The sequence below is a fragment of the Haemaphysalis longicornis genome, unplaced genomic scaffold, assembly GCF_048455015.1.
Source record: "Haemaphysalis longicornis isolate Haplotype H1 unplaced genomic scaffold, Haemaphysalis longicornis Haplotype H1 scaffold_6, whole genome shotgun sequence".
Lineage (NCBI taxonomy): Eukaryota > Metazoa > Arthropoda > Arachnida > Ixodida > Ixodidae > Haemaphysalis > Haemaphysalis longicornis.
Genome location: NW_027526407.1, coordinates 211,779,169 through 211,923,347, shown reverse-complemented (window position 1 = coordinate 211,923,347; position 144,179 = coordinate 211,779,169). Strand labels below are relative to the sequence as shown.

General features: G+C 48.8%; 2 protein-coding genes and 1 pseudogene across 3 annotated transcripts; 2 read left to right on the top strand and 1 right to left on the bottom strand.

The window, feature by feature from the left end:
* Nucleotides 1–29,873: 29,873 nt before the first annotated feature.
* LOC144143469 (uncharacterized) lies at nt 29,874–31,079 on the bottom strand. Its single transcript, XM_077675215.1, has one exon. It carries the CDS (start codon nt 31,077–31,079, stop codon nt 29,874–29,876), a length of 1,206 nt encoding a protein of 401 aa, XP_077531341.1.
* Nucleotides 31,080–52,790: 21,711 nt separating this feature from the next.
* Nucleotides 52,791–106,068, top strand: LOC144141347 (acetylcholinesterase-like). 2 transcript variants are annotated; one of them, XM_077672946.1, is made up of 5 exons: nt 52,791–52,995; nt 67,212–67,351; nt 89,321–89,589; nt 95,227–96,440; nt 105,604–106,068. In XM_077672946.1, exons 2-5 carry the CDS (start codon nt 67,240–67,242, stop codon nt 105,743–105,745), a joined length of 1,737 nt encoding a protein of 578 aa, XP_077529072.1. In that variant the 5' UTR covers nt 52,791–52,995; nt 67,212–67,239; the 3' UTR covers nt 105,746–106,068. The 2 variants fall into 2 exon arrangements, with proteins under 2 accessions (XP_077529072.1, XP_077529073.1); XM_077672947.1 differs by lacking the exon at nt 67,212–67,351 and having other exon boundaries at nt 52,795–52,995.
* Nucleotides 106,069–126,959: 20,891 nt separating this feature from the next.
* LOC144143468 (Y-box-binding protein 3 pseudogene) lies at nt 126,960–127,561 on the top strand (annotated as a pseudogene).
* Nucleotides 127,562–144,179: the final 16,618 nt, after the last annotated feature.

The following is a 144,179-nucleotide window of genomic DNA, read 5'->3' as shown; positions in this document are numbered from 1 at the left end:
CTCGCGTCACTGAGCACGTGATTGCGCCGAAGCACCAAGTCACCCACCTCGTAGCGAACATCGCGGTGCGAACGGTCGTACTGCGCTTTCTGCTGCGCTCTAGCGGTGGAGAGATTGTGACGGGCGTTGAGCAGGGCCTCCGTCAACCTGGCGCGCAGCTTTGTCGCGTACTCAGCGGGTGCTGAGGAAACGACCGGCGCTCCGCTGCGGTCCGCTAGGATGCGGTCCATCGGATTCAGCAGTTCCCTCCCCAGGTTGAGCGAAACGGGCGCGTACCCAGTCGAGCGGTTCACCGTGGTACGCAAGGCGAACCCAAGCTCAGAGACGTGAGCATCCCACTCACTGTGTTCCTCTGCGAACGCCACGAGCATGTGCTTGACGTTGCGATTGACCCTCTCCGTGGGATTCGACTGGACATGATAAGTGGTCGTCTTCCTGTGCTTAATTCCGAGTGCAGCACAGGAGTCTACGAACACTTTCGCAGTGAAGTAGGACGCATTGTCCGTTATCAGCTGCTCGGGAAAACCAAACCTGGTAAACACCTCCATTAGTTTCCCCATTATCACCTGTGCCGTCAGCTTCCTAAGGGGGAAAAGTTCAACCCACTTGCTGAAGTGATCCGTGACGACCAGCAAGAATTTGTTCCTGCTTGGCGTAATGGGGTAGGACCCCATTATGTTACATGCCACGATTTGCCAGGGCGTCTTGCTACCGATTCGCTGCATGAGTCCGGGTGCTCGACCGCCCCGGGGCTTCACGCTTTGGCACACATGACATGTACGGGCGTAACGGATCGCGACCCGTTTCATGCCAATCCAGGTAGCAAAGCGGCACAACTTGAGTTATGTCTTGGGGCCGCTCGCGTGACCAGCGATGCACGTGTCGTGAAAGTAGCGCAGCAGCGCTCCTTGCAACGTCCTCGGGATTACCCCCTTGAACGACTCGCTTGTGTCGCTCTCTGATGGAATGTACCTCAGCAGGACGCCGTCTGAATCCAGCAGATAGGAATCTAACGCGCCTACAGCATTACTGGCTGTATCACAGCGCTCCGCACTGACAGCAATACCAGCTGCCCCCTTGTGCGCGGCGGCCAGGCCACCCGGCTCCCGGAGCCCGTCGAACACCTTTCGACAAAAAGAATCCCTCTGCTGAGCTTCTAACAGCTCCCTTCTGCTTTACGCGATACCAACGGGACTTACGAAATCTTCGTGGTTAACGCTGTCGCCTGGAATCGACAGAGAGTTCGCCTTCCTTTCATCGCCTACGGCACGAAGTTCGTTACCGCTCTCGGCCTGGCTGCTTGGTGACCAGTGGTCATCCTTTTCTATTAAAGGTTGTCTCTCTCTCTGGTTTCGCTGAGCGGGCGTGTGTGCCCGCCTCGCTTTGAATGGGCGCTCGCGAAAGAGCGTCAGCCACGACGTTGTTCTTGCCCTTTCGGTAGCGCACGGTGAAGTCATAACGCTGCAACAACAAAGGTCACTTGGCTCGTTCAGGCGCCGCAGCCAAGTGAGCACCATGTGATCCGTTTTGATCACAAACGGCACTCCGTCGACATAATATTCGAACTACCGCAGTGCTAAAACCATCGCAAGACACTCTTTCTCTGTCACCGAATAGTTCCTCTCTGCCGGCGTTAACGAATGACTTGCGAACGCCACGGGACGAAGCGCACCCTCGTGTCCCTGAAGCAAAACTGCTCTCAAGCCCAAGTCGCATGCATCCGTTCGTATTACGAACTCCCTGTTTAAGTCAGGCAGCTGTAGCTCGGCCGTGTCCGCGAGCACTCTGACGAGTTTGCGAAGTGCAGACTCCTGCTCCGGACCCCAACTCCAAGGTTGCGGGATCAGGGTGCTGCGAAAATTATGCGGCGTTGCGCGTAAACGCAGCCAACGCTGTACTAACAATCGCTAATCTGCACTTTTGTTTCCCGGCCCGGAAGCGCAGACAGCGCTCCTCACGGCGAAAGAAGGTACGGAAGCCGAGGCGACGGGCACAGCGACAAGAGAAACAGCCATCGCACCATGGATGAAAGAATACTCAGGAGAGGCCCCTAGCTCCCCAATGCATTGCAAAAAGTGTGGAGAAAGTCACGTGATTTTTCTTGAGCCCATGGACAATGTTGCCTGTTTGGCGCCTGTTTGGTGCCTGCATGTTTATCAAGGTTCCATAGTTATAAGTACCCACACAACACAATTTGCTTGAAAATCTCTTCACGACCCCTTTAAATTGGTGCGTTTGTTTTCTATGGGAAACATCAATCGAGAAGATGAGAGGAGCAGGACAGTTGTCAAATTTGAAGGCTAATGCCGGGCATCAATGCGTCTTGGCCCGATGTGCAATCACGGTACAAACAAGCGTTTACCTACATCTTCGCCGGCCACGCTTCCTTCGTCTACTCCTGTGGCCACGGGAATCCCTGCGGCGAACCTGATGGACAAAGCAGTGCAGGTTTCATTTTCGACAGATCGAGAATTTTGCATTACTTTATCGCGCGCATCAAATAATTTTTAAGTTAGGTGTTACCCGGACCATGAAGACAAAATACAAGTATGGCTGATTAAAACGACTGCTTTTCCCAATGCAGTTATAGCAACTTCATCCCTAACTTCGAAGAAATAACGCAGACATTAAAAAAAGCACACACATGAAGGAGTGGTGAGTACCCAGCCACATTTTCGCGTTTTTTTTAATATGACGTCGCAGTATATTTTTATGCTTTATGCCCGGATGTTTTATGCCCGGGTACACGAATATCTGACCGGCGTCATATCCGTCACGGAAATGACGTCGCCAGAAAAATAAAAACTCCCACCTCCCCTCGCGGGAACCCATTTCTAGATGCGACGCATAGGCGGAGCGGCGAAGGGACCGCGTTTTATAGCGCGCACAACGTTGAGGGGACTGCGTAAGCCGGTCCCAGTCGATGACGACGTTGGCGTACTTGTAAAGCGGCGTGGACTCTAGGTGTTTGAGCCAAGCGGGGATGTTGCTTCGGCGGAGAACGGCACACTGGTTATATGCGCAGCGCGCCCGAAGGATAGGAAACCGCAGAAGAGAGAGTACTGCACATGCGGCGGCCCCAGCGCGTCTGCCGCGGCTATGACGCAACGTGCCGCGGCTATGACACAACACAATCCAACACAACCCACTTTAATCCAATCCAATCCAAATCCAATCAAATTCAATCCAATCCAATCCAAGCCAAGCCAGTCCAATCCAAGCCAATTAAATCGAATCCAATCCAATGCCCCTCGCGAGAGAGTGTTCGCTATCGGAGAGGAGAGGGGGTGAGCGGCGGAGAGCGCAGCTGGCGCGGCGAGGAGAATGGGGGAGGGGCGGACAACGCCGACGAAGACGCCGGAGGGTCAAGGTGAGTGAATGAGATGCTCTGCATCTAATAAGGTTTTGTGCCTGCCATAAAAGCAGAGCTTGTGCTAAACGACGAGTGTAAGATGACACGTCATCACCCAGCTACAAAGTGTATACCGCTATCAATCATCCTCCATCATCATCAATCAATCAATCAATCAAAGTTTTTATTGTACTGTACATCAATACATCTGCATGGAAATATACAGGTGGGACCCCAGAACCCAAGAATGGGTTGTAAAAGGGGTCCCTACGATAAATGAGGGGATCACAGTCTGTTTGAGCATTTTTTAAACAAAATACATTCTCCTGGTTTGGACAGCCGCTACAAAGGCTTGCAACGGAATCAGGTATATAACAACACGAAAAATGTACAATCAAAAAACAGGAGAACGGTCATTGGCAAATGAAAAAAAAAGAAGAGTTTCGGGGAAAAGAAGAAAGAAAAAAAAAGAGGAAAGTTCATAATGTGAAAATAAAGATAAAAGCTGTTGTAAAAAACAAAACTCTGGTTATATAAACACAACTACAAGTCCGTACGTCAGTCAAATAACATAAACACTTGTGCTTTTAGTTGTTTTTTATACACATAGAACGATAGTGTGGAGGTGACGCTGTGTGGGAGTTTGTTCCATAAGTGTGGAGCCATATACGAAAAGGAAAATAATCCATAGTTACTTCTAATCTCGGGTATTGCTAATGTGGTTGAGCATGTGGTTCGAAGGGAATATGTAGTGGTGCGGTGAGTAATTCTAATCGAAGGACAGCTTATGATATTGTGAATTATCCTATACAGAAGCAACAGGGCATAATATCTAATACAGGTGTGTAAGGGCATTATATTGAGCATTTGATATGCAAATTTAACAGATTCTTGTCTATGCATGAAAAGTATTGCGCGGAGAGCTGTGTTTTGGGCGGTTACAATAGGCACAAGAGTGGTGCGATATGTTAATCCGTAGACACTGACAGCGTATGTAATGTGCGAATGTAGTAAGCTGTGGTACAGTATAATCAGTTTTAAGAGGTAAGACATGACGTAGTTTACGGAGCATTGGAATTTTTTTGTAAATCTTGCAATTTCTTCAACATGCTTGTGCCATAAAAGTTGATTGTCTAAATATACACCTAAGAACTTTGTGTGTTTCACATTTTCTAGAGTAACATTGTCAAGCTGTACGACTGCAATATTTGTTAGAGGGGTGTTTTTTGCTGAAAAGACAATATAGTTACTCTTTGTTACATTCGCAACAAGCTGGTTGCGCTTTAATCATTGGGACAAATTTGATAGGACTGCATTAGCTTTTTTATAGAGGTCTGCTTGTTTTCTGGCTGTCAGGAAAATGTTAGTGTCATCAGCATATATTGTTCTGCCAAATATGCAGGCAGACCATTGATGTAACATAGGAAAAGAAAAGGTCCTAGAATTGACCCCTGTGGCACGCCATTATTTGTGGTTAGTCTTTGTGATGAAGCATCGTTGACGACGACATATTCGTCGCGGTTTAACAGATAGCTTTTGATAAGTTCGAGAGGTGTTCCACGTATGCCATATTTTTCTAACTTTGTTAATAATACTTTGTGGTTTATCACGTCAAACGCTTTCGTTAAATCTATGAACACGCCCATTGTAAGTAACTTGTTTTCAATACTTCGCTTGGTGTTTTCAACTATATTAAGTAGAGCCAGCTCTGTCGACTTTCCTTTCAAGTAACCGTACTGCTCTTGCGCATATAGTCCGTTTGATATAAAGAAGTTATCTAAACGAGACAGCATCGCTTTCTCGGCAACTTTCGACAGTGGTGATAAGATTGATATTGGTCGATAGTTTTCTGGTTTTGTTCGGATTCCCTTTTTGTATATTGGCACAATTTTTGATATTTTAAGCCTTGTTGGAAATTTACCCGTGGTGAACATGTCGTTAATAATATGCGCTAAAGGTTCTTTTACATGGATTGCGCACGTTTTCAGCGGATTAATGCGCCGCAGAGCGCGCTCGCTCTTGGTGCACCAATTTATGTATTTATTTATGATTTATTTCTTTATTTGTTCTGTAGTGGGGTTTATTCAGAGAGCCAGGGAACCGAGAGGATCAAGCACGGAGGCCGAAGAAGCTCGAGCAGCCGATGACGCGGGCGAAGCGAGAACTGAACTCGATCGCGCTGGGCATGCTGCGCGCATGACACGTGGGGCTTGTCCGTGGGGATTGGCCTGGTTCAGCTTGGATTCCGGCTTGAGCTCGAATCCCGTGACCTTGACCTCTCTTCGTCGTAGTTATTTTTTTATGTAGTTATTTATTTGTTTACATTTACACTCAAGGCCAGAGGCAATAAACCGGGCAGTGGATACAAGGATGCAAATAATTTCTCATGTGAGTGCAGGCTTGTTTGAGTCCTGGTAGGGGTGTGCGAGTATCGAATTTTTCGAATACGAAGCGAATACGAATATCTTGCTTCGAATATCGAATCGAATATCGAATAATTAACAGGGACGTGGCTTTCGAAATCAACTTTTTGATTTTCTGAGAATGTTGATAAAAATTAGCAGTGCAACTGGAAATGCTTCTGTGATAACACCATAAAAATTTCAATGTAATATTTTAAGAACTTGGCTATTTATCAAATTTTCTTTCTGTTCAGCTTGTACTTAACTTGAGTGGCCTACAAAACATAATATAAAAATTGTTCAAAGTGCGTTGCACTCCAAAATGAATGGGCGTGGACAGCCGTAGAATTTTTTGTTATAACTCTTTTTTTTAGTTTTCAGTTTTTTAGAAGTGAATGTACAGCAGGCATATAGACCATGAACGACAAGTTCTATAAAGTTCACAAAAAGTAAACCAGAAAAACCAAGAGTGTTACGACCTCAACTGTTTATCAAGAAACTTAACGCAAACAACGGAATCAAAAATAGACCTAGCGGTCATGAAGAAATCACTGGAACAAGAGACGTAGGCGGCAAAAAAAAAAAAAAAAAAAACTTTTGAGAAACCGTTTGTGCGTGGTTATTTTTCTGCCATTCGTGCGTTTGTGAATAAACGAAGATAAAATAGGCGGCCAGGACCGGAAAGAGGATTGCTCGGCCGATCTACGGCCGATCCGCAAGGGTGCACCATTGCGGAGATACAGCGCTCTGAAAATTGCCGTTTTTTTTTTCGCCCTTTTAAGCTGACATTTTGTCACCGCAGCTGCACAAGTATTTTTTATCCCACTCGGCGACGGTTTTCGGCGGAAGCACTTCGCAAACGCACAGGATAGAATACATAGAAGCCGAATATGTGGCTTTCAAAAAACGGATTTTTGGTCGTTTCTTTCGAAGTTAAAAGCCGCGTCCTCCCCTCAACAATCCAAATATTAGATAATAGCCAAATATTCGAATACATTGTTTTCGAAGCGAATACGAATATAACATATTTATTATTCGCGTAATATTCGAAATTTTTGAATATTCGCACAACCCTTATTTCGGGGTGTGCAATATTAGCTAGTGCGGCACGAAAAAGTTGTGGGTCGAGAACTGTGGCTGTTGGTCCGCATACGTGGTTCAAGCTTTTCTCATACTTAATCGCGCCAGGCAAACGCTTCACAAACACATGTTAACTATCGAGGAATATCTTTGTACGAATAACGTCTTCTATTATTCGTTTTTTTGACGAGTAATAAGAGAATTGAACGCAATAGATGATTCCTTGATAACACAGCCGACATTCGAGAAGCTTTGTGAGCGCTTTGTGAACACTTGTTTACGTGAACGAGTGTGTGACCCGTTCTTGTAGGTACCGGGACTGTATTATTTCCCAAATGTTATCTCTTTTGTACATTTAATTCTCTACCTGTTTCTGTGCTCATCTGTTACTATTAGTTTCTTGTACTCGATAAGTCAACGGATTGTGATCGCTCTCTCTGTCATGGGGGCATCTTAGTTCCCATGTTCTGTACGTGATTGTTACGATTCCCTTCTATGTTGCTATTGATTGAAACGACACGGCATTACAGGCGTGCCCCTCCTGCAATAATCCCTTCTGGGATTGACAGTATTATGAAATAAATAAATAAATAAATAAATAAATAAATAAATAAATAAATAAATAAATAAATAAATAAATAAATAAATAAATAAATTATTTTTAAGTTCGCGGGATGAAAGTCAGCTCCTCTTCTGCAGTGTGTATCACAACTGTGTGGAAATGTGGAAATGTACATTGCTGGAGGCATGAGTTCAGTGCCAAATGAGAACTGTGGCTGAGTATTTTTTTCTGAAATTGGATTAGGGAGAAGATTGGGAACGGGCTGCAAGGGAAGGAAGGTGCAATGGGTTTTTCACGAACGTTATGGTAGCGCCCGGTTAAACAGGCGGAGTTACTCTGTACTAATTACAAGGACCTAATAAAGTTATCAATACTAAAATCACAGATGGAAGAGGGGTATTATATAGTACTACGCACTAATGTTTTATGTGACGTTAGTTTACGTACGTAGGGACGGAAGGGAAATTACGGCGAAGATACTCTCTGTTCTGGTGGGTCTGCTGATAGCCGCGTTAATTAGCACTGGCCAGGTGAGACAGGAAGTAATATGTGAGCTCCGAGATAGCGGTAAGAAGTTATCGACACGAGAGAAATCAGAGAGTAGGTAACAGGACTTGATACGGAGCGAGAATTGAGCATTGCGTTACTTTTCGTATTGTTCACGTGCATTAGCCATGTGTTACACCCGTTTTAAATTGCTGTCATGTCACGCCACAGCATGTCACAGTCACTATATCATTACCTCACGAAATAGTAGACAGTCACTCGCACATGAGAACCACACTAAGGACAGTCGTTAATATATATTTAGAATAAAAATGAAACTAAAATTGAACCCTGAGGGACACCGTAATAATATAGGAGAGTTGTAATAAAGGAGAGTTGAAATTATTAGAAGTAGCAAACTCCGTTCGGTGCAAAGAAAGTGAACTAGCCACGTTAAAAGATCGTGGCTAAGATTTATATTTGCTTAATTCAAGAACTAATAGCTTCTGTGATACCTTTTCAAACGCTCTCGACAGATCAATAAAAATACAATCTGCCCACGGTAAAGGACAAGGATAATCTAAAGTTTAGAAACCAGGAAAAAAACTTGGTTTCCAAGGAGAGGGATCTACGGGAGCCTTGATCGGTGCTGGTAAAAAAAGAGCTCTATCCAAGGAATTTTGCAATGTCTGTGTAAAGAATGTGCTCCAGGATTTTACAAGGAATTTTAGTTAGAGGATCAAACAGAAGTTCAATGGGGAATTTTTGCTACCTGCTTATGAATGGGAACCGTCCTCCCGACCTTCCAGTATTCAAAAATAGTGCTGGTTACAATAGATTGCTGAAAAATCTCTGGCAAAACAAAATACCATTACAATTTAGCACTTTTTAAAAAGTTGAGTCATTGTCCCGAACTTTGAAATAACCCTCTACTTCAATAAAATTAAATAATTGTCTAACATTCAGGTGAGCATATTATTGGATCTATTCGCAGGTATTGATAAGGTTGCGTGTTTGGAATCACAATGTATGCGCAGAAATGGCAAGATTACTACAAAAAGATCATATAAAAGCACTTCAAACAATCTATGAGATGTAATTGAGCCACAATTATCGAGTAGGATAATTCAATCACTGGTGTTGGGGTTGATGACGCGCCAGAACTTTTTCAGATCGTTTGGAAGCAGGTTAGGTAAAGTGTTTTTTCGCTTCTTTAACCTTTTACACATCAGCAAAGTTAGCCGCCTTGTAAGCACCCCATTTGGCGTCAGAACAAGAATGTTTTGCTGCATGATATAGGCGCTTCTCCTTGTTCGAGAAGCGCTTTGTGGTGTACCACGGGGCTTGCGAATACAGCGGCATAAGTAGCAATGGGACGCATCTGTTGATGAAATCGTGCACTTCAACTTTAAACATATGCACCAGTAAGCTTCTGTTGTACGGCTGTTAAAATCCTGAAGGAAAATGTCGGAGGAACTTTGGAGTTTCTTCTTAATTGTTTCAAAGTTGGCTCTTGTAATTGCGAATATGTTTAGTTCTTTTTTCGGTTTGTATTAAAGAATGAGTATATCAAAACTAAAAAAGAACTCGCCGATCAAGAATGGAAGCAGGATATAACCGTGAAATGTCGGGGTGGAAATGAATACTACGTATTTACTTTTTTTTTGTCAAAAATATGATGCAAAGTTAGGGGTGCGATCATTACGCGAGGTAAGTTTTTCGGGAAACCGTTTCAGCGCAGAAAACGCAAGTTTCAAGTCAGAATGTTTACGATAAGTATAATAAACATAATAAACATAACAAATCAAAACGTAATAAAAACTTCACTGACCACCGAATGAAACCGAGTAATGCAAAATGCAGTGTTTTCATTACGGAACACGCCTGACTTGGGGAATTACGAAACGCGCCAGAAGGGGTTTGCTGTGAGTTGAGAACAGGTCACAGTGTGGGACATCAAGACACGGCGGCCGACACAGCAAGCCGAGCGCGTTTTTTTTTATATGTTTTGTGAGTATATTATGTGCATTTAGTGAGAGTTTCTTTCGCAACAACAATGAACGCACGCTTGCCGATATCGCTAATATCATCACGTCCGCGGCAATAACGTAGCCATGTCCTCTCTGAAAGAGGAGGAAACTAACGCAAGCACGACCATCGTCGCCTAGGTTTGGCACATATACGACATATAGCTGCGGCAAGTTGAGGGTGCGATCATTGCGCGGGAAGTACAAAAAGTCATATTTTGACGACGAACTTCAGGGGTGCGATCATTATGCGAGTAAATACGGTAAATCGAGAACATTATCGTTCGCTATCCGTGTTGGATCGGTAACTAGCTGAGAAAGCGAAAATATCAAGAACAGGTTAAGACATTCCATGCTCTTGGATAAAAATGGTATAACTGTTGGTCGAAGAACAAAAATCGCTCATTAGGAAACTCGTTGTCCTAGAGTGCCGCGTGGCAACAGTGTTTAGCAGCTTATGTAGTTCGACAACAAAATTAGGTGGGTGGTTGAAGTGGGTGATAACACACCCGCACAACAATTTTTTGGTGTCCAAGTTCTAAGTATGCCCATACAGTGTTGACTTCAGTGCGTAAGTTATTCGCATAAGGTATGATGGATTTGTTTGTGGCTAGAACAACACCATCGCCTTGTCGCAGAGTTCAGTCCCAGCAGTAAATGGTAAACCATATATGGACTGTTTCTGTTCAGCGTCAGGCGCCTTGGAATTATGGCAGCCCTGAACGTGTCAACTAAGGAGTTAAATGAATGTCGTTTACCTCGCTTATTAGCACCACTTCTAACATTTCTAACTAGTGCCGTCACGAGTGAAAACGCACCACGTCCTTTCGCGTTCCCCTATGTGGTCGTAAATTTCGAGCTTTGGCCGGGCTTGCGGTTTCGGGAGGTATATCAGATTCACGTACTCCAGGAAAAGCGCGCGGATTCTGTTGTGGTTTTATGGTGCGAATCGTTTACGTAGCATTTTTTTACCAACAGATGTCGCACATAAAATTCTGTAGCATATGGTAAGTTTTTGGAGAAATCTTTTCCTGGCTTTCGTGTTTCCTGGCGAGCACCCGGTGAGTAGACTTCTGTTATGCTGATTTTGCTTTTTTTTTTTCCCATTGTGAACGCAGTGCTCACATCTTTTACTACGAACCGCAATAAATTAAATATGACAAGGCGGCATTTCGAAGGGGAAAAAAAGACGCCACGGTGCGCCCGCTCTATTTCATTCCGCTCTGAAAACACAGTAACACCGCTCCTGAAAACACAGTAACTGCCTTTTTTTTCAGTCTGATCCCATGTTTCGCACTCCATATGCCATACAGTACGACGCTGTTTTGTCTACACCTGTCGTTAAGGTCTCTTAGTTGAAGCATTACTGCATCGTTCTGAGTTATAAAGCGCTCAGCACTGTTCTCTACAATTTCAAGTTCTAGTTGCATTATTACAAGGTCATTGTTTGCAGTTTCATGGCATTCAAGTCGAGCAAGTATAGTTTTGTTTATATGGTAATCGGACTATTGTATCGATTTAATGTCGTTGCTAAGCTGCGTGGTGCGCTCCTCAATGGTTTGTAGCAGTTTAAGTGGCTTGCCAGTGTGGTCGGCTTCCGTTTGCGTACTCTGGGAGTGTCCTACGGGACTTGTTTCGAAATCATCATAACAGAGGAGCAAAAAATTTGGTAGACGATTACGGCACTCCCTAATGCGAAAGCTGTCCGCTCGGGGAAGTGCAGTCTTTTGGGCGACGCTGAAAGCCTGCTGGGTCTCAGGAAGTGATCGCCGCATCAGCAAACGCACGACGGCGCGCGATATGCTCTGGCAACGAGAGACCACGGCGCTGCGAAGCTACTCGCCACGGGCGCTTGTGGGTTGCGCACTCAAAAAGCATGCCATAAAACTCGCAAGCAATAATTACTTGCGAGTGCTGACATGGCAAGCAATTACGGTAAGCACGTGTGGGAATAGCAGCAAAAATAGGAATAGATTGCCGCAGTTTTTGAAAAAAGGGGGAGCGTCTACAAACCCGAGGAGCGTAGAAAAGAAGCGGGTAACCCATACTTCCACGAAGGCAGCTCCCATGCGCTGACCTATATCTGTGCCAGGGGTACTACAGAAACCTTTCTCCTCACCTAGTACGACAACGGTATCGCGTTCCAAATCAAAGGCGTCCTTCTATTTTTGTCATTCCTGTGAGTTAAGAAAATCCAGATCCCATTGTCCTAATTACGACGCGTACATGTTCAACTCGGCGACGTCTATATGTGTTTCCTTCATGTACAGAGGTCAAAACTGTTAACAACAACGCGCGAACGCGTGGCTTTCGATACGTGCAGCGCAGCTTGCTGATAGCCACCGGCGTGACGAGCGAGATTAGGGCACTGCGCTCTGGCGGCTTGGCATGGGAAAGCTATTGCCGATGCTTCCATGTTTTGGTGGGCAAGGTTCGATCCCAAAAGTCCCTCGCCACGACCGCCGCCAACGCCTATATCAAACATTACCTGACGCTGATTACCAGCGCAGTCTCGTTTTCGCCTTTGGTATGGTTCTCACATTCCCCCTTTTTTTATATTCGAACCATACAAAAAGGATGCAACAGGGCTGCACTGGTTATCAGCGTCAGATAATGTTTGATATAGGCTTTGGCGGCGGTCGTGGCGAGGTACTTTCGGGGTCGAACCTTGCCCACCAAAACACGGAAGCATCGGCAATAGCTTTCCCATGCCAAGCCGCCAGAGCGCCGTCACCTAATCTCGCTCTATCAGCAGGCTTCGCTGCACGTATCGAAAGCCACGCGTTCGCGCGTTGTTGTTAACAGGTTTGACCTGTGTACGTGAGTGTGCGCAGACCCGGGGAACTGTTTTGCATTTTAAATGCAGAGCATTTCTTTAACTCACATGTAGCCTCCGCCGTCCGTCCGCAACAGCTCTGCGTGCAGGTGCGCCCTCTCCCCCTCTCCTCCTCTCCCGCATCACGCTACCCTCCTCGCTCTCAACAACAGGTCCGCACCCCTCCCCCTACATGTATGTAAAAAAAAATAGTTATCGGCGCCTGGTTTCGATCCCACGACCCTGTGGGCGGAACGCGAGGTACATGGTGCTCTTCCCACTGCGCCACAAAAGCGACACAGAATCAAAGGGTACGAACGCGCCTTATATCCTTGACTCATTCAAACTACGTCAAGAAGCTGCTGATACACGGCAGCAGTTGCATCGATCTCGTTTTCACCAGTTGCTGCAACGCACGACCACTGCTTAAAGACCCCTAACAGTACACTTTAGCGCCCACGAAGCCGTCGTTCTCAGCGTCCAATACAACGACAACAGCAACAAATAAATAAATGACGACTTACAACAACCTACTCCTTGCCTTCACTTATTGCGTCACAAAAAAAAAAGAAAAACCCATCTCTCCACGAGGGGGGACTCGAGTCGCAAAATCACGAAAGTAACAATTAATATATGAAAGAAATAATAATAATTAATAGTAGTAAGAAATAATAGTTAACGCATTCAATACCACCCCACCACCACCCCCAAACACTAACGTTAACGCAATACAGCCACCCCCTACGCGACGCATTTACTCGAGTCCTCCCACGTGGGGAGATGGGCTGAATTTTTTGGGCTTTGTCCGCACCTCGGCGTCCGTTTAGGTGAGGCAAAATGAAATTTTATTATAAAAGACTGCAAGCAAAATAATGTTGCTGTACAAATTTTTATTTTAGTGCAGTAAGCAATTACGTACAGACGCGACAGGGCTGCCATGCAGCCTAGAATTTGGATTAACTTCGTGATGCTGCGTTGTACTGTTTTGTGGCTTCCTAGTAGATAGATATTTTGGTTAGAGTTACCGTTTCTACGGGGGAGGACTGGTATATAGTGGCTTTGGCAAGGTGGTCAGCCCTTTGGTGCTAGAATTTGAGGTTCCCTCACAAAATTCCTATGAAGGTAAATCAGACAAAGCTTCACACCGCTGCTTTTGTCAATGGACGTTTTACTCCGGTGCCCACACTTGTTAGGAAGATAAAACGGAAACAGTAGAATTTCAATCAATTTAGACTACGAGATATCTGCTGCAATGAAAGGCGCCAGGGCTCTCCTATATTTTCCACTGACGGCATCGTAACGCCCGAAAGTGGGTCTATTTTAAATACACGACTTCTCTTCAGCCCCCTATTTCCAGTGATAGGAATAAAGCCATGGCTACATTATATTTTAATTACATAAGAATTGCATTATAGTATTTTCGAATGTCGCGGTGATTAGTGACCTCAGGAGGTCTTCCACATTTCAAATAATGAGAATTCGCATAAACTCGGACGCTCGGTACAAATGGTTGCAAATCAAGGATTTTGATATCAGTGCAACTCAAAACCGTTCTATAACGGGGCCGCTCGCTTTCATTCAAGCGCTTGCGGTGCTGATACGGCACGGAGTGTAACTGAGGATTGCTTACATATCGCCAGCAGGACGCGGGCCAAAAGGGCATTGCCACAAACCTTCGATACTTATACAACCCAAGCCACGCCGACTGATGGCTTTCGGCGTTCAGCTTGAGCATTATCCTTTTATATTTCTACTTCGAATATCTCTGCTGCGGCCACGAGGATTTAGAAAACGATACATGGATGGTTGCGCAAGTGGAGAGCGCTTTCGGCCGTGCGCGCTTTGTGTGCTCTACTGTAGAGTAAAGGTGACGTTTGCTAATCGCTGTTTGCCCTTCGCCGAGTGGAGCTTGGCACATTCAGAAAAGCGACCTGGGGCGTGATTTCGAGTTTTCCCGTTGTAGAAATGTTCATTTCGCGTCTATTTTAATCGTGGTGTACTTGCACTTGTGCGGCCTCTGGCAAAAGACGTGCACATATACCAACGCCCTACCTTGCTTGCGCTGTGTCACATTACATAGTCCGCTTTCAGCCAATCGGGATTTTCTTGAAAGGACGCTTTTAAACAGTCACGGAATGAACTAATCTGAGTTTCACCCCTGAATAACAGTACAGTGTGTATACCGACGGAAAAACACTTCGAGGAATTCGCGCTTGTATTGTGGGTGAGTGCTTCGTCCATTTGCTTCGAGTTTTGACGTTTGCCCGACTCGTTGTGTGTTATTGACATAATACGTGAAATAGGTGCTATCTTTTGCGCGTGGAGCGTTCTGCCCGGGCTTGTTCTCTGTGGTGCAAAAGCAGCTACTCAATAATAGCTAAAATAATAGCCACCAACTGGAAACCACCGCAAAGGTGCAAAGGTTGCAGTTATAAATGTTCGCAAGAAATTTGAATCCTGAAATATGAAACACAGCTAGAAGCCTCTAGAGGTAGAGGCCTCTTTTTCTGCCTAGGCACAGAACGATGAGCTTTTCTCCCGCATTGGCATAACGCTTCAGAAGAAGGCAGCAATTCTGAGGAAAGAGTGCGAAGGTGGAACGAGAGAGCGACATCAGGGGTTTTTCGGGAACCGCGGCTGGGAGTATCTTTCAACCCAATACAAAGCTGGTAATGGTTAAGTGCTTAAATAAAGCGGCATGGACGAGTGACGAAGGAAGGAGGTACAGGGCGAGCGTCATCTCACAACTGACATTTGTAGCGATTTTGAAGAAAGTGCAGAGGGTGAGCAACATACCAAAAAAAAAAACAGCAAAAGACAGAAGGCGTTGCTGCAACCGGCAACCACAAACCAACTATATAGATACTGAAGGCTGACATTAAGGGTTAACGTCCTATTCAGAACTTTAGCTTTATTTATCGCTGAGCATAATCAAAGACCTGCACATTTTATCTTACTGCGGGGTATTCTATGCCCATTTTCGCGAACAGATTCGTCGGATGAACCGTGAGCGCCATTGAACGATTACGCAAACAGCCCTTCGGCTGCATGATTGAACACTAAAATGATAAACCCCGCAACTTTTGCTTTAGAAAACTTTACATCCCGAGCTTACGTGCGCTAAGAAATCCATTGTATAGTCAATTTGCTGACAAGCGGGAATATTTTTCTAGCAGGTGTTGCATTGGCGATGGCACCTCTGCAACGAGCTCCGTCGCTTAAGTCACGTGGTGGACAAGCAGCGAGCAGAGGAGCTGCCTCGGTGTTCACGCAGAGAGTCAGAGCAAAATTAATTGCTTTACTGCACGGCAAGAGACGACCAGGGGCAATACAGGAACAGCTGCTCGCTAGCGCATGACTCGGGTTGAGCGATTCTCCTACGGAGGCCCGAAGCGATCTCTCGGGAGACCCTGAAAGGGCGGAATTCATGCATTGAAGCGTCAACGACTCCCAGCCTTCCCCAGTGTTGCGCATGACTAGAACAAATTAGAAACACACAAGAACACCCTCCCCCATTCTCGTGGTAGTCAGCGCACCTTGACTCCGAAAAAGGATCGGAAAGACGGGTTCTCGGCGGGAGGAGCCTGTTTCCAGAGTCATGTTTCAACACGACCCCGCTAGGACCAGTTTGTTCCTGATTCTGCTACGGCCACGGGCGTGAGTCGTCGCCAATCACGGCCCAGCCAGCAGACATGCTCCAACTTTTCGTAACTTGTTCGAGCAGGGCGGGCGTTACTGCAACGCGCCAAAAACTTCACCGCACAGCATCAAACCTGTAGCAAGCGCTAACAGGGTAGCGGCGCGCAGAATCGTAACACAGTGTTTTGAAAGAAATACTCAATAACTTAAAGGGGACTCACCTGTTAATATTCCTATGGGACTTCCCACTTCTTGATTCACGGGGTTGTAAACCATCAGGCACGAATACGAAATGTTTTACAAATGCATACAAATGGCAGCAATGGCCTAGTTTGGATATTTTAGATCTATGTGACTTCTGTGCTGAAATAAATACAGAAAACTCCTACTTGCCTTCTAGTGAAAACTAAATAAACCAAAACGTGTTTCTTTATTTTTCATTTCAATAACGAAGTGGTATATTTCTGAAAGAACTAATTCTAGGCCACTAGAAACCTGTCGATTTATTGGTAAACCTTTTTCCATTGGTAGCGATGCTCTTTAAACCTGTGGGTCGTGCAGTGCCACGGGAAAGTGATCTGGTGAGTCCCCCTTAAGAACATACTGAGTGCGAATTGTTTATCTGTAGTTTGTGAAGGATGGTCCAGGTTCATTACCCTTTGCCACTCAGCGTAGGCTCTGTTGAGCACTGTTCCATAGTAGACAGTTTCAATTTCACCGACATATTTTTGCGCAGCCAAGGACGAAGCAGTTTCTTCGAGAAATGGAGCGAAATGAGAAACGAAGTTTATGGAGTGGCGATGAAGCAGTCAGCCACGTGGCGTGATACATGAGCGTCGGAGAAACTTTCGCGGGTTGTGCGCTGCGGGCATTTATCTTTCGGCGTGATTGTTTAATACAGTTTCTTACTAAGTACACTGGACGGGAATCTGGAGCTAGCGTCTATGTGGTTCGTATCAAGGCCGTCGTTGTCGTCATTGACCGTCAATATAAGGTGCGCTCGCCTTAATTTCGTCATTGGCTTGGATTGAAATGTTTTAGTGGCCGTATATTCGAACGCAGTGCCACAAAAACACAAAGAATGCTGTGTTATTATATAGGTGGTAAATAAAGCAGGCTGCTTTAAAGCTAAGCAAAAGGAAGTAAAGCGTATTTTCGCCGGAATGCTTGTGCCTACAATTCTGAAGGCCAGCGTGGTAGTTAACTAAAATGTTAATATTTTGGGGAAACCAGTTAGAGACTGTCATTTGATTAGTTTTTACGGTTATTTAAAATATCAGGATCTTTGAAAAGCTTAGAAATGTTTTTGAGCATGCCTATGAAAACGTCGCTTTCATGGTGACCAGGTGCACGGACCGTCAGCTGCAGTTTAACAGAAGTTGTTGCTACGCGAGTTGGTTCTGGCTTGAACAGAAAAGAAAACGTAGCGTACAACAGTCATGGACGAAGAAAAGATAGGATGGATGCAGGCGGCCGCATCTGTCGTATCTTGTCTTACTCGAAGTACGTTTGCTTGAAGTTGTTTTTGTCAGCTGCAACTTCCGCGACAGCATATTGCCCGCTGAGTCAAACGTTCCTTTGACTCCGGTATGACCAAGGTTAGGTATACGATAACGCACTGCCTGCTCTTTCACAGAACACGCAGTTGCGACGGCTCACGGCTACCACAAAACAGGGGGATTTAGGCTACCTCACCACTCATTGATGTGTCAATGCATAGTGAAGAAAGCAAATCCCCAAAACCGCTTAAGAATCCAATTGTCGTTCCAAGCCCAAGCCAGAAGCTGTGGTCTTCCCATAACCCTGCACGGTGACATGGATTCCCAGGTGAAGCTTCTGTAGTGTACTTACTAAGAAACCCTGTGGATTGTTTCCCGAACGGTCGAATTACATCGAGAATACTGGAGATAGCAGAAGTGTATTCAAGTCTTGTAATGACATGGCGAAACACTCTCCCTATCAAATAAGATAGCCCGTACGGCATACAAAATACAGGAGAGGATACACCCACTTCGCTTGAAGCAAAGAAGACAGATCCGGGCGCCGGCGGATGGTAGAAACAACACACAAAAGTAACAAAAAGAGAATGCATGGTCCGCGGCATTAGCCCTATAAGTGCCCTGACCCGACGCTAAAATATAACGGCACTCCACACAAAAAATGGCTTGAGGCGCACCACGTGAGCGACTTCGGGCCGCGTTTGTCGTCGTGATGTGCCGGAATCACTCTCGGGGATCACCTCGTAGATATGTTGGCCAAGGGGTCTTTGAATCCGGGAAAGTTCAAAATACCATCGCAGACACTCAGTCCGCGTCGTCGAATTAGAGTCCAGAGAGAGAGAGAGATAAAACTTTATTGGGTCCATGCCATTCAGGTGGCGCTTGTGGGCGGTGGCATCCACCACTCACCGGCGACTGCCACAGCCCAATCGATTAACCAGACCTCAAGGTCCAGATCCGAGCTGCGGAGCGCGGTCTCCCCGTGCTCCTGAAGTGATAAGTGGGAATGTATTTTGTGGGCATGCCCATGTGATGTGAGAAAGGGTGGCGTGATGTCCGCACAGGCAACAGGCCGCAGTTGGATGGAGAGTTGGGCGTATGTGTGTCAGACAAGCCGGGTTGGAGGAGGTATTTGTTTGTAGGAAACGCCAAATGTGCGCTTTGTGGTTATTCAATTGCTGGTCAGCCGGTGGGTAGATCCGGCGGAAGAGGCGGTAGTGTGTTGTGATGTCATGAAATGTGACCAGGCGATCCCTCGCAGACCGCGCCCCATGATAGGTATAGAGGTTAGGCCCTGCCTGGATCGTGAGCCCTCGGGTGAGTTCGTGGGCCGTCTCATTCCCCTCGAGGCCGGAGTGCGCAGGTGCTCAGGTCAGGCATATTTTCTCGTTTGGGGAATTCGATAGAAATTTCTTCAGAATTGTGACTGCCACTCGTGATAATCTGCCTGTGGCTAATTTTTGGAATGCAGAGTTTGAATCAGAAATGATTGTCGGGGGGGTTGGATTTTGTATGATGGCTAAGGCTATGGCCGCCTCTTTCGCCGTTTCTGGGCGGGTGGCTCGTATGGTCGCCGAGTTTAGTAGTTTTTTGGAGAATTCTATTTCAGCCACCGCGTATGCGTCGTGGTGTCTGCACTCTGCCGCGTCCACATAGATGGTGTTTGGGTCAATCCGGTGTAATGTATGGAGTGCTTCTGCCCGTTTCTTTCTCCTGGCTATGTTCATGGTGCATGTTGCGTGGCAGAGGTTTGATAGTTAGCCTTGTGTGGATGTGTGTTGGTATAGGGTGGAGGTGTGTATAGTTGGTGTGGTGTCCAAACAATAACTCTTGGAGCATGTGTCTCCCTGCGGCTGATCGTGCGAGTCTTTCATACTGGCTGATTAGGTGGGCCTCTATGAGCTCGCGGACTGTATTGGCCGCGAGGCCCACCACTGGAGAGGCCGGCGCTGCGATCGTTTTGACGTCACTTGTAGGATCACCGTTCCTATCTTGCTGCGTAGTTGGCTTGCAGCGCGTGACACTCCGCTTAGGAAGCGCGTCCTAAAAGTATTTTCGTGTTAATTTCCTTCGTTTGAAGTTAATTCTCAGTGCGTCAAGCGCAGTTCGACCTAATGGTGACTGTATACAACCGTATCAACTGTGGTAGATTATCCGCAAACACCATGAGCGTGGTGGTGTATTACGCATGCGGCCGAAGCATAAGCAGCGGCTTGTCTCCCCGATCAACAATGTGGACTACGACGATCGCCTAGTGAAGTTTCTAGATTTCCCTTGTTTGCGAGAAATGTATAAAGCAGGAAATCACACGCACACGCCGTGCCTGCCCGCACAGCGGACGGTGCGGCTCGAGCCGACGCAGGTCGCGGCAGCAACAACTTGTCGCCGCTTTTTAAAATCACACAAGTCGTGGAAAAGAAGTTCCAGATTGGTGAAAGTGGATGTTAGTGTGATGAAAAATTCTGATAGGTAGTGTCATCAGCTGTGGTTTTCAAAGCGATGCTCAAATATCTGCCGCGATTTACGCCGACCGGCCACAGAGGTCGGTGCCGGCAGCGCCGGCCCGTTCACCCACGGTGCGGCGAGCGGCCGAAGGATGGCTACGCTTGCGCGAAAGAATCGGCCGAGGCCGTGCAGGTATCTTGATCGGCGATCGCTTCAACGGAAATCACCGCGCTTACAGAGTTCCCAGCGCGGTGAAACATTCTGTTAGGGACGGTCACTCGCAACTCTAACGGCGATGAAATATCTGCTACGACGCCAAGCCTAGAGTTCCCAACATCCGATTACGTGCATCCGAAGCCGGCTGCGAGCTGTTGGCGAAGGCCCTCCCGTCGCGCACGCGCAACAGTGTTGCGTTTGGGTTCCTCTAACTTCTTGGGGGCCCCCAACGCTCGGTTCTCCTATTCTAAATATACCCATTACCCGAAATCATTAACGACGTGTTTCTCCTCGTACGCAGCCTCGCCTTCTGTGAGCAGTCGTGAGTTTCGAAATTGATGCTTGAGAAATGCCGGCTTTCTGTAAACATACAAAACACGCTGCAATTATAAATTACCACGCCGAGCACCTAATGGAAACTAAATATAGCCTTGTCCGAACCCGCTCGAAGGCGTTAAAAACTCGCGTTCATACCGTTCATACATTGCGGACAAGTCGCGAAAAGTAAACATGAGCCGTGGAGAGTACAGGCTGCGGCAGTAATCGTTAATCAAATTCGGGCATGACTATAAAAACATCGTAGGGGAAACAGGCACTGATCAAGCCAAACTGCAAACCATAACAATACTTTTAAGCATGTGCTGCGAAGCAATCTGATCAGCGTTCTCGCGTCATTTATTCACCAGCCAATACGAGCAGTTCGCGTGGTGAGATCAAAGTGAGCGACGCGTTTCCGTCGCTGTTACAAGGTGTTTCCTTGCACACACATGTCTCGTCACAAGTATTTCATAATGAATTTACATCGTACTTTTCTGGGCATCAGTTGCATCGTCCTTGGCGTAAGCTGGCTGCGTATGTAAGAGCTGTGGGTCGCGATGGTAGCAACTACCTAAACGCGGCGGTGTCGCCGGGAACAAGCGAGTCGCTGATTGCTTGCCCGAATCATTTGGTTTACAGACAATTTTTTGGTAATTTGCATCAAATCCACAAGGAGCGGGCGAGACCGTGGCCACACGAAAAAAAAAAACGCTTCCGCATACACACGGGAAATGTGCTGTAGCAGACGACAACACGATTCGGCGTCCTACAAGTGACGTCACTCGTAGGTGGCGCCACGGTATGTCCTCGAGGCCAATTATGGAGGCCGAAACCGTCGAAGCGGGCAGTGGATGTGCCGGGGATAAGGCGAAGTGCAAAATTGTATGTTCGGCTGATGAGTACATCGACCCGCTCTAATTCCTACCTGGTCAAGCGAAGGTAAGGCAGCGAGTATAGCAAACAAGTGAGAACGAAGGGCTGCAGAATGCGGATCTTTCATTTTCTCTCAAGCCTTTATGACGGTTCGTTATTTTGCCTATTAAAGTTGCGGTTTCTGTCGCGTTTCTTTCCATGCGATCTAGGAATTCTCCATTTTTTCTATCATTCTGAATAAGTAACCCAAGAACTCGGATGCGTGAGACCTCTGGGATAGGGTGTTCTTGAATGTGAAGCTTGATTTTGGCTTGTCTGGCCTACGCGTTTGTGGTGGTAGCAGAAGTGACTCCGATTTAGTGGGTGAGTATGCGAGTCCTGCTTTGGCGGCTTCTTCTACCACTATCTGGATGCCTTTCTGGAGGATTTCTTCCATATGCGCGTCACCGCCTTGGTTTGCCCAGAGCGTAATATCATCTTCGTATAGACTGTGGCACAGTCCAGGGATTTGGTTGAGTTTTTGTGGTATTGTAAGGATCGATAGATTAAACACAATTGGAGATATGACTGCTCCCTGGGGCGTGCCGCGGCCACCTACGTCTATCGAGGGGGTGTTAAGGCCACCTACGTGAAGGGTGGCCGTTCTGTCGTTAGGAAGTCTTTAACATAGTTATACATTCGTTCTCCTGGATTCACTGGTTGTAGGCCTGCGAGAACTGCACCATTGGTGACAATGTCGATAGCTTTGCTTAAGTCCAGAGTGAGAATTGCGGCGGAGTCATGACTGTTTGTTCTTGGTTCTATGATGTGACTTGGTTCTATGATGTCATGCCTGAGCATGATGTCTTGTGTGGACATGTTTGGCCGCAAGCCCACCATGGTGTGTGGAAATTGATTGGTGTCAGTAATATAATGTATGAGTCGTGCGTGGATGACAGGCTCCATGAGCTTACCAAGGCATGACGTCAGAGAAATAGGGCGGAGCTGTTCCAATTATAGTGGTTTATTTGGCTTAGGAATCGGTATAGTTTTGGCATGCTTCCACGATTTGGGTATAGTGCCTGTTCGCCAGCATTCGTTAAAGTACTCAGGGAGTAATGTGATTGACTTATCGTCCAGGTTGCGTAATGCTTTATTTGTGATTTGGTCTGGGCTAGGGGCTGAGTTGGATCAGAGTTTTGCTAGCGCAGCTCTGACTTCCGTCTCTCTAATATCCCGGCCCAGCTCAATGTTGGGAAGGCCTGTGTATAGTGGTAGTTGTGATCTTGCGGTGGGTGGAAGGTAGATGCCGCGGAGCGCATCTAGGAGTTCCGAATACGATCCTTGGTGTTTCTGTATGATCTGAGTGAGGCGGGTACTTTCTTTCGTCTTACTGAGACTGGCATCAATCAAGTGTCTGAGAAGTTGCCACGTTTTCTTTAGGTGTGGGTTGCCCTGCAGACGGTCGCATATCTCATCCCCCTGGTTTTGAGCAAGTTGCAATGCGTGTTTTTCAATTTCCAACTCCAGTGCGACCATTCGTAGTTTAAGATTTCGGTGGAATTTTTTTCTTCTCCAGCGTGTTTGTATACATTGAAAAGCTTCCAAGAGATGGGCGAGCCTGGAGTCCACGGTTAACGAGGGAATATCTGTATCGATTTGTTTCGTTACAGTTTTGATGTCCGATAGAAGTTGGGTGGTCTAGTTCTCAATGTCTCTAATTTGGGAATCATCTACTTTGCTTCCTCGTAGCGTGCGGAAGTCATCCCACTCAGTTAGTGTTTCTTGCCGGGTCACATATTTAATCCTGACAGGGTGCGCTATAATGGGTTCTATAATGTAGTGATCACTACCTAATGTATGTCCTGTGTTCCAGTTCTCTTCCTTGGTGTGTAAAATGAAGGTAAGGTCGGGGCTGCTGTCTGCTTGTGCACTATTGCCGACTCTGGTGACTGTGTTTGCGTCATTAAGGATGTTAAGATGGTGTTGTGCCTGATTACAGAGGTCTGTGCCTTTAAAGGGACACTGAAGTGAATTTGTCAAGCTCCCGTTTTTGCTTGCACTGCGTAGACTGGCTCAAATTAACACACTCTTCATCGTTTATTCGGTTGACAAATCGGTAATTATTTTACAAAGCGCGAAAGACGAAAAACTACCATGCGCGGTTTGCGGCGGCCGCACCAACTAAAGCTGTGACGTTAGGAGGAGCGGACACCGTGATTGGACGATGCCAAAGGTGAGCAACCAAACAAGTTTCGGTTTCGATTCTGTAAAATACAACCGTTGGCGTTGTTGGATGGGCATTCTCAATAACTCAGTAATCATCGTACCGCGCTTCTGCCATATTGTCAGCTGTAAAAATGCATAAAGATAAGTCTCCTAGGACGGATCGGAATCGTAGCATTCACTAGCCGAAACCTACGCAGTGCATGAACGCCCTCCGCGTACCCGCAGACGCCCAAATGTCACGCGCTTTTCCCCCATATTTGGAGCTTGCCTCCCTCATGCCTGTGTCGTAAAAAGCGTGTTCGCACCAGGCCAAGGGTCTGTTCATTCTGGCCTCTGCCCACTGCCTGCAAGCAGTCGGTGCTTATGGCAACAGCACGCCAACGAGAACTCGCTAGCGCGCCAGTGCCAGCCTGCGCGCGTTTTGTGAACTAGTTCGTGGAGCCATGAACGTTGCGGCCCAAAAAACGGTGGACTCAATATAGAAAACATCGGCGGAAAACGAAAAAGTTAACTTACAAAAAAAAAAACAAAAAAAAAACCACGTACCCGCGGGGATTCGAACTCGTGACGTGCAAAATACTTGCGGTGGCATACCTAGCAACCCAGACCGCTCGGCCACGGAGCGGGCTCGGCTGGCGTTGGAGCGTTGGTAATATAGGGTATATATTGTACAACGAGTTTCCACTTTATTAAGTGCGAATGCACTTTATAAGCGACCCCAAACCATCCACCGCCGGCGTCGGCGGCGGCGGCGTCGGCGTCCGCAGTGCTCCTCTATAAAGAAACAGCATCCGGCGCCAGGTTTCGATCCGCGGACTTAGCGGCCGCAGCGCGACGCTCTACCGAACAAGCCACGGACTTTTTTTTTTTTTATTTATTTATTGCTTGGTTTGGGCCAATACACACATGCAAATCATCGACAAAATTACACCACGTGAAAAAACACTAGCACATACCTTGCTAGTGAGTAAGGTTTAAAAAGGCGGTAGTCTCGCCACACTCTCCAGCACAGTCAACCACTCGGGTGGACTAGGCTCGGTTTTCAACACCTCTACTATGTAGCGGACATTTTCACAAAAGTATTCCCTCCCTGGCCTCGCATCAACATCATTGTACCGACGGGCCATGCGAGCCTTCCATATACCGTGTAGGGCCAGTAACATTATGAAGTCGTATGGAACTTCACCTTCATTTTCTATGGCTAAAAACCGAATTCCATAACTATCCACAGGAAAGTCTTTCTTTAAGGTACGCTGCAATACGTCCCATAGGAAGACCCCGTCCCAACAATCTATGAACACGTGTTCGATGGTCTCTGGTTTTTAGCATGGGAAGCAATCAGGGCCCCAAGGCACAAATAAACCTTTCTCAATCATCCAGGTTTTTACAGGTAGTACACCCACATGCAATTTAAAGAAAAAAAGATTTAACATAGCCAGGAGCTGGCATTGTTTTAACACGCCGAAGAACATCTTGTCCCGGCCCCACACGGTATAGGGACCTGTACAGTGGGATCGGCAAAACCGTATCCACGAGATCCTTATACAGTTTCTTCCTCGGCACATGAGATAAATATTCCAAGGAGAATCGGGCACAAAGAAACCTTGTGGCATCAACAACTTCACGTAGGTTGCCATGGATTCCACCACCATAAACACAACAGGAAACAATCAATTCGGGCAGTGCTGCACCCAAACGGACCTGACACACTGTGCGCAAAAAAGGGTCGCGTACATCTCTCAGAAAAAGGAAACGGTTTACTACTTGGCGCAAGAATAAGTGCACCAAAGAAAGTCCACCGGAGCGGACACGACGAAACAGATTTGTCCGACTCGTTCGCTCCCATGTGGAACCCCATAAAAACACGGAAAAAACACGGTGCAATCTTTGTACATTGGCACGCCCGCAGTGTAATACCTGCATCACGTACCACAATTTGGAAACGAAAAACAAGTTACAAACAGCAGCACGTGCAAAAACGGATAGTTGCTTTCCCCCCAACTTTTCAGCTTTGTCCCGTATCTCGATTGCTTGCCTTCGCCAGTACGGGTCACTATCCCGATAATTTTCAAGCGGGACGCCTAAGTATTTCGTGGGCGTGTCTACCCAGTTTATTAGTGCAAATACGCTGGGCTTCGATTGCCATTTACCATGCCAAAAACCAAGGCACTTATCCCAGTTAACGCTACTACCACTATATTTACAAAATCTTTTTAAAATACCAATACTCTCGTTTATGCTACTTGTATCCGTGCAGAACAAAGCGATATCATCGGCGTAAGCAAGTACGCGCACTTCGCATGCTTGCAAAGCAAAGCCCCGAATTTTACGACTGTGGACGACGTTGGCACAGAACGATTCAATGTAAATGGAAAAGAGCAAAGATGACAGGGGGCAGCCCTGTCTAACCGAGCGTCTCACTCTAATGGGGGCGCTGACAGATTTGTTCACTATAATACTTGTGCTGCACTCCTTGTACGCCATACGCACTCCTTCGGTAATTATTCTTCCTACATTCACGTGTTCAAGAATTTTCATCATTATTTCATGTGACACCTTGTCAAAGGGCTTCTCTAAATCTATCTGTACCATTGACACCGCTTGATCCATTTTATCACAACAGTCTAAGATGCATCTGGCTACATGTATATTTGTTGTAATTGAACGGCCCTTTATGCCACACGTTTGATGAGTTCCAACGATATCTTGAACTACTAACTGCAATCGTCTTGCAAGGATTTTCATTAGTATTTTATAATCCACGTCGGTGAGGCAAATGGGGCGATACGCCGTGACATTCCTGAGTTTCAGTCTATCATCAGTTTTTGGAATGAGTACAGTGTGAGAGAGAGTGAAGGACGGTGGAAGCACTTCGTTCTCGTAAGCCTCAGTGAAAAGGCAACACAACACTGGGCTCAGCTCACACTTGAAAGCTTTATAAAAGGCTGCTCCTAAGCCGTCTGGACCTGGCGTCTTTCCAGGGCTTAACTCTTCTATTGCCTGACTAACATCACCAACGGTAATAGGCGCTTCGAGATTAGTCCTGATTTCATCATCTAGCCTGGGCAACAAATCCATGAATTCGCGTTTAAAATTTTCTAAATCGCTTGAATGAAAAGAAAACAATGTGTCATAATGCTCTTTAAACACGTGTGCAATTTCAGCACGATCGGTTAACACCACACCGTCACTTTCGATTTCAGTAATTTCTTTTCTACTGGCATACCTCTTTTCAGTGCCGAGGGCTCTCTTGGTAGGTGCCTCACCTATCAGCAGTCTTTCTGCTCTCGCCCTTATTAGGGCGCCGTGGTACTTATCCTGATCGATTACCTCGAGCTGCGCTTTAAGCTTCCTAATCTCCTCTGTGTGTACCCCAGGTGTTTGGCATTCTTCTTTAATAAGCGATGTAAGGGTACTACGGAGGCGTTCCTCTTTCATACGTTCTGAGTGCTTCATAGCACTCGACCTTTCTAATGCAGACATTTTTATGAGAAAATTGGAAAGTTTGTACCTGCAGGCCCTGAGGGTAATCACCGGGCTACCCCACCATACTAAAATAGAAGAGCTATACCGGTACAGCCAGCTTCCTCCACTCCATAAAATTGTAACTCACCGGACACAAACGGATCACGACAGGCGCCTACTCACACCCCAAGGTCAACGTCTGTTGGAACTCGACGACCGCTCCTTCAAAGCTACAGCGTTCGAACCAACTATACCTCCATGGGAAGATGTACTGGTTACCCACTCGAAGCCGTTACCAACAAAGACCCACAAGACTAGCCACACCCATCAACGAAAGACACAAGCGACTGTCACGTGTAATGTGCAATCAACAGGAGCTACTATTTACACAGATGGGTCCATGGACGAAACTCGCCTCCTCATAGCACTTGCTGCAACCGACCTAAGGCGAACGAGCACGAAGTGTTTCTCAATTAATGATCTCATTTCCACTACTGAACTCGAACTGCAAGCCATCCTCCTAGGTGCCCACATGATCCCAGACGTTATAGCTGAAAATACAACTCGAGTTATAATCTTCACGGATAGCCTCGAAGCCATCAAAGCGTTACGCACCCCGCCACGACGACACACTACACCTCATCGTATAAAAGAACTCTGTGGAACCTTCCAGCGTGACCATAACATCGACATACAAGTGCAGTGGATACCTGGCCACACAGGTAACCCCGGGAATGAGGAGGCCCATAGGCTCGCGAGGGAGACAATTCTCAACCACCCCTCGGAGTCTGCAGCGCCTTCTCTTTCACATAACCCTTCCCCTGAGGAACGCAGGAAGACACTTCTACAAGAAAGCAAGAAAGACCTCAGAGCAACGATTCCCGAGCTACAGCACCCGATACCCCGCAACATCCCACGAGCTGCACAAGTTCTTCTAACAAAGGCCCGCACGGGTTACGCCCTTACGGAAGACATCGTAGCTCGCTGGGAACACTACCACCAACACAAGAACGCACAAGTTCCACCAGACCGGCTTCTGTGCTCCCTGTGCCACCAAGATAGACCGACAATCAGCCACTTGCTGTGGTCGTGTAGGGTCCTGGAAGGAATCCGAGCACGACACAAGCCCCCTGGCGTCACATCTCTGCAGGATTGGCTTTATCCAAGGAATAACGCCAACGACGTGCTACTTGGACTGTGGGCCTTCGTGAAGGAAGCTTACCTCGTCAACAGAACTTAAGCTTTATCGACCCTGAACCCCTTCCCCTATTTCCCCCAACAGGCCAGAGTGCCATCCCTTCTATAATAAATTTATTCATTCATTCATTCATTTCTTGCTTGAAACGTTCCCAACTATGGGCGCAGTTAGTCATACCAGCTAACTGCTTAATCTTTTCACTCACAACAAGCATAAAATCTTCGTCTTGCAATAACTTATTGTTCATTTTCCAGAGGTTACAATTAAAATTCACATTTTGCTTCGCCCTACCAAGACAGAAAGATACTAAACAATGGTCACTAAATGACACTGGTGTGACACAATAATCATGACACTCACGCAATAGATCAACAGAGACATAAACGCGGTCCAAGCGGGCGTGGCTCTCTCCCTGAAAATGCGTGAATTGCACATGTCGTGCGCACACATTTACTTCACCGATATCCTCAACACCAGATTCTGCAATTGCCTCTTGGACAACAGAAGTACTGCCGTCGCGGAAAGGCGTTTTACTGGATTTGTTATGCGCGGAAAGCACGCAGTTAAAATCCCCCAGAAAAACAATAAATCGTTCAGTTCGCAACCAAGAACAAACCTCCTGAAAAAACACTTTTCGCTCTTCGACTCTCGTTGGTGCGTATATGGCTATTATACGCCAATCGATTGACAAGTAGTTAATGTCGCAAACAATGAATCGACCTTTCGAACAACTTACAATGTTCTGTATGACTGCCCCAATACTCTGTTTAATTAAAAGCATGCATCCAGCGGATAAGCCTACTGCATGGCTAACGCAAACATTATAATGTGCAGCAAACAATTTCACCATTTTCTGAGTCTGGTCTTCCCTTTCAATCTTAGTTTCCTGTATCGCCACTATGTCAAGTTCCTTCTCAGCGATTAGCCGGTTAACTTGAACTTGTCTTCTTCTCTCCGAAAGCCCACGAACATTTAGGGTGGCGATTCGTACAGGATTTTCGAAATGTATCATTTTATGTTTGTTTCTTTTGGACAAGACTCAGCCAACGATGAAATTGAAAACCTTGCGTCGAAACGCGATAATAATATTACATAAAAAGAGAGAAAGAGCTTCTTCCGTTTGGACATTACAATCACGTACTACAAGCAATAGGCGCAACCTCAGTCCAAACAGTTGCAACATGAATTTTTGGAGATGTAGAAAAAAAAAAGGGCAGTCCTCTTAAACAATTTCTCCAAAGTAGACGTCGTGAAGGAAAACATATACCTCTGAACAACGATCTCACTTTCACGGTGGCTTCGCCGCTGCCGCCCCTCGGTCGTATGGCGAGGAGCTCGATTTCAGTTTAGAGCACGGACGCCGCGCCACACGTCCTTTCGCACCCACTTTTCCGTCACCCGGCACTTCGTCACTCAGCTGCTGTTCGTATTCTTGTCGCGGTCGCTTTGTTGCCTTTCCATCCTCCACTTCGGCTTCTGCAGTTGCACTGACGGGGGTCTCGATGTTGCAGTCTCCTGGTGCTTCACCTGGTGGTGCTATAGCGTCCTCTTTTTCGGGCTTAGCGTCCGGCCCCGTGTCATCATTCTGGCGAGTCTCCTCACCCGGAAACGGCTTAACTTCATCCATGAGAGGTGCTGACTTATTAGGTTCCTTGTCGGGTGACTCCGGCGTCTCGCGAGGCTTAGGTGCATCTCCGGCGGCGAGTTCCTCAGTTTCGTCAGCGTCCATGACAAGCTCAGACAAATCGTCGGCTCCCACAGGTGCGGCGACAGCAGCATATGTCCGCGTGCACTGTGCCGCTTCGTGACCGAACCGCCGGCAGACAGTGCACCGCGGCACCTTGCAGTCGCGACGCATATGGCCCGAACCTTGGCAGCGAAGGCACTGCGGGGGCCTGCCAGGCACGACCACAAGTGCCAGCTCGCCTGCCACACGGATTTGGTGCGGCAAGTCCTCGGCCCTTAGTCCCGCTTTGAGCTTGAGGGTCACGGACCGCGTCGTTGAGCCCTTGTCCTGGACGCCTTGAACTCTCCAACGCTCTCTGGAAACGTCGCTCACCCTTCCGTAGGGAGCCAGCGCGACGCGAATGTCTTCCTCTGTCACATTATGCAGCAACCAATGCATTTTCAACCTCAGGTCTTGGTTGGCGGGGTCTATTGCGATGCAGCGATGCCCTTTCACTCGCACATCACTTGCTTCCAAAATTTTTTTCACACCGTGTTCGGACTTGAAAGTCACCGCCCAAACGTGACTCATTTGGAACGCTCCCAGAGCAAGCACCTCGGGAAGCAATTCCAGCCGAGCCAGCGTCTCGCGAAAATCTTCGACGCGGTATGGGCGGGCACGCATGTCGCCGTGCAGAAAAACAGTATTTAAAACAATACGACCTGTTGGCAGTGCTGGCAGCGATACTTGATATTCCTTGTCATCGGCAAAAATCCTGTTTCCGCGGCCGGAAAGGGCCGCATTAACCGCTCCCGAGGAGCCCTGCATTCTGCGTCCGTTCACGGTGGTGGCCGGAAGCAGAATCCACCAAGCCACGCCACGGACGCGACGTGATATCGCCAACGCACGCCGCTGACGACGTAGTTTGAATGCGTTAAAGATATAAGGCGCGTCACTAACGCTGATATCACGTCGCGACCAAGCCACGGACGCGACGTGATATCAGCGTTAGTGACGCGCCTTATATCTTTAACGTATTCAAACTACGTCGTCAGCGGCGTGCGTTGGCGACTCAGCGGCGTTATAGCGGCTTGATAACTGCGTGGTGTACACGTGATACTACAAACCCGATGGAAGAGATGGAAGAGAAGGCGGCGAGGCGGTGGGCTGCGGGGGCCGAGCGCAAGCGCCGCAAGCGGGCCGACAACCGTGCATTCGCACTTTCACATTCTCCCCCTCGGGGAAATGCGGGGGAATTTTTTAGTTTTGGCATTTCAAGCAGCTTAGGTGACTATTTGTTGTATTGCGCTCGTGCAGTAAGCGTCGCCCGAGTTTCCACAATAGCTCACGTCTAGCAATTGCATTTCGTAGTCGGAAAAGCGTTCGCAGATGCGTAGTCGTGCTGCTGACCGCAGTGCTTGTTCGCTTAGCGCAAAAAAGTGCTTCCCGCACCGTAGTTTTAAGCTGTACGGTAAAAATATCAGTTGATTTTATTTCCTTAGTACCTATATTGACTTCGCTGACTCTTCTCCCGCCTTCAAGAGGCCTTATATTTTCCTACTGGCATACCAGTCAGCGAAGCGTCGCATGTGCGCTTGTGCAGCGCTTGTGTGAAGCGACCTTGACTTGGAGCTAGATACAGTGTACAAACTAACCAAGTAAAGAAAGGCAAATTCTACCATTCACAAACGTGTCCTGGCTTCGTTTCAACTGAGCGAACGAATTGCGACGACCCGTCGGCGGCCGGCGGACGAAACGCTGGGCCGACTGACTCTGTCTGAAGGCCGGGGAGCCGTGCAGTAGCGCAGCCAATTGACAGCTTATCCCCTCCTGACGTCACACGAAAACGCCGCAGAAAATGGGCGAGCGTAAAGAGAGGAGGACAGCATTTTCGAATTAATTTTTCTACTAAATAAATTCGCGTAAACGCGCCCAGGGTGGTCGAAACATGGCCTGGGGACTCCGGACTACAATTTGCGCAAGTAATCCCGCAATGTTTACATATCACTTCAGTGTCCCTTTAACACTGCGTTTCTTATATCCCCATGCCGCGTGTGGGGCGGTAAAGTCTCCCACAATTATGAGGGCATGTGGTCCGGCCTCCTCGCGAGTTAGCGAGAAAAGGCGGTTGAATCTGTCCTTGCGGTGTTTTGGAGAGCTGTATACATTCAAAGTGAAGATTTTTGGGTCGTTCCGTTTTTTGTGGTGCACTCTTATTAGGTGTGGGGAATATCAACACTATCAAACTGTTGATGGGCTGCTGTGAGGTTGCGGTTGACCAATTCCGCCGTTTGCGGGTAGAGTTGACTTTGAAAAGCCTTGTAGCCCGTTAACCTCGCGTGCGTTTTTGTTTCTTGCAGCGCAATTATGTCCGGCGGGTTACCTTAAGATTGAACCAATAATTGTAAGGCGGGTCGGGTCGTTTACGTTTATATCCCCGGCAGTTCCACTGCCAGACTTTCACGGTACGGTTTGTTCCTTCCGCGTTCAACATGAGGTGCTAGGGACTGTTGCGGGGTGTCTGTTGGTACCTGAAGATGCTGTGGTGATTTGATGCCTTTCATAATGTTGTTTAGGAGCTCCATGGTGTTGTGGAGGTTCGTGTCTATGTCATGAAATTTACTTCCGAGAGTTTGTTCTAACCTGTTAAGCCTATTATTGATAGCGTCGAGTTTTTCATCGTGGTCAGTGAGGTTACTAGTCACATCTTTAGTGACGGGTGTCTCTACAACCCCTTTTTAATAGGGGGAGAGTTCGTCTCTGTTCGTCTCTGTTGCCTGTGATAGGCTGGTGCGCAGTGCCTGGTTCTCTTTGTGTAAGGCCAAGTTGTCGTTTTTCCGTTTTAACATGCTTTGTTTGAGCGCTTCGATTTCCGCTCGCATGCTAGCTAATTCGTGCGCATGTGCAGTGGAAAGATTGGGTGTTTGGTGTTGACTCTGAGGAGGGTGGGAGCCCGCGCTGCCCCAGCTCACCTGCTTGTTGTTGGGCTGGGTCGGCGGAGGTGGTGGTTGAGTTTCTTCTTCCTCTTTGCTCTTTGAGCGACCCTTTTTGTTGGCCAATGAATTGGAACGGCTTCTTTCCCCGCGCTCCGGGAGACCAGGCTAGTTTTGTGGGCAGCCGGGTACAGGTGGCGGCGGTGGTGGTGGCTGTTGCCATGGTAGGTGCTGCTGTTTGTTCAAGGGTGGTGGTCTTCGTCTTGGCTGGAACCTGGATCGGCATTCCACACAGCCGGTGATGTGCGTGCCTTGGCACACTGCGCATTTGGGCTGGCACGGTTGTTCTGGGTTAAGATTGAGGAGTCGACACTTCGAGGTTGGGCATACGTCGGGCATACGTCGGGCATACGTTGGGCATACGTCGAGGTTGGGCATACACACTTGGGAGGTTGGGCATACGTCCGGTCGATGTCCTGTGCGCCAGCAGGTGGTGCAGGCTTCTGTTTTAGGTCAGAACGGTTGACATCGGTAGGTAGCTCCTCGATACGAGATGTGGTATGGTACAATAGTGCCGTCGAACAGTATTTGGACCGCGTTGGAGTTGCCCATTCTTCTGGCGGTTAGAATACTGCATCTCGGATTGAATCATACGAGGCTCTTAGTAATGCCCTCAGGTGTGTCGTCAATGGGAGCGTTGAATATTATCCCTGTAGCAGTGCAAGATGGGGCGGCGACATTTGTGGCGACCTCGAACATCTGGCCCCTGATGTTGATATGTTTGACCAAGGCGATCACACTGCATCTCTCCTCTGAGGGGGTGTTCAACATGAAATAGTTTGAAGTCACGTTCATTCTTAGCTGCTCACCATGGAGGTATGACAGTCCCGCTGCTTTATAAACGGCGTCCAGTATGTCGGCTTGGCTTGTTGTGCGGACAGTGAGCATGGCGTTGAGCATCGTTGTTGGCATTAGACCACAGACAAGCTCGAATGGAGTCATCTGCCAAGTTTCCTAGATAGCGTATTGTACGAGAACGAGATATTAGGAAGTATTTCGTCGCATGTTTTTCGTTCAACGTGGATTTACGCATGCAGCATATCGGCCATCGTCTTGTTCAGGCGTTCAGTTTGTCCGTTCGTCTTGGGTGGTGGTCTTCAGGTGATCTATGTTGCTGCAGCGCAACACCGGTGACGGGGCCAGTAGAATTTTGTTGAAATCTTCCCCGGCATGCTTGCCATGCCCTCATGGTGGTTCCTCGTGGCACGCTTTTAACATGAAGGTTTCATGAGAAGCACTTTGTTCTCGTTGTAGGATCAAAGTTTTTCTTGACTAACACCGACGTTTTAAGGATGAATGCAGAGGTTTTGCGCTTAACAGCCCTTGGAACAACGATGTTGTTACATTGGAGGTAGTTGATCATAACTAATAACCCGTGGTCGCCACGCTGCTGGCCGGCTAGGTCGCTTGTCGTGACGATGCCGAGAAGTGCGGCGTATTTCCCGAAGTCGTGTGGTGGCGGGTCGACAGGGGCACGGGACCGGCAGCAGGCATCCGAATGTTTCCCGCCCGATGTGTAAACGACCATGATGTTGAATTCCTGGAAGAGCATGCTCCATCCTCGTAAGCGGGCAGCGGGGTCCTTCAAATTTGCGAGCCAACACAGCGCATGGTGGTCTCTTACATCCCATAATTGCCTACCGTTGACATATGGCCAAACTTGAAATTAGCCCATATTTCGCGAGTTTTCGCGTTTAACGGAACGGCTTTAACTTTTTCTGGAGTTTTCTACGAAGCACCGGGAGTACCCGTACATCCAGAGGAATTTTCGCCCCCCTTTCTTGTCGTTTCGCCTTGTAGTCTATGGCTGATGTTTTGGCCTGTCAGGCAGGGCTTCCTCGCCGTTGTCGACGCGGGCCGAAAACGTCAGTTCTTCATATGCAGGCGGGATTTTTGTCTTCAGCGTTAGTCCTAGGGTTTGGATTACCTCAAGAACCAAGTCCATCCTGGCGAGGTTCTCGTCGAAGCTCCCGGCGAATACCACAACGTCGCAAAGGTAGAAGAGGCACGTGTGCCACTTTAGGACAACGAACAGAATGTTCATGACACTTTGGAACGTTGCTGGCTCCGTACAGAGTCAAAACGGCATCACCTTGTACTGGTTCAGTCAGTCTGGCATTATAAACGCTGTCTTCTCACGGTCCCTATCGTCCACTTAGATTTGCCAGTACCCTGTTTTCATAAGGGTATGCTGACGGGCCAGTTAGTACATTGTTAGACTAAGAAAAACAGCGCAAACGACGGGACGAAGAAAGGTAAGACTAAAAACCACAGTGCTTGTGGATTAGTCTTACCTTTCTTCGCCCCGTCGTTTGCGCTGTTTTTCTTAGCCTGTTTTCATGTCGACCGAAGAGATGTACCTCGCGTGGTAGAGGTGGTCAATAGCGAAATCGATTCGTGGTAGCAAGTACACGTCTTTTCTCTTGATTTTCATCAGTAGCCAGTAGTCAGCGCAGAACCTCAATGTACTGTCTTTTTTCTTCAGCAGCACGACTGCGGCTGCCCAGGGGCTTTTCTTTGGTTATGTTCTGTAGTTGTCGAAGATGTCTTTACTTGCACCCGGATAGATTCGCGCTCGAGTGAAGACACACGGTACGGTGACTGGGGCGTAGGTTGGGCTCCATTACGGTGATAATTCGGTGCTTCACAAGGGGTGTCTGTCGTAGCTTTGAGGTCCACGAAAAACTGTCATTGTCAGCGTTTAACTTTTCCTGTTTTTCTTGCGGCAGCGCCGGATTTGCACCGCAGAAAATGTGAGGGACAGGGAGCTTGTCGGGCTTGCGTTCAGTGTCGGCGACCGCGATCACGTGCCTTGCTTCGTTATTTTGTTCGAGGTACGAAATTAGAGCGCCTTTGTTGAAATGCTGATACAGCTCTGTGACATTGGTGAACAGAACGTGGGATTTTCGTTGCTGCAAACGTACAATGCCTCTTGCGACTGAGACACAATGCTCCAGCAGTATGCACTGGTCGCTTTACACGCTAGCGTCGGTGACAGGAGCTGCATCTCGAGAGTAGGAAGTGATCATCTAGCTTACAGGGGGAGGCAGGGTTACGTGGTCGTCGGCAATCTTCAGAGAAGCTGTTTGTTCAGGGTTTGGTCTCGGCGTCTGAGCGTCATCGGCGAAAATTGGCTGCAACCCTGGACCTAAACCTTCGTGATAGTCGTGAAGGTTGCGTACAGCTTCGGTACTTTCAAATCTTACGCGTTAGTGTGACCTTCCTTCATTTTTTATGAGCTATGCAGATGTACACTGTTTTGGTTTGGGTAAGCTTCGTTCCCCATACGTCGCACCAATTAGATATAGAATTGAGACTGTCATTGAGGTAAATTTTGTCGTCAGTTGGCCCAACAGCTCCGTAAAAAAGACAATCGTCCGCAGATAGACCAATACCGCAGCTTTCATGGACTCAAGACGTTATGTCATTTATGTATACAAGAAATATTAAGGGCCATAGGAAACCACTTTGAGGCACCCAAGTTACCGCATGCAAGATATGAAACGCGATTACCCACATCAACAATTTATGTCTTATGCTCAAGATATGAGGCGATCCACTTTATTAGAACATACAAGACATCAAATAGGTTATAGCAGGGTGTCGAACCGGAACTGAACCGAACCGAAAACCGTAACTGAACCGGTATTTTTGCCGGAACTGAACCCGAACTCGAACCGTTATTTTTTTAGCTCGCTGAACCCGAACCGAAACTGAACTGAAAAAAGAAATAACGGTTAGCTGTTCATGCCGAAACGGTTCCACCCTCGGTTGTTGATATTGTTACGGGGAAGGTATATTGTATTAACCAAAGGTATTTACAAGGGGAAGCCAGAGCAGAGTGTCCAGATTCACGCACGAACCAAGTCGAGAGCGATCGTCGTCGACTTCCTCTTCTAACTGCTGAGCTCTCATCAGACCCTCTCTCCAGCACAGACACTGAGGCATACCCGTCTGCTTAGTACATAGCCGAACATCACCGTCACAATATTGCACAGTCAATGCGATTCAGGCCTTTTTTTTCTTTCACGTACCATCAACTTCATACCGGCTCGCGCACTTTCCCCTCCAGACAATTGAACACTATCACGCTCTGTGTAACAACAGGGGAAATGGATGAGCACCAATGTACCAATCGTCTGTTGCTGCTGGAAGCGCGAGCGTACTGCAAGCTGACCAAACGAAATGTCATTCTCGGCAGCTTGCAAAGGATACAAAACGACTTTGTCCTTCCCTAGCTGCGACTTTATTGGAGCAACCAGGCTGCAGGAGTGCTCCACTGCGCAACACCAAAAGCCCACATCCGATGTCTGCAACTTTTTTGCATTTCGTAATTTCTTTAAAAGGTCCCACGCCTGCAAATCGTTAATACTTTACAAGTGTGACCGCAGGAGCTGCTGAGATGGCTAAGCCGTTTGCTGCTGACGCAGTTTTGTCTCTTTCAGATCTGCTTTTTTTCGAAGGTGCACTTGTACTGACTGCCCAACTCGCTACACTACTTCCAGTGCTACTCGTTCCGGAGGGGAGTACTGCTGTGGACGAATTAAAAAGCGTCTCCCAAAAAAATTGGGCCCATCTCCCCGCGAGGGGACTCGAGTAAATGCGTCGCATAGGGGGTGGGTGTATTGCGTTAACGTTTAGTGTTTGGGGAGTTGGTGGTAGTGAATGCGTTGTATCAGCAGCTTCTTGACGTAGTTTGAATGAGTCAAGGATATAAGGCGCGTTCGTAGCCTTTGATTCGGTGTCGGTTTTGTGGCGCAGTGGGAAGAGCACCATGTACCTCGCGTTCCGCCCACAGGTACTGAATGCGTTGTATCAGCAGCTTCTTGACGTAGTTTGAATGAGTCAAGGATATAAGGCGCGTTCGTAGCCCTCCATTCTGTGTCGGCTTTGTGGCGCAGTGGGTAAAGCACCATGTACCTTGCGTTCCGCCGGCAGGGTCGTGGGATCGAAACCAGGCGCCGGTAAGTATTTTTTTTTATATAGTGTAAGGAGGGGTGCGGACTACTACGGACAACTAGAACGGGTGACATCGTGAGTTAAAGAAATGCTCTGCATTTAAAAGTCCCATCTCAAGCACCGCGCGTCAAATTTCCTTTTCCTTGCCCAACGATGGCTGGGGGTCAGGCGGTACGATGACATACTCATTGTAATGCAAACATCCGGTATAGCTATCGCAAAAGGAATTCCAGTGGTCAGAGCAATATTGCAGGGACTGGGCGTTAACTAAACCTTAAAAGTGTGGCTAACACATTCCAAAAGGTGACAGCTAACAAGGGTGTGAAATTCAGGGTGACAAAAAAAGTAATTCATTGGCAGTATGTATGTGCCTGCTGTAGGATTTTTCTGTTTTGTTACAAATATAAAAAATGTGCGCCATTGGCATTAAGTGCTGGTATTCGATGATGGTGGTGGTTTGATTTTATTGGCGCAGGCCGACATGGGCAAAGAGCGCTAAACACAAAGTGATTTGATGAGGAGAGAACACGAAATAAAATCAGTTAAAAACTATGAGCACGGCTGGTGTAAAGGGCCAGGGTGAAGAACAAGAGTGGTTAAAAGATAAATAAGGTGGCTGGGGTATAGGACCAGGGATAAAACTATGGGTGGTATGTGATGAGTTGTAAAAAGTGAACTTCTGATAGGAACCTAAAGGTGCGCTGAACAGAAAACATGGCATCATCTCCTAAGAAGTATGATGGGTGTGGTGGAATATGTCGTGTATGTAGTTGAGGGAAGTGTTTGCGTCGTGTAGTGTCGAGTGCCTTACATTGTATGAGGATGTGCATCACGGATAGGGCCTCTCCGCACCTGCTGCACAGAGGTCTTGGAGATCTAGTGAGAAGGTGCGAGTGTGTTGCATGAGTGTGCCCTATCAGTAATCTAGCCAAGGCGACTTCAGTGTATCTATTGCGTGTGTCGGTGGTGTATGCTCCCAAGTGTGATTTTATTACGTGTAACTTGTTGTCTGTTGGTTCGCTAAAGTGTTTGCCATGTTTTGCGAAGTTGTTGTCTGATGTGTGGTTTCACGTCGGTGTAGGGTAATGTGGTTATGTCTACTGTATTCAAGAGTGTAGCAGCAGCAGCCATTCGATCCGCTGCTTCGTTCCCGGCTATGCCACAGTGGCCAGGGACCCAGCAAAGGACTAGTTCAAATTTGTGGACGTACACAGACATAATACCCTTGACTATTAGATTTACAACGTGATTTTTTGAAGACTTTGTTGACGACAACGCCCGCACGACACTGAGGGAGTCTGTGTATATAATGGATTGTGGGATGTGACTTTGAAGGATATGATTAACAACAAGTACACCATAAGCCTCTGCCGTAAAGATACTGGTATTACTATTAAGAGTTCTAGTGACATTAAGGCCGGGCCCATGCGCCGCGCAGGACACAGAGGTGGCAGTTTTAGAGGCGTCCGTATAAAATTCAGAAAATTGATACTTCTGCTGCAAATACAAGAAGTGCTGCAGAATTGCACATGTGGGAGCTCGGTTTTTATCTACATGTGTGAAAGATGTGTCGCATAAGACAGGGCGGAGATGCCATGGTGCTATAAAATCTGTTTGAGAACTTTGTATGGTGTCTAAAAAGGATACAGAAAGCTCTGACACTTCCTCTCTAACTCTGTAAGAGAAAGGCGCAGAGAACGATGGTCGGTTTAGGATTAGTGCAGTCATAGACGTATCATAAAAAGCTGATTTACAAGGATGGTGTGGCATAGATGAAATTTTAAAAGCAAAAAGGACATCTGTGTATGCTCGCTGATGTTGTAGGTTCCACTTATTACACTCCACATAGAGGCTTTCGACCGGGCTAGTCCGGAAAGCTCCACATGCCAGCCGGAGCCCCAGATGAAGCACTGGGTCTAGCATTTTGAGGGATGTCTTACTTGCTGACCCATAAACAACACTTCCATAGTCCAATCGTGAACCTATCAGGCTAGTAAAAACACGTAAAAGAAGTTGTTTGTCAGCACCATATGAAGAGTGGGAGAGAACCTTCAGTATATTCATAGCCTTTAAGCATTTGTGTTTAAGTTGTTTGATATGTGGAATGAACGAGAGCTTTTCGTCAAGGACTACACCTAAAAACGTGTGTTCATTTCTGACTGGGATTGAGACACCATTGAGTTTGATGTCTGGATCCGGCCGAATGCCACGCCTTTTCGAAAACAAAACACAAGTACACTTCACTGGATTAAATTTAAAACCGTTGCTATCTGCCCAGCCAGCTAGCTTGTTAACACCACGCTGGACTTGGCGCTCGCAGATAGACAGGTTACAAGACTTAAAGGATAATTGCACGTCGTCTACATAGATTGAGCAGGAAATGGTTGGTGGCAGCGCCTTCCGAAGAGAGTTCATTTTTGCAATAAACAAAGTGCAACTCAAAACTCCACCTTGCGGCACACCGTTTTCCTGCACATGAACTCTAGAGAATGCAGTTCCAACTCGCACGCGAAACGTTCTTTCAGACAGGTAACTGGCAAGCGTGTTCATCATGTTACCCGACATGCCAAAGGAATTCAAGTCGCTAAGGATGCCGTACCGCCAAGCAGTATCGTACGCCTTTTCAAGATCAAAGAAGACCGTCATACAGTACTGCTTGTGAAGGAAAGCATCTTTGATATAAGACTCTAATGCAGCGAGTTGATCGTTGGTAGATCTCCCCGCCCTGAAGCCTGCCTGGCAGCTCTCGAGAAGACCATTGTACTCTAAGAAGTATACGAGTCTCCTGTTTATCATCGTCTCTAAGAGCTTACACAGGCAGCTTGTCAGGGCAATGGGGCGATAACTGGCAGGAGAGGAAGGGTCCTTCCCTTCCTTTAGGAAAGCCACTACTATGGCCTCCCTCCAAGAGCGAGGAATGTGCCCCGAAAGCCATATGTTGTTGTGTAGATGTAGGAGTGTTTCAAGAGTGTCTGGGTGTAGGTGTTGTATCATGGTGTATGTGATATTGTCTGCACCTTGAGCTGAAGGCTTAGATGTGCTCAGAGCAACCTTCAGCTCATGAATTGAAAAGGGAGAATTGTAAGAAGTGTGCGACTTGTTGTTATCACGCAGGGACTTCTTTTCTACAGATGTGTTCTACAGAAACGCCTTGTGTTTCATGAAAGTGTTTGTGTAGTGTGCTGAACTGGACACGTGTTCAAAGTGTTGTGCAAGTGGGTTAGCCTGGTCTTCCAGTGTGTCCCCTGTTGTAGTAACCAGGGGCAGGCTGTGTGTCTGTTGTCCTTTCAGTTTTTGTATTTGTGTCCAGACTTTGTGTGTGTCAGTGTATGAGTTGATGGAAGTGAGGAAGGTGCGCCAACTCTCCCTTTTCGCCTCACGACGCACTCGCGTCTCAAAAGCCTTTGCCCGTTTAAAACAAAATGAGGTTATCTGACGTGGGGTACCGGCGAAGGACACCCCACGCCTTGTTCTGGGCCTCTCGCGTCCGCCTGCAGTCCTCGTTCCACCAGGGCCTCCTTGGGGTGTGGGACCCACTGGAGGCCTGGGGAATGAACTTTTCGGCGGCGTCAAGGATGTGCGCCGTGACGAGTTGGGCGGCTTCCTCCACGTGTAGATGCTTTATGTATGTGTGGTGTAGTTGAGATGTTTTTGTGAATGTGCTCCAGTTTGCTTTTGATTCATTAAACCTTTTATGGGAAGATGGACTGCTCGGGCCTTTACCTATATACGTTAATGAAGTGGGGAAATGGTCACTACCATATGGGTCTGTGCCCACACTCCACTCAAGACATGGAAAGAGAACTGCAGAACCAATAGCAAAGTCAAGATGCGAGTATGTATTGTGTCCTAAGTTATGGTATGTAGGCTGTTTTTTGTTGAAAAGGCATGCTCCGGAGGATGTAAGAAACTTCTCTATCAGGCGACCTCGGGCATCCGTTCTAGAGAAGCCCCAAAGAGAGTTGTGCGCATTAAGGTCGCCCGTAAGTATGTATGGTTCGGGCAGCTGGTCAACTAGTGCCTCGAAATCAGAGCTTGAAAGTGCATGGTCAGGAGGGATGTAAATGGAGCATACCGTTATCAACCTATTAAATATTATCGTATGGATCGCTACATCCTCGAGGACAGTGTTTAAAGAGAGAATGTGGCATGCTAATGATTTCCGGGTGATAATGGCCACACCTCCTGAAGAGTGGGTGCAGCCAACCCTGTCCTTTCTGAATACCATGTACCTATTTAAGAAATTTGTTTGTTTAGAGTTGAGGTGGGTTTCCTGGAGACACATGATACTTGGCTGACTGGCATGCAGAATCTCATACACATCGTCAAGATTTCTAAGGAGGCCTCTGCAGTTCCATTGGATGGTATTTTCTGTTCCCATTATTTAAATTTAAGAATGACTGGAATGTGTGTGTTCGTGTGTGTTCATGTGTCGTCTTTCGAGGCTGTTACTGTGGGATTGGGCTTTTTGGGCCTTTCTGTAGGCTTGGAAGTCGGTGGCCGCTCCTTGCACTGCGTTGCAGGCAGGAACGGCCCGACATCCATCGCGTCGTCGGATGTCCGAGGGGAGCCCGACGAACCGGGCCCCCCGGACTTGGCCCCCCTTCGGGAGCCCTTCGTTTGAGCCGCCACCGTCGGGGGCGCCAGAGGTGGCACAGGCGGTGCGGTGGCGGTGGGAGCCGGTGCGGGGCCCGTGGTGTCCATCACCTCGGTACCCTCCAACGCACTGGAGGACGGGGAGACAGAGGCGGGAGCGGCACCGGTCCCGACAGAAGTGGTTTGCACCACAACCGCTGCTGCCTCAGCAAGCGGCGTGGTGCCGGGTTGGGCTGCGTGAGGCAACCCAGTGGGGGGCGGGGGCGGGACCAGGTCAGACTCGCTGAACTGGGTCCCTGTGGACACCAGACGCCGCTCCGCCCCCCGGCGAGCTGCGTCGGCGTACCTCCCCAGAAGGAAAGAGGCGAACCTCTTTCTCGCCTCTGGAAAGGTGATGTTCTCAGTGACCTTAATGTTTACTATCTTTTTTTCGAGTTGGAATTTTTCGCACTTGCGGGAGTATGCCGCATGCGGCCCCCCACAGTTTACACAAGTGAGAGTTTCGGATGGGCAGTTCTCGCTTGGATGATCGTGCGCCGCGCATTTTGCACACGTCGTTCGGCCACGGCAAGAGTTCGTACCGTGCCCGAACCGCTGGCACTTAAAACAGCGAGGCGGGTTCGGGATGTAGGGACGGATGGAGCACCGAATAAAACCTGCATTTATGTGTTGTGGGAGAACTGCGCGGTCAAAGGTCAAGATAATGTGCTTGGTGGGAATCTCCCTGTCGTCTCTCCGGATAGTGATGCGTCTCACGGCAGTGACGCCCTGATCCTTCAAGCCGGCAAGGAGATCCGCATCCGTTTCGTTCGAGAGATCTGTCTCGGATATCACGCCCTGCGAGCTGTTGAGGCTTCGATGGGGTGTGACCCTGATGTCGAGATCAGCCAGTCTAGTCTGAGCTAGAAGCTTTGCAGACTGCTGCTTGTCATTTATTTCAATTAGGAGTTCACCAGACCTTTGTTTTTTGCACTTGTACGATTTTCCTACTATGGCTTCAAGATACTTGGCGATCAAGAAGACTGACTGAGATGCAAGAGGGTGGGTTGGATTGAGGGATTCCATGACAAGAAATCGAGAAAAACGATCCGGTTCAGGAAACGTTAACGAGGGCAATGGAGGAAAGGATACTTCGGTGCGGCCCCTTTTCAGGGACCGATCACGGTTGGGGGGGGGGGTGGTTTAGACAATACCATAAAGCATAGTATAAAAGCAGGGAGACGGAGGTACTGTCTCCTTTGACCTTACCCTGGTAGTCAAAGAGATCCCGGAGCTCCCTGCCTGGTAGACAGGCAGGGAGCCCATAGGCCGGAGCTTGACCAAGGGTCCGACGGCCACTGTTTACGGCTTCTACCCTTCACCTTTAAACACCTCGCCACGGTTGGACACGGCTTATGTTGGGAGCTCGGGGTCCGCGGTGTCGCTGCTCACCGTCACCATGAATACTCAAGGTGCCCCGTGCGGGGAAGTGCTGGTATTCGAACGTGCCAGTACGCAGGCCTAAATTTAAAGCTTCAAGGTTAGCGTGATGCGTGATTCTATAGCGACGATTGTGATTTCAAGAAAAAAGGAAACGGCAGAAAATATATCCCACGGTCATATCTCTTAGCGGTGGCTTTATGAATAGTCGCTAAGAGAACATAAAGTGTGGGCGAGAAAGTAGGTGGTAAATCATCTGTTTTCATCTGCTTTTCTTCATCTTCATCTGTTTTTCTAATATCTCGTCATTGTTCAAAGTTTGCTTTGAAATGGCGCCGCTGCCCTTGGGGAACAGCAGCATTTTGAATTTTGGTTTGTATTTTGATTTGACTCGCTTTAAACTACTAAATGTATTTTTCATAATTTCAGTGATAATTCAACTCATTGAACCGGTTCGCAAGACGGTTCGGTACGTGATTTTGTTGAACCGGAACTGAACCGGAACGAAATGATTTTGCCTCAACCAGAACCGTAACCGAACCGGTATTTTTTTCGCTTCGACACACTGGTTTACAGAGAAGACCTGAATGTGAGACCCCGTTGAATGCTTTGCTAAGATCTAAAATATTGCGTCATCATGCCCCGATTTGTCAAGAATTGAACAAAATGTATGCAGACTAGAAACAAGTTGATTGACAGTAGGTAGGCCTTTACGGAAACCCTGATGAAAACATTTTTAAATACTGCAGGAGCTGGACAAGCCGACCAAAGAGTTAAAAATAATGTGCCCTATGCGCTTGCTGCATGAGTGGAAAAGCAAATTTGGCAATAGTTTGGCCACGGCTCGATCATTAGCACAAAGGATAGTCACTGTGCGTGCAATATGCCTCTTAGCGGGGACAACACTTTCGGAAAAGGATAGCCAAAATATAACAACGAGGAACGTCCGCACAGTACGAATCATAATCCTCGATATCTCCGCTTTGGCAAGTATTTACGACTGGAATTCGAGGGTTTTCTCTTCTTCCCCCACCCCGCAGTACCTTTTTGTGGTGCAAGTACACCCCACTGACCGCAATAGTGGATACCCCACATTTTTTCGTTTTACCACACATCTGTCGTTTATTGAGCAAGCTTTCGATAAGCACTTCACCAGTCGCACAAACTATACTTGACCAAAATAGGCTTCCCACACTTGAAAGTACACACCTCAGCACATGCTATTTCGTGTGCTTCATGATTATAAATGATCGATGCGCCCGACGACGCTAAGCAGACGGCGGTTCTCTTCGCCAGAATAGCGAGAAAAGGAGGGCCTATGCTTCGTGACGCCCATGGGAGAACCGATGACGTGTATATGCGTTTAAATGTCGGTGTCCGAAGACACGTATGAAACGGTTGGAGACGGGCGACAAACTTTGCAATGAAAGTGTGAGCTTTCAGCTGCACGTAAAAATTTATTCTTGGCACAAATGGCATTGACCACCCAACCTAATGACTGAGCTTGTTGATGTAGTGTGCTCAGAACCCCTTTTAGGACCCGTCTAAGGTAGATGCACGCGTCGGACCAAGCCGCGGGCGAACCAGTGACATGGTAAACGTTCCAGGACCCATCAGGCGGCGGGGCGGCAGAAGGGACCGCGAACGGGCCCACCGGTTGAACGCGCAAGCATTGAGGCCGAACGCAAGTTCCGTCTGGCCGCGACAATGTGTTGAAGCGCACACGCCGACGGAAAAAGTTTCAGCCACCCGAGAACCCGTGGCCGCCCGCGTGGAGGGCGCGCTCACTCCGACAAGGGTATTTAGCGCACGAAAGGAAACGCAGTAAGCGGCGACTGCTGAACGAACCTGGCTTCAGCTACAACGCCTCACCGCTTGCTAGAACGGATTGTTTGGCGAACACAAAGTTCAACTGCGATCGCCGTAGTAAGACACATCCGTGCATTTAGTAAAAAATCGGCCTCAGTATTCGCAGCGATGATAAGCTTAAGCCTTCTCGCGCGGGGACCACTGCTGCATGGAACGCGTTGAAACCTTAACTGTTGACGCGCAGCTTTCCTGTGGGCCGTGGCGCAGACGGCCCGGCCCACGAGACTTTGCCAATGCCACGCCACGCTCGTTTCTAAGCCTTTCCACCCCCAAAATCAGTTCGAAAAAGTAACTACAGAATTGTGACACTGCGAGGGGCGCGGTCCGACGGCGTTTCCGGAAGACGAGGCCTAACGTGCTCTCACGAGACGTATGCCCTCACCGCGGAAAAAAGGCCGCCAGGGGGCCACGCTGAGCGCCCCCTCTCCCGTCGGCTCCGCAGATTAATCGTTTTAATTGTAGAAAGCGCTGATTGTCGTCTCCACAGCTTGCTGTGGTTTCACCGGAATATAGCTGGACCCCTCGGGTATCATCCTTCTGGGCATCCTTCCAACTTTGTCTTCGCTACAAGCCACTGAAAGACTGGACCACGCCGCTCGCAAAGCTAGGCCTAACCAGGCCTACCGCCACAGCCTTGTTCCACGTTTGGTCGCCACGCTGGCAGCTGCGCATCGCCGCCCTTCGCTTGCCCCCACGCCATGGAAAACGGAGTCATGGGTAAGCCCATCACTCCGGCTGAACTAGCCACGCCGGGTTGATCGCACATTCGCCGCAAGCAGAAAGCCATCCGCAACGTAGAATCTAAGCCGCAACAGGCAAGTGTCTCTGCACAGGATGCCCGCTCGACGCCGCGAGGCCAGAGAAAACCCACACCGCGAATCGCTCCGATTGAGCCATTCCCCCCGACCGACGTTAAGATTGTCCTGCGTCCACGAGGCGGACTAGCCTTAGCCACGCTTCCGGTAGCGGCTCTCGCGGACACAATCCAAGCGCATGCTCAAGTAACTCCCAACTGTGAAGATCACATCCGCATTCAGGCAAGATCCAATTTTATTGTGGTCAGCACTCCTTCCGAAGACCGAGCACAGAAATACGCAGCACTATCATCCATCCTAATCGGTAAGCAACGTTACGAGGTAACAACTCATGTACCAGTGCCAGCAAACACGGCTCTGGGTATCATCTTTAATATCCCCGAAACGGACACTCCTGATCAAATAGAACAGAGTATCTACAACTACACTCCTCACCTTAAGATCCTGGACGTTCGCCGCCTCAACACCTCGAACATGGCGCAGATACTTTTCGACGGGCCACACGTGCCATACTGGATTCGGTACAGAGCGGCTACATACAGATGCAAGCCTCTACGCCGGAAGACCGAAGCCTGCGCCCGGTGCTGGCAGTCGGTCCACCGCCAGGATGTGTGCCCGAACAGACAAACTGCACCCCGCTGTCCCCGATGTGGCATCACCGACGCCCCCGAAAATCATCCCTGCACTCCGCAGTGCATAGTATGCGGAGGACCCCACTTCACGGGTTCAGCGGACTGCCCGCGACGGGTTCAGCGGACTGCCCGCGACGGGTTCAGCGGACTGCCCGCGACATAGGCCGAGACCGCTTTCCTATGCCCAAGTGGTGGGACAACAAAGCCCTCCAACACTTGACTCCTTCCCACCGCTACAATCTAAGGACCACAAGAAGTCGTTATCCAAAACGGCCAGCAACGAGCGACACTCCAGCAACTCTCAACACCTGATGACCAAGACATTACCTGGAATACAGCGGCAACAGGTGAGCGGCTCACGTGCGCCTCCCAGCTCACAGCTCCATCCCCCTCCTGTCATCCCCCCAATTAACAATCCCCTAGCTGATGTATTACGAGAATTACAAACCATCCGAACGGAAATCGCCGCCCTTAAGGAAGAAAATGCAGCTCTCAAACGAGAAAACTACATGCTCAAACATCACCCTCCCCCTGGAGAAAACCCCACGTCACCTCCTCCTAACCGCAAAGCCCTCTCGAATTCACCCTCAGAGGAACCGCAGAATGAACCCCCGAACGGTCGGCCTCGCAAACAGAAACACGCATCGAAAAGCTTGAATGTACCCATATAGAACAGAAAGCCGAGTACACACAGTTCTATCAATCACTTCTTAGTGCCCAAGCGGCCATGCAAGCATCTATATCGGCGATGAGGGCGGAACTGCACGGCTGTCTCAGTCAATTCGTTACTCCGTATAATGCGCCTGTACCCTAGGACTTTGACATCACGGATGAAGTCAACCCCTAAAGAAATCTGTATCTGGCAGTGGAATTGCCGAGGGTTTTTCCGAAAACGTTCTCTTCTGGAAATGTTAATAAGCACGGCTGCTAAATCACCCTCCGTCATAGCAACACAAGAACCTGGTCTACGAGTCAGATTAAGTGGATACCAATCATTCCAAGACCCCAACAACCCATACACCGCAACTCTTGTACATCGCAACATTTCGGCAACCCATAAACGCTTCGACAGCGTGTCCATACCGCACGACATGATTACCATGTACCCAAAAAGTCCGTCTTCTCCTCGTCTGTATGTACTTAACGTATACAGCGGCCCAAAAGAGCACAAACACACTTTCACAACCCTGTTTTCCCTAGCCAAACAAGAAGCGAAGAATCATCCCCTCTATAATAGTCGGAGATTTTAATGCCCCACACACTGCATGGGGCATTTCTAAAATCACCAAAAGAGGGCGCTTACTGTGGGAGCATACACACTCGCACAGGCTCACTCTCGAAACACCACCGGACATACCAACAAGAATAGGAAATAGCGCACAGAGAGATACCACTCCGGACCTTGCATTTCCTCACAACATAAAAAATGCCTGTTCGAACAATACGGACAACCATTTAGGCAGCGACCATTATATCATACAGCTTACCATCCCATCCAGCGTCACCCCTCAACCTGAATGCAAACAAAAATGCATAACGGATTGGCATCCCTCCAGGATAACCCGCAACCAATGCTATGAACAGTCCTCCGAACAACTAACCCTAGACACGTGGGTTGCGGAACTGATTAGTGATAAGAAGGCGCATGATCAGCGACTTGATCCAGAAATTCAGGCAGACATGGTAGACTCGCACCTCCATAGCATGTGGGCAGCCCTACGTAGCCTGCGAGAAAGGTGGAAAGACACTAAACGCAATAAACGACTAAGAAAGAAAATAGCTGAACTTGCACACAAGACAGAAAAATATGCGACTGAGCTAGCAACCCGCAGATGGGGAGACATTTGCGATCAATTAAGGGGAACACTCAGTATGAAACGCACATGGTCCCTGCTTAGGGACCTGCTGGACCGTCTCAGTCCAAAACAGCACAAACTATACGCATGACACAGTTAGTACACAGCTACCCTGGTACACAACAACAGCTCTTTATAACTCTCGAAGAAAAATACATTCCCAGTGGTGAACAACGCCCCCTTCCAGACTATCGGGGAGTTTCTAATGAGCACCTAGATGCAGACATTACGGAGGCGGAAGTCAGGGCAGCACTTGTTAATCTCAAAACTGACTCAGCTCCGGGTAAAGAAGGGGTAACCAACAAAATGTTACGTAATCTAGACGACAACTCTGTTACCACAATAATTTACTAGGTACCCTGCCTCAAACATGGACTCACGCAAATATCTCTTTAAGTCCAAAGCCTGGCAAACCCTTGAGCATAGATCACCTACCAATATCACTCACATCTTGCATAGGGAAACTTCTTGAGCATATCATACATTCTCGCCTCCTCAAACTCAAAAATCAAAGAAACTCTCTCCCATCCATATTGTTTGGCTTTCGTGCTGGGGCTCTCAACTAACGACATTCATCTTCAACTTCATCATGACATCCTAGCCACACCACCGCGGGCCGACACAGCTGCAATTCTAGCCTTAGACCTTACAAAGGCCTTTGATAGAGTCACGCATCAAGCAATATTACAGGGCCTTTCTACTATCTCCTCCGGCATGAAAACATACAACTACATTAAAGCCTTCCTCACCTCACGAACAGCGACGCTACGCCTTGACCCTCTAGAAACGGAAGAATTTAGCTTACTATCAATAGGAACACCGCAAGGAGCAGTGCTTTCACCGCTACTCTTTAACTTAGCCCTACTTCAAATCCCGGAATCACTGAACAAAATACCAAATCTCCACCATAGTCTCTACGCGGACGATATTACACTCTGGACGACGGGGGGCAGTGACGCCGAAATAGAAAAAATTCTCCAAGACGGTGCGACAGCTGTAGTAGAGGGCGCTGCCCTCGCTGGCCTCCAATGCTCCCCCACGAAATCTGAGCTATTGCTTCTACCTCCAAGGAAAAGACAACATTGAAATCCAAATGTCCATGTTTACATTGCGTAAACCCCTATACCGATTGTCTCAAAAATCAAAATTCTCGAACTCACTATAAAACTCTCCAGAACTATTTATAAAACAACTTTCTTCTTACGTAACCCAAACCATCGGTTTAATTAAACGCATTGCTACCCGAAATAACGGCGTTAAAGAAGCTGATCGACTACGTTTACTCCAAGCATTTGTCATCAGCCGTATTACTTACTCCCTCCGTACCTCCTCCCAACTGACGCGGACCTAGCGAAAATAAATTGTCTAATACGGAAAATCTATAAGGTTTCCTTACAACTCCCACCCGGCACTTTCACTGCCAGGCTTGAGGCCACCGGTACCTACAACATGGCACAGGAGCTCATAGAAGCGCACCGTATTGGACAACTGCATCGACTAACCAAAACACTTCCCGGACAGCATCTGCTTCAACGCCTCCAGCTCAAAGCGCCCATCATCACAGCTTCGAAGTCTTCTATCCCACTGGAAATTCACGCTGACATCAGAATCCGCCACCTCCCTCGAAATATGCACCCTGGTGCACACCGGGGCCGCAGGATGCACAGGGCCAAAAAGATTGCTGAAAAGTACCCGATACGCCCAGACACAGTGTATGTCATGCACCTGAATATCGGCACCGGAATGCATTCGCTATAGCAGTCATCAACTTCCCAAACAATCCGCCACTCACTTCTCTCACGATCTGCACGGCAGAACCGGTCACGGCGGAAGAGGCGGCAATCGCAGTAGCCCTTGCAAGTCGGCCACCACCCTCAATCATATTTTATGATTCGAAAACGGCCATTAGAAATTATGCTTCGGGTACCATCTCACCCCAGGCCTTAAAATTTCTCCTCCAAAACCCACCTACTACCCAAGTTGAGCTGATTTGGACTCCTGCCCAGACTGGGCTAGGGGGTAACGAGATGGCACACACGACAGCCCGAGCACTCACCTCCCGGGCGTGCGTCACCTCCGTAGCCTCTCACGGAGCCAGATCAGCCCGAGATAGCCTATTGAGCTACAACGAAATAACTACTCATTACCGCCTCTCTCGCCTCAAATACCCACCGGCCCACCCCTCACTGACGTACACGGAAGAACGAGTATGGAGGCTCGCACAGACCGAACCCCTTCCCAATAGGGCCCTCCTCCATCACATACACCCCTCAGTTTATCCCTCTCCCTTTTGCCCACTATGCGGAAACAAGTCCATGGTGCAACATCACATGTGGGCCTGTCCATATGATCCCCTCCCTCAAATCAATTCCTCGGAGCTCTGGGAGGCAGCGCTGAGCTGCTCTTAGCAGGAGAGACAGAAGATCATCATAGCCCGGGCTACGAAGGTCGCCGCACAGCTCCGGCTGCCGGCCACCTCCCTCGCTTAGAGGTCTTCTTTAATAAAGTGCTTCTCTCTCTCTCCCCTCACCGCGTGCTCCCATAGCGTAATTGAAAACTGCGTCTTGGCCCGACTTGTGACTACATTTCTCTTATGTGGCAGGTGCGCGCACTCTTCTTTACTTTTTCCTATAAAGAACATGGCTCTGAAATCGCCGTTGGTGGAGGAAACGGATCGGCACTACTGGCATTTGCATGGCATCTGAGATGGCCGGTATGGCAGTACCAGCTCGTTTTGAAAACAACGGCCGCAAAAATGGACGGCCACGGAGCAAACAGTTCAAACACGACGCTCGGGTTTTTGTCAACCCTTTTGTAGTGTGCGCTCGGTTTTTGAGCTGGCTATTTTTCAATAACAACAACCAACTTGGGGATTTTCCGCACTATAGTGTCGGATTTGTCTACTGTACTACCGGTCGTGAATCCGCTCCTTCCTTGTAAGTCCGAAGTTACACATCTTGCCGCCCTAAAAGGAAGCGTTAATGCGGCTTCCTAACACAGCCTCTGACGTAGCATGTCTAGTACCTTTCAATGCGAGCGGTCCGTGGCAATGCGCCATTTTACAGCATATTGAGCGTGCCAACTGCGATGGATTCACCGACCATTAAACCTGCTTAATTTTTTAGAACGTATTCAGCTACGTACGTTCAAGAACACATTTTTTATGTTCAATGTGCACTCCTATGAACACAGACATGGATGTGGCACCACGAAAGCTGATAGCAACAAGTAAACCAATGTGCACGTTTCAGCGGAAGCTGGGTTGTCCTGACCACTCAGACAAAACAATCCTAGCACTCTAGCATTTGGAGAGGCTAGAGAATAGCGCGCGGAGATATCAGGCAAGCACTAGTCTCGTCATTTGGAAAGAGCAGCATACAAAAGGCAGGGAGGTTACCCGGCTAAGTGTCGGTGCGCCTGTGCGAGTGCTGTATATAGCCGCAACTAATCTATCCTGTCGCGTTTGCTCTTATCTGGGCTGCCAAGTGGAGAGATTGCGTATTTTCCTCAGATGACTTGTGCGACAGTGGAAGACGTCTGCTGAGAATCTGCGGAGTGGCTGCATTCCGGACTCGCGTTTTCGTTCCGTCGTTTTTGCGAGCTACGTAAGTACAACATTTGCTTGTGCGGTGGCTCACTGTCGTAATGCGGAGGCCTTAAGGCGCTGTTGGCGCGATCTGGGGAAGAGTTGTCTAAATAAGGGGCGTTGTTATGAAGAGACGCGATGGTGGCGTGCGAGTGCATGTATTCTTGGGCCGGGTGGCCGCTTTGAGGTGCCGTGGAGGAGAGAGCACGGCTCTGCAGGGGAGCACAGTAGCAAGGGTGCAAACCAACGTGCCGTACTGCGCCTCGTCGTTTTGCTTGTCGCTTGGCAGCAGTGCGCGTCTGCAAGGCCATTCGCGCTCTTCCGCACAACCTCAAAGCAGCCACCAGTCCCAAGAATGCATGCACTCGCACGCCACCACCGCGTCGCTTCATAACAACGCCCCTTATTTAGAGACGCAGCTTGAAAGACTGTGCTACTTTTCAGACTAACGCGACTGTTTATGCGTAATCATTAGTAACATTTGTCAGATGGAACACTTAAAGCATAAACTAATGCAGTTGTGCTTCATAATTGACTTTGCATTGGCGGGAAGCGCAAACTGACACGGGTACACGAGAAGAAAAGTAAACATAGACAGAAAAAGCGCAAAAGCATACAGCTTGGTGTCCTCTGTGTTTTTATTTTCTTCGCTTGTCGCCGTGTCAGTTTGCGCTTCCTGTCAATGCAATGTGCCATCCATTCGCCCAAGCTTCCGTTCTTGCAATTTTCATTATTGATATTGGATAATATACCGTCGTTTAAAAGTACCTAAATATCACCTCTCTCAAAAGAGCCAAAATAGTCCTAGTTGGTGGAAATTCATTCGCAGAGAGCTGATTCCGGACATAAAACCATACGTTTAAACATGCTTGCTTGTGACCTACCAGGTGCCCGTCCTCTGCCACGTAATATCAACCCTCTTACGGGTGCACATCGTGATGACGTGTGGAAAAAATGCTACTTCTACGGTTAAGGTGCTTGGTAAACGAGGCGGTTGAGATTACAGGTTTTTACTCACCCAAACTACATTGCGAATATTAGGTACAAAGCGTAGCGGGCTACACGCTCCTTTCTCACCTCCATCATAAAACCGCCGCCGCGGCTTAGCCTCTGAGCCACTGCATTGGATCACAAGACATTCGTGCGATGGCTCTGCGTCAGAAATTTTAACAGCGAGGTTGCTGTTCCAGAAGGCCTAAGATTGCGGGAAAGTCGGGATGCACAATCTCTGGCGACGCCCAAGCAAGATGAAGGTAATATTTCGAGGACGGGGTTAAAATGCTTTGGAACTGCGATTCAGGCTGATTATTGCTGATTGCTTATTATTGATTTGCCGTAACTAGTCAAGGGCCGCGCCCTCCAAGGGGCGCGGCTAGGGCATGGGGACACTTTGCAGCGCGTTTTCTCGCTCCACTGTTGCACTGGTCGACGAATGGGGGCGAGCAAAAGAAACTACTTTACTTCATTAAGTCTTTATTGTATTAATCTATACTTCGTTGGGGTAAAATAGTTATAGTAGCAGAGCAGTTCTATAGGGATCTGTACAGTAGCCGCGACATCCAGGATAATATCGAACGAGGAAGTTGTTCAGAAGAGACACACGACCCACCAGTGACGACAGAAGAAGTAAAGGACTCGCAAAAATGCAAGGGGGTAGAGCACCCAGTGAGGATCAGATAACAACAGACCTCTCGACTAGAAAAACTGGCAACCCTGTATACGCAATCCCTAGAGACCGCTAACGTACCGGAATCTCGGAAGAACGGCAACATCATCCTAATCCATAAGAAAGCTTATATGAAGGGCTTGAAAAATTATAGACCGATCAGCTAGCTGTCATTCGTCCACAAGGTACAAAGCAAGGTAGTCAGTAAAAGAATTTCTACCGCCTTTTATTTCAGTCAACCCAAAAAAACAAGTACCGTTTCGTAAATGCTATACAGAAATAGACCCTGTTCACACGAAGACTCAGGTGATCGAGAAATCCGCGGATTATACATATCCCATGTATATAGCCTCTATAGATTATGAGAAAGCCTTCCACTCTGTCGAAACATAAACACTCATGCAGGTACTGAGGAAAAAGTGTGTAGACGAGCATTACGTAAGAATACTAGAGGATATCTACAATGGCCCACAAGAAAAATCAACACTCATGCAGGTATTGAGGAAAAAGGTGTAAACGAGCATTACGTAAGAATACTAGAGGATATCTACAATGGCCCCACAACTACCAGAGTTCTCCACAAGGAGAGCAGCAAAATACCTATAAGGAAGGGGCGTCAGACAAGGGGACACAATCTCTCCAATGTTATTCACAGCGTGCTTGCAAAAAGTATTCAGAACATTGGATTGGGAACAGGTGGGCGTAAGGGTTAATGTAGAATATTACCTCCGTAACCTCAGATTTTCTGGTGACGTTGTCATGCTAAGTATCACGGGGGGCGAATTGCAGAGCATGCTCACCGCACTAAACAGGCAGAGTAGAACCATTGACCTCAAAATTATTATGCAGAAAACTAAAGTTATGATGAATAACCTCGGGACAGCACAGCGGTTTGCAATAGGTGGCGAGACAGTGGAAGTGGTAAGCGAATATATCTACTTAGGCCAAGTTGTGACCGAGGATCCCAGCCATGAAGCAGAGATAATTATAAGGATAAGAATAGGGTGGAGTGCATTCGGCAGGCATTCTCAGACAATAAATGGCAGCCTGCCATTGTCCCTGAGGAAGAAAGTGCATAACAGCTGCATCTTAGCGGTACTCACCTACGGTACAGAAACTTGGACGCTCACGAAAGGGGCTCAACTTAAACTGAGGACGACTCAGCAAGTAATGGAACGGAAGGTGATAGGTGTAACTTTATGGGGCAAGAAGAGAGTGGAGTGCGTCGGGGAACTGACGCGTGTCAAGGACATGTTAGTAGAAATTAAGAAGAAATAGGGGCGGGCAGGGCATGTAAAAGTAAAGTCAAAATACCCGTTGGTCAGTAAGGGTAACAGAGTGGATTCCTAAAGAAGGGAAGCGTGGCTGGGGGCGGCGGAAAATTAGATGGGCAGATGAGGTGAAGTTTGCGTGGATAAAGTGGTCGCTGTTAGCAGGGACCAAAATAATTGGAGATTAATGGGAGAGGCGTTTGACCTGCAGTGGGCGTACATAGGCTGATGATGATGATGAAAGAAGACGGAGCTTATTGATATTGTTTTCCAGCTGTCTCACTCGCTCTGGTAGCCGCTTTCTGAATGCCGAAGATAATTTCCTGAGAGGCACAAAGTTACCGCGTGACCCGCGCCCTTTGCTCAGGCTGGGAATTATTTCCACTGTCTTCAAACCAGCGAGGTAGCTTTTGTAATTTCTATTCATATCTCAGCATGGTTTTACGGGCTCATCTGTCGTTGTATAACACCGACTCTTCCGTGTTTACAGGATTTCTTTTCCAGTCAACTGCAGTGGCGTGTATGTCCCGCGCCACTGGCACGTGTTTCCCAGGGGGTACCCGAGCCGCGAAATTCCCGCGAACACATCCGCGCGCGCAAAAGCGGGTAAAGAGAGAGTGTGAAACACGGCAGCAGCCGTGTTGTGGGAGTGAATGGAGAGAGGGTGGTGTCAGCGCTAGCAACAACACTTAGATTAGACACTTCTTGTTATTTAGTAGAAACTAATGCAAGTGAGAAACTGAAGCAGCGATCATAAAGTGGTATTGAAGGAATCTGCGAAGAAGGCCAGGAATGTGCCAGCCTAGGCAAAACAGCGCAGAAAAAGGCGGGGAAAGAGAGAGATGCACGTAAGGAACTGCGCTGGTTACGGACATCTCTCTCAGCCCCCGTCTATTTTTTTTTGCGCTGTTTTGCCTAGATTATGTACCAACACGTCAAGTTTTCCACGTTAATGTGTGAGCATTTTTTCGACCTTGCTATTAAGTTATTCAAATATAAACTGGTGGGAAGTAGTCCTCGTCGGTACATATTTCTTGGTGAAACAACCCGTTTAATTGCTAGCGATGTTGGGAAAGATCGTGATGTTTACAACCACTGATTACATTTCCACTCATAACAAGCAAGCAGGCACGTGAAGACATGGCAAGATAAGAGTGCGAGATATTTCTGTGGCGATAAGTCCAACTTGGCCAGCAAACAGCACTGACAGTAGTAGATTAGGCATGGCTGTCCGGTTGAAGTGTAGACTCCAGGGGGGCAAAGGTGGAGTGTTCTAGAAAAGGCAGGGCGATGCACGTTCCCGTTCTACGCCCGTTCTATGCCCGTTCTGCGTAGTGCACAGTAGTACTTTTTCATGCAGTGCATTGTTACGATGTCGGACGATTTAAGGGTCCCCTTCAAAGCTTTCCCAAACTTGTCTCGAAATCTGAAATGCTTTTTGAATGAAATTTGCAAGTGCGTTTAAACCTAACTTTCTATGGCCATTATTTACCCATGCCAAATTTTAATCATTTACACCAATTAGATAACTAAAATATAGCTCAAAAGACTTTTCTCTCTTTCACCGTGTGCGAAATGCTCCTGGGCTTGATTGATTCACATCTTTGCTTTAGACCGGCTTCCTTTAAGTTGCGGAAATGACCGCATTCATTTGAAATGACCGCATTTGAAAGAAAATCGAAGCCTATGCAAACCAAGAATTAAAAGGCGTACCGGCTGCAAACGGCAAGTCACACAGGGCCGCTTTGTAGCAGCCATGACAGCAGCTTCGAAAAAGCTTGCAGCACGAAGGAAAGAGGAAAAATGTTAGTCGGCAGAGCTGCCGGGGGTCCTAGCATTACGTAACTTTCACCATCCTGCTGGTACGTCGCCTTGGGGAAACTGCGAAGTTAGTACGCGAATTTTCGAAGTTATTGCAACATTCCGCTGGACTACTTATCTATTTATGTACTGGCTCTTCACCATTTCAGTTAAAATTCCCCAACTTTGTAGCGGGAGCATCCTCAGCAAATGCGCGCGTTTTAATTTAGGAGCTGCTACAAGAAGCACGGGGATGTTTAAACATTTTAACACATTAACGGGGCAATGAAGAAAAAAGTACGATATACAAGTGTGTTTTATTCATAAGATTTTGTTTATACGAAACTCCACTATTGTCCGACAACAAACGATCATTTATTCACTGAGAAAAACAATATAGGCCGAAATTTCAATTACGCCTTTCCATTGCATATTTCGTGGCGTCGCAATGACGTATTGTGGGCATGTACCTGAAACGAAAGTTAGTAGGTTGATTGAGGCTGCCGCTATTTGCCAAACGCTACGCTGCAAAGTGCGCAGACTATAACCCAACATCCAACTTTTTTGGGGCCCAGTCAGGATAAGGCTGCTGGCAGGGAAGCTAACATTGGTCTTGCAAGTCCTCCAACCCAAGTAACTTCTTAAAAGGTAAAGAAAAAGCACAGAACAGGCATCAGCAATAAACAGACCGACTAACTCACAATTTTCAAGTGCTCCAGGAAAGGAATCCGAAAATTTATTTACCTGAAACTGCGCTAAACAACCAAGCCCACCGATTTAGAGAGTTGGAAAATAGGACAAGGGGTATAGCCTCCTAGTTTTAGACTTTCCCGTTAAGCATCGAAGGAAAGCATCGGACGCTGATTTTAAGATAGTTGTTGTGAAGGACATATTTGAAAAGCAGTTGGGCGTTGATGCAAGTTCAATTATAAGAATGAACCACATTGATCAAAACCACGTAGCAATATGCCTACTTTCCATAATGAAAATCAATAATTCAAGGGCTACCGGGAAAGGATAGCGCGTTTCAGAACTGCCAAAAATCGGAAAGGGAGTTCTGTCAGCATCAGTAATTATTTGCGAAGGAATCTTTAGCAGCTCCCAAAAAATTGCGGGAAGGTGCTGCTGCAGAGAGGGAGGAAACGCTTGTTGGTGGCAAAATTAAAGTGGCCGAATAACTGTGCTAATTGGACACAATTCTGTATGGGCGGTAAGAATCGCCGAGATGAAGGTAACCAGAGCAGACATTCTGAAGCCAGCGCATCACAAAACACAGATCAGTCGCAGAATAAAGCACAGCAATGCTTCATTCTCCTAAATCACCAGAGCAATGTGTATAAAATTACTGATCTAAAACATGCCCCACTATTAGCGAGCCCTTATGTAGCGTACACAACCGAAACTTGGTTAAACACCTACATACCAAGCGATCGTATTGCACCATTACGGTATATTATGTTTAGATGGGACCGATATGCACGATGTGGAGGAGTGGCAGTTGTTAAAAAATTGTCTTCGGTCTTTGGTGGAAAGCAATATGGCTGAGTCGCGAATTAAATTTTGGAAATATTGCGTGCTTCTTTGGTCGTAGAGGCCACCTGAGACTTCTCCTCAACCTATACGCGACCTTAATCAATTTCTATCCACTCACGTAAACAGTCGCACCCGACGAGTATTGTCCGGCGCCTAATTGGGCCTAATTGGGCCTAATTGGGCCTAATTGGGCAGCAGATCAGATTGGGAGGCTCTATAATGTCGCCACACTGAGACGGCAAGCGCCAATAAAATATTGTAACTTACTGTATCAAGAATCAAGACAAATTTTTGAATTGTGCTCGAGGGTAACACTTGAATAACGATGAATACTGCATTTGGTGTTCCTATCCAGTAAAGTCTACAATTATAGTGTATCAATTCAAGATGGTGTACCCGACCACAAAATGATTTGAGTGACCGTACAGCCCTCGTCATTCCATCATCCAATCGACTTAGGACGTAAAAAAACGGGTGTGTGTTGAAGATTACAAAATAAGGAAGGATACATCGGTTTTTGCCGAAACAACGATAATTCTATGAATTTAAAACTGGTTTGTGCCGCTAGGATTCGCACAGTGAATTGTGGCAGAGATGTAATTGCAGTATAGTGACTTACATTTTCACATGTGTTGGAAGTCGCTAAAAAATAAAACAGCAAAATGTGTGGATAACTAGAGAGAATATTCACGTGAAACTAAAAAAAGCGGCTGTTTTAACACCCAAGGAATCTAAACGAACTATATCAGGTGCGTGACAGCCTGATATAGACATTCGAGCCTGACAGGCCCCTCCAGCCCTGAATACCGTTTTCCGTCGAAGAATTTTTTTCTGTGTGTTTTCTTTCATATTTGAACCCTATAAGCTTCCAAATAAAAAATAAAGCATTTGATGCAAATAATTAGCCATTTACCCAGCAGACATCTAATTAGATCATCAGTCAAATAAAAACCTTAAGTACAGCAGAAAACTTATTCTAGCTCGTTTTCTTAAATTTTGGAAAGCACTCTGTCCACATGAAGCTAGTACTAAAAGTAGCTTTAGATTTACAGCCATGTCATAAAACTAAGACTTCGGTCCATGGGGTCACGCCGACGTCAGCCGGGTCTTCGCTGCAATGCCTTCCTGTTTCTAGCGTTCAGATGTAGCAAAAAATGAACAATGGTGATATCTATCGCAAGAGGCATCCTTGAAGTACTATTTCCCAGAAAACTAGGTGAGTTGGTTTCGTCCTGAAGTTGCTAGAGGAATTATAGTTAATGTCCTAAATATAGGTCCCAGTGACGAAAGGGCATTATCCTAGTGACTAAGAAAGTTCTATGAAACTCTCAGCAACTTCATTAAAACCTCGCCGCAAAAAGTTTCGCGTTTTTTGGAAGCACAACCAGTTAAAAATCACCAGATAACTATAGCAGACAACCTTGCGACATACGCGCGACAGATAGCAGATGGTTTCAGTGAGTTTTCTCCGTTAGTGTTTACTAATAACACATCACAATGACGTCACCAATGTGGCAAAGTAATTCTGAGAATGTCTTGTGGACCCTTCTTCGTTTACCTATGAGGGTGTGTTTCAGCATCTGCTGAACCTAGATTCAAAGAAGGCCAGTAGGTCCGTACTAAATACAAACAGTATTTCTAAAAAGATACTTCCAGTTAATGTCGTTTTATCTAGTACTTAAATTTGAAAAATCCTTGCGAACTCATTCCCGTGCAAACGCTGGGCGTTGTACTGCTCTTATTCCCATGTTGAAAGGGGGAAATCGCCTGTTTCCGAAGAACTATCGCACTGACTCTGACATCTGCCTGCTACAAGCTGATAGAACACGTAATTGCAAAATACATTATGCATTTTCTAGAAACAAATGTTACTTTATGCAAATCCGCATGCCTTCAGGCGGCACGCAACTAATCGAAACGGGGCAAGACTTCTCGGTGGATTTAGACGAGCAATGGCAGACAGAAGTGATATGAGGTTATTTTAGAAAAAAAAAATACATTTCATAAGATGCCCCATAGCAAACTGTTTTACAAACTTCGTCAAATTGGTGTCGCCACTGATGTTTCAGCACACTTAGAAGCATATTTACAGGTTAGAAGTAGGTGGTACGTGTTAGTAATTCAGTGTAGAGTTTCTTTATTATCGGGAACCATAGGGTCGGGTACCTTGTCAGCTATTGCTCTTGCATTATATTGTTACGTGGCGGCAGGACACAGGAAATGAACAATGGAAGATGCGAGTGATGTATTTACACTATTTACACGATGTCAGCCATGAGGGAGCCCGCCCAGCTGGGTCTTCTTCTTGTTCAGAGGTTGGGCCGATAGCTCTCGTCGTCTTCTTCCCGTGACACATTCCCCTCGTCGAAAGCGACCGTCCCGGTCGAGGCCTTAGTAAATGTACAGATGCGGTGACGATGCGCGATGAGAGGAAAAAGGGAGCCCTCGCCGCCACGGATGAGGTTGATTCGTCGTGGTGAGCACTGGCCCCAAAAGAGCAATGTCCGCCGACGCAGTAGACCGACGTCCATAGGGCCCGGGGGCGCACCGGAGTTCAAGGCAGGGGAGCGGTGTCGTATTCTGTTCAGGTCGCGGCTGGTCACGTCGTTTGGTCTCAGCAAGTCACAGGCTGGGGACACGGGGCTGGGGAATGGTGCGTCCGTGGCTCACCGGGGCTGGGGCGGGCCGACGCGATCCAAGAGCCTTTCAGCGATGTTCAGCAGCGGAGGCGAAGTGGAGCTGGGACCAGGATAGGGATGACATCCGCAACCTCCACCAAAACATGTTACCTGGCGGCAGGACACAGGAAATGAGCAATGGAAGATGCGAGTGATGTATTTACACTAGTTACACGATGTCAGCCAAGAGGGAGCCCGCCCAGCTGGGTCTTCTTCTTGTTCAGAGGTTGGGCCGATAGCTCTCGTCGTCTTCTTCCCGTGACAATATTAATGGTGTTGTTACGGTTGTTCAGCCGCCAGTTGTATTGAAGCTTTTGGTGGAGGACTGTTTATTTTACTCCCCAGTTAAATGTGAAAAATACCAGATCAAACATAACCAGTTCCTCGAAAGTCTCTATGCTTGGGGTAAGAAATTGGACATGGAAATTAGTTAAGCCAAGACCCCATTTGCGCAGATCAGCCGAAATGAAAATGCTCGTTTCCTGCCATTAGAAATGGCGGAAATGGTGTTTTGAAATGGTATTTCGTATATTAGAAATGGTATTTTCAGAAAAGTTACCGGTTTCAGGTATATTTGTGTAGTGATCGCTGGTGACATCAACTGGCGCAGCCACATTGAAAATGTGTGCTGGGTAGCCTACATAGAGCAGTGCTTCCATTAAGTGAAACTGAGGAACCCAGCGGAAGACGTCAAGCTGATGGCGCACAAAACAGTTATTCGGCCCGCATTTGAATACGCCGGCATCGTTTTAAATCCCTATCGGAAAGGTCTGAATGCTGGACGGTTACCGACAGGCTAAGTTCCGGCAAGCTGGAATTGTTACAATCTAGGCGACAAAGGAACAGAATTAGCGTATTATTTCAGTTTCCGCAGGGCTATATAAACATTGATAGAAGTATATACATATGAGCACCTGGTAAATTTACCAAGAGATAAAATCATAATGCAGCATTATTACTTTATGCCACCTGCACATACGTTTTTGGTTATTGGCTTTTTCTGACGTCGTCGAAAACTGGAGCGGTCTGCCTGCACGTATTGCTGAATGGACTGATGTTAAGGCGTTTGAAACTTTTCTTGGTAGTAATGTTCCTGAAAAATGGCTTCTTGAAATTCAATCAATGTTCCGGGTGGCTTTACAGTTCTTCCAGGCCAATTTTATTTGCTGATTTCGATAGTTTTAGAAGGTCTGTGAGTGTCTTTATTACGTTTTTCTATCGTTACTTCAAAGTGATTTGACGTCAGCATTATGTCTGTTATATTTCCTTCTCGTAATGGCCCTGAAATGCTAGTAAACATTATGCTTAAACAAACAAACAAACAAACAAACAATAAATAAATAAATTCTAAGGGGATGTATTGCTCAACGCAAGGTGGCCGATGGAAGGCCTTTAATTACCGATATTCAAGATCGAGCGGGTTCACAGACGCGCGCCTGTCGTCTTCGACGTCGGTGGTTGTTGTTTGGTTGTCACTGTCGATGCTGCTTTCACGGCTGCGGAATCTGGCGCACTGTAGTTTTTCGTTCACTAGTGCCTGTACCATTCATCTCCTTTACAATTTCCCCGGGGCGAATAGGAGCCATCCTGGCGATTTAGGGACACGAGACCATGGCGGGTTCGAAGTATCGCTTCGGGCGTTCTACGTGAACGGTTCCTCGGCCACGGCAGCGATTGTCAGAGGAAGGATTCAAAGGCTCGAAAACATAATTTACAGGTGACGTCCGTTCCAGTACACGATACGGTCCGTGGTACTTTGAAAGAAGCTTGCTCGACAGCCCAGGAGTCGTGGCCGGAATCCAGAGCCAAACAAGATCATTCGGACAAAATTGTGGGGTAGGCGTCGACGCATCATGGCGGAACTTTTGACGTCCTTGCTCGTCTGATGTGAACGAGCGAGCCAGTTCACATCAGACGAGCAAGGACGAGCAAGACGAAACACTCCTCCGCACGTCGGGTGACGTCGGAGATTGACGAGGCTTCAGACACGTCGGGACTGTAGGGGAGGATCGTGTCAAGCAGGCACGACGGCTCGCGTCCATACACAAGGAAGAAGGGAGAGAAACCCGTGGTTGCTTGCTTGGCAGTGTTGTAGGCGTAGGTTGCGAATGGAAGAATCATATCCCAGTTGGAATGGTCGGATGACACATACATTGCCAGCATGTCCCCCAAGGTGCGGTTAAAACGTTCGGTTAAGCCGTTCGTCTGCGGGTGATATGCAGTAGTAGTGCGGTGGACGATGCGGCAGGCCTTTAGGAGCGCTTCAATGACGTAAGAAAGAAAGACACGTCCCCTGTCACTTAGAAGTTCCCGAGGAGCGCCGTGACGTAGGATGACGCGGTTGAGTAGAAATGTTGCAACGGCGTCGGCAGTACCAGCACGCAGCGCAGCGGTTTCGGCGTACCGTGTCATGTGGTCGACGGCTACGATGACCCACCTATTGCCAGCCGCAGTGCACGGGAGGGGTCCGTAAAGATCGATCCCTACCCGGTCAAAAGGTCGTATCGGGCACGCCAAAGGCTGCATCGGGCCAGACGCACGAGGGGGTGGTGGGTTGCGCCGTTGACAGTCCGTGCAAGAGCGAATATGACGACGAACGAAGCCGTACATACCACGCCAGTTATATCGCAGTCTAAGGCGTTCGTAGGTCTTTAGCACGCCGGCGTGTGCACACTGAGGCTCACTGTGAAAATGGTCGCACACTTCAGAGCGCAGATGGCGGGGAATGACGAGCAGCCATTTGCGCCCGTTAGGGTGGTAGTTCCACCTATAGAGCAAGCCATCACGAATAGCGAAGTGGGAGGCTTGGCGCCTAATTGCTCGAGGTACCGACGAGTTCGACGGGTTCGAAAGGTAGTTGCAAAGCGACATGACCCACGGATCTTTTCGCTGTTCAGATGGCATGGAACTTAAAGGCCTTCCATCGGCTACCTTGCGCCGAGCAATACATCCCCTTAGAATTGGTGGAGGTTGCTGGGGTCCTCACCTCTGTATACGCTGGAACTTCGCTCCCGGACGCTCCCCAGCGCCATGGCTCCTCCTCGCTAGACTGAGCCCCCGCCTGCACCTACTTCGACGACCATCATCTGCTCCGGTTCCATTCGTCAGCGGGATCCCTCATTCGTCAATGGCACAGACGAGCAGGACATGGAAGACTGGCTCGCCACGTACGACAGAGTAAGCGCCCACAACAATTGCAATGACAACGTGAAGCGGAACAACGCGGAATTTTACCTGACCGGTACGGCCGAGCTTTGGTATGGCAACCACGCAAAGCGATACCCCGCGTGGTCGGAATTCAAATCGAGGTTTTCGGAACACTTCGGTCGCCCTTCAGTGCGGAAGCTTCAGGCAGAGCAGCGCTTGCGAGAACGAGCGCAGCAGCCCGGTGAAAACTTCCTCAGTTACATCGAGGACGTTGTGGATTTGTGCCGGAGGGTGAGCGGCACGATGAGTGACGAAGACACAATGAAGCACATCCTCAAAAGCATTTCCGACGACGCATTTCAAATGCTGCTGGCGAAGAATCACCAAACGGTCACCGACGTCATCAACCTGTGCCAGAGCTATGACGAGCTCAGGAGACAGCGAGCTCTCACGCGGCGATCCGTTGGCCCGGATGTGTCGAGTTTGACTGCTGGTAGCGACGACAACACTCTGTCTCCGTGTATTCAGCAGTTCATCCGGGAAGAAGTTGCCCGTCAGCCTTCCCTAGTTCCCTTCACACCGACGTCTGACGCCACCCTTGCCCCTTCGTTTAGAAGTGTTATCCAGCAGCAGGTGGCCGATACCATACCATGCTCCAGCCAACACGCACCTGTGGCCGCTTCGCTCATCGGTGCCGGCAACACGCAACCCACACCACCTACTGTTCCGCCCACGTACGTGACCTCAGTGCAAACGCTACCTGTTGCCGGACCTCTAACCTACGCTGACGCCATCTCGAGGCCCTTTGCCGTAGCCGTCACAAATTACCCAGTCGTACCGGTCATGCCGCGACAACCCACTGAGCTCACAGGAAGAACAATGTATCCCAGCTACCTGCCGGTGCCGCCTCTTTTGCAGAGGACGCCACCCGTACGGCTTGACCCGTCATTTTCGACCACCGCTTGAGGCACCCCGGATAATCGCTCAATCTGCTTTGTTTGCTTAACTCCAGGACACGTGGCGCGTCACTGCCGCCGCGGGGGGATGCCTGCACGGCAGCCTTCTTGGAACGTGCCGTATGTATCGCCACAGCCGATGCCTCGTGCTTCGACCAGTTTTGCCGAGACGTCTCCGCCCACCAACTCGCGTGACACCACGCCACTCATGCGCTTGTCGACACTGGAGCCGCCGTTTCAGTTATCCGCCTAGAGCTTTGCCGCCGCCTGAAAAAGGTTATGACGCCGCATTTTGGACCACCCTTACGTACTGCTTCAGCACGTTCGATCGAACCAGTAGGTACGTGTACTGCCCGGGTGTTCATCCAAGACATTATGTACACTGTTCAGTTCATTGCCCTTCCTTCATGCTCACATGACGTCATCCTGGGATGGGATTTCCTCTCCCGGCACAACGCTATCATTGACTGCGCCCGAGCCGAAGTTGAGTTGCTTTCGCCCCTTGACATACCGTCTGAAATTTCTCCAACACCACTTTCCGTAAAAGTTTCTGACCCCGACGACACTACTATCCCTTCATGCTCCACCGTCCCTGTGCCCTTAATCTGCCATCTTCCTTCCGACGTCGATGCACTTTTCACGCCGTCGCATTTGTTCTGCCAACGCCGATGTCTGTTGCTTCCTTTCGCCTTGCTCAGCATCCGCGATGGTCAAACCGCCCTGTTCGTTTCTAATCCTGGAGCTAGTCCTCGCTCTTTGCTCCGCGGCGAGTGCCTTGGACGCGCCGAGTCCGTGGAGTCCGCCGTTTTCATTGCCTCTTTAGACGATCTGCCGCACGTTGAGGTGAACGGACTCTGCCCACCTCCTGCCACTGCATCTCGGCTATCCCCAGAAGTTTTTCGTTCACTAGTGCCTGTACCATTAATCGCCTTTACAAAATAAATAAATAAATAAATAAATAAATGAAACTTTATTGGCACAAGGATGGCGACTCGGCCTATGTGGGGGCGGGTGGGGAGGGTGGTGTCAGTTCGGGAAAACTACATTCTCAGATGAACGCCAGTAGCGAGAGCGAAGTCCCACAAGGACGCAAACACCTGCTTGGCTGTGGCTGCGGGTGGGTAGAGCCAGTCCGTCAAACATGTAATGCTGCTGTGTTTGCAAGACGTGCGCTCTGCGTGCAGACCCGGACACGTCCAAAGGAGATGTTCAATGGTCGGTGTGGCTCCTAAAGAGCACGTGACGCACGTGGGTGGTGTCATGGCCGCCGGAGGTGAAGTGCTTGCCGTAGCGCCGGGTAGAGCGGGTGGCCGCCCTTTTTTTGGTATGTAAGAACGCCACTTGAAAAGGATGTCCTCTGTAAGCGCCGCCCTAGCACGAGCCTTGTGGATCAGAACCTGAAGGCCACGTGGCAGTCCTGTAGGTAGCGGGTAGTCATTGGCAGGGATGTGGCTGCGGAGTCGAGCTCTGGCACATCGCTGGTAGGTGGCACGGGCTTCAAAGGGGTCCAAGTTTGGGTCGTGATGAGGCAAAACTGGGTGGGAGCGGGTGGAAAGAACATCGCTCGCCAGGGCGCGCGCGGCCTCCTTGGTGGAGTTAACGCAGTGCCCTGGCACCCAGTCTACCCGAATTTGTAGTCCTGTTGTAGAATGTAGCCTTCGGGCAAGCATCTTGATGGACGCACAGATAGAATTCTGATAAGGCACCCGGCGCAATGCGCGGAATGCCTCCTGGCTGGCTGTGAAGATAGTTGCATGAGGCTGGTTGGTAGGCCAGTGAGAAATTTGAAGTTGTCGGACAGCCAGTAATATCGCTTCGAGTTGGAGGTGGGTAGACGATGGCGCTGTTGGATATTCTTGTTGACAGGCGGCTTGGAAGTTACTCATCAGTGCCTCTAGATGGAGAACAAGCCGATCGATGTTCCCATGAAGGCCGGGTGAAGCGTTGTAGGCGACCACAGCCTGCTAGTTGGGAGGCGCAGTAACTTCGAGATCTAAAGATATATTGGCATGTATATTTTGAGTTTTTAATAAATAAATAAATAAATAAATGAATGAATGAATGAATGAATAAATGAATAAATAAATAAATAAATAAATAAATAAATAAATAAACCTCTTCATGTTCCAAAGAAGTAGGTTTATAATTACAAGCGGGTAATTTATCGAATAAAACCCTGCACACAAACTGTGCCTCAAAATACACGGCTACGCCCTCCCGCTGCATGAAAGAAACAAGATTAGTAGCTGTGACGGCCAGACAGAATTTTTTGCTCTTCGGACAGAAGTACGCTTTTGACATGGGAAGAGAAGATATCTTGTAAAATACTCTGGAACAGCTTAGACTCCGCACAAAGACGCGAAAGAGATGGCAGTTACCCAAGTCAGTTATAGCAGTGGTTTAGAAGACAAACACCCCGCGTGCTACCAACAAATTTGCTGGGAATATGGCAGATTGAATCGAGCGATTAAAATTTGTCGTTATAATTGGGAATAGGAGCACCCGTAAGTTTTGAAATGGAGGGAGCGATATCGCCAGTGCCGCAACGTAAAGAGGACTTGAGGTGCTAAGTTAAAAGCTTTGCGAACATCATCATCTCTAATTATGGTAAAAAAATTTGTACGACACAGTGCAGCAGTTATACCATCACAGGAATTTACCCTCTTGATATACATGTGGTAACTACGCGCCAAGGCATCATCGACCATTTAAATCGGGTTGTCATATTTGCTCGGGAGGTTGGCGCGTTTGGCAGCTTGGAGGTTGACGAAAAGCGGACATACTGCCAGCAGGTCGTTGGGTCTTGGATAACACCGTCTTCAGCCGCATCTTTGTAGTTTAGCGGACATGAGCATCCAGATCTTCGAACGGGGCTCTGTGGTACCTGAAAGCCCGCCTGAAAGCTTGGGTTTGTGTGCTTGTCTAAGACCAGGGCCGTTACGTTATGGTGAATTTCCAAGGTGCGCCGATACGGCTTGAAAAAGTTGGACTTCTTAACGGCGTTTTTTCGTACAAAACAAACGCATTACAACATCCGTCGAATTCTATCATCAACCAAACGAAGATTTGTTGCTAGGAAACCAACCAATCGACGGCATGCAGTGTGAAAAAGCAACGTGATCTCCGGAAGAATAATTGTATCGCCGAAATTCAGGATGCATACGTGCATCGGGAGCGTTGTGACGCAGGCTGCAAATAATATGAGAGCTGGCGAAAAATCCCTCTGAATTGATAAGTGGGGTATCCGAAAATAATGCACCAAGATCCACCGTTATTATAAAAGCAAATATGAAAATATTCGGTTGAGTGCTTTCTCATCAATCTCTGTGTTCAGGACCACTGTAAGCACCAAAGAATAATCAACCGGAGCCTATTTACGCCGTGCGGTGAGTACTGTAAAAGGCAACATCGCTATCCAACTTGCTGCAAATTTCAGCTTGACCGAAAAACAAAGACAGTAGACAGGCCAAAGACAGTGGAACAAAGACAGTGAAAAGGAACAAAAAAACAAAGACAGTGGAAAGGCAAGGGAACGCCGTTCCCGTGTTTCCCTTTTAGCGTCCTTGTTTTCCTGAAAATTCAAGGTGATGGTTGCAGTAAACATGCAGCAACACGCCCAGTCACAAACAATTCGCCACCCCACTTCCCGCTATGTGCTGTAGTCTCCAATGACTAGGAATTAGATTACTTGCCTTACACTAACAACACCTTAAACTGCCGCATGGAGCGCTGAACTTTGACGTGGTTAACGCATACACAAACAGAACAAAAATCCGATCATGGTCATTTGGTGACAGCTTAAGAGAGCATTCCCACAGTCGCAAACGCGACATAAAGTAACCTGGAACCTCGAACGTGCTCGAACCTCGAACCTCGAACGTGCTGGAACCTCGAACACCTCGAATGTGCTATGACAAACCGTCTGTGAATTACACCTGGCCAGTTTTGTTAAACCAATTATCCAAAGACGAATCCGACCCGTTTAGAAAAGACAGCACTGCAATTAGGCACTTTCTTGAGCACGAACTGATTTGTAAAAACATTTTTGATGTGGTTATGTCCTCGCTACGGCGCCTACTCTTTGTATAACTATTAGGAGTTATCCCCATATTTTATCAGCCTTTTCTCAATGTCATGCGCTTAAATAATTTCTGTACTCGTCTTTCTAAAATCAAAAATCGGCGAACTGACACCTCTAAGGAAATAAAGATGATGATCATGATTGTGAATATATCATCATCATCATTACCAGCCTATCTAGGCCCACTGCAGGGCAAAGGCCTCTCCATTATTCTCCAATTATCCAGGTTCTGTGCTAACTTTGACCAATTTATCCAAGCAAAATATGAATATACATGAAAATGTATGTATACAAAATATATATATATATATTCATTTATTTACACACACACACACACATATATATATATACATATATTTTCTCCACTTTCTTATTTTCCAAATTCTTTATCTTGAGCTACTACACCCTTTGCTTTCCGAGGTCTTCTTGACTGCCAATTCTTATTTCTGTCTTATTTTCAACGAGCCCCTCATTTCCTATTCTGATTCGCTACATGCATAGCGAGGGCCTCTGTTCTGGCAGTCTTGATGCCGTAGGGAGCTTAAGAGGGTTCCACGCTGGTCGATCACTCTCGACATGTCGTAGACGCTCGAGTCACGGCCCGGGGGTTAAAAAGAAGGTCCCCCTCACCCCGAGTAGTCCGAGTGGCGCTGGCTACCACCCCCAAGCGCAGGAAACAAAAACACCTAAACATAAATACCCCAGAAAGTGGAGGCTAAAGTAGCCCCGCCGGTAGCGTACTGGTTATAGCACCAGACCGGTATTCTGGAGGTCGTAGGTTCGGATCCCACCTGGCGGGCATTTTTTCTCCACTACCTTATTTTCCAAATTCTTTATCTTGAGCTACTACATCCTCCCCTTTGCTTTCCGAGGTCTCCTTGACTGCCAATTCTTATTTCTGTCTTATATATATATATATATATATATATATATATATATATATATATATAGTCTGGAAACAAAAACTCACACAGAGCGCGAAAAACTAAGGTTAGTAGAGACAGAGACACACGAGAAGGACATTAAAAATAAAAATAAAAGTTCACTGACGTTTCAGGGAGAGGACTCCCTATTCTTCAGAGTACAAAATAAGTTCCTTGCAGAGTTATATATATACAGAAAATGTAGCAAGGCCGAGGGCAAGGTAAGAGGAGGGAGAGTTTTTACAAATGGATCATGGTTGGTGGGAGAGAGAGAAAAGAACCAGACACAGAGAAAAAATAAATAATTAAAAAATAAAAAATAAATAACAAGGTAATTTTTTGTCCCACGAGGCAACGGCGGTGAAAGAGGAGCCAAAACGAGATATGCCCATGCACGTGTTTGACATGGGCAAAAAGATTAGTCACGCGGAACAAAGAAGTGTTAAAGAAGATATGAGTGTATATTGGTATGCAAAAAAAAGACAAGGTCAAACAGATCATGAAAGGAAAGAAAACAGGCAGGTGCACGCGTATGACGCGGCAACAGGTGGTATTCATCTGGCCGGCGCATGGTGCCAGTTCAGGGAATGCCGAGGAGGTCAGCAACGAATATTAGAAAACAACAATACAAAAAAGAAAGAGGTCACGAAAGCAATCACAGACGCTCGCGTTCACAAATTAATTACAAGGTGAGAATATCAAAGCTAACAATGGTACCCAGAACCCAATGTCCAGACTTGTTCGTCAAATTTGGTTCAGCGAAGCCATTGTGCTAGAAAACGTTGTGCTAGCACGAAACTATACCGAACTACGGGAGCTCGCCAACTCATGGGAGAATATTATTGAGGGAATGAAATGTAATAACACCGTTAGGCGGGCTAGTTGGTACTCAGAATTCATGCTGAATTTTTGCGCAGCGTAAGACTAGGACAGATAGAACAAGCTGCGCTGTTCTTCGTGTCCCTTCTTCTATCTGTCCTAGTCTTACGCTGCGCAAAAATTCATGAAGGAAAGAAATGAACAGGCATAACACTAGCCTGAGAAATGCAGCCGAAATTTAAATCGGAGGAAAGACAGGTTAATTTCCCATAACTTTCATTGATGCCAAACGACGCTGACTAAAACTTATAGATCAGGTAGGACTCGCGAACCTCGCGATCGTGTTGCGTTTTAAAACTAGATTTAAGAATTGTGGCCTTCAGTTGTTTAAAAGAATGACCAGGAGTGTTAACATGCTTTGATAGAGGCAAAGAAGGCCAGGTTTTTGCATGAGAGCGGTGATTGTTAAACCTCAAACGAAAGGGTGTTTCAGTCTGAGTGTTGTATTGTTTACCGCAGAGGGTGCATTCCAGCAGGTATACGACGTTGGCGGAATCAGAGTGAAAGTTCCCTTTTGCATTAACATAATAATTTGAAGCTGTGCTGGCGGCGCGCTGTGTGGTAGTCATTTGTGGGCATACCTTACACCGTGGCTTGTTACAGGGCATGCAACCTGTAGTCTGTGGTCGGCTGATGCTGGATTTGGTGAGAACGTCGCCCAAATGTTTTCTGCGTCTATTAACAACACGTGGCGGCTCGGGAAATATTCCTTTTGGGCGTTCAATTTGAGCAAGGATATTGTGATGTTTCCTGAGTGTGGATGCAACTTCCGGAGAAGAGGCCGAATGGGTCAAAACGAGGTTTGTTTGTGGATTGGGTTTTGAAGCTTTTTTACGGAGAATGTCGGCGCCGTTCACCTGGTTAGCTCGTGTAATCGCGTCATCGATCACCTGCTCTGGGTATTTTTGATTCAAGAGCGCGGTTTTAAGTTCTCTGCAGTGAGAATGGAAATCCGCCTGGTTTGTGCAGATTCGCCTAAAACGGTGAGATTAGCTTTAAGCTATTGCAGTCTGGCAGTGCCTGACATGGCTGCTGTGAAAGTGAAAATACTGGCGCGTGTCCGTAGGTTTCCTATAGGGATTAGTCTGGAGCCTGCCCTGAGAAACTGTGGCAGTAACATCCAGGAAATTTATGCTTTGCGTAGAGTGCGAATGTGAGAGGGACATAGTAGGATGCGCAAGAAGTTCCATTTCACCGTGCTGCCGTATCATGAATATATCATCTATATACCTTTTGTAGTACAGTGGCTTCAAATTTTGGGTTTCGAGGAAGTTTGACTTTAACATCCCATTAAGATATTCGCGTAGTTGGGCCCGATTGTGGTTCCCATTGACGTTCCGAAGACTTGCACGTAAGTGACACCATCAAACTCAAAATTGTTAAGTTCAAACATAAGGCAAACGAAAGTTTCAAGGGTGAGAGAATCGATAGGTTTCTCACCCGCCGACCGCTCATACGCACATGATACAGCGGTGATTCCATCCGCATGCGGAATGTTAGTGTATAGCGACACGACATCCAGGGTAACAAGTAAACAGTTGTTAGGAATTTCTGTCTTCATAATATCCGAGAGAAAATCATTTGTATCCTTAATGAAGGATGGAAAGCTGGGGGAATGTCGCGAATGAGAGAGTCGACACAGCGCGAGAGGTTCTCCGTGACAGTACCAATGCCAGAAAAAAATGGGGCGACCTGGGTTGTTATTTTTATGAATCAATGGAGAAGGTAGAATCTACGTTCTCCCTAGATCCATAGAATCTACCTTATGAATCTAGGGAGAAGGTAGAATCTACTGGGCCCAAGGGGATAAGAGAACAAGCTGTTGTATCAGTTATTTCATGATTTTGAACAAGGTCAGTGAGTTTATCTTTGAAAATTAGCTTATAATCATTAGTGGGATCACTAGGGAGTACTCTATAGAACGTAGATTCTGATAGTTGTCTATGAGCTCGTTGACATAGCTTTGTCGAGGATCACGATGGCGCCTCCTTTATCGCACGGTTTGGTTACTATTCCGGGGCAACCAGCGAGTTCCTCCGGGGCTTCCTTTTCCTTGTTTATGATGTTACGGCGGAAAGACATTTGCTTTTGCTATGCTGCTCGTACGTCGCGATGAACGGCTTTAATGTATATGTCGAGGCTTATATCGCGCTGCGTGGGAGGGGTCAAGTGCTTGTGGCTAGGCAATGCAGTTCGGGCTTCGTCGGTTGGAGGACGGTCATGGAAGTACTCTCGCAGACTCATATTTCTGGCGAAGTTATCTAAGTCCTTAAAAAGTTGAAATTCGTTGAAACCGCCAGTTGCCGGGCAAAAATTCAGACCTTTTGATAGGGCGCTCATCTGATCTGGTGACAGGCTAATACTAAAGAGGTTCATCACATTTCCAGTGATATTTTTCTTAGCGTTGGTAGCCAGAGGAGAGCTGACAGAAGGGGGACAAAAATTTGGGTTTGCGTTGGCAGACTGATTGGTACAGGCGCTAATTTGAGCTGGTGAATGGTCAGTGTTTGGCATGTTAACCGCGTTAAATGGGCGATTTTCATGTGCATTCCCTGATAATGGACAGAAATTAGTAGTGGGGCTAACTTTATTCTTACGGGTGTAGTCATTGCTAGGAATATAGCCGCCTCAGTGGCTAAGGTGTTGCGCTGCTGAGCATGAGGTCACGGGTTCGATTCCCGGCCGCGGCGGCCGCTTTTCTGATGGAGGCGAAAAGCAAAAACGCCCGTGTGTACGAGATTTCGGCGCACGATAAAGATCCCCAGGTGGTCAAAATTAATCCGGAGCCCTCCACTACGGCGCGCCTCATCACCTGCGCTGCGTTGGCGCATTAAACCCTACAATCAATCAATATTGCCGCGAACCATGTATGGGTTTACTTATTTATTGCTTGTTTTACAGCCGGGCCACGCACGGCTGTGTTATGTGCGTTCCAACCAAAGGGCGCCTTCCATTCTTTATTTTTATGCCGCACGGGCTATCACATTCAGATAAGCAGACTGTTCAGCCCTAACGTCGCTAGCCCAGAATAATCATGTATGATGTATAATGTTCTGGATGCGAATCGACGGTACCAGAAGCACCGACGCCGAAAGATAAATGCTTGCAGAGCAGACGCCACGGCATTAGATTCGACGACACTCGCCTGTGCAAGTCACTTTGTTGACCGCTGCTTCGCCGCCTCTATATTCTTTTGGGTTGTTAGGGGAGCACAAGTTCGCTCCAATAAACTTGTTTGTCCTTCAAGACAACTGCGTCGTCCTTGGCTTCGTGACATCTGGTGGAGGTGCTGAGTATTCGCCCTTTATGCTCCCTACGATATCTTGAAGCCGCCAAGCCAGTCCAACTAGAGAAATCCGCCGATTGGAAGGATTGCTACCCGAGTTCTTCGGTCTTCTGCCAAAAGGGTCCAAGAGAAAGAACGCTGCAACCAACACCATGGTGCAAGAAACAACGTCGCCAATCATGCTGCAGCAGCCCCGGGTACCGCCATAATTCCGGGGAGCCCCCGCTGAAGACCCCGAAGAATGGTTGGAGAAGCTGGAACGCGTCCGCATCTTCAACAGGTGGGACGACGAAGACACTTTCCGGCATATGTTCTTTTACTTAGAAGATGCTGCTCGAACTTGATTCGAGAACCATGAGAGCTTTTTGACCGACTGGACTCAATTCAAAAGGGAGTTCGTTAAGACCTTCACTGCCGTGGTGGGAAAAGAGCGAGCTGCGCTTTTGCTTGAAACTCAAACGCAGTACCCCAACGAAGGTGTCGTGATCTTCGTTGAGGAGATCAGGCGACTTTTTCGCCGTGCGGACCCCGAAATGACGGAAGAATAGAAGCTCGGGTTTCTAATGCGAGGAGTGAAGCAAGAGCCTTTTGCTTGTCTAGTCCTTAACCAACCGAAGACAATGGCTGATTTCGCGCGTGAGGCGGCTGCGATGGAGACGACGCTAGAAATTCAAAAGAGGCAGTACGACCGCCCTGTTAACGCACTGTTCTTGGAGGCAATCGGTGCCGCAACTGTAAGCTCTGACACATTGCGCGAGACCATCCGAGCAGTGGTCAGGAAGGAGCTTCGGAGGCTTTTTCCGATGACACAGCTACCTCAAATGGCTTTCCTGACTGACGACATCCGAGAAGAGGTTCAACAGGCACTGGGGGCTTCTACGCCATCCGAAGCACCCCGTGAGCCTCAAGCGATGACCTACTCCGCAGCTCTTCGTCGACCCCGCCCTGCTCCAATCCGTCGTCAAGAGGCCACGCCATACCGCCGTACCCTGTCGCCCGCCCGACCCCCGGTAGTCCAATACGCCCAATAATCGCCCGCTGTGCTACCACTGCGGAGAGGCCGACCACATCTACCGTCGCTGTCCCTACAAGAGGGTTCTCCGTCGACGCCCCACGCCCCCGATATGGCCAGCGCCCTGCTGAAATCAAATACCACTCCAACACCAACCGAAGACCAGCCCGCTTCAACCGTTCACCGTTGCCCTATCCGTATCAGTCACCGAACCGCCGCAGCACTGCTGACTTACCACATGGAAGGTCCCCCAGCCCACTCGGGGGGAACTAAAAGCAGCAACTTCTGGAGGTAAAGTTTCACGACCACGGAAAAATGAAAACCCTCCAACGACGCAACGACTCGCTGAATACCATGATTCACAACATGCCCTCAGCCCGACGACCCAATCTAACCTTGACGTGACTCCAGAACACGACGACAGCCAAACGGCGCGACGCGTACCCGACATTACCGAGCCTGCCGCTGAGAACACGACGAAGACTACGACTCATCGTGCCCGACCGTCAACACGTACAAGCCGAGATACCACGCCCCGACGCACCCGAAATTCGAGGACAGCGGCGTCCGACGTCAAGGTGTCCATCGACCGCTTCGACGTAGACGCCCTCATCGACACGGGAGCCGAATACTCGGTAATGAGCGGGTCCTTCGCGTCTAAACTGAAGAAAGTTATGACAAGATGGGACGGTCCGCACATTCGCACAGCAGGAGGCCACCTCCTGACGCCAAGTGGAACGTGCACATCGCACGTCACCATAGACGTCACAACGTACTCTGCGGCGTTCGTCATTTTGCCTAACTGCTCCCGCGACATAATTCTCGGAATGGACAGTTTGACGGACAACGGCGCAAAAATTGATCTACAGATGAAGTCGATAACTTTTGCCTCCGATTACTCCACGATGCCGCAGCAGAACCCCGAACACCGTGCTGCTGTAAGGATCGACGACGATCGCGTCACCCTGCCACCCCGCGCAAGCTTGATGATCACCGTCTACTGTGAAGGTGCTGCTCCTGAAGTCGACACTATCCTGGAGAGTGATCAAAGGTTCCTTCTCAACCGCGGTGTGTCTGTCGCAAGAGGCATTGCGCGGTTTAAGCAACGCACATCCCACGTTTTGGTCACAAAATTCACCGAGGAGGACCAGCATTTTAAGAAGGGCGCTGAAATGGCGTTCCTCGAAGAAACGCATGAAGCAAGTGACGTGATCGCAGTCGCCGACTTTGAACGCGCACCTGAAGATACCTTCAAGCTTCCGCATCACTTCGACGTGAATCCGGCGCTACCGCAAGAAGAAAGGATCAAGTTATCGGCTTTCCTGCGTCACTACAGCAAGTGTTTTTTGTCGAACTGAAAATTACGCCAGACACCTCTGGCGAAGCACCGGATAATAACCGAAGATGGCGTCCGACCTACCCGACAGTCACCGTGCCGCGTCTCTTCACACGAGCGCGAAGCCATCCGGACTCAAGTCGACGACATGCTCAGTGACGACATTATACAGCCATCGAAAAGTCCATGGGCTGCGCCGGTCGTACTCGTGAAGAAAAAAGACGGCACTTTAAGGTTCTGCGTTGACTACCGGTGACTGAACAAAATGACCAAAAAGGACGTGTACCACCTGCCACGAATCGACGACGCCTTCGACCACCTCTGCCATGCGAAGTAGTTCTCATCGATGGATCTGAAGACAGGTTACTGGCAAATTGAAGTGGACGAGAGAGACCGAGAGAAGACTGCATTTATAACCCCGGACGACCTATATGAGTTCAAGGTGATGCCGTTTAGGCTGTGCACGCCGCCAGCAACGTTTCAAAGAGTCATGGACACTGCGCTAGCCGGCCTGAAGTGGCACACCTGTCTCGTATACCTCGACCACGTTGTGGTATTCGCCCGAAATTTCGACGAACACCTTGCAAGATTGGAGTCTGTACTGGAGGCTATTCGCACGTCGGGTTTAACGCTAAAGCCTGAAAAGTGCCGCTTCGCTTACGAGGAACTCAAGTTTTTGGGACACGTCCTCAACGCCGCGGGATTCCGCAAACATCAGCAATAGCAAACTTCCCAAGACCGAAAGACAAAAAGGACGTGCGAAGATTTCTCGGAGTGTAGGCATACTACCGGCGCTTTGTCTCAAACTTCGCACGCATTGCAGAGCCACTCACGCGCCTGACAAAAGATAGCACCCCTTTCGCATGGGAAAACGCCCAAGAAAAAGCATTTTGCGAGGTGCAACAACGCCTGGAAAACCCGCCTGTGCTCGCTCATTTCGTCGAAACGCCGAAACGAAAATGCACAGCGACGCCAGCGATAGGCTTGGGTGCCGTTCTTGTCCAAAAGCAAAACGGCTGCGAAAAAGTAATCGCCTTTGCCAGCGGTGGTCTGTCGAAGGAGGAGAAAAATTACTCAGCCTCTGAAAGAGTGCCTCGCAATTATATGGGCCATTTCAAAATTTCGCCCATACGTGTATGGTAGACCATTCAAGGTTGTGAAAGACCACCATGCGCTCTGTTGGCTCGCCAATTCGAAGGACACCTCTGGCCGTCTTGGGCGATGGAGCTTGCGCCTGGAAGAGTTCGACGTTACAATCGTCTACAAATCCAGCAGCAAACACTCCGATGCCGACAGCCTGTCCCGCGCCCCGTCGACCCGCCACCACAAGACTCCGATGAAGACAGCGCGTTCTTCGGAGTCGTTACGGAGAGCGACCTAGCCGCCCACCAGCGTGCCGACCCAGACTTGCGCGTCATGATCGACTACCTCGAACGACGCAATGTCGCCGTGCCTAGGGCATTCAAGCGGAACTTGCCAGCATTCAGCCTCAGAAACTCCGTAATCGTGAAGAAGAATTTCAGCTTAAGGAAAAAACGAGCGCTACAAACGATGACAGAAAAAGCGAAGAACGACGAGGCAGATGCGCTTCTGTCTCGTCGGCAAGGGCATCGAGAAGACGAGAAGCGCATCTGTCTCGTCGTTCTTCGCTTTTTCTGTCATCGTTTGTAGCGCTCGTTTTTTCCTTAAGCAATGAACCAACTAGCCCAACAGCATATTTTACTGAAGAATTTCAGCCCCGGAACGAGAAGGCATTATTTACTTGTCATCCCCGCAGAGCTACGTCATGAAATTTTGCAAGCGTGCCACGACGACCCGTCTTCCGGACATCTCCGCACAGCTCGCACTATTGCAAAAATCAAGGCGAAGTACTTCTGGCCCCGCCTTACATCCGAAGTCACCCACTACGTTTGGAGTTGTCGTGACTGCCAGCGACGAAAAACGCCGCCGACAAGACCCGCCGGCTTTCTGCAACCGATCGCCGTCCCGTCGAGGCCCTTTCAAAAGATCAGAATGGACCTTCTAGGCCCGTTCCCTACGTCACAATCACAGAACAAGTGGATTGTTGTAGCAACAGAGTAAAGGACGCGCTGCGCAGAGACCACCGCTCTTCCGAGGGGGACTGCACAAGAAGTCGCAAAGTTCTTCATAAACCAAGTTGTGCTGCGGGCCGCAGAACGGCCTTCACCGCGCAGCTCATGCAAGGAATCTTACGCTACAGCAACACAGATCCCATAAGAACGACGCCGTACCACCCCCAAACGAACGGACTAACGGAACGTCTGAGCAAGACGCTCGCGGATATGCTGTCAATGTACTATTATGAGAAATATGAAAGGGAACACAGGAACGCGTAGAAAACACCCTCAGACCCAGCTGTGAGTGATACGCAGCGGCCACCGTCGGAAACAAAGTGGAAAGGGGGACGCTGTTCTAACAACTGTCCCCATTCCCGCCGTGCGTGTTATCGGCTGTCCGACGATGCCATATCATCGGCGAAATGACGTAGGCCACGGACGTAGGCTGCTGCTTTGTAGAAATGCCAGCGCGGTGGGAGTGCCAACAGTTCGTGGAAGAGCGCCCTCCTTTCCCCCTCTGGTTCTCGCAGCGCCATCCGCGTATCGCTCCGAGTCTGTTTCGAGGCTGTTTGCCACGCGTTCCTGTGTTCCCTTTCATATTGCTCGTAAGAGTACGTCGACGTTGACCATAACACTTGGGACGAACTGCCCCGGTATGTCACGTTTGCGTACAACACGGCTATCCAGGTAACGAGGATGGCTTGGTGGGCTTGTTGGTGTAGCATCATGAAGGGTTAACAGCGCAAAAACACGACGACACACAAGGAAGAGAAGACAGGACAAGCGCTGAACTACAACTGATTTTTTTTATTTCGCCATGAAAGACATATAAACCAAGACACATCCAATAACAAGGCCCAAGAAATATGACCAACACTTAGCTCGCGCCCCGCCTTCTACGCTCGTTGCCCCCGATACTGTTTTTCTTTTTCTGACAGTGCAACAAATGGCCTGCGGACGCAGCTTTCATGAAGACGTTCAATCTCGAGGGCCTCGATAATAAAGGGAGCTGCTCGAGGGCCCCGGGGGTGCTCGAAGAAACACCAGGAGCAATTTGTTGAATGTGGTGAAGGCGTGATTTATTCTCTCCCATTGGATTGTGGACAAACCTATGTCGACCAGACGGGCAGATGCTTTAATGATAGGCTGAGGGAACATAAAAAGCTCGTAGGAAAGACGGCAGTTTCGGGCCACCTAGCTGCGCACTGCAAAGATTGCGCCTGCGTGCCGCTACGTGCGGGGACTGCTCAGTCATTGCTAGAGGGAAGGACAGACATACACGAGAGGTGACCGAGGCCCTCGATATTGAACGTCTTCATGAAAACTGCGTCGGCAGGCCATTTGTTGCACTCTCATAAATATAAAAACAGTACCTTGGGTAACGAGCGTAGAAGGCGGGGCGCGAGATAAGTGCTGGTCATAATTTTTGGGCCAAGCTATTGCATGTGTCTTTGTTTATATGTCTTTCATACGGAAAGAAAAACCAGTTGTAGTTTAGTGCTTGTCCTGCCTTCTCTTCCTTTTGTGTCGTCGTGTTTGTGCGCTGTTAACCCATTATTATCAAGGTAACTACGCAAATGACGCCGTTTGAGCTTGTCTACGGAAGACTGTCGACTACGATGCTTGAGGCCATGCTTCCGCATGTAGAAGACGACGACCTCACCCCCGACGTCCAAGGATACCTTCAGCGTGCGGAGGAGGCCCGCCAGCTCGCTCGAGTTCGTACGACGGACCAGCAGCTGGTGGATGACGGGTGCTACAACTTCCGACGCCGAGACGTTGAGTACCATCCATTGGACCGTGTTTGGGTATGGACTCCCATCTGACGACGCGGACTCAGTGAGAAGCTTCTGCGATGGTATTTCGGTCTCTACCAGATTCTACGACGTGTCGGCCAACTTACCTACGAGATGATCCCCGATGGTGATTCCGGAACATCACGACGGCGCGCGCGGGCCGAAGGCGTCCACATGGTTCGCTTGAAACCTTACTATGCAAGATGACGGACTTGTTTTGTTGTTTGTTCAAACTGTCTTTTATTTTACCATCGGGTCGATGCACTCTTAGAGGGGAGTAATGCCGGGAACCATGTATGGGTTTGCTTATTTATTGTTTGTTTTTACTGCTGGGCCACGCCCGGCTGTGTTATCTGCGTTCCAAGCAAAGCACGTCTCCCATTCTTTATTTTTATGCCTCACGGGCTATCACATTCAGATAAGCAGACTGTTTCGCCCTAACATCGCTAGCCCAGAATAATCTTGTGTGATCTACAATGTTCTGGATGTGGTTCCAGAAACACTCCCGCCGAAAGATAAAAGCTTGCAGAGCAGACGCCGCGGCATTCGATTCGACGACACTCACCTGGGCAAGTCACTTTGTTGATCACTGCTTCGCCGCCTCTGTATTTTTTTCTGTTGTTAGGGGAGCACAAGTTCGCTCCAATAAACTTGTTTCTCCTTCAAGACAACTGCGTCGTCCTTGGTTTCGTGACAATATTATCTCGGGAAAATTTACGGACTTTTGTTTCGGATATGGCGGATGCCTTTTTGGATTCGTAGTTATGTAGAAGGCCTGATTCTGTTTCGCTTAACTCCTTACTAAGAATTTCCTCTTCCTGGCGAAGGGAATGGGACATAGTCTCGTAGTGATTTAGACTTATCTGCGTGAATTGCAAGGATGCGTTGTCTAGTACCTGTTGCCACTTCCTCATGTTGGATGGGGAAAGATCGGCAGTTGCAGGTCTCAGCCTAACCCTCAAACCCATGGGAGCTATCTCGGCAGACAAATACTGTGAAAGTACAGAAACTCTCACTTGGTAAGGTATGCGTTTTTCGGTAATCTTTTTAAGAACTGTTTACACACTGGGTAGGAGACTGCATTACCGGGTTTTCTGAGTCCTAGTCAGTTGGTCAGCGAAGAAGACACTTCCTTGCGGAGGTTGTACGGGGCATGGGCTGGCTTTGAGGCGTCCGAAGGCAGTGCTTATTCGCTGCTGGCGTTTTCCAGTGGCTCGGTTGTGGTTGGGGCTCCGGTGGCCGCTGTCGATCCCGAAAGCGGGCGCGGCAGGCTTTGGGCGCGGCGCACTCTCGGGGTTGGGCTACAGGCGATGCGTCGGTGGTCCGTGGTCGTGGCCTCAGGACCACGTACGGGTGGCAGGCTGCGGCGGGCGTCCGGGGACTCCGGGTGTAGGTCTCTGGCGCTCGGCCGAAGGTCCCAGGCCACCGTGGTCACGGCGGCATGCGGGGCTGGCCGGTTGGCCCGTGTGTCCGGGGACGTCGTGGAGGGCGTTGGGCTAGAGGGCAGCAGAGGCAGCGGTTGGAAGGTACTGTCGCATGAGGACACTGTGGGAGCTTGGGTGGCGGTGCACGCGACCTCGACCCACCCAGGTGGGTTGCAGCGCTGTTGTGAGAAGCAAAGCTCGCGGATGTGGCTAGCAAGCACAGCCACACCCCTGAAGCTGGGGTGTAGGCCATCAGCAGCAAGGACTCGGCGGGCGGGAAGGTGCTGGAAGCCGTGGTCCGCGAATCGGACACAGCGAGAGTGGCGGCAGAATTCGCGCAGAAGAGAGTTAAAGCGTCGTGCTTTTTCGTTGCAGCCAATGGCAAAGTGGGAGATGCGATAGTCACGGCAGCGGTTAGCGGAGCGTGGAAGAATCAAGCTGGCGCGCCTGCTCGCAGTTTCACTTGTATAGTTTTAAGGTTTTTACTCCATTATCAGTTTCTTGGGCCCCATCTTATATTGCTTAACAGTGACGCATTGGTCGAATGTTGCGCTTTCTCTCTTTCCACTTTGCACTTTAAATGAATGCTGGTTTTGTTGTACTCCACCCTCTCTTCCATTTTTCTGTTTTTGTTTTGTTCGCTACAGCCATGAATGATATTCCACTGTAATATTACGTTTTGATATTGCATCGCGCATCAGTTTTAAAGATTTATCAGTTGTTTTGACGTGCCACGCAGCACATGTAACCCTCTTTGCTGTGATTGGCCCTTGAAGCCTTATAAGCTTATTCTGCTCGTGCGGGTTTTATTCTGGTGAAGGCCTGTCCCAGGCCTAAACGTCAATAAAGTTTGTTTGTTACCCGTTAGTCTGTTCACTCTACGGTGTATATATATATATATATATATATATATATATATATATATATATATATATATATATATATATATATATATATATATATATATATATATATATATATATATATACGTAGATCACAATGCAAACATAACAATATTTATTGACTCGACTTTTAGGACGGGGACCGCCCTTTATAAGGAGTAATATAAGTGGTTTGCATACAGTCCAAGCACCAGCGACTCCTGAAATATCAGCACCCGTAAAACCAAGTTTAATAACGCGCTCCACGAAGCTTCAAAAAACTGCTTGACATCATAATCCAGCACCATAATTTGTGTCTCCTCTATTGTGGATGAGGAAAACAAAATTCTTGCCGAAATTTGCCTGGACCCCCATGAGGTCGACCAGCTGCAATCGTTCGAAGAACAAAAAAGATGTCAGTTGTTAAATATCAAACAGAACAAGCTACTCCGTGATGGAGTAAATTCACTCATTTCCAACAACCACAAAAGGTCAGCTCAAAATCCGTTGCATAATATACAACTTTCAAGTGAATCAAACAGCTCTAGTGGAAACAGAGTGGTGAACCTATCAGACCACGTACTCTCGGAGGATAAATGCCGTGTTCTGTCAAAGGGTTTAAATTTCTGTCCGGCGAACGTCAACGTAAGCAAATTCCAGCTGCACAAAGATCGTGATGAGTTTGCCCGCACACTACGACTAAAGGAGTACTTTCCCGACAGGCCGCAGAGTAACATCGCAGATCCAAAATTGCCGTCAACCCGGCATTGGACACCACCAATTCAGCGAGATAAGTGTCTTGACTTATACATTAAGGCTGTAACGTTGGAATAATGGAACAAGATGACATCATTTCCGCTTATAAGAAAAACGTTCCATGCCAAAAGAACCTGTCTAAAAGAGAAGAGCTGCGTTCAGCACACTAAGCTCCCTTCCGGACATTATTATTATGCCAGCGGACAAAGGTGGAGCAATCGTCATCTGGAACAAAACAGACTACCTAAATGAGGCGTGATGACTTAATGACACTTTTTTTTACAAAGCACGGTCTAGCAACCAAACACCTGTCTTTAAAGAGAACGTGCAGAAAAGACTGTCTTCAGTTGTTCGTGAGAGGAAAATTACCAAGACGACTCCCCATTCACTCTTGCCCCTAAATCCAGTTCCTACAGGATTCTACTTGCCGCCGAAAATTCATAAAAAAGACCATCCTGGCCGAGCCATTGTTTCCGCTGTAGGCACTGTAACTGAAAATTTGTCCAGCTTTGTAGACGTTTTAATAAAGGACATTCCTGGCACCCTCCCTTCGTACATTAAGGGCACAACTGATTTTCTCCGCCAAATATTAGACTTGAGCATACCTGCCAACAACCTACTTGTCACCATGGGCGTTGCCTCCGTCTATACGAACATTTCACACGAAGGCGGCGTCAAAGCAGCCATTCAGTTGTATGAATAATCAGAATCTCTCAACAAACCTGTCGACAATGAAACTCTGGAAGAACTTCTAAAATGCTTCCTGAAATGAATAACTTTGAATTCGATGGCAAGCACTTCATACAGACTAATAGAACGTCAATGGGCACAAAAATTGGTCCAAACTATGCAAACCTTTTTATGGGCAAGCTGCAAAGAGAACTTCTTGCCACAAGAACACTACAGCCGCTTTTAATTTATTGATGACATCTCGCCTCGCCTCGCCTCGGTTCTTCAACAAATTGTGCCGTGACCAGGACGGAAAGATCTACACAGTTGGAGAACGAAGTGAGCGCACCGCCATTACCTATGACGTTAGTGACACGGCCACGATAACACTGGACTGATTCTCCTGGCCATTGACCGCAAGCGTCCACAAGAAAACTTGAGGAATTGAGGACGAGCGAAACGTGTACCGAATCCCACGCCCTCAACCATTTTACCGATTCTTGACGGACGCCTCGTGGAAACCAGTGAAAGTCAACGACAGCGGCTTCGACCTTTCACCTCAGCGATTCTTTGCGAAAGCCTTTTGGAGACTAACGGACAACTGCTTCGATTGCACCGACCATGACCGTTCTCTACGACCAACCGACACTAAAGACACCGAGCGCGGGCATGGAGTCTCTGTACGAACGAGGAACGCTCATCAGAAACGTCACAATAGCACTGATTAAGGACATCAGGACAGAGATGAATGCCGAAGCCCCATCAATTCGCAAGCTGATTTTGCACAAGAAAAGCCTAATCGAAAAACACGCGATTATAAAGAAGCTGGACAGCAGGATTGAAGAACTTGTCGCCCTGGATGATTTAGAAAAAGAATCATATGAATTCGAAGGCTCTATCCTGCTGACAAAATTTAGAATGGACCGATTGTTCCCGGAATTGCCAAAACATTCTACCGACGACACTGTAAAAATAGCCCCAGGGGAAGAGTACGGTACCGTAAACATTAACGAATCGGCTTTGCAGAACAGCGACCTTCTAAACAAACAGTTATTTGACGACGCCATTGAAAGAAGGTCATGAGGAACCAAAAGTCACCCAACCAGCTGCTTTCTTACAAGGAATTATCCCATCAACGGCCAAAGTAGAGGCAGCCACTTCTGTTGATTGAGCAGACAATTTCGCTCCCAACGATGAAGTTTACCGAACTAGTCATAAGAGAAACAACAACCCAGTGGGGGCATCTGACCAGTCGTCTTGTTCGTGCAGTCCTCCCGAGGCGGGGAGATCAGCGCTTCAGGAACGACTTAGTGAAGGCCCACAAAAACCACAGGTTAAGAAAGGAGCACATCATAAATATCGACAACCTAAAGGAATTCTAGGCTCATCGATGGAGGCAACTGATAGATCTTGTCGTCACAGCAGCACAGCTTCCACGGGGATTGCGTTGGCCAAGGCACAACGTGCAGATCTTAAGACCCCGGTGTCAAAACGGAAAAAGTGAATCAAGCTGGGCCCACGAAAAGCCGGTACAAGTACGACAAAGACGGCTCAACGGAACTACATGAAAAATTGACGACTGATCAGGAAAACGAGGAAGAAAGGAAAAGCCCCGTGTTTAAGGATCGCTGCCCGCATAACATGAGCCAACCGATACCAGATATCCTCGAAGCAAAGAAAACCGATCCGACGCACATGTCACGAGACGCCTGCATGAGCATTGGCAAGTCATCTAGGACAGACAACGGTCGAGACAAGCCACTTCACCAGCCTTCACCAGCACTATCCTGGAGGGAAACACATGCCGTTTGTCTATGTGTCGGTCTTTAAATAAAGAACATTGTTAGTTCCAGAAACACCGCGAACGTGTTTTAAAAACAACACGAATCATGTAAAGGTCTCAACTTGGTCTTAGAATTTGGCAAAAACTTTAGCCATTTTAAAACTGTGGAAACATTTGTTCCAACCGTTTTTGATATTCCCTTGTTTGTTTTTTCAGTTTTTCTTGTAATGCTGTTTCTGTTTGAATGCCTGTACCCCTTTCCTTTTTACCCCTCCCGGTTACCTTACTATTTTCGCTGCCTCACCATGCGAGGTGATTCTTGCCTACCCTCTGAAATCTGACCACTCCTGCTTGGACTTTCCGACAGCTTAAAGCGCTAGACACATGTACGACGGGCGCACGCGATTCGCATGCGACTGATCGTTACGTCTTATTGTTAGGACCGGTTTTGGCAGATCCTAACAATAAGTCGTAAATGCGAATCGCGTGCGCCCGTCGTACATGTGTCGCCCCTTGTTCGGCGGCGTTTGGGGCTCCCGTGCATCCGCTTCCCAGATTTCTCCAACACTCAGACAGCTTATGTCTTTGGCGCCGGCCGCGGCCTAAAGAGGAAAAGTAGACGAGGCCGACGAAAACACGCGCCCTCCGCGTGAGGGGAGCTTCAGAGCGCGCGCTCGTATGCGCCTTGCTCCCCTCTGGGAGCCGACGCTGACCGGGATGGTTACAGCTCGCTGCGGTTGTCAATCTTGCCTCTCCGGCAAGGCGATTCATGTCTCCCTACTCAGACACCATCACGCTCATTCTGACTTTCCGACAGGTTAGCCCTCTTGTCGCCGGCGCGACTGGGGGCGGCCTGTTTTCTTCCCAGGTTTCTCGGACACGTGGGCATATTACGGCTTTGGCGCCAGCGCGAACTAAGCAGGAAGGGTGGAGGGAAGTGGATGCGGGAACGTCTTTGCGGCCGACAAAAACACCCGCCCCCTGCACGGAGTTGTTCGCCGGCGCTAACAGCGGGCGTTTACAACTCGCCACCCCTGTCGACCACGCAATTATGTGTCCCCTATCACTCCTCAGCTTCTGTCTGTCGTGTCCTCTCGGTTCGTTATATCTTTTAAGTGGGTCGCTTATATCTTTTTGGGGTCGCTTATGAAGTGCGAATGCACTTCATAAGCGACCCCAAACCATCCACCGCCGGCGGCGTCGGCGTCCGCAGTGCTCCTCTATAAAGAGGCAGCATCCGGCGCCAGGTTTCGATCCGCGGACTTTGCGGCCGCAGCGCGACGCTCTACCGACCAAGCCACGGACGCGACGTGATATCAGCGTTAGTGACGCGCCTTATATCTTTAACGCATTCAAACTACGTCGTCAGCGGCGTGCGTTTTAAGTGCGAATGCACTTTATAAGCGACCCCAAACCATCCACCGCCGGCGGCGGCGGCGGCGTTGGCGGCGTCCGCAGTGCTCTTCAAAGAAGAAACAGCATCCGGCGCCAGGTTTCGATCCGAGAACTTTGCGGGCCGCAGCCCGACGCTCTACCGAATAAGCCACGGACGCGACGCTGATATTGTCAGTAACGCGCCTTATATCTTTAACGCATTCAAACTACGTCGTCAACGGCGTGCGTTGGCGACTCAGCGGCGTTATAGCGGCTTGATAACTGCGTGGTGTACACGTGATACTACAAACCCGATGGAAGAGATGGAAGAGAAGGCGGCGAGGCGGTGGGCTGCGGGGGCCGAGCTCAAGCGCCCCAAGCGGGCCGACAACCGTGCATTCGCACTTTCACATTCTCCCCCTCGGGGAAATGCGGGGGAATTTTTTTTAGTTTGCCTGTCCCCACCGCTGCCTTTCTCCCTCCATTTAGTTCCCTCTTGCTCTCCTCTTTCCATCACCCTCTCTCACTTATTTATGCTTTTCTAGTTTGTGCTCCCTTATTGCTGGCTTTCTCTCTCATGTTTCAATGCGCTTTTCAATGCGCTTCCTCCTCGCTTCTAATCTTAAACATATGTCACCACCCCCGGAACATCAAGTGCTTGAACTGCATATGAACTACTTCCAAGGGGTGGTAATTTTTCCGCGACATCTACAGCGTGCTCCCTCAGTGAAACCCTCCGCCACCCCCGGTGCCAGCGTCGCCGCGTGTGGAGTTTTTTGTCCCGCACGTCGCGACAGAACCGTTAGCTGGTAGAGGTAGAAAGCTTTTATTTAAAGCGGCTCCCAAGAAAAAGGGCACTGAAAAGTGAGCGTCAAAACACTTCTAGGTTTAGCCAGGCTCTTGGGCTTCGCCTGTGGTGTCAGAAATGATAACGGTGGCTAAAGCGCGCCTCAGTTTTTACGACTGGCGCTAACAATTCAGCTTCACCGCTGACTTCGTTGTTGTTCCCCGACAGCCGCAGCGATGTCATCCTGGCGGGGTTTCCGGGTGCTGCTGCTTCTCTTCACTACAACAGCCTGCCTGGCCTACGACGTGGAGAGGCCAACAAGGCTCGGCATCGTCGGAGGCAACAGGCTGAGCGTCCTGGGCGAGGAGGTGGAGGAGTTCCGCGCCATCCCGTACGCGCAGCCGCCAGTGGGCGCTCTGCGATTCCTGCCGCCCGTGGCAGCGACGCCGTGGGAAGGAACGCTGGACGCCACCAGCAGGAGGACGGGCTGTCCGCAGGTGAAGGGCCGTAGATCCCAAAACGAGTGCGCGATAGATGAAAGGTGAGGTCTCAGGCTGCCAGCATGCCAGCGATGGGGGAAGAGAGGTTTGCACCAATTCCGCAATCGACGTGGCGAAGAAAGCTTCGATTAGGCTGAAAAATGTGAAGTGAGCTGACTCTGACGCGTAGCGACGCTGCACGCAACCTTCACGACACGATTGCCGCCAATTTGCTTCTTCTTTGCTGCCGCAGCAACCTTTACCCCATATTTGTTGCTATAACAGCGACGAGGCAAATCGAAGAAGCAAATGAACGAACGGAACGGGCACGCTTACGCTAGGCGCCCGCAGGTGCAACGTTTAGCCTATCACGTGTTGACTGTCGACCGGGTGGCGTGATTTCTCCCCCCGCAGTTACAGCCAGTTAGAGATTACGGTGAACTCACGGTCGTAGCCCAGTGGGTAACATGACTGACGCTGAGTCCGTTGTTCTACTGGACACAGGTTCGAAACTTACCGGTGCCAGTTATTTCTTTTCTTTATACCTTAAGTAGGAGTCTGGATAGTGTGGTGGATGGATGTTTTTTTTTTTTTTTTGTGACAGTGATTACGCATGGCCATTACGTGGAGTGCTTTCGTTCTTGTTATGCCCAAGTGGCACGATCAAAGAGAACATCAGGCTCCCCTACAATCGTCCATTCGTAATACTTGAAGGCGGAGGAGTATTGATTGGTGAGCTAGTTGGTATTTAGACATTCTTCATGCACAGCACACAGCAACAGGCAATGAAGAAAGGACACAGCGCTGTGTCTGCGTTCCTTCTTTACGTCCTGTTGATGTGCATGAAGAATGGGAGGTGGCTTTGGTCAGCTACCGGCAATAAAACAAGCAAATCTTTGTCCCGACAAGAGGGCTTGACAAAAAAGAAGCTGGTGAATTCACACCTCTGGAGGTAGCGTTAAAAATGGAATAGGTGTCTTGGATAAAGCAGTATTTGCTATAAACTAAACTTAATTTAAATCTTTTTATTTCCTCAAAGCAATTATGCCTGTTACAACGCGAACTTCCAAAACAAACCGATGAAGTAGTGGTGAAACAGTTGCTATTTTCTCGATGGCCGCTGTTTCTATGTGGCTGACGACCGGCAACAGTCAGAACCACAAAACGTTAGTGTGCGATAGTCGGGAACCCCCTAGGCCAATTTTTTGGCATGACTTGAATGCTACCCTGCAGCCAAAAGACTGAAAATCCTACAAAGCAATCTGGAGGGCTACTTCGTGTAAGAGTCTAAAATGAAGACACCACAGAGTGCATCATAGCTCTATTCTTGGCCGCCTTTCGGTTCATCCAATCGTTTTTACTCCTTTTATTTCACCTCCATTACATTGTTAGTTTCCCGTTAAAATTCGGTGTTTACATATTGTCGCACAAAATTAAAAAAAAGCATTTCTTTTATCTTTTGAAATAAGAAACGTCTGTGTTGGAACGCAGTACAGTAACACGGAAGTCTTGTGTCTCTTAATGGTGCTTTAGGCAAAGATTTCATTTTTTTATCCCGTTGTTTCTTTGGTGGTCTGCCTTGGCGTATTCTGGTCGTTCACGGAAATATTTTCGTGGCACTTCCTGCTATGATATTGGTAGGAATCAGGATTACACGGGCTATAAATACCACCAATTCGTTGCTGTGCGTTTAATTGGGCAAGGCCGAATAGACCAAAGAAAACACAGGACGCACAGTACATGGTGCCGTAGGCTTTTTGTCATGCGTTCTATCCGGTGTCTTCGTCTTTTTGAGCACGCGAACGTACAGGGCCGTCCACGCTAGGTGCGAACACGGCGCAGCGTGGCCTCGCTCCGCGGAGCGCCAGCGCACAATCCACGGCCGCGCATCGAAGCTAAGCGGCGCAGGCGCACAAGGGCTTGGAGGCGGGGCTTCGTGTCGTCTGCTAGCGCGGGAGAGCGCCGTGGCTGCTTTGCTGTGAAGCACGCCTTACTGTAGGCACCCTTGTAGCGTATAAGCGCGCCGCGACGGAATTGCGGGAAAGCGCACTTTCCTTACTGCGGCGCGTTGTGTAGTTTCTGCGCACGAGAACTCACGCTTCCCCTTTTCAGTTCCGCGGTGCCGGTTAAATGCAAGTATTTTTCAAGGTTGAAGACACTTCAGAACTAGTTTGGCTCGGGTTATAGGGGTTAGCGCGATTAGCGCCAAAAAACGACTCTTGCTGCGAAAACGCCGCCGAGAAGTGCTCCGAATAACCACCCAAGGAACTTTACCTTGCACTGATACCACGCAAACGCGCGTTCTTGCATTTCGCCTCTTTTGAAAGCGGCACCTGCTACTGGGATCGGACATGGGCCTCCCGGCTCAGTATAGCCAACCACCCCAACCACTGAGCCACCGCGGCGGGCCAGGTCAAGACCTGGCGGGTTTTTCAGGATTTAACCGCACCCTAGAATTAAAGATGGTAAGGGAGCAAAGCTGTATTTTCTGCGTGTGCTCTCTAAACCAGATGGCCTTATGCCCGAATATGCCGTCCGGCCGGTTGATTTTTTAACGGAGATGTTACTGGCCGTAAGACCGCCGTTGCAGCAAAAAAAGACAGAAAATTTTGAAGGCTCGTGGGTGCGTGCTTGCGGCAACTTCCGAGCATCCCCGGCACGCGCAGTGGATTTAGCCCGAATACAAAAATTGGCAAAAACTTCGAGAACATGCCGAGCACTCTTGAGCGCATACCTTGCAGAAAACGCCGAGTCCCCGGCTCGCGCAGTGGCTATAGCAAAAAAAAAAAGGAACCACCAGCGCTGTCATCAATCCCTACCACGCATGTAAGAAAACTTCAGCGTTAATGCTACAGTCCAATGCTAAAATTAAAAAAAAAACATCCTGCTTGGTAGAGGTCACCGCGACCGACACATTCTCTGAAAGGCATTGTGGATAATTGGAGACGTGGTTACGAGTGTGCCAATACTTCCCGAGACGACTTACAGATCCTGCAACCGCGTCTCGAGTCGATGACGAAGAGCTGGCTGAGGACTACAATGCAGAGGACGACTTTCAATCCACCACTCGTTTCGACAAAGACGACGACTGGTTTGATGCATGTGACGACGATTACTAGTACTGCAACCATGAAAATAAACAATGATATTAAAGGAGCCATGAAGAGAAAATGCAAGTTGGTTTTATTCGAAAGATTTCGTGTTTTATAGTGCCCCCAGCGCTTGTCCGGATACAAACGGTGCTTTATTCACTCAGAAATTAAACAATTTAGGTTAACATTTTCATTTTCCCGCTCAATCGTGCGTTTTCGTGGTCCCAAATGACATCACAGGAACCGACCGCTCTGCAGCCTAGAGTACCTTCATTCACGCATCCGCCGTACAGGGTAGAGACCCGTATACGCTGGCGCCGCCATTTTCGGTTGCTCGCTCGCCGCCATTGTGTCATTGTGTCAAAACCGCGCTAAAATTATCGCCGCAACGCGGTTTACTGAAGAAGTTTGAATCATATTGTCTGTTTCGCGTTGCTAGGTCTCGTGGGAAACGAAAAGAATAACGCGTTGAGCCCGTTGGCCCAATTGCGGCGGCACGGGACCGTTCAAAGGTTGTCTCCACCCTGTACAGCGGTGTTGGTTTGTTCCCGCGTTTCTTTACGTTACCCGAACCTAGATGGCGCCACCATACCGTGGCAAGCGTTTGGTTTGTTTTTGCCCGCATTTAAACCTGGCTTGTTTTTGTTCTGGAAGAAAATATTCGTTCCCTGAAACAGTGCTCGCTCGACAAATGGGGTCACGTAAGACACCGTTGCTTGCGTCAATCGGCCAGTGTCGTCTGAGACAACCCCAAGCCCCGTAGTGCTGTGCAGCTAAACCAAGCATGCTGTGCGCAGTACGAACAGCAGAACGCATCAGTACTTCTATGTTTACATGTCCTTTCGTAATTTCCACTGTTTGTCCCATCATTCTTATTGCTTTGTAAAGAATGTGCCCTAAATTTAAGCGCAAACCGCTCGTTCGTCTAGTTTGTAAGCTCTACCTAATTTGCCTCTGCTTCTGCCAGCCTCCGCCAATCGCAAAGCTTAGCTCATGTGACATCATGGTTCAGTTGCGGGAAATGAGCTGGTGGGTCGCATGACGATTCCCGTTTTTCCTAATTATGTAGCTTATTTGAGCGAAGTTTACGTTAAAAGTGGTGTCAGTATGATTCTAACGAGACAGTCTCTTGAATGAACCAAACTTGTGTTTTCTCTTCATGGCTCCTTTAAAGCTTAGCTGCGTCCAGCAAAGCTCACTTACCACAGCTTCAACATTGAAGTCTTGCGCGTGAGTGCTAGGTTCCGGAATATTTTTTTTTTGATCGGAGTATTCACATGCTCGGTCTTGCTCGAAGACGCTCCCGGATTGCTCGATGTGATTTCAAGTATGATCAACGAGCTCATGGAAATCGACAAGAAATATCGTAAATGTGAAAAGAAATCAGAAATATGCCGAGTCCACAATGCAAGTGTTTGTTTATTGTAAGGCATTGCATGCATTGTTAAGCATATTGAAAGTGTATTGAACATATTGGTGATTTTTCTGTTCGTGGCGTTTAGCTAGGCTATGTGTGTGGGGATACTAAATAGAAGAATGCAGAGGTTGTGGACCTAAAGAACGGAGAAGGTGTTTCACAATTGTGTAGCATGAAACTGGTGACCACAGCTTCATTGCTCACGTAGGCCCATTGCGAGTAAGTACGGGTCTTACGAGAAAGGAGGGTGCGTACAGGTGCAAACAAAGAAAGGGCCGCTGTCTCATAATAACTAGCCATGTAAGGCGCGCAACCAATGACGTGTGCATTACAATTTAGCACACTAGAGTGGGACCAGTCCAGGACTCCACCATAGAGTAGACGATTGTGCTGGGGGTGAGACTTTCTGGCTGAGCGACTGCTTGAATCATCTCGACGATGCGCGATATTCATAGGTGTGAAAAAAACCAATACACATAGGGAAGAAATTCGACAGATCGCAACCCAGCCGCTGTGCCCAAAATTCCACGGAGGCGAAATGCACAGACAATTATGTTCTGCGTAATGCCAGTGAGCATTAAATAAATCCTAGCGGCCGAAATTATACGATGCCGTTCTATACAGCGTCCTTATTGAACCAAACCAAGCCAGTCCTGAAATCTTTGCAACAATATTTGCATTTAACCGGCACCGCGGAACTGAAAAGCGGAAGCTGTGAGTTCTCGTACGCAGAAACTACACAACGCGCCGCAGTAAGGAAAGTGCGCTTTCCCACAACGCCGTCGCGGCGCGCTTAGACGCTACAGGCATGCCTACAGTTAGGCGTGCTTCACAGCAAAGCAGCCATGGTGCTCTCCCGCGCTAGCAGACGGCACGAAGCCCCGCCTCCAATCCCTTGTGCGCCTGCGCCGCTTAGCTTCGATGCGCGGCCGCGGATTGTGCGCTGGCGCTCCGCGGAGCGAGGCCACGCTGCGCTGTGTTCGCACCTAGCGTGGACGGCCCTGTACAGCGTGGGATGGCAACTCTCCCAAACCTCCACCCCATTAGGCTACAGTTATTTGTTCTTGGCCGATATTCTGTCTGCAGGCAGGGAGTGTTGTAAAATGTAGGGTTAATGCTGAATTCCGCCGCCATGTTTTCACGCAGGTGATCATGACCCCCATAATGACGGGCGACATCGAGTACACCGAAGACTGCCTGCACCTGAATGTCTGGAGTCCCACTTCCCGACCAGAAGGCCACGTACCCGTCCTGGCGTGGATCCATGGCGGCGGGTTTAACTTCGGCACTGCAAGTTATGACAACTACACGGGGACCATCATCGCAGCTACTACAGGTCTCGTCGTCGTCTCGTTCAACTACCGAGTAGGAGCCCTGGGATTCCTGAATGCCGAATCACCACAGGCACCCGGAAACATGGGTCTGCTCGACCAAAACTTGGCCCTGCGATGGATACAGGAGAACATCGCAGAGTTCGGCGGTGACCCATCTCGGGTCACAATCTTTGGCCATAGTGCTGGTGCTATGAGCGTCCATTCGCACTTACTATCTCCGCTCAGTCGCGGTCTGTTTTCGAGAGCAGTTTTGATGAGCGGAACCCTGCAGACCCCGGACTTCGTTGACTCCGCTCACGAGAGTATCACCAAAGGCGACGCAGTAGCAACCATCGTGGGGTGCGCGGGGGGCGACCGGAGCTTGGCTTCCCACCCGGAGGGCGTCATCGAGTGCTTGCGCACAAGGAGCGCTGATGAAATCGTTCTGGCCACAAGCGAGGCACTCCGCGCAAAACTTTTCCCTTTCCTGCCCACATTTCACAACGAATTTCTCCCCAGGGTACCAAGAGTTGCCATTGAAAAGGGTTTCTTCAACGCCGTCGACCTCCTTCTGGGGGTCGCAGAAGACGAGGGAGCTTTGTCACTAATTATTCCGATGCGAGAGGAGCTACTTCCGGACGACGTGGACCACCTAGAAAGAAACGTCGCTGAGAGCTCCTTGCACAGCATCGTCTCCGCGTGGCTTAAGGGCGAAGCCAAAGACATGGTACGCAAATACGTGAGTGTTGCACCAGACATTTTCTCGTTAAGGCGACAGTACATGGACTATCTTTCGGACGCGGTCTTCAACTGCCCCATGCACGTGGCTGCTGAGCACCATTCGAGCAGGGGTGAGTCGGTCTATTCGTACGTCTTCGGGCACATGTCTTCAAAAACCACACTTCCCTCGTGGATGAAGACGCCGCACGCTTTCGAGTTAAGCTACTTCTTCGGCACTCCGGTCGTCAACAAAGCAAGCTTCACCACGGAGGATGAAGTGGTGTCACGCATGGTGCTGCATTTGCTGCGTACCTTTGCGACAACTGGGTAAGTAACCGCGAAATTTGAACTTATTTTTAGGTCACTTATCTTCAGAGGTAACAGTGCCTCGCCACTATTTTTTCGGCTCACCATTGCGAAATAAAATATAAACTTTCTGGGTGGTCGTACACCACCCGACTAATGCCGACCACATGCGCCGAAAGAAATCGAGGGATAGCGCGATATAAGTACCACATTTCTTCTAATATAAAGTCCCACATACCAACCGCAAGGACGGCAAGTGCTCGGTGGGCGTCATAGTAGTAGCAAAAGAAGAGCCACCAATAACAATACAGGCGTCATGGTTCCGCGGTTATGGCTGCGCGGATGGTTTTAATCACTGCAATGGTCTCAGAGGCCGGTCTGTCGCGCTCCTTACCCTCAAGGTTACACCATGAAATCAAGGCATGTATCCAAATTGATGGCAGTTCTTTGTGAGAGGCCAAAGCAGAATGGGCTCCCACAACGAACTGCCATCAGCTTGGATACATGCCTTCATTTAGGCCAGAACAGAATGGGTGCAGCGGTGGCGTAGACGCGGTCAGACCTGTGACGCAGCAGAAGGTTCTAAGAATACCTGGATCTGGACACGCCGCCACTGAAACATTAACCTGGCAACATTTAACAAGATAACTTAAGCAGAATGGGCTCCCACAAAGAACTGCCATTAGCTTGGATACGTGCCTTCATTTAGGCCAGAACAGAATGGGTGCAGCGGTGGCGTAGAGGCGGTCAGGCCTGTGACGCAGCAGAAGGTTCTAAGAATACCTGGATCTGGGCACACCGCCACTGAAACATTAACCTGGCAACATTTAACAAGATAACTTTATTTAACGAGGCGAGCCCAGATGTGCTGTTCGAGGAATCAGAGGGCATTAAATGGAATGTCATAGGGTCTTGTGAGGTTAATAGGACAGGTGAAGCCGTTACAGTGCTGAAAAATGGACACTTCCAATGTCACCGTGGTCTAGTAGACAGAAGAGAACTGGGAGTCGAATATCTAGTCAATAAAAGCATAGCTGGCAACATAGGCGAATACTACAGCATTGACGAAAGGGTAACCGGTGTTGTAATTAGGCTTATTAAGAGGTAGTACAGGGTAGTACAGGGCTACGTGCGTATATATAACCACGGCGACCAGCTAGTTGAACGCTTCTATGAAGATGTGGAATCGGCAATGGCTAAAGTCAAAACACACTGTACCGTAGTTATGGGAAACCTCAATGCTAAAGTATGCAAGAAACAGGATGGAGTCAAGCAGCTGGGAACTATGGTCTGGGCTGTAGAAATAACAGAGAGGACTTATCAGTAGAGTTCGCCGAACGGAATAATGTACGCATCATAAATGCCTTCTTCTTCAAGCGGGAGAGCCGGAAGCTGACGTGGAGGAACCCGAATGGGGATCATAGAAAAGAAAAAATTCTTCGTACTTTGCGATAACCCTGGCGTCGTGCAGGGTGTGGAAGTGCTCGGAAGGGTGACGTGTAGTGGTATGGTAAGATGTTGAAGTAGGCTACATTTGAGGAGGAACCGCAACAAGCTAGCACGAAAGGAGCCGAACAGTGAGCTACAGTAAGTCCGAAACTTGAAGAATTCGGGATCGCCCTGCAGAACCGATATTCAGCTCTAACCGAAAAAGCAGAGTTTACGACAGGGTTTACGACAGAGTTTACGATAGTGGAAGCACAGTTTACGACAGCGTAAGCTAAGGTAAACTCTGCTTTACGACAGCTTTAATCTCACACGCATTATTGTACACGCGACAATCTTACACGCGAGAATCTTACACGCATTGCCGCAGAGTGTGCAGTGGAAGTCGGAGGTACGATCGGTAGAGAGGATGCTGGTAAATGTTCCCAGGAGATGAAAGATTTAATAAAGAAACGGCATCAATAGAAACAGCGGTGCTTCCAAAGTCAATAAGCGAAAAACAGCTCACGTACGGAAGTATGATATGGAAAGGATTGAGCTTGCTGTAAAGAACGGGGGTAGCCTGAAAGCAATGAAAAGCCGTCTAGGCATGAGCAAAAATCAGGTGTATGCACTTAAAAACAAGCAAGGGAATGCCTCGCAAAGAGGGATAAAGGCATCACAAATAGGGAAAAAGTAGTTACAGTAGCCCGGGAGTTCTATAGAGATTTGTTTAGAGGAGTTCTATAGCCGCGACAACCAAGATTATACCGAACGAGAAAGTTGTTCGGATGTGATTTAAATTTCACCAGTGAATACAGAAGAATTAAATGCATTGAAAAAATGCACGGGGGTAAAGAACCCGGTGAGGATCAGATAACAGCAGACCTGTCGAAGGATGGCGGGCCAATTGTAGTAGAAAAACTGGCAAACCTGTACACGCAATGCCTAGTGACCGCGGACGTACGGGAATCTTGGAAGAACGCTAACATCACCCTAATCCATAGCAAAGCTGCCTTGAAGGACTTGAAAGATTATAGGCCGATCAGCTAGCTGTCATTAATCTTCAAGGTGCTTACCAAGGTAGTCACTAACAGAATATGTGCCGCCTTTGATTTCAGTCAATCTAACGAACTAGTACGGTTTTGTAAATTCTATTCAGCAATGGACCCTATTCACACGATGAATCAGGTGATATAGAAGTGCGCGGAGTACACTCAACCCCTATATATAGCCATCAAAACTTACGGGAAAGCATTTGACTCGGTCGAAACCCTAGCAGCCATTCAGGCATTGCGGAACCAGCGTGTAGGCGAGCATTACGTAACAATCCTAGAGGATATCTACAATGGGTCCACAGCTACCATCATCATCCTTTATAAGGAAGGGCGTCAGACAAGGAGACACAATCCCTCGAATGTTATTCACAGCATGTTCACAAAAAGGATTGAGAACATTGGATCGGCTGTGGTGAATTCACGGCTGTGGGGAATTCTGAAACTCCAGGGATTAGATGACGAGTTAGTACAGTTCCTTATAGCAATCTATAAAGACAATAGAGTGCACCTTACTTGGGAAGGACAGAAATGCGCACAGCAGGTCAACATCCATCAGGGACTGAAACAGGGATGCCCTTTGAGCCCAATACTGTTCATGCTTTACATAGCAGGGTTAGAAAAGAAACTGGAAGAAAGTCAAGTAGGGTTTAGCCTAACCCATATGCTGCAAGGCGCAGTGGTACAACAGCGTATTCCGGGAATGGTATACGCAGACGACATTGTTCTTTTAGCTGATAACCAAACCGATATGCAGCGGCTAATAAATATTTGCGGCCCGGAAGCCACTGACCTCGGGTTAAATTTCAGTGCAGAAAAATCAGGAATAATGGTTTTCAATGACGCTACCACCGACGTAGTGTCTATCCAGCAAGGCGAATTACCTAGAGTGAAGGAATATAAATATTTGGGAGTGTGGATAAACGAAGGGAATAACTACTTAAGTACTCACGAGGAGCAACTTAAGGTTAAGGGAAAGCGAAACGCAGCTATAATGAAGCATAGAGCTCTGTGGGGGTATAACAAATATGAAGTAGTGAGAGGAATGTGGAAAGGAGTAATAATTCCGGGTCTCACGTTTGTGAATGCTGTACTCTGCTTAAAATTAGACGTTCTATCAGGCCTTGAAGTAAACCAGAGAACGGTAGGACGTTTGGCCTTAGGCGCGCATGGAAAAACAACTAACGAAGCAGTTCAGGGAGATATGGGCTGCGCGTAGTTTGAAGTTAGAGTAAAAAAGAAAATATATGCTTTGTAAAATATGCTTTGTAAAATATGCTCAGAGTAAAATATGCTTTGAGATGAGGTTGAGGGCAATGGATCAACGAAGGTGGGCAGCTAAGGTTTTTAGGTACCTATACTTGAAAAGCGTGGACACGCAGTGGATAAGAAAGACTAGAAGGCTAACGATGAAATACGGAAAGAACAGTGGGGAATCCAAAACAGCCAAGGTAACCAAAAAAGAGGCAAGGCAGATTGAAACGAATAAATGGAGGGAAAAAATGGAAGCTAAAACGTCGTTAGAGATGTACAGGGCTAAGAAAATGAACATCAGAAAGGAAAATTTCTACGATAATTCCCAGGGCGGCATTGCTTTGCTTTTTGAGGCTAGAGCAGGTTGCCTGCGAACTAAGAGTTTTGTGAGGAAGTATTCACAAAATTATGTGGTATGTGTGGTCTGCAGAAAAGAAACAGAAACTATGTGGCACATAGTGTTAGAATGTGAGGGTATCCATCCAAATCTACATGAAGGGAGTATTGGGCTTTCGGAAGCCCTAGGATTTAAGGGTATCATAGAGGAAGTTAACTTCAGGGCTGTCGAGGGGACGAAAAGAAGATTAGAATGCTGGTGGACGAAGAGCAGAGAGGGGAATATTGCCTAGGACAGTTACCACCTGTAACAGGGAAAAGAAAGTATTTCGGGCCTAATAAGCGTTATTGCCTGCCCTAAGCAGCGCTAGTATTAAACCAAGAGTGTAAAATATGGTTATATTAGTCCTTTTTGGTAAGAGGACATGTCATCACCCCGCTTCAAAGGGGAAACCAATAGGAATCATCATCAATCATCATCATCATCATCGGGAACAGGTGGTCGTAAGGGATAATGAATAATGCCTCAGTAACCTCAGTTTTGCTGAGTACGTTGCCATGCTATAGGTAACTCGGCGAGCGAATTGCAGAGCATGCTCACCGCACTGGACAAGCAGAGTGGAATCGTGTGCCTGAAAATTCCTATGCAGAAAACTAAAGTAAGGATGAATAACCTCGGGAGAGCACACCGGTTTGAGATAGGTGGCGAGGCCGTGGAAGTGGTAAGCGAATATCTCTACTGAGGCCAAGTTGTGAATGCGGGTCCCAACCAGGAGGCAGAGATGATTAGAAGAATAAGAGTAGGGTGGAGTGCATTGGGCAGGCATTCTCAGATAATGAGTTGCAGCCTACCATTGTCCCTGAAGAAGAAAGTGTTGACAGCTGCATCTTACCAGTACCCACCTACAGGGCAGAAACAGAAACTTGGAGGCTCATTAAAGGAGTTCAACTTAAATTGAGGACTACTCAGCCAGCAATGGAACGGAAGATGAAGAGAGCAGTCTGGGTCAGGGAACGAACGCGTGTAATATTAGTACAAATTAAGAACAAGAAATTGTCGTTGGCAGGGCATGTAAAAGCGAAGGTAAGATAACCGTTGGTCATTAAGGGTAACTGAGTGGATTCCTAGAGAAGGCAAGGATGGCAGATGGCGGCAGAAGGTTAGATGGGCAGGTGAGATCAAGGAGTTTGCGTGTATAAAGTGGACACAGTGAGCACAGGACCGGGATAACTGGAGAATAATAGGAGAGACGTTTACCCTGCAGTGCGCGTACATAGGCTGACGACAATTAAAGCAGATTGAGCTTATTGGTATTGTCCTACAGCTCTCTCACTGGCTCTGGTAGCCCCTTCCATAATGCCGCAGATAAGTTCCGGACAAAGTTACCGCGTAACTCTCGCTATTTTCTCAGGCTGGGGATTATTTCCACTGTTTTCAAACTAGCCGGGTAGCTTTTGTAATTTCCATTCACATCTCAGCATGATTTTACGGGCTCATCTGTTGGAGTATAAAACCGAATCTTTTGTGTTTGCGGGATTTCTTTTCCAGTCAACTGCAGTCGCGTGTACGTCCGGCGCCACTGGCACGTGTTTCCCCGGGGGTACCCGAGCCGCGAAATTCCTGGGAACACATCGGCGTGCACAAATGAGGAAAAAAAGAGATTGAGACACGCGGCCACAACCGTGTTGTACGAGTGGATGGAGAGAGGTTTGCGTCGGCCCTAGAAACAACAATTACCGTAATTACCCGATTCTAGCGCGCCCCCGATTCTAACGCGCACCCTATTTTCCTGGCAAAAAAAAAAACCCGGAAAAACTTGCACTTCCGATTGTAACGCGCACGGAACTTTGTGAGCAAGAAAAAAGAATGGGAGATAAACGGGCGATTTATTTCTCGAAGTAATCTCACCCATCTCCCTCCTCGTCGCTCTCCGCTGACCACAACATCTTGTCCTTGGTGCCATGAAGCGCGTTCGCGATGCCACACTTCACAACGAACGTTCAACCATGATCGATGGGATCGTGGCCCACGCCTCGCACGCCCATCCTGCGAACTTCTCCAGAGGCGCACGCTTCAGCCGACCACTCGTTTTGAACGCGTGAGAGCCGCTGCTGCCATTGCTGTTATCAAGTGCGCAAGTGGAACGATTTGACGATTTGTGTGAACGCCGATAGAAAAGCCTGCGCGCCTATGCTTCCTGCGTCCGAAAAATTATTGCTAAAAGCTTTGGCGCCATCTTGAGATGGCGATGGGCGAGACGAAATTTCAGCTGATTCGGCAGTTTCGGTTTCGTATCCGATTCTAACGCGCATGCGATTTTTCGACCTATTCTTCCGGAAAAAAGGTGCGCGTTAGAATCGGGTAATTACGGTAGATTGTGACGCTAGCTACGGAGACGGGGAGAGGAAACACTGTTTTAGCAGGCGACGTTATAGCGATCAACACGAAGCGGCTGTCCCAATATTTTTGTTAAAACCTGGTAAACTGATAGGCAAAGTACTGCGTTCTCCAGCGGGTTTTGGTCCACTGTACGCAGCGCTGGAAATCTCTTTATGCCTGTATGCGGGCTTCTGTGTAACTATCAGCGTAGTATACTAAACGTAACCAAACGTAACCAAAAACGTAACCAAGTTACTAAACGTAACCAAACGTTTGACCAAATTTATTAAATTATATTATCAAGAATAACAATTTGCGGGCGTTTTTGTTGCACACGGGGTCTAGAGGAAAATAGTTAAACTTCTCACCTTGGGAACGACAGGGCGGGTAGTGCCGAGCTCGGGGCCTTAAAATAGCGTGTCAGACCGAGCGGGCCAGGCGAGGCTCGCGACGTTCGAAATCGGTTCCGTGATTTCACCCCGAAGAACAGCTGTACGCTTAATCAGTGTGACGCGAGGACCGTTTGCCATACTATTTTTTAAAGTTTAGTGTCCATTTAAAGGTCTAAATAAAGTGCTTTCGAAGCTTCAACTTGCTTTTCAGCTTCAAAAAAGCCGACTTTAGGACGACCGGTGGGGTATACAATTCTATAGGATCACCCGGGGCGGTCGTATATTTGTCGGTTTCATACAAAGTGGGGCTCTTCAATTTACAGTCTTTGACTCCCCGAGAAGCAGTCCCCTGTATCCCTAAGGCTTCGGGGATTCCTCGCACTACCCAAGGGCTATCCGCGGTGAGTCCGCGACTGTAAATCGAAGGGCCCTGTTGTGTGACGCTGCCAAGCCTGGAGAGCGTAGTAGGGCGCTTCTTGGGGCAAGTAAAGTAGTGCGTAAGGCTTTTCAAAGCAATACAATTCCAAATACTGTGAACACAATTATAATAATTAGGATTTGATTTGTTTTTTTCAACAGGCCAAGTTTAGGTACGTTTAGTGCTATAATATTTGACAGCCTTTTGGCTTGAGTATCTGTTCCAAGAGGAACTCAAAAACGGAGCCACGACTCCAAGCGCAGTCCACATACGGACGCGCCTGAAATTTCAGCAAACAACGTGTCTGGATTGACCACTTCATTTCTGCCTTTCCCTTCTTTATGTAGGTGCCATAATTTTGTCTGCACTTGTTTTATTTTTTGCCTTTCAACATGGTTAAATATGCTTATGCGAAAGAATCATGGCCTGTGCTTGGAACATTTGATCAAAACATGATCCATTGGTCGGCGCGCACCTCATACCACCGAGCCACGGCGCAAGAGGGGTCACCTCTGGATGTCGTTATGTTGTTTGCCTTGCATAGCATGCGGTCCTCACGCATGGTCTGGCCCCACGGTGATGTGGACGGCAGCCCTGCGCGGCAATGTTTTCGTAATTTCATATCCGAGTAGTTTCAAGTGAAGAAACGCAAGGCATGTGATCCTGAGTGACTGTCAAGGATAGAACACTTGACTACACTTCGGGAATTTTAGAGAGACAACATCAGCCCCCATAGGTTGGTGGCTCGTCGCTTGAGTTGCTCATGTAAATAATTTGTGCTGTGTTTCTGTATTCGGTAGAATACTTGTATTAAAGGAAAAATAGTGTAAATGGAGCAATCGAATAAACGCCAGCTTCATAAGACGAGACACCCAGGTTCAATTGTGGCAATGGGGAGCACTTTTTTTTCTTTCATTTCACGCAGGACAATTCATCATCTTCGTCAGATAAAGTTGGCTTTTCTGCAGGGCGGGCGTATTGGCGTGCAATGGTGTCAGTGAGGACCCTCAAGTTTCGCTTTAAAAATGCTTACGCAGCAAAAGGCATTTCTCTCAATGTACGTACCGTCTTCGTTTATGTATCGAGGGGCAAGGGAAAAGTTGTCACGGCTTTAGGAAAGTCCAGGAAGGAATATTTGATGCCGCTTAACGCAAATACCCTAATGATAAAAAGTCTGTTCGTATGTATAGGCTGCACTTTGCGAAAATGAGCTGAATGAAGTCAAACAGCAGTAGCAGGGAGTTCAAGAGTAGCTGGCATCGGGGCCACATGGGCCGCATTACTGACGACAATCATGGACCTTGCTTCCAGAAAAATCAGAAAATTTGTGAAATGAAGTCTTTTATTCCCGAATGCCTTGCAGTTTTGAGGGTGCACAAGGGCGCGACTGTAAAAAAGTAAAAAAAGACCTGGACCTCCGTGCACCCAATAGGCCTTCTCTCTTGTAGAAATTGTCTTCGTTAGATTATGTATCGTTCAGAAAAAAATTATTATGGTTAGGATCGTAACTATAAAAGCGGTTGCAATACTTCCATACTCGCACATGCCTCATTACACCATGAGTTACGCAACAACAAATACTGCCAATTTTTGGCAACTTGGTGATGCATACAAGGCCAAGCACAAGCGGCAGAAACGACGACTACTGGGGAAAGACGAACGAAGCCACCACAACGCTGATTGTATCGTGGACACTTACCTTATGTGAATGCTGTGCTGGGGAATAGACTAGTAACAAAAGACCAAACTGCTATTCCTAACGATGACATTAACCAACTAAACATTGATATTCTTTATGACGAGCCACTTTTTCCAATTCATGTTTTATGCTTAGTATTTCACGCTGATCCCTTACAAGCTATGAACAAAATGCTTACCTAGTTCCTCTCAAACATTCCATTGTTTCTTTGCTTGCCTGAAACAGGGTTCCGGAGCTACCAGACGACAAGCAATGGCCGAGGTACACACGCGACAGTCCCGTCTCCGTGTACCTCGACTACGACAACGTCACAGACATCGTCGGCTTCCGCAAAGAACAATGTGAAGCCTGGAGGATTTACCTGTGAACTTACATCCGTCAGCTTATGTTCATTCAATTCCCTTTTTGGTGCGGCCTGTGCACCGGGAGTGTAACCCACTGCGGCCGCTTAATGCACTTAAGCGAGTGTGCCCTTGCGGGATTGTATACATTTGGTTGCAAGTGTGCATGCAGAGAAATAATATGTGCTTCGGTAAAGGGCTGCAACGCCCGCCAGTCAGGAATGACGCCGTTGGATTTGCACCGTATTTTCTCAAGCAGTTTAAAATTGAAACGGTCAAAGGAAACTGCATATGACGGGAGGACGAATTCACGTCACGGAGTAATAAATTCACCCGCTTCCACCAACTAGCCCACCTGCAGCCTTATTCAACTCTATCACTTCACCACATTGGGTAAACTCATTTTAGTAAGCCACCCCAGGAAACGAACAGTCTGGCCAACACTTGCGGCAATAGCCTCGACACGCGTCTAATGGCTGAATTGGGGACGGTTCAGCACGTCGGCAGCAGCAAGTCCCACAGGGAGTGAAAGCCATTGGCCGCCGCGTATGTATCGCTGCGCGTGCACCAAGAACTTACAAAAATGTGTGCATTTCAAATATTAGTGGTTTCTAGCGCTGAAGCTACAGCGCGATTATGAAATGCGCGATACTGGGGCCCGGCGATTATTTCAAGAATAGAGGAAACACAAATGTGCGCTGGAATCTGGATATGATGGAGTTCGGTTTCATTGAATGTTTGAGTTGGCGGAAGCCACACCGCTTTTCGTGGGGATAATGAGTTGGTTGTTGTATATCCTTTTCGAACAATGCCAGGCGGGGCTCCCCTGCTCGTTCCCACTAAAAGGGCCGCTCGCCTCTCCAGCTCGAAGGGAGGGTTTCGCCCAAGAAGCTTGTATACAACCTCCTTGGGCGCAACACGTGTGAAGAAAGACCGAGATTGCGGATTTCCCCCGTCGCAGTTTCCCCGCCCCGTTTCCCCGTTGCCTCAAAATCCCAGTGTCCGCCATCCCCGTCTTTCTTCACACGTTTTGCGCCTCCCCATGCGGCGAAAGCCCTCTCCTCGAGCTGGAGAGGGGAGCGGCCCTTTCAGTGTTCCCGGAACGAGCAGGGGAGCCCCGCGTGGCATTGTGCGAAATCGCTCCGCCTGGTGGGCGAAGGTGGTCGTGCAGCCCTGCTGCAAGTAAATAAAAAAGAACTATAGCAGAAGAATAAAGGGTCTGCCTTTTGTGGCGACATTTAAATGCTTCGGTCCGGCCGGGTCGTCAGTGTTAGGCTCGGTAAAGAGAAGGGGTAGTCAGGTTTTCTACAATAGCATGGAGGCCGTGGCGGCCGCTTTTCTGATGGAGGCGAAAACCTGAACTCCCGTGTGTACGAGATTTCGGCGCACGTTGAAGATCTCCAGGCGGTGCAAATTAATCCGGGGACTTCCACTACGGCGCGCCTCATCGCCCGCGTTGCGTCGGTGCGTTAAACCGTACAATCAATCTATAATATCATGGAACTTACACGTTGACGACGCGGCCTAAATACGGGCTCATTGCTAAGGATCCCCCACCAGTTATAGAAGCGGAGCACTCATTGCATGTCGCCGCGCACGCATTGTAGGCTGTGCGCCCCGCGGCAGCCACTGCCCTTTGGTTCGTCTTGGCGGCAACAAAAGCCGACCCAACCGTCGTTTTCGCTGAGAAGAGGGAGGAAGTCGAGGGCACACGAGAGGGGGCAATTGCTAAGATGTGCATATAAGAGGAGGGATTTTGAACACGAGGGGGAATAGCCAGTTTATTTTGAGATCGGGATTTTGAGACAGGCAAAACGCGTTCGGGTTGTTTCGTGGTCCACGCTGTTAGCGATTGCTACGAGGGATTTTCTTTGTTGTTTCGTATATTGGGTTTTTATAGCCCACAGCCAGAGTTCATGTTGTACGTACGGACAACATTCTTGGTGGGGAGGTGTTAAGTTCGGGCCCTTCACTTCTTAATTAAAACCGCCCGGCAAATAGATATCTTCCGATGGGGTTACCTTGTTTACCTGTATTGTGTTTGTTTCCCCGCCGGCCGGGCTGAGTTGGGCGCGAGGGGCGTAAGGAGAAAGCGCAGACGCTTCTTCGTTATTCGCCGTGTTTTTGTGTCCACCCGACGAGCGGGCCCGGAGCTCCATAATAGCTAACAGCGATGTAAGCTTTTGAAGAAGGATTGCCGCCACGAGAATCCCGGAACCGGACGGGAGTTGAGGGTCGGTCAAGGGGTCAAACTTTGGTCACCAGACGTTCAGTCTATGACAGGTGCACTGCTCAAAGTTACTCGGCGAAGTTTCCGTTCGTCACGCGCCTGAAACTGGTGACGCGGCGGCTGGAGTTGATCAATAGATAGGCGACCAGGCGCTCCACGTGTTAACAACGGAAAGGAATTCTGGAGGCGCGGAGCACAAACATAGGCGTGCACGGTATGACAATACTTTAAGACGTGTCGCCCGAGAGCCGATTCCCGGAGTTGGGTCTGCTTTTAGTTGTTGGTGTTCATTTCTGTTATATTTGTGTTTTGCCGAATACCTTTGGGAGAGTGAGAAAGGTAGGTCACGCGACTATTCTGAACCCACCTTGCTTTGTTTGTCACGATGGCCAATCAGTGGCCTTGTGTGGGCTAATAATGAGCCATCCTTACTTTCAAGTTGTAACGTCCCTTGTGTGGCGGGGTTTGGTTTAAACCGAGGTGTAAATGTTGGTACATTTATGTACCAACATTTATGTTGGCACATTTACATTATGTTGGCACATTTACACTTGTAAATGTTGGTAAAACCGAGGTGTTTGATGTTGGAGGGGGCGGAGGAACAGATGGGCAGAGAGAGGAGAGGAGAGTGGTGAGCTCCCGCTCGACGCGGGCCTTGACCGACCGACCTCTTGTTTACGATCACGAGCCATGAGTTGTAAATACCTAATGTAAATAAATTGTACCTACTGTACATTTGGAGTTAATTTGGAGTAGACCGTCGTCGGCAATATGCCGTCGGCCAACGAGCCAGCGAGTCGTCATCTCATCGGATCATTGCATGGAGCGAGGCGACGTCGGTGACCGATCCACCCTTGAAAGTTTAACTGCACTTGTCAACTTTTTGTCCCCAATTGAAATGCTTTTAGGTAGTGTCCCTTGTATTAGCTTAGATTCAATAACCATAAAATACCCAAATCTAATATTACTATGTTTTGTGCATCGAGAAACTCACTCAAGAGATTTTTCCGTTTTCTAGGCAAGCTTAGGAGATTGGGCATTGGTGGTATGCTTGGGGACATCACATAACATATATTATTAATGTTGCCAGGTCTCATAAGGTCGCAATTAATCTATTCAATAGAAACAAAATCTCAAGAAAAGCAAACCAGTGACTAGAAGAGTATCATGCAAAACATGCAGTGTCATTCTGATTTGGTGGTTGATTGATTGATTGATTGATTGATTGATTGATTGATTGATTGATTGATTGATTGATTGATTGATTGATTGATTGATTGATTGATTGATTGATTGATTGATTGATTGATTGATTGGAGGGTTTAACGCGCCGACGCAGCACAGGTGATGAGGCGCGCTGTAGTGGAGGGCTCCGGATTAATTTTGATTACACGGAGATCTTTAACGTGTGCCGAAATCTCGTTCACACGGGTGTTTTTGCTTTTCGCCTTTATCAGGAAAGCGTCTGGATTGGTGGTAACTATTGCTTTGAATACACACAAACACCAAGGAAGTAGTGCAAGTGATTATTAGCATAACCGCAGGGCTCTTTGCCCTTAAAATTCCACACCCCCCTGTCTCACAATGAGTGAAGAGAGAAATAATGTGGGGAACTCACTTGCTCTAGCAAAGCCATGGCAGGTTTAAAGCTTTAAAGACACTAAAAAGACGGGGTAGGAGCCAAAAACCTTTTGGAAGAAGGAATATAACAATTTTTCGCAGTTGAGAAGAGCAGAAGAACGAAATAAACTAGTACAAATAAAGTCAGTATAAATGATCAGAAAATGAACAAAACAAGTGCAATTCTATGAGTCAGTTTGGCACAAGAGCCTGCCAGAAAGGAGCAGTTCCACTTCAGGAAAAAAAATGCCGCCATCTCCACGAAGTGAATGATGATGAGAGGGGCGAAGCTAAATTGCTTATCGGTAAAACCGTGAAACATTCGTCCACACATCATGTAATGACTCGACACGTAAAGCTTTCCACTGCTACGTTGACAAGCCCATCGACGACGTTGATGTTTGTGGTGAATATGTAGGGCTTTTTTGGGATGATGACAATTTCTATGGGTAAGTTGGCGGCTTCGGTGTGTGGCATTTTAGCCACCTTGGCCGTCGCCTTCTACAGAGCGTCTTGTCTTGCGTACCCCCGGTACGTGTCTTCAGCTCGCAGGCGACGAACGACAACCTCTTCTTCTTCATCTCCTCCTTGTTGGGAAGAGAGAGAGCGAGAGAATCAACTTTAATAGAGCCCACTAAGTGTGTAGTGCACGCAGGCACCAGATGGGGTGGAACCTTCTTCGCGGGTCCCGTATGCATCCTGCAGCTCCTGGCCCCTGACGGCCAGCGCGAGTTGGGTCGTCAGGTCGGGGCTGGATAACAGTCTCCCATCGCTCCCGGTGTTTGGGGTTGCGGAAGTTGGGTGGAAGAGGTGAGGGGGGGGGGGGGGGTTCTTGAGGCGAGTGCACTCGGCTATGACGTGTGCCAGGGTGCCTTCCTTGCTCTTGCAGAACGGGCACTTGATATCGCGCTCCTCCGGGTACATTTTGTGTAAGAGGACGGGATGCGCCAGCGACCCCGCCTGTACTCGGCGTACGATCGTCTGTTGGTTCCTGTTGAGGTGCCGGTGAGGTCCGGGGAACCTACACCTGGCTTCCCTGTATAGCTCAGTGATGTCTCTGCAGCTCGTGACGGGGCACGGTAGTCCCGGCTCGTCCTCGCCCCGGTTAGTCAGTTCTCGGGCGTAGTGGTCGGCGAGTTCGTTACCTTCCACCTGCGAGTGAGCCGGCACCCACACGAGCTCTATGGCTCGGTGGCCTGCGTCTGAACAGAAGCGCTAGTGTGGCAAGAGAGACGCTCCCCTTGCGGTAGCTTGCGTAGGCCATCTTGTAGTCCGTGACCAGTGTCTTCGCTCCCAGTTGTGCGAGGGCGAGGGCCACGGCCAATTCTTCGGCTTCGGACGGGTTCGTCGTCCTGATTGACGCACTGGTGACCAGTCTGTCGATGGTGGTGACGACCACCGTCGCTCTGGTTCCATGTTTGGGGAGCGAGGCGTCCGCGTATGCTACGAACGCGTTGAACGTTTTGACCTCTTCGGCCAATCTTTGATTGGCCAATCCCTAGGGGGATCCTGCCACGATCATCATCAATCTGCCGTGTACGGCCGGGACAGGCCCCGAGCAACAGAAGCTTCGCTCCTAAAATAAAAGCTATGTACAGTCCTTACATCGAGTACACAGCAGATCCGTCATATTTCAGTTGTAAACGCGGTGCAACGGAAGCACTGAAATCAATTCTCTTCTTGAAGAAGCAGATTGAAGTGTATAGGATGAAAAACACACAGATTCTGTGGGACGTTACCAGCGTGCAGCATCCTGCGTTTGCCAATTTTATCATTTTTCCAGCTTATTTTTATGCGATTTCTTTTTTTTACCGTGGTGTTGCCTTTGTACTTGCCATTTCCACGCCATGTTTTTTAATTTTCTCATCAATATTCTGTGCTCTATTTTACACCGGTTCTTTCTCTTTCAAGCTCCCCATTCCCATTTCCATGGGCAGCACAGCCAACCAGACAGTTCTTCTCATTCTTTCCTTGAGCAACCTCCCTACCTATCTTCTACTGTTTCTTCCTTTCTTTCAATCGGAACACTACTTCATCTTAGACTCGCTGTTAGCATTACAAGCTTCCCTGAAGGCCTGGTGGGGTTTCTGGTGGGGAAATAAAGTTTGATGAGAATTGCTAGTAGATATGGGCCCATTGCATTTTCTGTGTTTTTGCTTGTTCTCGCAGCCAAACAGTAATGTACTTTATGTGCTGTACGTATGGAAAGTAGTGCAGGGATGCATGTGTACAGGATTTTATTGGGCTCAGCTTGCACAAATAACTTTACATGTCTCAAACATAACCTGATGAAGAATGAGAGGGCATGGCTATCAATGTGAAATTTGTCTTTGTTTCCTTGTCGGAATTGCAACAGAGAATATGTTCTGTGGTGTTAAGTACATGATACACAAAGGCAGATGGCATTATCATGCCCCATTATTTCTTATGAAAATGAGCATGCTGGTGACTTAGCCGAAACTTTCATCATCAGCTACAGCCTTAGTCGAAAGTTTCATAATCAGCTACAGCATTGCTGGAGCCCACCTCTGGTAATGCAACTTCGTCATCGTTCTTGATGCTGTGAGCCCGCTGGAATAAAAGCATGGAAATTCGACAAGGTCAGGCCCGTCATCTCTACCTTGACGTTGGCATAAATAGGAAGGCTGTGCCGCACGTATTGGACTGCAAGGCGGATGGTTCATTATTGCTTCCTTCTAACGGATGTATGCAGCTGAAGGAAGTCTCCAGGTGGTTGTGGCTGAATCGATACGTGCAGATGTAACTGTCACAAATAAAAAATCAGAGTACAATTTATTTTCGGCTATCTGGATGAATGCAAGATGCCGTACATATTAAGTCTGAATATTCTACTCTAGTTAATGGTGGCAGTTCCATGCTAAGCAATTTGATACACCTTCTAGAGTGAATATCTAGCAGCGATCGTCCACTATGATTTAAAGGGACACTGAAGTGAATTTGTCAAGCTCCCGTTTTTGCTTGCACTGCGTAGACTGGCTCAAATTAGCACACTTTTCATCGTTTATCCGGTTGACAAATCGGTAATCATTTTACAAAGCGCGAAAGAAGAAAAACTACCATGCGCGGTTTGCGGCGGCCGCACCAACTAAGGCTGTGACGTTGGGAGGAGGGGCGCCGTGATTGGACGATGCCCAAGGTTAGCAATCACACAAGTTTCGGTTTCGGTTTCGGTTCTGTAAAACATAACCAATGGCTTTGTTGGATGGGCATTCTCAATATCTCAGTAATCATCGTACCGCGCTTCTGCCATGTTGTCGGCTGTAAAATGCACGAGATAAGCCTCCCAGGACGGCTTGTAGTCGTAGCATTCACTAGCCGAGACCTACGCAGTGCATGAACGCCCTCCGCGTACCCGCAGACGCCCAAATGTCATGCGCTTTTCCCCCTCATTTGGAGCTTGCCTCCCTCATGCCTGTATCGTAAAAAGCGTGTTCACACCAGGCCAAGGGTCTGTTCATTCTGGCCTGTGCCCACTGCCTGCAAGCAGTCGGTGCTTATGGCAACAGCACGCCAACGAGAACACGCTAGCGCGCCAGTGCCAGCCTGCGCGCGTTTTGTGAACTAGTTCGTGTAGCCATGAACGTTGCGGCCCCAAAAAAGGTGAACTCAATATAGAAAACATCGGCGGAAAACAAAAAAGTTAACTTACAAAAAAAAAAAACACGTACCCGCGGGGATTCAAACTCGTGACTCGCAAAACATTTGCGGTGAATTCCTAGCGCCCCAGACAGCTAGGCCACGGAGCGGGAAGCGAATGCCTTGCTAATATAGGATATATATTGTACGACCGTTTTACACTTTTATTTAGTTTTGGCATTTCAAGCCGCTTAGGTGACTATTTGTTGTACTGCGATCGTGCAGTAAGCGTCGCCCGAGTTTCCACAGTAGCTCACGTCTAGCAATTGCATTTCGTAGACGGAAAAGCGTTCGCAGATGCGTAGTCGTGCTGCTGACCGCTGTGCTTGTTCGCCCAGCGCAAAAAAGTGCTTCCCGCGCCCTAGTTTTACGCTGTACGGTAAAAATATCAGTTGATTTTATTTGCTTAGTACCTATATTGACTTTGCTGACTCTTCTCCCGCCTTCAAGAGGCCTTATATTTTCCTACTGGCGTACCAGTCAGCGAAGCGTCGCATGTGCAGCGCTTGTGTGAAGCGACCTTGACTTGGAGCTAGATACAGTGTACAAACAAACCAAGTAAAGAAAGGCACATTCTTCCATTCACAAACGTGTCCTGGCTTCGTTTCAACTAAGCGAACGAATTGCGACCAAGCAATTTTTTTTTAACCTCCTTGATTGCGACGACCCGCCGGCGGCCGGCGGACGAAACGCTGGGCCGACTGACTCTGTCCGCCGGGGAGCCGTGCAGTAGCGCAGCCGTGGCGCAGCCAATTGCCAGCTCATCCCCTCCTGACGTCACACGAAAACGGCACAGAAAATGGGCGAGCGTAAAGAGAGGAGGACAGCGTTTTCGAATTAGTTTTTCTACTAAATAAAATCGCGTAAACGCGCCTAGAGTGGTCGAAACATGGCCTGGGGACTCCGGACTACAATTTGCGCTAGTAATCCCGCAATGTTTACATATCACTTCAGTGTCTCTTTAACTGATGAGATGGAATAACTAATTTATACGTCCAGTGCAATTTATTTACCTATGAGAAGAGACATATATCCTTGGTGGGCTTTGCCTTGCACAAATACACGACAGGGCCATCGCGGCTTGAGAATGCGCATATATACGTTAGTACAAGGCGCTTCGAAGGTGGTTTTTATAGACAGACAGCTTCTGGGGAAAAGCGCAGCCATTTCAGCCGAAACTGGGCGCGAACTGAAGCGGCCGTTTCCCTTCATTCGCGAAGGCCTACAGGAAAGGGCAGAATATTTTTTTAACCCCCCAGGCACTCCCAACCGCAAGGACCGAGACCGCCGGGCGCCTCATCTCTAACCATGAAATCCTAACTCCGCTGGACTCTACCTACAGCTCCCTCCTCGCGCACTACACACACATCAGAAGAACATACCCTCCTCCACACCACAGTCTCTCCAACCACCAAGCTCACATATATCGGCGTCTACAAATAGAAACCTTCTACAACCACACTATCCTCTCCCACATATCTCCGTCCATTTTCCCCCACAACTGCCCACAATGTGACATCCCTCTCACAACCTACCACCTTGTGTATTCATGTCCCCACCACCCCCACCCCATTCACTCCCCCTCCCTTGAGCAGTGGGAGTCTGCGCTGACCAGCTCGGCGCCGGAGCATCAAATCGCCCTGGTGCAACGAGCCCTGGATTCGGCGCAGGCTCGCGGCCTCCTGGACGTAGGAGGCTGACCACGTCCTTTTCCAGCTCCCTTGGCTGCTCAATAAAAAATGTTTTTTACCACCACCACCCCCCAAACGAGGCTGGTGCCCAGACAGCAGCACGTAAGGCTCGCATGAAGGAATTTTCCTTCATTATTTCTCCTTCTCCTCCTTCTCTCCTTCTTCTCTCCTCCTTCTCTCCTCGTTCTCCTCCTTCTCCTTCTTTTCCTTCTCCTCCTTCTCCTCTGCGCAGGTATATACGTGGGACATGTAAGAGTGGAAGTACAATTAGACGTAAAAAATTGTATCTTCGCTGATCCATCGAGCATCTGTAATGTGTCTTGCAAATCATCAACAGGAGTGCATCTGGGTGCACTATATCTTATCGTTAAAAGATTTGGATTGCGTGTTTTAGTGATGGAAGTAGCATGCATCAATGGAAAACTTGTACCATTTTGCTTCGCCTTGTCCGCCTGTAGAAAAACATCTTATTGAGCAAATATTATTATTATCATCATTATTATTACGTGGCACCTGTTTCATTTCTCACTCAAACGAAAAAGGGTTCAGTGAGTATAACATCTCACGTAAACAAGCACCTAGTTTTCCGCAACACTTCGTAAAATCTTTCGCACGCTTGTTTGTTTTTAATTTACGAATCATATACACTCAAATGGAGCCGATCTGCCAAGAAATGTCTCACGTTACATGACATGACGGGCTGACGGCGAATTCAAATCGGCCGAAGCCACTCCCAGGCATGTATAGAATGGTATCCTTGAAGATAGGCGGCGGCAGTTTTGTTCGTATAGTCGGCAGTTTGCGAGCTGCAGAACGGGCGCACGGGGGTAGATGAGATAGTTTCCGCAAGCGTCGAAGTGACACAGTAGACGACACCGTGGTGTGCTAGTGTGAAGCTTCATAAATCACTTTTACATGACTGACGCTCCTCACGCTGCTCAGGGGTGGCAGAGGCGACGGTTCGGTCCAAACCTGATATCGGAACGACATGGCTGTGCGCTACCTACAAAGGCGCTAAACTAAGGAATGGCCAGAAATCTGGAAAGTCAAATCAGGAAAAAGCAGTGGACATATCTAATAAGCTGGCAGTAATCAACCGAAGGATCGCTGCGCTTCTGCCACTAGTGAGCCAGATGAACGAACTGATGTCAATCAAAGAAACTGTTAGAAACGTTGAAACTGCGGTTGAGAATTTGTCTGCTAACTACGACACCTTGTTGTGAGCGGTTGACTCACAGTCAAAAGAGATTGCTGACCTGAAGGCCAGAGTAGAAAATGTAGAATATAGCGCTCCAACGCAAGAACTGAAAGAGCTGAAAAGGGAACTAAACGATCTTAAACAATACAGTCACAATCGTAACCTAGAGATTCATGGTCTGGAACATACCGAAAGCGAGAACTTGCTCTCCAAACTGAACAGCGTTGGCCGCAAGCTAAACATTGCTGATGTCACCGCCCGAGAAGTTGAAGCCATACATAGACTACCATCGAAGCCAGGCAAAGTCCCAATTGTTCTTGTTCGGTCCGAATCCAGGTACACAAAAGAAAAATGGGCTGGCCAGAGACCGCTACTGAAAATCAAGGAACCTGGCCTCCGTTTTTTCGACAACTTGACACCGTACAACAAGAACAAAAATCTTCTATGGATGGCTAAAACAAACGCGCTCGAACGATCCTATCAGTTTGCGTGGCAAAACAATGGCAAGGTACTCGTCAAAAAGATGCAGGGCGACCGTACCATCCACATCGAATCGGAAGATGACCTAAATAAAATCGTTTGAATCCCCCCATGGGAAACCGGGCACCGCCTCCCTCATGGCTGAAATGTCATGCAGTTATCATGATGCTGTTTCTTTTTGTCGTATTCTTGCTCGAATAAGGTGTCAACAGAATTCAGTGTCTATTTTTTGCCTAAACCCGCAAAGCTTGCGAAACAAATATGTGGAAGTTTCTTTGTACATGAAAGAGCTGAAGCATAATTTTGATGTATTAGCTTTTACGGAAACCTGGTTTAGCAATAAAAATGATGTCGTACAGTTTGATCGTTATTGCTCTGAGGCTATATTTCGGCGTAGGAAAAGAGGCGGGGCCTAGCGCTTTATATCGCTGACGGTATCTCGTATCGTGTCATTACCGAATAAACTGCGATCACTGATGACTATGAGTGTTTAGCAGTCGCCGGCAAAGCTTTCGCGGTTGCAGTTATCTACCGACCACCTTCCCGTCCCTTATCTATTTTTCTGCACTTCTTTGAGCAACTAATTGAATTACTGTCCTTGAACCTTCAAGTAGCAATTGTATGGGATTTTAACATTAACATGCTTGTAAGTGATGCCGCCAGCACTGATCTTTTGGAATTTATCTCTCCAGTTGGTCTTACAAACGTTATCGATGTAGCTACACGTGTCACCAATACAAGGCATTCCTTAATCGACCTTTGCCTTACGCGTTTTCTAGACGGGTGTATGTATGCTGGTGTTTTATCTGCAGGAATTAGTGAGCACATGCCAATATTTTGTTTTTTATCTGGGGAGAATGCGCGACAAGGTGCGGTAGAAAAGGTTTTGCGCAGGGTAATTAACGAAAGAAGTTGTGTTATTATGTACACTGTGAATCGGGTGGCTGAGGCCCCTGTCAGGCCACGTCCGCCTTTAGTCTCAGCCTCCCCTTGGTTTTGCCAACAAATAAAAATGAAACACTAAAATATTCTGTGGAACGCGGGAAAATCGTACTGAGTTCAACAATCCTCCTCCGTGTTTATCGTGATCCAAAGGAAGGGGAGGACATGAGAGGTGGGCGGACGAAAGAGGCGAGGCATTTGCATGGCAGAGGTGACAGAAGATCTTTTGGCAACAATTGCTGTGATTGATTGCTTGTGGGGTTTAACGCGCCGACACAACGCAGGCGATGAGGCGCGCCGTAGTGTAGGGCCCCAGATTAATTTTGACCACCTTTGATCTTTACGTGCGCCGAAACATCGTACACCCAGGCGTTTTTGCTTTTCGCCTCCACCAGAAAAGCGGCCGCCACGGCCGGGAATCGAACCCGCGACCTCGTGCTCAGCAGCGCAACGCCTTAGCCACAGAGCCACCGCGGCTGGTCAACATTTGCTGTGAAGTGCGCGTATACGAGGCCAACTTTTTAAACGTTTATGTGGCGTGGCGCACTCGGTTTATTTAACATACGTGCTTTTCGGCGCATTTACACACGACTCTGGCTCTCTCCCTCTCCTCGTCCTCACGCCGACGCTCCGACACCCTACGCTGTGCTTGCGGCCGTGGGGTGCTCGCCCCTCGTATGCTCGGAACGAGAAGTAAGTAGTTCTTGTCTGACTGTGGAAGCGTCGAGTCGTGTCTGCGGCCCTGGCCGATCTCTTTTTCCCTGACGGCTGGTCAGCGCCGTCACGTTTGGCGCCCGAACGTGGGGTGGTGGTGGTGGCAAAACGTTTAATGAGCCAAAGGAAAGGGGTATAAGCGCGTGGTTAGCCTTTTAAGTCCAGGAGGCCTCTTGTCCGGGCTGCGCGCCGCACCAGGGCGACCTGGCGCTCCGGTGCGGAGCTGGTCAGATCAGACTCCCACTGCACAGGGGAAGGGAAGGGGTGGGGATGTGGGTGTTGGGGGCAGGAGAAGACGAGGTGGTAGGTGTTGAGGGCCGCTGTGTCGAACTCCGATGAACTCCAAAGCATTCGACTAATTTCGCTGGACGCCGACCCCGATATAACGGAACTTGAGCTTGTTGCCATAGAGGAAGGTATTCACCTTCCACGCCACGTTGTCACCGACCATCCAGAACGGCGTTACGACCGGGTGGAAATATTGACTGACTGCACTGAGGCACTGAAATGCCTCATTGGTCCACCCAGGCAAAACAGCACCGCCCACGCTATCAAGCAGAAATGCGAGGAACTTAGGGCTGCCTCTGGAGTACTGGTAACGGTACGCTGGATTCCTGCCCATCAAGGGCACCCAGGAAACGAGAAGGCTCATGAACTTGCGAGCGAGGCTTCTTTACACCGTTCCCAGTTCATGCTGCCTGTAAGACCATATACGCTGCTTACTGATCCAGATGTGGAGCGCCGCCGTCGCCGTAATCGAAGGAGGTAGGAATTGGCCACTACTATTCCCCCATGTGACGACCCCACACCCCCTGGTCTACCCCGAGGTGCTCAGGTGTTCCTCAACCGGGCGCGGTCGGGGTACGCATATACAGATGACGTGGTTTCTCGATGGCGGAATTACGCTCCCCAACCTGCATCCCACGATGGAAACCTCTCTAACAGTGGTTCCGCTGCAACGTTTCCTAGACGAGTCCGTTGCTTTGCCTGCAACACAGAAGTGACCCCCACAATCCGCCATCTCGTCTGGGAGTGTGGGGCATTCGATCGGCTTCGCGCCAAATATCGTCCCGCCTGGGTCCTCTCCTATGAGGACTGGATCAGGCCACGTGATCGACACCAAGCTACGTTGGCTGCGTTGTGGCACTTCGTTTGCGAGGCAGCCATGGCCGGACATTATTAACCCCCTCCCTTAAGCCTGCGGCCTCGAGCCATCCAAATAAAAACATTTGTCTGTCTGTCTGTGTTGAGGGGGATGTGACAATGTGGGCAGTCGGGTGGAAAGAGAGAAGGGGAAATGTGGGATAGAATGATGTGGTTAAAGTAGGTTTCGGTCTGTAGTCGGCAGAGGATGTAGGCCTGTGGGCGGTGAGGGAAGTGTGTGGGGGGCGGGTATCGCCGTCGGGAGTTGGTGTGGTGGGAGAGGATGGAGTTGTACGTGGGGTCGAGAGGTGTCGGGGCTGCTGGGTCGGGGGGTGGGGGAGTTATTTGGTCGAAGCTAGGCGAGGGAAGTGCCCGGGTAATGAGTGTGCGTAATGCAGCGTGGGCCGCCTCATTCCCTGCCAGGCTGGAGTGGCCGGGGGTCCAGACAATGGAGAGGTCAATGTCTTCAGGGAGGCGTTGAAGGAGGTGAATGGCTGCTGGCTGGGCGAGCCAGCTTGGTAGAGGCGGCAGGCTTGCTGCGAGTCGGTTATGAAGGTCAGGTAGGGTTGGTGGCAGTGGGTCAGGGCAGCGTGGGCGATGGCGAGAGACTTGACAGTGAGCGTGGGGATGTGGCGGTAGGAGGCCGCGGTGGGGAGGCGGCCCTCGTTGTTGAGGGCTGCGATGGCGGTGCTGTGTCGAGTGGAGGACTGCGCTATGTCGGTATAGCGGGTGTTGGGATCTGAGCCGTAGCGTTTTTCGAGGAATCGGACGCGGGCGTTGTGGTTGGGGACTGGAGGGACGTGGATGCGTTGACGAATGGAGAGGGGTGTTAGAAAATGTATTCTGGTTCCTAGCTTCAAATCAGGCACATACCTACGCAGAGATTGGACAGCAGGTTACCTACGAAATTAGTCTGAACGCACGCACAAACTACTTCTATGCTTTGGGGTATGTGTCAATAAACACCTCATGTTCGATGGGACTGTTCGACGGGTTCTGGACTCTGGTCTTTTCGCAAAAGTTTGGTGCCGAAATCCCCCTGCACACTCGACGAAACTTCTCCTGAAGACCACTGAAGAAGCAGCCTGCGCGACTGAAGTAACAAACGGCGCTTCTACAATGTGTTTAGTCCCGACCCGACGTTTCTAGCTGCCCTCGAGCCTCACGCCGCCTCCGCCTCAACGCAGTGGTGTGCTACGCCATTCCTGATTACGCGGAGTCGATTCCACGCCAAAGCCCTCCACAGAATGGATCGACACAAGCGCAAGCGGGCCACCCTTCGACCTGGCGTGACGAAGACCATTAATGACAGCAACGCTTTGTTGGACTCCCAATCTGTGTCAATCGGTGAGCTGCAGGACAATTTGAATGTTCTCGTGATGAAAGAATCAGCACTTGGAGACATAGACAAACAAATTCAAGACACCATTGATGAGTAGAATTTAGAACAAGAGTGGGAAGCTGCGGAAGGGCATTACGTTTCCATATGTGTGGCAAAATCCGAGCTCTCCCGAAGAATCGAAGAAATTCAGCGCCCACAAGCATCAAACGGCCCAATGAACAACGTAGAGCCATTAAGCGCAGTTCGTGTTCACTCAAGCGCGTCTATCAAGCTCCCTCGACTGGAACTAGGCAAATTTGACGCAACCATTCAAGGCTGGCGTTCCTTTTGGGACCAGTATGAGGCCACCACACACCGGAACTCGCAGCCGTCGACCATTGACAAGTTTAAATATCTCAAAGGATACCTTGTTGGTACGGCGCAAGATACGATCAGTGGACTTTCCCCGACTGAAAGCAACTACCAGATAGCGATAGATCTACTTGAGGAACGCTTTGGACGGAAGGACCTTGCGATCAACGATCACATGACTCGCCTTCTACAACTGCACGCTGTTGATTCAGCGGAAAATGTTGGGGCACTCCGACATCTTTACAACGAAGTGGTAAACAACGTCAGGAGTCTTGAAGCACTAGGGGTGAAGCAGGAGCAGTACAGTGCTCTGCTCAGGGTGGCTATCGACAAGCGGCTACCTCACGAGCTTGTACTTCGGTACTGTCAACAGAATCCTGAGGAAGCGGACACTCATAGCACATTTTCAGCGCTTCTAGACTTCCTGAAGAAAGAAGTTCGCAGCTGGCAGGAGGCGATAGAAATTGCGTCGGTCCAGTCAACAGTGCACAAGAAACTCCATGACAAAGCGCGACGTACCTTCAGCAGCCACCTTTAGCACCAATTCCGGATCGGACAAAGAATCGTGTTATTTCTGGAGTTCTGAACACTCCTTTACTGCGTGTGATAAAACGTTAACCTTTGAGGAAAAGAAGAACATACTCAAGCAAAGCGGCCGATGCTTTAACTGTTGCAAAAAATTCCACCGAGCCAAGGACTCTCGGAACTCGAGATTTCTGCATTGTCAGAACTGCCAAGGCCGACACTTCACGTTCCTCTGCGTCTCCAAATACGCTGCTCCTTCGGCAATTGACACTGAGAGGCAGTTCGTCACGAAAGGAATTGAAGTGACCAGTGCTGTGACTCAGGCCCAAGATACTATTCTTCTATAAATAGCTAAAGTTTGGGCACGTGGCTCCACTCAGCCGCGACTTGTCCGCTGCCTTCTGGATGTTGGTAGTCAACGAACGTTTGTCACGGAAGACACAGCAAAGAATCTTAGCTGCAAGGAAGTCGGAAAGGAGACTCTGAATGTGCAAACTTTCGGAGCAATGGGCCCATCCAAGCAGACTCTAGGACGCGTGGAACTGTGGGTTACAAGCCGTCACGACACCGAGGCCATTCTGATTGAAGCCCTCGAGGTACCAACAATATGCAGTGGAACTCCGTTCTCAGTTCCTACTTCTTGCGTGGGAGAGGATGTTCGGGATCTTCGCCTCGCCGATGATGCTGATGCTCCAACAGATGACACTATTCAGGTACTTATAGGATGCGACTATTACTGGAAGGTCACAACTGAAAAAATTCGGCGGCTTACCAATGGCTTAACTACCGTTGAGACGTCTTTCGGCTGGACGCTACAGGGCCCGGTAAAAAGCACGGAGAATATCCGAGGAACGTTTTCCACTAGCGTCATGAAGATATTGGCCCAGAATTTCAGTGACGACAACGAAAAACTGTCTCAACAGCTGCAAGCCTTTTGGGAGATTGAGCACATGGGTATCCTTAACCACAAGGATGAAGAAAAATACGTTGGGGCGCGTGTGGGGTGGCAGGGGCCGTACGTCCGATGACCTGAACTACCCATCGACCAGTCCGTGTGAGGGAGAGTCGGTGCAGGTGGGAAGTGCGTTGGGCTTCCAAGATTCCTGTGAGGGTGCTGTGGAGGCCAAGCTGGAGGAGGCGTGTGTTGGAGGTGTAGGTACGGAGGCCTTAAGCTGCTTTGTAGGTCTTGCGGATCAGAGCGTCCAGCTTGTTAGCTTCCTGTGTCTTGAGGTTGACGAAAGGACAGCTGTATGTAACGCGACTGATGAGGAGGGCTTGAATGAGTTTGCAGGTGTCGGGTTCTTTGAGGCCGTAGGTGGAGCCGCGGATGCGCCGAATGAGGTGGGTAAGTTGGGTGATAGTTTTGTGGAGCTGTTGGAGAAGAATGGGGCCGGAGCCGTCGTATGAAAAGGAACTCCGAGTACCCAAAGGGTGGTGACTTGGGGAATGGGAGTACCGTCGATGGTCACTTGTGGGTCCGGGATGGATTGTGAGGGGCGGCCGCGGGTGAGGGCTCAGAGAACGAGGAGGGCTGACTTGCGTGGTTCGACCGTTAGGCCTCTGGGGTGGAGGTAGGAGAGGCTGCTGTGGATGGCTTGCTGGAGGGCGTCTTCTTGCGCGCAGCGGGAGCCGCTGGTAGTCCATATAGTGAGGTCATCGGCATAAAGCGCATGGTGGATACCGCAGATGGCATTCAGGAGACAGGGGAGGTGCAGGAGGGCGATGTTAAAGAGTAAGGGGGAAATAATGGAGCCTTGCGGTGTGCCTTTGGCAGGGGTGTAAGGTAGGGGATTGGAGAGGGCCGAGGCGGAGGGTGGCAGTGTGGTCCCGCAGCGACGCGAAAACGAATTCGAAGGCGCGGTGGCCGCAACCAGTGTGGTTGAGGTTATCAAGGATGGCTTGGTGCGTAACGTTGTCGAAAGCCCCTTTCGCATCGAGGGTGTGGAGTGTTTTAGAGGTGTCATGGCTGAGGTCGTTGAAGAGCTGCTTTTTTATTTGTATAAGGACGTCTTGGGTGGACAGATGTTGGCGGAAACCGAACATGGTAAGGGGGTATATGTTACGGTCTTCCAGGTAGGTAGAGAGGCGCTGGTGAACTAGGTGTTCAAAGATCTTGCCGAGGCAGGAGGTGAGGTCGATGGGTCGGAGGGTGGTGGCGGAGATGGGTTTGTTGGGCTTGGGGATAAGGGTGATGCCTGAGTGGCGCCACTGTAAGGGGTACGTGCCGGCTTCCATGTGGCTGTTGTAATAGATGAGGAGGTCTTCAAGGGTGTCACCCGGGAGGTTGCGGACAGTTCTATAGGTAATGAGTCTCCGCCCGTGGTCGTGTTGCGGGTGAGGCGGGCAAGAATGGCATGAAGTTCGGTCATGGTGAAGGGGAGGTCCATGTCGGCGTTGGGGGGTCCGGTATTGAAGGTTCGTGGCAGGGGAATGGGTGACTGGATCACCAAAGAGATGCTGCCTGATGGTGCGGTTAATCTCGCGAGGGGGTTGCGAATGGTTGCGGGTGAGTTGATGGATGGGTGCATTGATTGACGTTGAGTGGAGTGGTTGTCCTGGAGGGAGCAGAGGAGGTGCCAGGTCTTGCGGGTGTGGAGGGTACCTTGCAGGCGGGTGCAGAAGTCCCGCCAGTTTTGGTTGTGAAGCTACCTGGAGTACATTTGGATATGTTGGTTCAGGCGGGCTATACGTTTTCTGAGGGTGTGGTTGTGCCGTTGGCGCTCCCATCTTTTAGAAAGGCTCCGATGGGCATGCCCTATTTGGAGGAGGTGTGGATGGGCTGCCGTCGTGGCGTCTGTGAGGGCCATAGATTGAGGGTGGGCGCAAACCTCTGTTCTAGGGCTTGTGCCCAGTCGTCCAGGTTGTCGCCAATAGGTGGTAAGGAGCTGGGATCCTTGCGAAAGTTCGGTCAGTTCGTGAGACATGCGGAACCTCTGCGGAGGGGTTTGTGAATGAAGGGTACGCGGAAAGTGATGAGGTAGTGATCGCTGCCGAGGTTTGCGTCAAGCCGGTGCCACTGGACTGTGGGGCAGTGTCTGGTAAAGGTCAGATCAGGTATGGTATCACGGCTAACGCTATTGCCGGTTCTAGTCGGGACGGTCAGATCGTTTTGGAGGATGAGGTGATGATTTTGGCTGGCCCGGAGCATTGCGGTACCCTTCTTCGAGGCGTAGCGGTAGCCCCAAGTCAAGTGACGGGCGTTGATATTGTTGAATCTCCCTGGCGGGAACCGGAACACCTCTCGGGCAGCAGCGGAAGAGGAAAAGGAGCTGGACGCGAGGAGACGCGCGCGGGAGCGAGCGAGTAGAAGAGGAGAATAAAGCAGTGTTCGTTGAGATTCCATGCACTAAGACGCGGATGTCGTTCTCTCTTCACGTTATATGATTTCTTGTGCCGAGAACCCGGGAGAAGACCGACATCCGTCTGCGCTGACCATGGAGAAGTTGCGCCGTCGTCGGGGTGTTTTTCGCGGTGCCGCTACACGTCTTTTGGCTTCGGCCAACGAGCTCCTACAAGATACCGATTCGGACGCCTCAGACTTACAAGCAGCCATCGAAGACCTCGAGGAAAAGGATGCCGTCTTGAGCGAGCTGGACGCGAAGATTGATGAACCTCTTGGCGAACAGGAGTACGAAGACGAGATAGCAGGTGCATTAGAGTGCCACGATAAAATTCGCCACGCGATCACCAAGCTTTGGTTCATGCTGAAGACCAAGTGTGTCACACCTACAGACGTCGGCCAGCCAGCAGTGTTCTCACCGAGCGACCAATCACGTGGCACTTCTGCTGGCATTAACGGCGAACTCGACCAGGAAGCCGCGGCTCACGGCAGCTTCCGCTCTTCTACTCAGAGGGTTGTCTTGCCGAAGCTTCAGATTCCTGTCTTCTCCGGCGTGCTTCGTGAGTGGCAAGGTTTTTGGGAGCACTTCCAGGCGACTATTCACACCCATCCGGAACTGCCTAATATAGAAAAATTTAAGTATTTGAAGACGTACCTGAGCGGGGAAGAGGGCAGTTGAGTGGATACGCCTGACCGAAAGCAATTACGAGGTCGCGATCAAGGTGCTGACAGATCGTTTTGGCCGAACGGATGTTCTCGTGGATGACCACATTGATAGCCTCCTCGCCATTGCCCCCATCGAAAGCTCGGCGCAGGTCTCGCGGCTTCGTGACCTATATGAACAGATCCTGTTTAGGACAAATTGCCTCGAGAGCCTGGGAGTTTCTACATCGGAGTACGCAGTAATCCTCCATCGCGTCCTCATGCGCGCACTGCCTGAGGATCTGGCAGTGCTATACAGGCAACGCATGAAGGAGGCTGGAGCCGATGACTCCACCACCCCAAGGTCACGAGGCGACGAGGTCAAACGAGTACTGCGGTTCCTGCAGATTCAGGTGGAGAGCAGGGAGGAAAGCAAGGTGACGCAGAAAAGAGCCACTTCGAACGCGGCATCGGTGGAGTGGCCAGCGTGCGCTAACGTCTTTCCTGAGCTTCCATCCGCCCTGGCTTTGGCTACCGGCTCATCGTCGTCAGAGCCGCGAGCATGTCCACTGTGCGAAGCGCCAGATCACGGAACCGACGATTGCCAAGCTAATCTGTCGGGAGAAGAGAAGCGACGAAGACTTGGAAGGAAGCGTTGTTGCTTCCGATGCGGCAAGCCAGGGCACTTGGCACGCAGCTGCTGCCTTCCCACGTGGCTTTGGTGTCGCCATTGTGCGCAACGCCACTTGTCGGTTCTCTGCGACGTGTGGACGCGGACTAACTCAGGGGTCCCCGTACCACCAGCACCTTTTGGGAGCATGAATCGGCAAATGGCGACTCCACAAGAAGAGCCGGTCACAACTGCTTCTGCTAGTGGCAATTTCACGTCGTCTGTCTTGCGACAGACGGCTACGGTATTGGCATGTGGCACTGCTGACCGTGTCCTGGTCCGCCTTCTTTTTGACACCGGCAGCCAGCGAACGTTTGTGCGCAGCGACTTGGCGAACAAGCTAGAGCTTCCATCCACCGGCGTTGAGGACATTGCGGTATTCACGTTCGGCGACTCTCTGCGTTCGCGTCGGTACAGCTGCCGGAAATTGAACGTCACGCTGACTGGTCATTTCGAGTCGAAAGAAGTAGCCCTCGATGCTCTGGAGGTTCCGGAGGTATGCCCTGTAAGAAGTTCACCTATGGAACATGCTCTAGTTTCCATACTCCGTAGCCGAAACTTGGTCATCGCGGACGAGCCTCAAGATTGCAAGGATCAGAGTCCCACTATTAACGTCTTAGTGGGCTCTGACAATTACTGGAAGCTGGTCACAGGACGTATCGAACGTTTAACGGACAGCATGTGCGCCGTGGAGACAGTTTTTGGTTGGGTCATCCAGGGAACATACTCTAAAAGAGCTCGGCGTGGGCGACCCGATTCCAACGTGAGCGCCAAGACCCCCGCGATGGGCGATCCCGGCAAGAAGACGCCCGTGCTGGCCGAGCGCGTGCTGGGCACCGTGAAGTGGTTCAACGTCAAGAATGGCTACGGCTTCATCAACCGCAACGACACCGACGAGGACATCTTTGTGCACCATACTGCCATCATGCGCAACAACCCGCAGAAGATTATGCGCAGCGTCGGCGAGGGAGAAACGGTGGAGTTCGACGTCGTCGTCGGCGAGAAGGGCCGCGAAGCGGCCAACGTTACCGGGCCTGACGGCGAGCCCGTGCAGGGAAGCCCCTACGCGGCCGACCGGCGCCGCTTTCAACCCCGCTTTTACGCGTGGCGCGCGCCGCGACGCCGTGTATCTGGGGCCCGTGACGACGGCGACGGGTACGTTACTATCGACTCGCAGCGGCTGCAGCGGCCACCGCAGTCGCCGCCGCCTCCTGGACGCCGCTTCCGTCCCTGGCGTTACAACTCCATCGCATTTCCTCGTCGGGAAACGTCTTGTATGTCTGCCGTCGACAACTGATCCTCTCATGCAGAGCATCACGGCCGACGACCTCAGACGACGACTCAACCAACGAGGTCAATTCGTCAGCCAGCTATGGAAGCGATGGAGAAAAGAGTACTTGCTGCTTCTTCGCTCTGCTCATCATACTCTACCAGCTGTTCCCTCCCGGCTCCGAGTTGGCGACGTTGTCATCGTGCAGGACAACGTTTTAATGTGGAAAATCGGGCGCATCATCGAGGCATCGCCGGGAAGAGACGGAACAAGCAGGTATTTCCGACTGCGGCTTCCAGGCGGTTAGGAAATCCGGCGTGCCGTCCAGCGGCTTTACCTCTTGGAAGCCGATGCACCCAGCGTGTGGGCGGGAATATGTTGAATCTCCCTGGCGGGAACCGGAACACCTCTCGGGCAGCAGCGGAAGAGGAAGAGGAGGTGGACGCGGGGAGACGCGCGAGGGAGCGAGCGAGTAGAAGAGGAGAATAAAGCAGTGTTCGTTGAGATTCCATGCACTAAGAGGCGGATGTCGTTCTCTCTTCACGTTATAGATATCACCAACGAGAAGGGGGTGGGATCCAGCTATCTGTATTGCTTCATGAAAGATGGGTTCTATGGCCTTGAGGTGGTCGTTTGGCGGGCTGTAGATGTTGAGGATGTATACGCTGCGACGTGTAGGGCGAGTCGAGATGATTTCGACGAAAGTGTGGGGGATGATGGTTTGGCTGAGGCGGTGCGGTTGTGCCGGGCGAAAGTTGTGAACAAGGGTGGCCGTGCGGGATTGGGGATCTTGCGTGAAGGCGTTGTATTGTGATAGGGGGGGTGGGGGGTGGAGGTGTTGGTTTCCTGCAGGGCCGTGGCATCTGGGGGTGGGGGTCGTTTTGGGTCAAGAGGGAGAGTTGATGACGCCTGCTGTTGTAGGAGTGGCAGTTCCACTGATAGACAGTTATGTTGTCAACGGGGATGTTAGTCATGATACGGGTGGTGCTCGGATTTCTTGGGGGGACTATCAGAGGAAAGGGAGAGGCTGTCCGGGATGCGTTGGAGGGCGAGTTCAAATTTGGCTTGGCGTTCGGTGAAAAGCTGGAAGCTCTTGATGGGAGGAGCATGGGTTTGGGCTTGGGCGTTTAAAACTTTTGCTGCGGCATCTTCAATTTGGGCGGCCAAGCGTGAACTGACAATTTCAGTTACACGTTCGATGATGCGGTCCTCGGGGAGGAGGGGAGGGCTGGGCTGGGGAGAGGGAGTCGCATGAGTGCGTCAACTTGTTTTTTAAGTTCGTCAAGTTGTTTCTGGGAGTGTTGTTGGAATTTTTCGAGGGCAGTGGTGAGTGGGTCGCTGCAGGAGGAGGGGTGAGATGGGTTAGGGGGTGGTGGTGTAGGAGCAGTGGGAGGCGCGAGTAGTTCAGCTGACCAGCTCACCTGTGGTAGGGGAGGCCAGGTAGGGTGCTGGGTGAGCGATGCCTGCGGTGGCGGGAGCGGCGGGAAATCGTGGGCATCGGTGCTTGACCGGCTGGAGGTCTCGGACAAGTGAAGCGGGCGCTTCTCAGATGGTGGAAGAGTGGGTCGGTAGCGCTTGGGGCAGTCGCGATGGGCCGTTGGGTGGGGTCCGTCGCACAGCTTGATGCGAGGAGTGCACGTGTGTTGCGGTGTCGGATTGGGAATGCCGCAGCTGTGGCACCGTGGCGTGTTGGCGGGGCCCGATATCGCCGCAACATGTGCAGGTTTGCAGGGCTCGGCGGTATGGTCTGCAGTGGATCATTTCGCAGTCAAACTTAATATAGTAAGACATGCGGGTTCCGGCGAAGGTCAGGAGCGCGGACCTGGTTTTGCCCATTATGCGGGCATGGATGAAGTAAGGGCGGTTCGTAGCCGTGAGTTCTATAAGTTGCTCCTGAGGCCTAAGGGACTCCATGAATCACGCCACGTGCAGTGCCTGGCGGGGGCTTCATGTAGGCGTTGACAGCGTAGGTGGCCTGGTGAAGGATTAGTTCGGTTATTCTGGAGAGTGGGTCTGCCAGGTGGGGGTCGGAGGTACCAGCCACGATGAGGTTGCGTTGGGTTGCGCGTGGAGGGTGACGAGGGTGCGGAAGGTCGAGTCGGGTATGCTGCTTGCATCGGCGAGACCTTGCGCTAGGTCGCTGGTAGACCAGTCGCCGACACGAAGGCCGTCATGTGGACGGACGACAGTGAGGTAGTGGGTCGGTGAGAAGCGCGGTGGTGGTATGGTACGCACCGCTTTTGGAGACGTCTAGGTGGCAGGGGGTGGCGTAGGAGCAGACGTTGACGCCTTTTTTCGGCGTGCGTAGATGACGTCCATTCAGGGGTTTGGTCGGGGGCACGTTCGGCCTCTGAGGTGGTCATAGTCCATTTGTTGAGCGGCGTCTTCTTCGGTTTAGGTGGCGGGCGGCAGGTCGGTGCTTGGCGGCGAGAGCTCGACACCGGCGTCGGCAGACGTAGGCGCACTATGAGAGTCGCAGCCCGTTTCCATCTCAGTGGAGGCGCCGGGTGGCATGGGTTGCACGTGGTCCGGGGTCGTGACGGAGTGCGCGAGCAGGTGTTCTTGCTGTAGCATGGCTGGAGAGCGGCCGCTCGTGCTAGGCCTGAAGGTAGGCCCAGCAGCGGCGGTGACGCTGGCAGACTTTGCGGTTGGCTTGTGTCGCTGCTGATGGTCGGAGCGGGTGAAGCGTGGTGTCCGTCGGTTCCTGAGATGCTTAGGAATCGATCGATGGCGGTGGTTAGCGCGTGCACGTCGAGTGATCGCGAATAGAAGACGAAAAGCGGGAGTCGAAACGAGGCGCGGGCGTTTGTGTAGGCCCCCTGGAGGCGATCCCGCCCGAACTTGGGGCCAGAGATTTTATGCAGATATTCAACGTATGTGGGGTCTACGCTCTCTTCGACCACCTCTTCTGTCACCGCTTGCTACAGGTCGACGTCGCGCAAGTTTTGTGAACATAATGGAGCCATTCATGGAATGTTTCGCAGCCATGGACGACACGGCCATGACGGAATCGTACAAAGCCTCCATGGAAGAGGTGAGGAGTTTGAGGGAAGAAGTTGAAGAGACGCGGCGACAACTGACGGAGCTGAAAACAGCAGCCTCGCCATCCTCACAGACTTCTACAGTGGGTTAGCTACCAGCAACTGACATTGAAGTGCAGCTGCAAGCTACGCAAGAAATGATCGTGGATATGCTTTCACCAGTGTTGTTCACCTCAGGCACTCCGGTGAAAACAAAAAAAAGCTCACCACAGCCAGGAACCTCGGTCAAATCCGAAACTACAGGAACTCCAGGTAATGAGCAGGCGCCTTTCACTTCCGTTGCGGCTGCCTCACTTCCACTGCTTGGAAAGGACGTCACGGTATGGCTCTACCAAACAGAGTTTTGGTTGACAAACTTCAAAATTGCAAACGACGTAGGCATCCCCCTGATCGTTTTGAAATTGCCACCGAAAGACTTCATGTGGATGAGACACCACCTGAAGACAGTGGACGTCACAACCTGGTATCAGCTGAAGACAGTTTTCGGCAAGCGCTACAGCCTGGATGATGAAGTTGAAACAAAGCAGAATATCTACGGCGCGAGCCAGTGTTCTGGAGAGTCGTGCACGGACTGCGCCCTCCGCAAATTGGAGCTCATCGAGCAGTGCAGCTACCCCGAGGCCGAAGCCGAGAAATGCAAGTTGATCCTGGCCACTCTTTCACCGAAAGCCAAGAAGCATTTCTTCGACAATGTTTTGAGGGTAAGTTGCGCTTGTTAAGAACGCTGAGACGGACACAGGAAAAAACGTAGACTTTTCGTGAAAGTCTACGTTTTTTCCCGTGTACGCCTCAGTGTTCTTAACAAGCGCAACTTACCCTCAAAAGAATGCTACACCAACTAGCCCGTCATCAAGCTTTACTGTTCTTCGACAAGACTTTCAAACCTCCGGACCTGCTGTTCGATTCGCTACTGCGCTTCGATCAGGTGTCATAAACTACAGGTAAAGCGCCAGCACTCACCGTGACTGTAGGTACACTGAAGGCTGCACCACCGAAAAAGCAAAGCCCACCAGTTTCTTCCCCAAGAAAAGAACCACCCGCCAGATCCGGAAGCAGCACGCCCCCAACTTCGTCTCCTCGAACGTCGAGAAACGCTGCCAGCATGTCGCCACTAGCGTCACCTTCACACAGCGCTGAGCGTTCAACTCCCCAGCAGACACAGGTACGTCGTCTTTGCCTCAACTGCAAGAAATCTGGACATTTCGTCACGCGCTGTAGACAGCCGTTGACACAGCAGTTTTTAGAATGGCAAGAGCGTTTCACCAGTGCCAGCCAGGGAAACGACGATGTGATGCCTCTGACGCCCGTGAGAGGTCATCATTAGTCAAGCCTGTTGCATGTCACACGGAAGCGGGCGGAAAAAGCATCGATGTTTCTATTGAAAGAAGAACGATCTCAGCACTTTTGGATTCAGGAGCAATGAGAAGCCTAATGAACGTTCTCTTCGCACAACAGGTTGAGCGAGAAATTAAGCCATCTTCCCTGCATTTAACAGGAGCAAATGGCCAGCCACTGATCAATTTAGGAGAAGTGACTGCGTCGATTGTTGCTGACGGCCAAGCATTCCTCCAAACCTTCATCGTTGCCCCTCACCTCGAGAGCGAACGAGTTCTCCTTTTGAAATGACTTTCTGGTGACATGGAAAGCCATTATTGACTGGGGTACGAACAGCTTTCAGGTGCCTAAGCCTCAGCGACTTTCGAAGATTAGCCTTGTAAAGCAGACCCACATTCCAGCAACATCGCGGAAGCTTGTAAAGGTCAAGTTTTCTAGCTCGCCCCAATTGGAAGAAGAAATACAGATGGAGGTTACTGGAACGCGCTTGCTACTTGAGCGACACTCCATTCTTCTCGAACCAGCGGTAATAAGCTCAACGGAGCGAATATTCTACGCTCTCTTGACGAACTGTTGAACGCAACCTGTTATCCTGACTCCTGGCATGACAGTTGGATTGGTGGAAATCGTCTCCGGCATCACAGAGTTAGATATCAGCGCTGACGAAGCAGAGACGAAGCAGAGCTGACGCTGCACTACCTTGCCGTCTCCTGACGATATGGAGGAACGAGCGTCCGCCCCTTGCAGTGAAGCTCAGCATCAGACCTTAAACGTGAATGGCATTTCATTCAATGTTGGTTCAACGCTGACATATAGCCAGTTCGAACAGGCAAAGGAGCTTGTCGCAGCAAACCTCGCAAGCTTTTCCACAAACAGTACAGATGTTGGGAACTGTTCCGTTTAGGAACACACAATACCGACCGCAGACGCAAAACCAATCGCACAAGGCGCTGGCCGACTATCTCTTGCTCAACGTGACATCGTGAGAGCGACGATCAAGGACCTAATTGATGCCAAAATAATTGCACCATCCAGAAGTCGATGGGCATCACCGTTGGTACTGGTCACAAAAAGAGATGGCTCGATACGCATTTATGTCGATTACCGCCGCCTCAATTCAGTTACGGAAGATACAGTCTATCCTATGCCAAGAATCGATGACGAATGGCAAGCTCTCATTGGTTGCAAATTCTTCTCAGTCATGGACTTGGTTTCAGGCTTTTACCAGATTCCAATGAACCCTGCCGACACTGAAAAAACTGCATTTGTGACTCAATGGGGACTGCACGAATTTCTTCGGATGCCTTTTGAATTGAAAAGAGCACCCTTCACGTGTCAGTGCGCAGTGGATTCAGTGATTGGAGACCTCGAGTACGATAACGCTCTAGTTTACATGGACGACTATGTCATCGATAGCAAAACATTTGAAGAACACCTGAGCCACTTGCAAGAAGTCTGCAACCGAATTCGCAAGGTTGGGCTTAAGTTCAAACCACAGAAGTGTTTTCTCTTTTGCACATCAATTGTTTACCTTGGACACGTTGTTACAGAAAAGGGAGTTTCTCCGGATCCGACGAAACTGGCAGCTGTGAAGAATTTCCCACCACCGAGGAATATCCATGAGCTTCAGTCATTTTTAGGACTGATGTCGTACTTCAGGAAGTTTATCCCAAACTACAGCGTTCATACCGCACCTTTGCGCGCACTGTTGAAAAAGGACACTCACTTCCAATGGGAATACCCACAGCAAGATGCTTTCGAAGTACTAAAGGCTTGCCTTTGTGAGCCACCCCTGCTAAAACTATGTTGAGATGATTTGGGGCTAAACCTTGAAGTGCACACGGACGCATCGCGGCTGGGTCTAGGAGCTTTACTTCTACAAGAGGACGAATGTACCACGTTACGGCCTGTAGTCTACCTGAGCCGTTCTCTCAAAGGCGCTGAAAACAACTACACCTCAACAGAACTCGAAGCGTTAGCTGGGAAATGGTCTTTGGAACAATTTCGCCCCTATCCAATGGGACGGAAGTTTCAAGTTGTGACTGACCATCATGCGCTGTGATGAGTGATGCGCTACAAAGAGGAGAATTAAAGATTACTCAGTTGGTCTCTTGCTGGCAAGAGTTCGATTTTCAAGTAATCTATAAATCCGGCACACTACACGGTCCTCCTGATTGCTTGTCTAGAGTCTCTCACTCTGAAGGAAATTCCGACTAAGTTCTTTAAATTTCTTCTCAAGAAGTACGCCAACCGTTGGCAAACTTCGATGAAGCACAATATGCAGACGCTTTCTGCAAAGACATCTTCAGCTTGTTAGCGGGAGAATCCGGTACCAAAAAACAGCAGAAGCGAGCACAATCGTCTTACACGACGGCCCGATTCACCAACGCTGTCTGATGTGTCTTTCTGCAAGCAAAAGGGCTGAAGTTATTAATGAATTTCGCAGAGGCAAGTACGGAACTCGCATGGGTATCCGACGCACGTTAGAAGCCATCCGCTTGAAATACTTCTGGCAGAAGATGTACCAGCAAATCAAAAGTTTTCTCAACCATTGCGACCTTTGTCAACAAATGAAGACTTCACCAGTTGCACCGCTAGGTCTCCTGCAGCCGATTGAAGTGCATTCTTCATTCCACACGATTGGTCTCGACATTGTTGGACCATTCAAGTCATCACGGAGATACAAGTACACCATCGTTGCTATCGAATACTTAAAAAAGTTCGTAGAGGCCAAACCGGTCCGCAACATAGAAGCCGTGACTGTTCAAAAATTCATTGAACATCGCATCATTCGCAAGCATGGCTGTCTAGCGGTAATTATTACCGTAAAAGGGGAACAGCGCAAACTCAGACAAGACACAAGAAGAAGGAGGTGACAAACACGAGCGCTGACTTACAACTGAGGTTTATTCCTTGGCTTTCCACATATATATGCCAATAGTCAAAAGCACAAGAAAAACAGAAAATGTCACGATAGACGGAGATACGAAGCCGCTCATCACGCTTCACCGACGCCATGTGCCACAAACACTTGCTGTACTATTGAGGGACAGATAATTAATCTCTTTCTGCGTGAGGGACAAGGAAGGAACGCTAACACATTTATCTTTTCTGCGCAATATTTCTGCAGCTTCAGTTATTTCTCTTGTTATTTTATCTTTGCGTCGTGAAATGACCTGCGTATTTTGAAATATTGGGGCGCAGTCGCGGCAATCCCGACAGTGGACACCTAAGTGGCCACTAATCGCAGTATGTACGTTATAGTTATGTTCTTTTAATCTTTCATTTAGGCATCGTCCAGTTTGGCCTACGTACGTTTTCCCACAAGACAGCGGAACGGAATAGACGACGCCTTTAACACATTCAACAAACCGGTTTTCGTGCTTTTTGGAGCAAGACTGCACTGTTCTTTTGGTTTTGTTTACTCTAGAACACATGGAGGAAAGCTTGTTGGGAGCGGAAAACACAACATTTACTCTAGCTCTTTTTCCTATCTTTTTCAAATTGTGCGCTATCCGGTGCATGTAAGGAATAACAGTAAGTTTGTCACGTTTGTTAGTTTCTGCATCTGCTTCACTGTCTCGTCCCTCTCTTTTTAACCTCTGCATCATTGATTCTGCTATCGAGGCCAATAGCTGCTGTGGGTACCTCGCTGTCAGAAGCCGATCAACCTGCTTACGAAAGCTTTCTTATATCGAGTGGAAACAGGACTTGTTAAGGGCATTCCACTCGATACAAGGGCATCTACTCGATACAAGAAAGCTTTCGTAAGCAGGTTGATCGGCTTCTGACAGCGAGGTACCCACAGCAGCTATTGGCCTCGATAGCAGAATCAATGATGCAGAGGTTAAAAAGGGAGGGACGAGACAGTGAAGCAGATGCAGAAACTAACAAACGTGACAAACTTACTGTTATTCCTTACATGCACCGGATAGCGCACAATTTGAAAAAGATAGGAAAAAGAGCTAGAGTAAATGTTGTGTTTTCCGCTCCCAACAAGCTTTCCTCCATGTGTTCTAGAGTAAACAAAACCAAAAGAACAGTGCAGTCTTGCTCCAAAAAGCACGAAAACCGGTTTGTTGAATGTGTTAAAGGCGTCGTCTATTCCGTTCCGCTGTCTTGTGGGAAAACGTACGTAGGCCAAACTGGACGATGCCTAAATGAAAGATTAAAAGAACATAACTATAACGTACATACTGCGATTAGTGGCCACTTAGGTGTCCACTGTCGGGATTGCCGCGACTGCGCCCCAATATTTCAAAATACGCAGGTCATTTCACGACACAAAGATAAAATAACAAGAGAAATAATTGAAGCCGCAGAAATATTGCGCAGAAAAGATAAATGTGTTGGCGTTCCTTCCTTGTCCCTCACGCAGAAAGAGATTAATTATCTGTCCCTCAATAGTACAGCAAGTGTTTGTGGCACATGGCGTCGGTGAAGCGTGATGAGCGGCTTCGTATCTCCTTCTATCGTGACATTTTCTGTTTTTCTTGTGCTTTTGACTATTGGCATATATATGTGGAAAGCCAAGGAATAAACCTCAGTTGTAAGTCAGCGCTCGGGTTTGTCACCTCCTTCTTCTTGTGTCTTGTCTGAGTTTGCGCTGTTCCCCCTTTTACAATCATGTACCAACTCGCCCAAGCCTTAATCCTTGCAAATTATTACCGACCGTGGCGCTCAGATTATGGCAAAATCTACGGCAGCATATCTTCAGCACCGTAGAATTCACCATTCTCCTACTGAAGCCTATCACCCAGCTGCGAACTGACTGTGCGAGAGAGCCAACAAGACACTGAAGCAAATGATCAGCATGTTGACCGCCAAATGCGAAAAATGGGCTGATATATTGCCGTATGTTGTGTTTTGTTACAACACCGGCTACCGAGACACCATTCGGGAGACGCCCTTTCTTCTGGTGTACGGCAGAGATCCAGTGTTGCCTCTCGACGTCAGCTTCAATCGCAAAGAATTTGCGGAGATCCGGGAATCATCACATTACGCCGCGCTAGTACGTGAGCGACTGAACGAAGCTCGGACATTGGCATCAAAAAACATCAAACTGGCGCCAGAACGGCAGAAGACCTACTTGTAAAAGGCCGAAAAGATATCACGTTTGAAAAAGACCTGGTGCTCCTAAAGGTCCCTCCCGTCGGTATCAAAGCTCAGCGGAAGTTCACAGGTCCTCCTCGAATTGTGTCTCGTCTTTCTCCAGTGAACTATGAGATTGAACTCATGGACGGTTCGTGCCGCGAAATAGTTCACGTGGAAAAGTTGAAGCCATACTTGTCGCCCATTGCAAAGTTTTCGCAGCCGTGTTGTGACTCTCATAACTAAGTGGTTTTTTTTTGTCTACAGCCCGCCGGGAAGTGCGAAACAAAAATGTCGGGACGACATTTTTCAGAACCACGGGATGTGGCGTGGCGAACTGTGCTCATATAACGTACGTGCTTTTCGGCGCATTTACGCACGACTGTGTCTCTCTCCCTCTTCTCGTTCTCCGCCGACGCTCCGGCACCCGACGCCGTGCCTGAGGCCGCGGGGTGCTCGACCCTCGTATGCTTGGAACGAGAAATAAACAGTTATTGTCTGACTGTGGAAGCGTTGAGTCATGTCTGCGCCCCTGGCCGATCTCTTTTTCCCCGACGGCTGCTCAGCGCCGTCACAGTTTACTTACGAACCTCTGGAAGGGTTTATTTATTTATTTATTTATTTATTTTTATTTACTTATTTATTTATTATTTATGTATTTTATTAATTTTAACCTCTGGGCATACAGCAATATAGAAGGCAGTGGGTTGGGGGGGTGGGAAATAATAAATACAATCATGTACATCCCAATTAAGCCAACGTAGGTAAAAGGTACTAAGTACGTACAAAGCAGGTATCAGCAACTTGAAAGCTGTTTATCCGCCCCGTGCGCATACTACTGCCCATAACTCTTCGTTTTTTATACAAACATCAACGGAATGGAACGATGTTCCCGACGACATCGTGCACCACTACTGCATCGCCCATTTCAAAGGAACCTTCGAACAAATCCGTTAGTAAACTTTCTACCCTCTCAACTGTCTGCCCCTCGACTGGGGCACTTATAGTTATATTAAATAAAATAAATAAATAAATAAATAAGTAAATAAATATTTCAGCAGACACCGCCTATAAACCACAACCCATAGAAAAAAGAAAAAATAAAAACACCAAACAAGGAAACCCGCAGCAACAATACTATAATTACAAAATTACGCACAGTATTCAAACCACGGTGCTACATACAAAAATTGCCATAAAACAAGTATAATACAAGTGAAGAGTAACATGAACAGACACGAAAGAAGAATGGGGTCGAGAAAATGAACGCACGAAATTTTCTAATGCTTCCCGGAAGAGTTCAGGGTGAGTAATGATTAATGAGGCAGGTAGGTGGTCCTACTTGCGTCACATTTGTAATATGAAATAACGAGAGTAGGTTATGGTGTTCTGGTGCGGCATGCGAATCATAAGTGGGATATAGGTGTTCGGTTGTCAAGGAGACATGTTGTAACTAATGCGATTCAAGTGGCTGGATATGGTGATATGCATTATGCAGCACACAAAGGTGAACCAAATTCAGGCGTGTTGAAAAAGCAGCAAGGTCAAGACTAGATTACACGACAGTTGCACGAGACTTGCGATGATAGTCGGGAAGTGTGATTCTTGCAGAGCTGTTTTGCGCAGCTTCGATTGCATTACGTTGTGCTACAGAACCAGGATCCCATACTGACGAAGCACCTTGTGAGGACGCAGGTTTTATATAGCTAATTTTTTAAAGAAGAGGAGGCAAGAGAAATATTTCTCTTGAGGTATTTCAGCTTGCGGTCGGCATTACATGTGACATTATCAGTGTAGTGCAGGGTGTCGAACAGGAACCAAACCGAGCCGAAAACTAGAAGTGAACCGGTGCTTTTGCCGGAACTGAACCCGAACCCGAACCGTTATTTTTTGAGTACGCTGAACCCGAACCGGAACTTAACCCAAAAAAATAGAAATAACGGTTACCGGTTCATGCGGAAATGGTTCGACCCTCCGCTGTTGATATTGCTCAGTCAATGCAATTCAGGCCTTTTTTTTCTTTCCGGTAACATGAACTCCGTGCCCGCTCGCTCACTTTCCCCTCCAGGCAATTGAACATTACACGCTTTGCGTAACAGGAGAAATGAATGAGCACCAATGTGGCAATGGTCTGTTGCTGCTGGAAGCGCGAGCGTAGTGCAAGATGACCAAACGAAATGTCATCCTCGACAACTTGCAGGGAATATAAAACGACTTTGCCCTTCTCTATCTGCGACTTTATTGGAGCTTTCAGGCAGCCGGAGTGCTCCACTGCGCAACAGCGAAAGCCCACACCCGATGTGTGCAAACGTTTTGCATTTTATAAGTTGTTTAAGAGGTCCGACACCTGCTAATTGTTAATACTTGACAAGTGGGACCGCAGGAGCTGCTCAGTGGCTAAGCCGTTTACTGCTAACCACAAGTGGCCTCGATCTTCCTTCCCCACAACCGTTTTTCTGAAGTAGATGGAAATCGAGAACGTCTGAGTATCGAGATTTTGATCGACGTTTAATGTCACCAGCTGATTAAAATAAGTCTCCCCGCCTGCAACATAAGCTGCGACTCGGAGAAGAGATAGAGCACGGGGCATCAATTGCGTCAGTTTTTTTAAAACAACAACAAAAAAAGGCGAATCACGTTGTTTTAAAATATTACGCAAGAAGTAACTAAAACCGAATAAGTAAACAAAAGCACCAAAACGTCGATATTGCTGTATACTTTTCTTTTCCCAGCATTTCACAACCAAACGTGTCATCAATGCGAAGGAAGTGAGTTCCGTGGTGAGTTTTTGAGGACAGTACAGTGGATAAGTTCTGTTTTTTACAGATACAAATAACAACATATATGTCAGGGAAAACTGTTAAGGTGCGCACTTAATCCTTTGGCCAGACACTGCAGCCCTAGACCTTGTTTTGGAAGCAGAAACAGTAATAAAGCAAATGACGCGTGCAGAAAGGCAGACCGGTACGTGTATTTCCAGACGCTTCGCTGCACAGAGCACCCACGTTACATGTCAGTTCGCGTGATGCAGAACGGTAATTAAATGGCGTCATTGGCTGCGCCCCAAACCTAAAACGACCTAAAACATACCAAATCACTAATATTTACAAAAACAACCCGTAAAGTTCAGTAAAGCTTGATGTCGGGCTAGTTGGTGTAGCATTCTTTTGAGGGTAAGTTGCGCTTGTTAAGAACACTGAGACGGACACGGCAAAAAAAAGCGGACTTTAACGAAAAAACGGCGCACTAGCAACTGATTTATTCGGAACAAAACACACACATATATAACAACGCAGAATGCAACAAATTCCAGAAAGATGGGAAATGGAAGTGCGACTGGTGATAAAAAGATACATATAAAAAGATAGCGGTGGTGGAAGTCGGTCTACGTGCTGTCGTTAAAACGATGATTCTAAAAACAGAATCTCACGCTGGGTGAGCATTAACGAAAGACTGCGTGAACATAGGAATGCCTGCCAACAAGTCAGCATAGTAGGAAATCTAGCGGCACACCGTGCGAAGTGCAAGTGTGAGGTCGAGTTTGAAAAAACCACCATTCTCTTCCGCGCTAAAGAGAAAATGTCGCGTGAGCTATACGAAGCGTTTTCAATGATGTCAGGACGTGAGGGTGACTGCGTCAGCACCCCTTCGATTGCGCTCACCCAGCGTGAGATTGTTTTTAGAGTCATCGTTTTCACGACAGCACGTGGACCGGCTTCTACCACCGCAATCTTTTTATATGTATCTTTTTATCACCAGTCGCACTTCCATTTCCCATCTTTCTGGAATTTGTTGCATGCTGCGTTGTTACATATGTGTGTGTTTTGGTCCTAATAAATCAGTTGCTACTGCGCTGTCTTTTTGTGAAAGTCTATGTTTTTTTCCCGTGTCCGTCTCAGTGTTCTTAACAAGCGCAACTTAGCCTCAAAACAACCCGCAAATTGGATTTTAAAAAGTATAACTTTAGAAAAAAATTGAGCAATGAGGAAAAAACTAAGAAATTTACCTGCTGGGGCTCGAACCCAAGCCGTCAGCGACTGTACAGAACTCGCAGTGCTCTACATCGAGAGGCCACAAGCCTTTTTTTCCTTTATTACAATATTTCCGTACAAAACAAGCACCATCAAGCAAAACACTACAATGATAAAACTGCTAGTCATCACCTTGCCAGCAGAAAAACGCTGAAAATTGTTTGAGGTTGGTCAGTGTTTCCATTACAGGCAACCACTCTGGAGGCTCAGGATGAGCCCTCCACAATTCAATAATCATACGCATTGAATCACCGAAATATTCTCTTGACCATTTAGCGTCAACGTCCCTATGGCGTATGGCCATGCGAGATTTCCAAATTGCATGTAGGGCCAGGACTATCACGAGGTCGTAAGGTACTTCGTCACTCTCAATACGTCAAAACCTAATGCCGTGAGCGTCCAGGGGGAAATCTTTTTTGAGGGCCCACTGAAGCACGTCTCAAAAGAAGACGTCGTCCCAGCAGTCCAAAAACACGTGTTCTACAGTCTCAGGGTTTCTGCACGGGTATCAGTCAACCCCACCCGGCAAAACATTTCCTTTTCCTTCTGAAACGTTTTCACATCAAGGACGCTCGAGTGAAGTTTAAAGAAAAACGTCTTAATCCATGGGCCAATCGCCATACGTTTCACACGCTTAAGCACATCCTGTCCTGGCCCTACACGGTAGAGCGATCTATACAAAGGAACGGGAAGTACGGAATCAACGAGGTCATTATACAATCTTTTACGCGTCACACTGGATAAGTACTCTAGCGTGAAGTGTGCACGCAAAAACTTGGTGGCTTGTACCACCTCACGGAAGTAGCCTTTCAGTGCGCCAAAAGAAAAAGAAGCTGACGTTACAGCAAAATCAGGAAGCACTCTGGCCAACTTCACCTGACACACAGTGTGCAAAAAGGGGTCCTTCACATCCCGAAGAAACAAAAAACGATTTACCACTTGACGCAAAAACAGATGCGATAATGACAGACCACCAAGACGCACGCGCCGAAACAGGTTCGTGCGGCTGGTTCTCTCCTATGACGACTCCCAAATCAACACAGCAAAAACTCGGTGCAAGGCCTGTACATACACTCGCGAAAAATGCAACACCTGTAGAACGTACCGCAGTTTGCTAATTAAAAACACATTACACACTGAGGCCCTCACAAATATTGAAAGTCCGCTACCCTTCCATTTCTCGGCGTTTTCACGCAGTTCGACTGTGGCTGCGCCAATAAGGGTCGCTGTCTACATAGTTCTCGAGGGGGACTCCCAAGTACTTCACCGGCGTCGTCTGCCAGCTGATACACTCGAAAACACTAAGCGTACTGTGCCAGTGGCCTTGTGTCAGGTTCGGGACAATAATAAGAGAACGAAAAACTTTCGACGAGACTAAGTTCTATTGCTCCAAACCACCCAAAATGAACACAACAGGAACAGATACAGTGATGAGGGAATAACAAAAGGTCAGCGTGGCTAACTGTTGGAAAAACGGTACAGTTCAAACAAAAGTAGAGAAAGTACGTGGTTTGTCACCGTGAATGCTCCACCGCACCTCACTTCCCGGTAGCATAGTCAGGGTGTGACATCTCGTGGCTGAAGGTAGGGCAACGCGCTCCGAGCTTACGTCACTGAAGAGCCGACGCAGCTCTCTTGGAACGTCGCTGCCTTCTGCCGATGTCCGACGAGACAACTTGCTTGCGGGAGAGGGCGTCAGGGGTTTTGTTGTGAAGGGCCTCTTGGACGTGGCCCGGGTCAGGGCATCCGGCCGCCAGCGTTCCGGTCTCTCTTCACTCTCGGTGTTCTTCTTCGGCCCCTTCTGCCGCCACCTGCTGTCGCTGGCCGCTTCCCATTGGCTGGTCGCCGGCGCAAGCTCGTGCCGTGGTCGCGAGCCTTCGGCGCCGTAGCCGGTGTCGATGACCTTCGCGCCGCGTGCCTTGCGTCTTTTTTGTTGTTGTCTTCTTTGGGGTTTCTTGTGGTGTTGGCCTTTCCTGTCATACGATTCTTTCGCATGACACCTGCCAGAAGCCTAGACATTTCTGCCAAATAACACTGTACTTACAAAAAATTTTCAAGGTGTTTACAGCAATGCTTATGCTTCTCCTATCAACAACAAAAAATGGCAATGTTGTAAGCGTACGCTAACACCCGCACTTCACACGACTGAAGTTTAAACCCTTTGACGTCTTCGCTCCTGATTACACTTAAACAAAAGGCTTCAATGTACAAACAAAAAAGCAACGGAGACAATGGGCAACCCTGACGAACGGCACGTTGAACACGAACGGGTGTGCCGATTGTTTTGTTAATAACAAGCCTAGTAGAACACCCAGTGCACGCCATACGCACACCATTAAGAATAACAGAACCAACATTCACGTGTTCCAACATATGTAACAAAAGCTCGTGCGACACCTGATCGAAGGCTTTAGCCATGTCTACCTGGAGCATTGCCAAAAAATTAAGTCCCTTCCATGGCGTCACTACACTCGAGAACACTTCGGCCAGTATGAATATTTGTAACTATCGACCGGCCTTTGATCCCGCACGTTTGATGCGACCCTACCACGTCCTTTCTGACAGTCTGTAAGCGGCTAGCCAATATTTTCATTAAAACCTTATAATCGACATTTGTCAGACTAATACGACGGTACCCAGGGATCTGCCTGAGTTTCGCAACCTCCTCCGATTTGGGTATAGACACAGTGTGCGACACGAAAAAGCAGGTGGCAGCACACCTTTGTGGTACGCCTCAGAGTAAACTACATAAAACCGGGCTCACGTCCCCCTTAAACGCCTCGTAGAAAGCGGCGCTCAAGCCACCAGGGCCCGGCGTCTTCCCTGCGCTCAGCTCGTCGATTGCTCTGCGTATCTCTTCTGCTGTAATATCTCTTTCGAGATCCGCCATAACTTCTACGTCTAAGCACAGTAACAAAGACGTAAACTCTTCTCTAAACTTGACAGCATCAACAGGATGACGACAAAACAAATTTTTATTAAAGTCACAAAAACAACGCTCGATATTAGCCTGGTTCATGTAAACCTCGCCTTCGGCTTCACGGCTTCAATTTCCACTATCGCATTTTTGCGAGCACATTTTTTTTTGCGAGCTGAGCGTTCTTTTAGTCGGCGCTTCCCCATGCAAGAATCGTTCAGCTCTTGCGA

What these genes read in the sequence shown, in the direction of transcription:
- LOC144141347 (XM_077672946.1), top strand. Translation starts at nt 67,240, where the DNA reads ATGGTCGGTGTGGCTCCTAAAGAGCACGTGACGCACGTGGGTGGTGTC. An exon ending in GGAGGACGGGCTGTCCGCAG is followed by an intron (nt 89,590 to 95,226) that starts GTGAAGGGCCGT and finishes GTTTTCACGCAG; the next exon opens with GTGATCATGACCCCCATAAT. An exon ending in CGTACCTTTGCGACAACTGG is followed by an intron (nt 96,441 to 105,603) that starts GTAAGTAACCGC and finishes TGCCTGAAACAG; the next exon opens with GGTTCCGGAGCTACCAGACG.
- LOC144143469 (XM_077675215.1), bottom strand. Translation starts at nt 31,079, where the DNA reads ATGCAGGGCTCCTCGGGAGCGGTTAATGCGGCCCTTTCCGGCCGCGGA.